The 143,370-nt window shown below is 50.5% G+C and overlaps 2 protein-coding genes across 7 annotated transcripts; one reads left to right on the forward strand and one right to left on the reverse strand.

Moving 5' to 3' along the window:
- Positions 1–1,709: 1,709 nt before the first annotated feature.
- Positions 1,710–82,486, reverse strand: CD276 (CD276 molecule). Of its 6 annotated transcripts, XM_050968416.1 has the most exons (9): positions 82,308–82,482; positions 50,099–51,830; positions 42,692–42,851; positions 33,793–34,143; positions 32,248–32,544; positions 21,415–21,555; positions 15,541–15,582; positions 12,606–12,641; positions 6,877–7,035 (listed from the first exon to the last, which is right to left on the reverse strand). In XM_050968416.1, exons 3-9 carry the CDS (start codon positions 42,738–42,740, stop codon positions 6,947–6,949), a joined length of 1,005 nt encoding a protein of 334 aa, XP_050824373.1. In that variant the 5' UTR covers positions 42,741–42,851; positions 50,099–51,830; positions 82,308–82,482; the 3' UTR covers positions 6,877–6,946. The 6 variants fall into 6 exon arrangements, 5 of the variants coding, with proteins under 5 accessions (XP_050824375.1, XP_050824373.1, XP_050824372.1 ...); XM_050968418.1 differs by lacking the exons at positions 6,877–7,035; positions 50,099–51,830 and adding an exon at positions 1,710–6,531 and having other exon boundaries at positions 82,308–82,486; XM_050968415.1 differs by lacking the exon at positions 50,099–51,830 and having other exon boundaries at positions 82,308–82,486.
- A 44,156-nt stretch (positions 82,487–126,642) lies between these two features.
- LOC127058417 (zona pellucida sperm-binding protein 3-like) lies at positions 126,643–128,584 on the forward strand. Its single transcript, XM_050968470.1, is given in 6 exon segments — positions 126,643–126,804; positions 127,531–127,653; positions 127,744–127,843; positions 127,924–128,101; positions 128,177–128,291; positions 128,390–128,584. Coding segments are annotated over 6 exon segments (774 nt in total). The 3' UTR covers positions 128,486–128,584.
- The last annotated feature ends 14,786 nt before the right edge of the window (positions 128,585–143,370 follow it).

The following is a 143,370-nucleotide window of genomic DNA, read 5'->3' on the forward strand; positions in this document are numbered from 1 at the left end:
TGCCATTGTCCGGCTGCTTATTGCTGTGATGGATTGTGCAAATACCAAGCCAGAACGTAACAGGGATTAGAAGACAATTAATACATGATAAAAAAATAGGACTCTCAGTTCATTCCCAGCAACCATTCCACCCTCCTCCTCCCTCCACTATTCCTTGTTCGTCAGGAACAATTTGTGTCACACATTTTAAAAGGCAGTAACTCCCACCTTTGGTAACCTCTGGATACAAGAAGCAGAGCTGGTTGGGGGAAAATGGGTTTTGTTTCCATGACAAATTTTGACAAAACGGAAAATGTTTTCACTTTTTTCTTCAAAGTTTTCAGAACCCCCAAAATTTCAGTTCAAACCAACATTTTCAATTTTCAGCAAATTCTTTCCATTTTCAGCCAATATTTTTCAGCTTTTGACTACCAACATGTGAAAAAAATTCTTTCAGTTTTTTGATAAAAGCCCCAATCATCAAAAATGGAAACTGTCATTTTGACCAAAAAAAGCCATTCTTAGGGAAAAAATGTTTTGAATGAACTATTTTAGTCAGCTCTCGTAAAAAGAGATGCTTACACCCACCAAGCAAATTCTGATCTCACTTACACTGCTGTTAATCTTGTGTAACCCTGTTGATTTCAGTGGCATCTCGCTACAGTGGTGTAGATCTGGAGCAACTCCATTGACCTAACTAGTGGGTGAACCCTGTAAACTCCAGAACTGGGGAAGCAGTGGAGATGGACCTTTTGCATGGATCTATGCCCCAGTGCTTTTAGCAAGTGCACCAAGGCTCCCATGCTGCTTCATGGCCATTGCATGTCAGATATCCTTAAACCACGCACTCTCCCATACCCCCCCATGACCTCAGCACTTGAAAAGTTGGCTTCATGGCCAGAGTACAAACCCTTCAGTGACACATCCCAGCACTTTCCCATGGGCAAGACATCACTACAGGAGAATCCGAGAAAGCTTTTGCAGTCCAGGTACCCAGGGCCTGGTTAGCACTTGTGTGTGCTGCCCTTGAGTACTCCTTGTATGCTGGGACAATGACTGGGGAGAGTGGCTTGAGGTTGAAAGGATAGAAACAACCCCACATGGCTCCAGCCTTGAGTACTGACAGAGAACTGTGCAATGCAGTAATGCCTAAGACCTCTCTCTACACCCAGCTCCAGAAAGCAGGAAGTGCTTCTCTGACCTGGCTCCCTCCTTTGCAGGAGCCCCTGCCTCTAATATGGGAACCCCTCACAGCAGGTTTGAACTGAAGTGGTTTTACCCTTTCCAATACCCACCGGAACTGGAGAGCTGGAGTGCCCCCAACAGCTGGGACGGGGCAGCTGAAGATCCCTGACAGTGGATGTGGGTTGAGGCTGCATCTAAAGGACTGAGAAGTCTGCATGCCGTTCACATCTGCCAATGAGTCCTGCCACGGGATGAGGGCATCAGAGACTCCTCTTGGTCTGGCCAGAGACCTAGACCTGCCCCCCTCTTCTTAACATAGGGCTGACAGAGGAGGACCAGGGTGGGGAAGTCCACAAGCTTTGACAGGGTCCTAGCAGGCAGATAGGTTCTCCTAGAACCCCCAGTAGATCATAGGAAAATACATCTCCTCCAGCTACTGAGTCACAACTCAGGTCTTTCTACGGCTGATGATGTTCTCTCCTCATGCCAATGAGGACTGCTGGGCTTGCACACTAAACCATAGTACAAACTACACCAGGCCCCAGGAACTTTGTCAAAAAGAACCAAGCATTTATTTTCCCCCAAAATGTAAGTGTCAAGGCACAAAATACTCCAGATTCTGGAATTTAAATAATTAAAAAATACCAAACCAGACCTTGATTCTAGCCCAATGGTATCTCCCTGCCTGAGTGGGGCCAGAGATGAGTGCCGAAGATGTCGGAATGCAGCACAATGGGGCTTGAGTATGAGAAGCAGGGATGGAGGGTGAAGAAGGCAGCCAGGGATCAGAAACTGTGCATAAGGCAGGCTGACCAGACAATGCTGGCACCTCCCTGACTTTGGTCTGCCCCTTTATGTTTCCACTGGTGCTGTGAGCACAGCTTAAATGGCTTTGCTCCTTTTATGGCCCGGAACATTCTGTCTTGGGCCCCTTAACTCAAACATTTAGTGGCCTGCACAGGTCTTTGTTACACACAAAAGCTACATTAAAATGAAGCTATTTAGATTGCAAAGTCAAGCCATCAAAAGTTAGGAAATGCCAAAACTAAGGCTGCCCTGGCAATCTAAATTTGTTCCCTGGTGCGTATGCATTATGACACAGTCTTTAATTACACAATCTCATATTGTCTTTCCCATCAAAGCACAGGGTGGACGGTGTTCCCTTAATAAGCAGCTAGTCAATATTTTGTTCCATGTGAGGCCCCACGCCCCACCTACTGCCCATATTCAAACTCTACTCTGAGACAGAGTTATTCATTTCCCCTGCACTCATCATTAGAATAGCGAAGTGAATCTCCCATCCCCAGCACCCCAGGGATGAGGAGGTATTATCCACATTTTACAGGTAGACAGCTGAGGCAGAGAGAGATTAAGGTCAAAAGTATCTAATTTTGATGCCCAATACGAGGCACCTAGGGCCTGATAAGCATTATATAGCACTTTCTATATTCAGTCAGAGCTCTCACTGACCGGCTGCAGCAGGGCAGGCTCAGCACTTCCCTTTTCCCCTACCACCACCAAGCTATTCCTGTCTCTGTCGCTTCTCCAGCCCTGGCTCCTTGTTCCAGTCTCATTCTCCTGGCCTACCCAGTCACCTCTACTGCTCAGGTTTCTTATCCCAGCCCATCTCCTTGCCCAGCCTGCACTAGTATCCCCCCACCCCCCTGCGCTCTCCAAATCCCAAACTCTCCCCTGACTCCCAGTCTCACTCACACCCAGCCACAATTCTCCCCATCTTGCCCCAACTCCTCTCCCAGCTCCACATCTGAGCTCCCTCTGCTCCCCATCCCCATAGGCTCCCACTCCTAATCTCCCTCCTGGGGCTGCTCATTTAAATTCAGTCTCCCCTTCCCATCCTTCTTGCCCCAATATCCCCTCTCTGTCTTCTTGCCCAGTCTCTTTGCCCAAGTAGTCCCAATTCTCCCACAGCCCAGCTCCTTTTCAGCTGTCGTCCTCCCCCTGCTCCCTTTGCCCTTCCCTCACTGGCCCCTAATCCCAGCCTTATTGTCCAGCCAGTACCAGTAATTCCCCCGCACCCTGCCAACTGGCTCCCAGTCCTGTCCCATTTATCTCCCTGGTCCCCAGTCCCTCCCCCAGTGGCTAGTCCCAGCCTCCTAGGGTGACCAGACAGCAAATGTGAAAAATCGGGATGAGGTAGGAGGTAATAGGACCCTATATAAGAAAAAGACCCCAAAATCAGGGCTGTCCCTATAAAATCGGGACATCTGGTCACCCTACAGCCTCCTTGTCCAGCTGGTCCCAGCATCCCCAGGCTTGCTAGATTCCATGTCACCGATTTACTCCTTCCCATGGCCCGATCCAGCTTTTGTCCCCTCTGCACTCACATCAGACAGCTTCCTCTGCCAAAGTGCCTGGATCCTGAGAGCACAAGAGAGAGCCTCTCTGCCCTCAGCTCTAGTGCCCAGCCACACCTGGCCTAGAGCAGCAATCACAGGGCAAGTCCAGCTTTGTCCCAGCAGCCCTAGTCTAGCAGCAGCATGCAGAGCTGCTCTTTGGGGATGGCACACGCACAATCTGGTCAGCATGCTCAGTGAGGATGGAATCAGAGATTTTAGCTGGCAAAACTGAAGTCTCTGGGCACATGCAAACTGCAATTTTAAAAAGAAACTTGACCAAATGTGGGCAGATTTTCACCAGGGTGGCAACAGGCACATCCCTGACACAGAGGCCATGCCCCCACCAAATTTCAAGTCCCCATTCCCAAGCATGGGGGCTAAAGCTGCTCAAAGAAAAGGGCGCCCAAATTGTTTTTAACATGGACTAATCAATGTACTTTCCCTTAGCCTCATTCTCAGAAACAGCCAAGCCATTCTGGCTGAAATTTGCCAAATGCATTCAGCTTGAGGCACATCTCTGGCATGGAAAATCTCTACCCAAATGGTTAAAGCTTGGCAAAGTTATAAAGCAACTGAAAGCAGGGTCTTATATAGGGAAGTGTCAGCAAATTTTAATGATAGGAGGTGCTCCCCACTCCCACCACCTATACTAGCCCCTCAGCTCTTCAGCTGGGATACATGAGTGCATCCCCAGTGAAGTTAATCACACACACACACACACACACACACACACACCCACCCATTGACACAGCTGAGAAGCCCAGTGATTCCAATGAACCATGGGTGGGACTGAGAAGGCATGTGGGCCTCCATGGCCCATTAGATTCTCACAGACTAGCTTCCTCTTGCCTCTAGCTTTCTGACAGGAAAAGCTTAGGGTCACAGGGAGGTTCCATGCTGCTCAGTCAGGTATTTTCCATTCACCTCAGAGTTGCTGACCCCAAACACAAACTTTAGAGGCATCAGCTCATGGGAAACCTTGGCTTCAAAATGGCCATCAGATGCCCAGGAACAGACCGGCCAGTGTGTGAGAGCTACAATCATGGGGGGCGGGGGGAACTTCCCTTTAACTTCACAGTGCTCCTCGCAGGCAGCTGAGGTGGCGCTGTTGGCCTCACTGGCCCTGGACCCAGGCTGCAGGGGAGGCTTTCCAATGGACAGAGCAGGAAATGGGGATAGCTTTGCTGCAGAAAATTGTGGATCATTCCTCCCAACCAGGGATGTAAAAAATGATGAGAGAATTCATCTCTGCCTCCACTCACACCCATCCCCTTCTCCAGCAGGGATGCAAGCAGCTTGGGAGTTAGTGGCTGAGGGTTACATCTGACCTGCAAGTTTCCCTCCTCACTCTTGGCCCAAGCAGGCACAACATCCAGTTACAGATACTTCCTGACTCCTGGGCAAGGGGGTGAGATCTATGAAGTTTCCTCTCCCCCTCCTGCCTCAACAAAATCTTCTGGGCCAAACCAACCCCTGGGATAACTCCACCAACCTCAATGGAATTAAGCCAGGGACAGATCTGGCTCCAGGGGCTTATGGCAAAAGACACATGCTGGTGACAGTGGTACAACATTAAAGATAACAACAAGATGCCCTCTGGAGCTGTGCCTCCGCCATAGCCAGGACCAAGACCAAGACCAAGGACCACTTCCACTCAAGTCTATGAGCTCCATCCCCACAGAGCCTCTACAACAGCACTAGCCCATTCTCCATCTCTACAGTCACCTGGACCCACTGTCCATCTCCAAGGAGCTTCAAAGACCTTCTTGGACCCATTGTCTACCTCCACAGGCCTGCTGCTTGGAGGCTGTTGAACCTTGTCCATGAAGGCATTTTGTGGGGAGGACAGTCCAATGATCAGCAGGCTCCCCTTGGTTGAGTGGAGGAAAGTGGTTGAGGTTGAGCCTCAGGCACCAGGTGCAGGAGAGGAAAGGCAGACAAGAGGGCACAAGGACACTCAGAGCCTCTGCCTTTAGGATCTTCTGGAAGACAGACACCTGGTCCCATCCTCTCCCCTGCCCGCCCCCTTTAGAAGCTGAATTTAGGGTTTGGGAATAAGCTGGAGCCTGATCTGTGGTGAGAGTGGGGGAAGGATGGCTGGGAGTGGGGAGGAGGGACATCCATGAAGCCGTAGAGCTGGCTGTCGTGTTAGTTATATGCTATAAGGGCCAAGACACTAAGAGCTGGCGCTGTAATGGGGCACTGATAACCAAACTCCCTTAACCATCGATAAAAAAATTTTTTTTGGGGGGGTGGCGGGGAGCTCATCACCCACCTCACCTGACCACACACTTGTTTGGCATAGGACAAGCGTCCCACTGCATCCCTCCTGGCTGCTCAGATCCTGCTGGCTGCACCTCCTGTGCAGGGAGAGTTCAATCTCACAAGGGACCGAGCCTTCCAACTCATCCAGCAGAGCACTTTAGCACCTACTTAACTTTAAATGCAAGAGTAAACCCCATTGATCTCTAAGTTAATCACCTTACAGGAAGAAGCCCTTCACATACTGGGTCCAGCTCTCCACTGCCCTGCATCTTGTGCAGTCATTTCCACCAGGGCAGGGTGAGTGCAAATGGTCACCATTGGGAGCACTATGCACCCACTTTGCACTGGTGGAAGTGAGCACCCACGGTGCAGAACAATGGAGAATCAGGCCCCTTTGGGCTGCACGGGCCAGGAAGACAAGAACTCCTGGGAATAAAGTGTATCCGGCCCTGTGAGGAAGTGAGCACTACATAGCGACACAATCGCATCTACCCTGTATGTGTGTTGAGGGGGAGGGGGGGAAGATGGTTACAGTGAAGCAAATAGAGCAAACAGGCTGAAACTGATGTCCTTCATGGCCAGGATATGCAGCAATGGTGACACAGGGGATGGGATGTTCGGTGTCTCCTATAGGACATCTCCCAGAAGGCTACAATGGTCCGAGAGGACAGTCTGCTAGTCTGTGGCATGGGGCATCGTTTGTGTGTCTCCTCCACCTCCTGTCAGTCAATTTCTTGTTCGTTGCCTGAAAGCGAAAGAAAAAAAGTGGTGAATAATCAATCCACTGACCTTATGCGGGGGGCGGAGGGGGGGGGGAGATAAGGTGAGAGAAACAGAGACACTGAGAATAGCCCCCAGGCGGGTAAAAGGTCACAATCCACACTAGAGGCCTATTGGGTGAATGTTAGGTGATGAGTAGGACTAGTGAGAAATTTTATGTTGAAAATTTTTTGATGCAAAATTGGGATTTCAACATAGTGAAAGTTTTCACATAAAGTGTCTATTTTCCATACAAACGTTCAAAATTTTCATTTAAAAAACGAATGCCAGAAAACCAAAATATTTTAATTGTGAAATGCCATCATATTCTTTCATGGGAGTGGTAGTTTGGATGCCTTGGTTCCCATTCTCTTCTATGGACAAGGCTCCCCAGCTGGACTTCATCTCCCATGATGCCCCATGACTACGCTACTGCCATGATGGATCACCTCCCCTCCCCTCATCAGGTAGTTCAACCAGGGATTCCAACCTAGAGAGGAGAATGGGGACATGAGGTACCTGAACTACAATTCCCATGTGTCACTAGGTCAGCATTTTAGAATCCCAGTATTTCAGCTTTTGGACAAAACAATTCAGATATTGATTTTTTCCACCAAAAACAAACAAAAAAACCAGTCCTGCGCCAGCCACTAGCCCACACTCCTGCCCCCATCCCAGTTAAGAAAAATTGTCAAGAAAACCTCGACCAGACCAACACAGCAAAATGGTGCATGTTTAAAGTAAAAGATAAATAAATCCATTAATTCACCCATGTCAATAAATGATCATTCAAAGTTACAGCAGCTCAACCAGTGCCCTGGGGCTCATGCTTATATCATTCATGCTCTGCCAAGATTGGCACCAGATGAATTTTTTGTGGAGAAAATGCTTTACGAGTCTCCATGAGGATACAGACAACTGACTTAGCATTCCCAGCCAGGAGCTGGGCCCTGCAGGCATGGGAAGGGACTGAGGTAGGTTTTAGTTACTGTAAGATGCACGCATTGAAGGGCATGGAACTGTTGCATTGAGCATGATATGGGGAGTGAAGTGGGATCTAGTGCAGTGGTATGCACCTTATCCCATCCATGGCCCCTCTTCCATAGCAGGAGCCCCTTAGGAGCTCCCTCCCATCCCTCTCTTCCATTGAACAATCTGGAAAGGATCAGGTGGCTTCCTGCATTGTGACCCCCAGTGAGAAGATCCCAGAGTCTAGCAGATAGAGCAGGGGACTCACAAGAGATATTCCAGGCTCCTTCACTGCTGTGTTGGGAGACACTGTAACTTTACCCATCTGAAAAATGGAGATATTCACACTTTCCTTCCATGTGTGTAAGGAGACTTCCTCAATTCCCCTTTCCAATGCTCTCTGGGACCCTCAGAGAGAAGAGTTCAGGGAGCGCAGAGTATTGCTATCATACCTTGGCACACTGTGGATCCAGAGCTCATGCTGCAGGGCCATAAGCTTTTCCTCCAGCACTCTCATCAAGCCAGGTGATGTGTCAAGGGGCTTGTCTGACCAGCACGGTGCTTTTACTGCATCAAAATCCACACATCTCCTGCCACAGAGGGACCGTTGGGAGGCCAGTGCACAGAGCAGGGTTGTGCACCTCCTGTGAAATGCCAGGCATTTCCAAGTGCTTCATGGACAATTAGACGCTGGCACTGCAGTGACTGCACTGGCAAAGGCAACAGCTACTGTGTGGCCAGTCCACTGTGAGAGCCTGTTTACGCTGCAGGCATGGACAGCACTCCTGAATGGGAACAACTCCACCTGGGAGCAAGTGCATAGGAGATGCAGCCTTTTGTAAAGAGGCTGTGCGTTCAAACCCCACGTGAGCTGGCAACTCCTACAAGCTGTTCTCCTGTAGCAGCTTTGGAGTGGCCTACATGCAACATGTTGGAGTCTCAGGACAGTTCTCAGTAACCTGGTTCCCACATCACAACTGGTGCCAGTGACTCCCCACTGGCAGCCTGGCTGGGGGCATCATGGATGCCAAGTTCCTCTCTTCATGCTAGAGGTGAACCTGCCTGGGCAGGTGAGCATGGAGCAGCCTGCACCACTGCTGTCCAGCCTGGGCCTGCTGCTGCCTTCCGACTTTAGCCTGATCTCCCTCCTCACCACTGAATTCACTTACAAAGTGAAAATTCTTAATCTCAAAGTGGTCACAGGCCTGCTCCTGGGAGATGCTCAGCTCCTGGCACACCCCTCGATGTCAATGTGTGTTCCAGATGCTCAGCATCTCTCCGGATCTAGCCCCACAGGCCTGAAATGTGGATAATCTGGAGGCTGTTGCACAGAACTTCAGTTTTACATGGTCATTTTAGATTCCCTCCATCCTATAACCCCAGACCAGTATGCCCAGGCTAGCATAGGGTGGGTCTTTGTACCCCCTCTAGTGGCGAGTCCTCATACACAGGCTGATGAGCCTTTTACTGCTGGCCCTGACAGCTCTGCTTCTTTCATTCAGACAGTAGCAGCACATGCTTTTTCAATCCAGCCACTCAGAGTCTGATCCCTGTGGACAGCCCCAGCAGGGTGGTATTACGCTATGCTACACTACATTCTGCGGTCCCTGCCCACAACCTTCCCCTCCATACACTGGAATCTCATGCTTGGAAGCAGCAGATGCTTCCAGAGACACAAAACCAGGAAGCAGTGAAATGATGGCCCAATTTTGCTCACACTGGTGAATGAACTGAAGTCGCTGGGGCTGCACTGAGTAAGTGAGAGCAGAATCAGACCCAGTATTTACAACCTCTGATGAAGGCTGGGGTTTCTTAATACAAGAGAGAGACACAAACCTGAGAGCTCCACTCTAGAAGTGGACACATTGACATCCATGGGATTAATAGTGTGGGGACCTTTCTGGCATGACCGTAACACCCGAGGTCATCTCTGCTCTGAAGGGGCTTGCAGAAGCCTAGGGTGATCTTCCCCTAGGTCTCTGGCCAGCCCACAAGTTTCACGGTTTGCATGGGATGCAGGGCTCCTAGGCAGGCCCTTGCTTTGCTTGAGCTGATGAGGGGTGGTTGGCATGTATCAGCTGTCTTCCCATGCAGCTGGAGAGCAACCTCCATCACTGCTCTTGGCTAGCAGCAAATTCTGCCCAACTGTTATGCTAGTCTGCATCCGAGCAAAGCACTTTGCTCTAATGGGTGGCCGTTTGTTGGAATGATTTACAACCAGCAGCAGCTTAAAAATATGGTTTGGCACAAGGTGGCTTGTGCCCAGTGTCCTGGGCGAGCAGCTTGCTGGCCTAGCTCAGCCAGCAGGCTGGCACTAGCAGGCTGCCAGCTGTGACAGCAGCCCTGCAGCACCCAGACACTGCTCAGAAGGTATGACAGACTTCTCTTCTTGTCATGGCTGTGACTGGGTTTGTGACTGGGTTTCTTGGGGGATTTTCATCTCTTGCACTCATGATGGAATCCCCTAATTAGCTGTCTCTGTATGGCAAACAAGCACAGTCCCTAAACAAGCACAGACACATGTCCATGGACTAACAGGAGTCCATCCCTTGTTAGCTGGGCACAGCAAATAACTGTGCATGGCACATGCTCGTAGGCCCATCAGGCCTGAGGATGGGAAGGCTGGTGACCAGCTCCCACACCTTCACGGTTAGAGCTGGTTTTTTGGACTGCAGCAACATTGCATTCTCCCATTGCTGCTGCAGGCTATGGAACTTAAAGGGATTTACAAACCCAGATGAATACAGCCCCATGGGAGGTGCTATCACTGTCTAATTACATATGGGCAAACCAAGGCACAACGCTGTTAAAAGACTTGTCCTTGTTCACCACTGTGATTGAGGCTGGAATAGACCCCAGGAGCCCAGATCCCTGGTGTGGGCCATAAGCACCTGGCCATTCTTCCTCTTCCCATACAACACTGGAACAACTCCAAGACATTTACAACAAAGTGACATCTTTAATTTGGAGTGTAGTGCCACGGTTGGAACACTTCCCCCTGCGAATCCAGATGCAGTCCCCCTGCAAATCCAGATGCAAGGAACTGAAAAGCACACCCGGGACACAGGGAAAACGAGAATACAGGTATGAACAGAGCTCCAGCCAGCCATGCAGAGGACCTCATCCCTCCTACAAGCTTCCCGCAGGCTAATCCTTATGATGCACCCAGTGATGGAGGGCACCAATCTCTATGCTTGTTGGAGACCACAGCTTCCCTTAAAGTCATATACACCTAAAGAAAATAATAATTACAATACCAAGTGCACTATATGGTGCACTGAGCCAGCGCTGCCTTTCACTTTAACCAACATTCTGCGATCCAGTGTCTGCAGGCTGTGTTGATGGGTTTCCCTAAACATTGGTTTGTCCAGCAATATAACGGTTAAAAAGCCAGTCTCATTCAGCCATATTCCAGAGGAACTTCTCCTTATCACACACTAAGGCACAGAGACAAAGGTCTGGGCTGCCAAAGAGTCAGTGCTGAGAGATTTCTCCCCTCATTCCCAGAGGCTGAGCCTGCCCACACAACAAGGGCTGGCCAGAGAGCCTGTGTGCGTGTTGTGAAAGAGAGTGTGTATTTTCAAAGCTCATTGTACAGCACTGAAAAATCCTCATCACCTGGAGAATCCTAGGAGATGCCATTATTCATACTACATTTCTGCTGAAAAAAGCAGCCAGAGAGGATGCAAAGGGACTCCTCAAAGCTGTGGGGTTAAGCAAACAATCTGGCTTGGAGATGAAAAGTGAAGAGGCAATGAAAACAAGCACAGACTGTTTAGGCTTGCAGGGAAAGATAAGGGCAGCAAGGGGGGTGAGGGAGAGAAAACAGAGTGAGATAATGCTCCAGCTAACGGTGTGAAGGGCAGTAAGAAAAGATTTTTATAAATCCATAAGGGCAAAATGCAGCACTAGAGAGAAAGCCGGGCCATTAATAATGGAGGAGGGGGGTGAAATTAACCGTGGCTTAACAATAGCTGAGACTGCTTTAGGAAAATCTGCCTTTAACACCAAAAGAAATAAATTTTCACGACTGAGAAGGAAATCTGCATGTGCAACCCAAGATAGCTGGACCCTAGGATAATAAAGCAACCAGCTAATTAATCAGGGGAAGACGGAAGGAGAAATTTCAAAGGCATAAATGGAAGTTAGGTGCCCAACTCCCACAGATTTTCACTGAGAGTTGGGCATCTGGCTGCCTTTTGGCCATCTCCTCCACAGTGCACCTGGGAAATGATTGCCTGTATCACAGAGAACTTGGGAAGCCCAGATATTCTCAGCAAAAAGGAATGAATGAATCATTCTGGCAATTACTGTCTCATTAGCCCAGCTTCTAGCACTAGTGAAATGATGGAAATTAAAAGAAAAAAAAAGTCAATAAATAGTTAGAGCATAATGGATGCATGAGCAGTAAAAACTGTGCTGGATGTTGGGAAAGAATAAATCTTGGCAAACCTGATTGCTCTTTTAGGGAGAATTACAAAATCAATGGCTCAGGGGAATGAGTAGATATAAATATAATACACTTGGATTTTAGTAACGCGGTTAATATTGTATCTAGCAAAAAACTGATTGGCTTGGGATAAAATCATTGATGTGAATTGAAAAGTGGCCAAGAAACCACAAACAAAGGGTAGAATTAAACAGCAACTTATCTGTTCTGGGGGATGTGTTTATGGCCTCCCAATCTAATCTGGTCTAATTTAACACTTTCATTGCCCATCTGGCAGTGAGAGCCAACAAGGTGCTGATGAAATACACAGCTGATACCAAACAGGGAGAAGTTGCAAACACCATGGAGATGAGCAAATCTAGAAATCAGAAGAGTGGGCAGAAAACAATCATCCAAATCCCAGATAAACAAAGCATCCAACAGATGGCTGTGGTTCTGCATTAGGCTTTGGGTTGTTGTTTTTAGATAACCTACAGCTCAGATCTCCAAGTGCCCCTGCTGGGCTAAACAGCCAGCTGGCTGTAACAGCAGGTCGGTTTCAGAGATTTAAGGGTACAGAAGCCAGTGGGTCTGCCAGCCTGTGTAGTTGTTGCAAGAGACCCTGTATGCGAGTGCAAAAGGAGAGAGGAAATGCCCTTTACCTTCTTTGTTCTCTATGCTCTTCAGAGGCTGCAAAGCTGTTGGTGAGAAGAGAGAGAATTCTGTCACATTCGGACCTGGGACCACAGCATGCAGCAAACAGAGCATTTGAGCAGCAGAGTGTTCAGCCACACTGGGCCCAGATCCACCAACTCGCCAGGGCACCCTGGACACGCTCTTCCTCCCAGCCCTCCTCCAACCCACGCTCTTCCTCCCCAGTGATGCAGCCCTGCCCAGCCGGTTCTGCACTGCCCCTGGCTGCCCTGCCCAGGACTCACTGCCGCATCTGAGCTGCCTCTGATCAAGGAGCCAAGCAACCTGATTTAATTGTTTTGCAAACTCTGTCTTTGCCTGCTCCCCCCCACACCTCGATTTGTGATCCTGCCTGTTTGAATCCCAGGTCAGTGGGCAGAGCCCATGAGAACAACAAAAGCCCGCCCCCTCAGGTGAGAGAGGGGCCGGAGAGCCCAGATCTCAACTGAGTACAGATCAGCCAATCAAAACAAGAGACCCAGAGGGAGCCACTGAGCAGAGGGCCTGACTGCCCTATAGATCACATTCTCTACGTACCCAAAGAAGCGGCAGCCATGCAAGATTCCCCCAAGCTGCCCCTCTTTTATGAACCTGAGTCCAATTCTGGAGACACCAAGCCTAGGCCTGAGTGGAGAGTTTGGAATCCCTGCTCTGCTCAGTCCTTGGCTTCTCTAATTTAGTTTGCTAACGAGGGGGCCTATCAGTGCCAATTATTAGTGCTGGGATTGTGATGGGGATGCCTACTGATTAGGAAATCGACAGAGACCCAGCCATATCTTTGAATGATAGTAAAATCCAAGATCTCCCTTCCCCTCCACTCACCCCATAATTTGTAATGAGAGCAACATCTCCTGAGTGCGGTTTCAGGAATGCCCTAGTAACTAGGCCATTAATAGATATGGTGCTCAAGATACAGAGCTGAGTTTGCTAAACACTGGCGGTGGTTGTAGCCTGCACATGACTTCCTCTCGGCAGCTCTTGGCATCAGCTCTTAAAAGAAGTGAATTTCTTGATCAGGCAGCGACAGAGTGCTTCGTTCTGACTACGATCTCCCCACACACAAATCCCCCCTCCGGAAACTACTGCCACAACGTGAAAAATGAGGACAAACGCCAGGCTGTTGCCACATCTTCAGCCTCCAAATTCTGGCACTGAGGCTCTGGAAATTAATTGATTTCATATCTATACTGTAAATTTCAGCAATCTCCTGTTGGTTTGGGGGGGGCGGTCAGGAGAAAGGACTGGGCTGGAGGAGGGGAGGCTGCGTGGTTTATCTCCCACCATTAATGAAGGTAGGGGAAAAAATTCCATTTAACAGTTCATAGCATTTATCAGCCTTCCACAGTAATTACACTCACCAACTTCCACCACCAATCAAAGCCCGAGCCCTTAAATCTCACAGGCAGTTACAAACATCAAGAAGCCTGGGTTGGGAGCACCCGCTCTCCCAAGGAGAGATTAGACGCAAGCCAATCTGTATACACCAAAGCTATTGTTGTGCTCAGAGCAGATAAAGGGAAACACCAGGCATATAATTAACTCATTTGATTACAGCAGAGTGCCACTATCACTTTTTATTAAAAGATAACACAGCTTATGTCGGCCCTGCAAAGCTGCCAGTCTGTTCACAGCTAGGGTGGGTTCACTGACAGCCAGCTGGCCTGCCTCAAAGAGTCGTGCGAGATGGCACAGGCCCCAACGTGAGACTGGCTGTGTTGGCATGCGTGTGATTATGCACATGACAATGCACTTCTGTGTGAGACTATGTGCATGTTCATTGCATCGGTGTGTGCGTTTGCAACAGTCCATGTGTACAACATGCACAACTGTATGAACATACTTGGCAATGTGTGTGCATGTGCAAGTGTATGTGTGTGCACGTATGCAATATGCATGGACAACTGTGTGCACATGCTCATGCATTAGTGTGCACATGTGTGAGCATGTGCTTTTAAATGGATGCACGACTGTGTGCTTATGCTTGTGTATCCATGCGTGCACATGGAAGAGTGTGTGACACTATGCATGCACATTTGTCTGCACATGCCCATGCATTAGCATGCATATGTGCATGTGTGTGCCTTTATATTCATGCACGACTGTGTGCGCATGTTCATGCATCAGTGTGTGCACATGCAAGTATGTACCACTCTGTGTATGCACACACTTGTGCATCAGTGGGTTCACATGCCACAGCTTGCATCATTCAATGTATATATGACTGTTTGCTTATGCAACATGTGTGCATATACCAGTATAGAAAGGCAGAACTGTGCATATGTGACATGTACGTTCCAGTATGTGCTCATGATATGTTGTGTGCACACCCAGGCTGTGGGACATTGGCTCCATCTTCCAGGTCAGACATACTCTCTGACTCAGGGCTGGGCAGCTCCTTTTTTCCTTAATACTCTTGCGAGTTTCATGCAAGAACATACCATGTCTTATCTGCACTAGAGAAACTACCTCCTGCTGACCACAGGGTCAGCATTGGGTGCAGTCGACTCAGCAAGGGTCACTGTTTAAGAGCAAGAACTGTGTGTGGCCCAGTCACAGTGCTGACCAGAGATGCCAGGGTCCATTTTCAACTGTGTGTTCTAGTTGAAAACTGGATGCCTGGCAAACCTAGTTAAGACTGAGCAGGTGACAGTAAGAAACAAGCCAGGCAGCACAGAAACCAGTGGGAAGGTGCAGGGAAGAATCAGACCCACCCACCCATTCCAGCCCCTCCACGGGGTGCCCCCTGGAACTGATGCAGGAGGCTGGGGTGGGAACACAAGGACCTACCTTCCCAGCATGCACGTTGGTTTCTCCTTTAGCAATCTCAGCCCCAACATGAAATTCAGCACCCCAACCCCCACCCTTGTCATCTACACAGAATGTGGGCTTTGAGATCTCACCAACCTGTCTTGGGTTCTCCACCATCCTCACTCTGTTCCTCCATCCCTGCAAAACAAAAGCCACGTGTGCATGAAGCCTCCGGAGATGCGCAGAGAAATCACCGAGCAAATGAGGAAGGGTTGGTTGGGGAGGCGCTCAAACCAGCTCTACGGGTGGTCCCCTGTCCCATCCCACAGCCCTCTGGCTATTCCAGCCCTGCCGATGCCCTTAGGTCCCAACCTGCAGCCCTATTATCCCAGCCCTTACCTGCCCCCACAGCTTTGCTGATGCTCCTCAATCGTGGCCCACAGCCCCTATTGCTATCCCAGCCCTGGACCCCCACTCATTATCTGAAGTGGGAGGACTGAGCAGAGGAGAGCCCAATGCCAGCCCTCAGGAGCCCGTGCACCTGCAGTGGGAATGGGGGAGGGGAGCATTTATATGTGACAGTGATGGGCGTGCATTCTCTGACACAGAAGAGACAGGCAGGAACTTGCTGGGGATAATGGCTCATTAGCAGCTAACATGAAAGTGGGGGGCTGTCTGCAGGTTGTGTCTGTCTGACAGAGCAGACACCAGCTGTGTGTACAGGACTCTCCTTGAGGAGCCTGCAGAGAAGGAAATTTTAGCCTCTGCTAGCTAGTCAGTCAGCCCCAGGCTGCAGACCCTTGTCCTGTCCTAGCTGTGACGCACTGTACCAGTCTACACAATGATTTGGTGCTATGGCTATTCCTCTCCCCACCCCAGTGCAGACTGGGCCCTTGGCTGAAGCAGCGACCGACAAGTGCGACCCCCTCTCCTCGAAGTGCAGAGGAGACCCGCCAATCAGTCTGACGTGACACAGATGCCTGGCTGACAAACAAAGGCTCTCCCGCCGCCAGCTCCCCTATTTATAGCAGAGCTGCCATCTGGAGCTGCGCTCTTTGAGTGGCTTAACAAGATTCAGCATCCCCAAGCAGAGATTTGGGGAGAGGACAGGTCTAGAGAGCTCCAAAGGGGCCTTAGACCCAGGAGAGTTCCAATCGCTGGCATCTGCTCTCCAAGGTATGCTCCTTCTGCTTCCATGCACACAACACACCGTGAGCACATACTGGAACACACGTCACGTATGCGCATTTCGGCCTGCAGATACTGGCACATGAACACATGTTGCATAAGCAAACAGTCATGTATGCACTGAATGATGCACGCTGCAGCACGTGAATCCACTGATCCACAAGGTCAGCATGACTGCACTTCACGCCACCTTCATCCTCCTCACTCCAAGTCTACCGCAGCAGGACATGCCAGTCACACTTGGCTGTGCAGTCTCCAGCCCTTAGTATTTGTCCTGTGGGGCACTGTAAGGGCAGGACTGCATCATGCTATTGCAACATGTGCACAGCCTGCTGTGACACTGCCTCTGCACAGGGTGATAGGCCACTGCTGCTGACACGCTGTAATGCCTGTCTCCTAGCTGACTAACCCAAGGCCACAGAAGAGTCCTTATCAGAGACACTGAGCTAGAACCCAGGAGCTCCTGGCTCCCCAGCCTTGTGCTGATATTTTTAAGCCACAACCAAGCTGTGACATCACCCTACTTTGATGCTGCCTGGCAGGGCCCTGCAAATTCTACACTCAAGACTGACCCACCACTTGTGACACCCCTCAGAGTGTCACCCGCCCTCAACAGAACAAACCCTGGATGTGCACCCCAGCTGCTCTGCAGGAATCCATCCTGACAAGTCCCAGAGACCATCCTTCGCATTCCTTCCCTCCCCTGGGTCCTTTGCAGAGCATGCTGCTCCCCCTGCCCCACCCCAGCAGCCAGGCAGCTGAAATGGCACGCGGCATGCCGAGATGGCAACGTCATCATGGTCCCACATCAGCCCTGGAAGGCTCATGTAGCAAGCAAACAGGCCAGCAGACTCCACATCTATTCCTTGAACCATTAAAGGGGCACTACCAAAGCTAACAGGCCCCCAGGGGCAACCTACACTTATTGCATTTAGGAGCACTGGGATTGCCAGACTGGATGAGAACAGAGGTCCAATGTCCTGTCTGCGATAGTGGCCAGCTGCTCTGGAGGAAGGGGTAAGAACCCCACACAACAGCTGTGAAATAATCTCTACCAGGGAGAAACTGGCTGAAGTACAAGGCGAATTATCCTTTCCAAAATTTGCTAGCATTAACTAAGATAACTTTGCATATTTTTGTTATCCATGTAGATGTAACAGTTTCTAAGAAACAAGCTAAGATCTTGGCCTCGACAATTTCATGTGGCAGAGAGTTCCACAATTAAATGATACAGTCAAATGTGTGTGGAAAAAAGGATTTCATTTTATCACTTATAAATTTGCCCTTTTAATTTGGTGGAACAATGAAACATTTTTGCCATGTACCCTAGTGGCGGCATGTTCAAATCCCACCTAATCTGCCACAGAAGCTAAGAAAATGACTGGCCCTGTTGTGTAGGGTTATGGCAAAGGTCCTGGGTTTAAATCCCGGGGCAGCAGAAATGAAAAATAACTATGACCAGTGTTACCCAGGAGATTTTACTAGATGATCTTAATGGTCCCTTCTGACCTAGGAATCTATTAACAATGTCATTGGTTGTCCCCTTGTTCTTGTGTAGGAGATGATCCCTGTCTACCTTCTCTTGACCATTCATCATGATTTGCTTACTTCACTGGCAAAAATCGCTCTCATCAGTCGTGCAGAAGCAGCCCACCTACCAGGACAGCCAGCTGAATTCTATTCTGCTGTGCAACAACAGGCTCATGAAGCGAGTTCCTTCTGTCAGATCTTCTTCATCTCTGGCTCAGAGGTTGGACGAGAAGGAAAGAACCCAGCCAAACTTCCTATGCCCGGGTGGAGTTTGCAGTGGTGGCAGCTAGAAAAACCCACCATTTTGTGGCTTGGCAAATTGAACCCATTGGGAGAACCAGTGAAAGACAATAAGTACGGAATTAAAACTGGTTTTACACCACTCTAAATGTGCAACTGCACTTAAAGGAATAAAGATCCCCTTTTAATACAAATGCCCTTCAGAAATAAAGAGCAGGGAAAAGGACAAGGATGCAGAAAATACAGAGCAAGGGGGGAGAACAGTTTGTCAAACAGGGGCTGCAAGACATTGGCAGGGCTTTAATTCTTTCAAAACTGAACACACGCGGGCAGGGATAAAGGAACAAGAGAGGCAGAGCACATAGCATCTGTGTCTCATGCTATTTCCTTGTGTCTATGCGCTTGACATTTCCATAGTGGCAAATGCTAGTGATGTCTTCTCAGATGAGAAGGGGGAGGGGTGCAGAAAGGAAACACCCATGTGTGCGAACTATCCTGAGTGTGTACTACCTTGTGTGTATCTGCACTTGGCCAATTGTCACTTTGCAAGTCGCATCTCCTCCGTCGGGGGTGGGGTGAGGAGTCACTTGGGAAGGGAAATATCAGACCAGATTGGGAGTCAGGTTCTGAGCATCTGCCTCTTGGCTGGCGACACCTCATTGCTTCCAAAATGTCAGCTGCAAACCTCAACAATAAAGATCCCACCCACCCCCCGGGACATCATCTCGGTTTGCTCCCCAGGGAGAAGATGCATAATGTTTGTAGCAGGCGCATCCATTTCAAGGCACCCAAGGGGACAGACTGCTGCTGCTAACTTGGGTCCTTGCCCCATAGCTGGGGTTAGGCACACACATGTGGACAACAGAGGACACCCTCCTCGGCATGGGATGCATCCAAACTCTGGGAATGCACATGGCTGGGGAGGGGAGACATACCTGGTGCATATATTATGACCCCAGAGCATAGGAACACAGTTTGAGCTAACTGGAGCATCGTAGTAAAAGGGATTAAATCCTGCAGTCCAATTTCTTTGGTCCCATTTTGTAGTAGCAGCATTGCAAGCTTTCACCCAGCCGCACCCACAAAAATAGTACCACTAAATGAGTCTTGACTGAAAAACCAGCCATGTAACCCAGAAGCCTGCCTCTCAGTCATTTTGATTCAGCCTTCTGGTAGAGGTGGGAACACTAGTTTGCCCCTTTTCCAGCATCTTTCATCCAGGGATCTCAAAACTCTGGAATGAGTTATGCCTCCCAACTCTGCTGGGAGGTGTGGACTTTTCACATTTCCCCATTTCACAGCTGGAAACACTTTCTACATGTAGCACTTTACAAAGGAGTATCATTATCTCCATTTTACAGATGGGGAAACTGAGGCCCAGTGAAGTGAAGTGACTGGCCCAAGATCACCCAACTAACCAGTAACAGAGGTACGAACAGAACACAGGTCTTCCCAGTTCTGTACTCCATCCACTAGGCCACACTGCCTCCCCTAAGGCTCACCTCAAGTAAGTACAGAGCCCAGCACCCAAGAGCCTGAACTCCCACTCTAAAGAACCCAGTGTGTCATTTACAGAATCCATCACTCCTGGTCCATTTAGAGCAGGGAATCAGTGCTGGAGCATGGGAAACTCACTCTTTGCAATCAGTGCAGGTGGGGGAAGACAGACACTTCAAAAGCAAATGGGACTGGAGTTGGGAGGCTGCTCCCCTCAGGCACAGCTGGGTCCCCCAGAGTGGGAGACTAGCCCCTCCTGTAGGGTGTAAGGAAAGCAGAGCACATGCCATAGGCTATTTCAAATGTGTTAGGGGGTGCTGGTGGCACACAGGAGCTCAATCGGCTATTAGCGCTCCATAGAGTCAGGTACAAGGCAGGCCAGTGCAATGGCAACCTTCTCACACCCAGCTCCGCCAGCTCACGCCAACCTTCAGCCGCAGCTCAGTGGGCTGGCACAGCAGAGGGGCCAGGGCCCTGACACGCTGGTCCCAGGACTGGAACACAAACGCCCCTCAATCCTCTCAAGCATATAGGGCTTCTCACCATTCAGCAGAGCCTTTCACCCTGCCAGGCCAGGGCAGAGAGGGTGGGGTTCCAGGGCTCAGACAGGAGGTGCACTGTGTGAGTCTGAGCAGCCTGCACAAAACAGGCTCTCCCTACCCCCCACTTTGCTCACAGTTAAGTTCACTAAGTTCACTTTAACTGAGGCTCCTGCCAAAAGCTGACTGCAAACCTCCTGCCAGCCCAGAGGGCAGTGAGAGCCCTTGGGGTACGTTCCTGGACAGAGACTTGCTGAGATCGAGCAGCAGTGAAACACGCACACACATGCACACGTGGCTGTTGGTACCTCTCCATTGGCCATGTCACAGGTCTAGGGATAGTGGAGCTGGCTGTTTACGACCATCCATCAAGCAGAGTGGGAGAATTTTGCTTCTACCGCCTCTCACTTAGCAAAGCCCCCCGCAGCTCTGCTCCAAGACACAAACACCCCTCAATCCTCTCAAGCATACAGAGCTTCTCACCATTCAGCAGAGCCTTTCACCCTACACTGACACAGGTAAAAGGCCTTTGAGTGGTAAAGTTTCCCCCAGGCACTTTATCACCGCCTACAGCTTCCTACAGCTGCCCCCAGCAGGGTGAACTCCCTGAAGCTGAGTTCATCCTTGGAGGTGCATGCCAGTGGTGGCAAAGCCATAGTTCAGGAGGTTTTCTCCACCCAATCAATAACATCTGAAATAACTGGCTCCTCCCAGGCCAGCAACATCTACACTACCCTCAGCAGGGAAGTCACAGCTAGGGAGATGGGCATCAGATCTGCCAGGTGCCCAGCATCTTCCTCCCCAAAGGATCCCAAAGTGCTTCACGCACGCTGGAGCAAAGGGAGTGGAAACTGTCCACCTCTTCCCAGCGGAGGAGTCGCTGAGCCCATTGAGTTCAGAGGGACTCAAGCCCATGCATAAGTGCGACCCTGAATCAGGCCCTCTGGGCTTGGAGCAGACAGACTGAGAATTCACACCCCTCCACCCGCCCACCCCCATCCACATGAGAGGGAGAGCCAGGCTTTCGGCTCCTTACCTGCATTCTCTTCCTCTTCTTTGCAGCTCTGGTGAATTTTCTTCCGGCACACGTAAGCCAGGGCGCCCAGCAGTCCCAAGATGCAGATAGCGAGTCCCACAGTCACCCAGAGAGCCACGGCAGGGAAGCTGAGGTGCTGCCCTTCAGAGAGAAAAACAGAAATGCCACCATGATCAGTGCTGCTGCCACAGAGAGAGGGGGGAGTACGTCCCAGGGGGCTGCCAGAAGCTACACCCTGGCTCCAGGTTCCCCTCCTATGGGAAGGGTGTTTGGTGGGACAGGAACCCTGAGGGGCTCTTTGTCCTGTGCCTTGCCTGTTAGCAAGGTACTGGAGCACACACTGAACTGCAAGCCTGGGAGCACTGCCACTGGCTTCAACAGGACAAATCACATGCTTGGAGTTAGGCATGTACTGAGTCGATGCCAGCGCTCAGGGGGATCTCAGTGCCCCCCGGAGCTCAGGAGCTATCACAGTCCCCCTTGCTGCGGTGATAGGCAGACCACAAAAAGGTGGAGGTGGCTCAGTAGGGATGGCACAGCCCTAGGTCAGAGTTCGTCTCCAAGTTCATGGGTGTGCAGAGCAGAGTGGGAAATCTCACCAGAACGGGTGGCCTTGCAGCACCTCCTGCGTCCAGGAAGCCAGCCCAGCTACGAACACCACAGAAATAGAGCAAGGGGGGCTTTGGGGTAAAGATGGGGGAGTCTGATTTTATCACCCATCCCTATCCTGCTCTGCCACGAGGGGGCGAGGCTAGCTGATGCCCAGAGCACTAAGGAAAAAGGCAGTCAGTTCAGGGGAGGGCGGGGGGTTAGGTTGGGTAGGGTAGGCTGACTCCTCCGCCAGCTACCTGCATTTCAGACTACCTCAGTCAAACACAATGACTGGTGAGAAAAACTCTCCCACCGTGGGGTCACGGGTGCACACATTACATAGAATGGGGATGGCTGCCAGGCCTGCAGCTGACTCGTTCAGCTGAGAGATCTTGAACCAAGCCAACGGAGAGAATGAGTCACTCCCAGATACGTGTAGCAATAAAAAAAAAAAAGTGCGTGAACTGCTGTTCTCAAAGAACCATTCAAAACCACCTGGTTTCTAAGTTCTCTCCGTCACCGCTTTGTGCAGCCTCTGTGCAATGTTTTATGCAAATTGCCTAATTTGCATAATCACAAATAATTTGCTTATAACCATAAACTTCAGCTCAAAAGGAAAATCTGTGTGGGTTTAATAATGTTGAAAAGCATTGGCTCAGCAGCCCTGGTGAATGGAGCCTCCCCCAGTTAGTTGCAGGGCAAGTGGGTTCTCTATGTGAGAGATAGGATGGCCCAGTGGTTAGGGAGATATGGAGATCTGGGTTCAAGTTGCTGCTCTCTCATCATCTTCCTGTGTGACCCTGAGCAAGTCACTCCCTCTCTGTGTCTCAGTTTCCCCATCTATACAATGAGAACAACCTTGCCCTGCCTCCCAGGGATGCTAAAGATTGTGAGGTGTTCCAATGACATGGTAATGGGGGCTGCCAACTACCAGAGTCCCCATCCTGCCAGCTTAGCTCAACCCCATTTACCTGAGCAGTGGGTGTAGCCTGAACCAGTACTGAAAATGGCTTAATTGCAAGTACTGTAAAAACCAAAGCATGTAGAACTGAGATCAAAGCCAGGCTCAGCTGTTGGTGCTGACCAGGGATTCGTCCTGCCTATGCTTGCAGCTAAAGTCTCCACAGCAGCATTGGTCCAAGCCGCTAACAACAAGGAGGGGGAATGGCTCCTGGTACAGCCAAGACCTAAATTATCCTAAGAGTGAGTGAAGATGAGAAGGCAGTGGCAGATGTGTGTCTGAGGCCACGTCCAGACTAGGAATTAAAATCGATTTTAGATACGCAACTTCAGCTACGAGAATAACGTAGCTGAAGTCGAATTTCTAAAATCGAGGTACTCACCAGTCTGGACGGGGCGGCATCGATGTCCGCGGCTCTCCGCGTCGATTCCGGAACTCCGTTCGGATTGATGGAGTTCCGGAATCGATGTAAGCGCGCTCGGGGATCGATACACCGCGTCCAGACTAGACGCGATATATCGATCCCCGAGCAATCGATTTTAACCCGCCGATGCCGCGGGTTAGTCTGGACGAGGGCTGTATAAATTAGATAGAGGAAAGTTGTTTGCTATGACAGTACTTTAACCACAGTTCATGCTACTGGGTTAATATGTTTAACTCTCTCTCTTCAGGGTTTGTTAAATAGTGTTTAGATAAACACACTCTAGCTCTCAGCATAGCAGAGCAAGAGAGACTGCAGAGCATCCTACGGGATATGCTGCATGTTCTGGTGAAGTTTGCTGGGGAAGATAGTGTGAGGATTGGTCCTGTTATTTAGAATATGCTACAAGTGCCTCACCATCAGCCATTATCTGCAAAGATGCTTCTTGCAGTTGCTGATTTCCTTACTCCATCCCATATGGCTGAAGTGGGCTTTAAGTAAGGCAGCATGGCCTAGTGGATAGAGTATCGACTAGGACTCAGGGGAGTTGGGTTCTAGTCCCAGTTCTTCCACTGGTCTGCTGCCTGAATTTAGGCGTCTCCGCTCTGTACCTCAGTTTCCTCATCTATAAAATGGAGCCAATTCTCACCTCCCTCAAGACCTACAGGTGAAAAGGGCTTTGTGAGAGCTAGGTAATATTACAGGGTGCCTAGGCCTTGTGCCCATGGTGATGGGGCTTTAGAGTTAGATTAGCTAGTGGTAGATCAGGTGACTACTTGTCAAACTAGTCCAGCTGCAGCCTCAAAGTCATCTCAACAGCACCTGTACAACTGTGTGGTGTACTCAGGCCATTTGGATCCTTGGATGTTCTAACTGCCACCTTCCACCATAGTTCTGGATGCAGCAGAAAAGCAGCCAGTTGAGTTGCTCCATAAAACACTTCATTAACCTTTAAATAATTATACTAATACATTCAAATCAGACGCCGATCTGTCTCGTGTTAGGAGTCCAGAGAGTAGACTCAGGTGCTGCTTCATCCTTTCCCTGCAATCTAACTCCAGCAGTGCTAGAAGAATGCACAGCACATTCCCACCACAGGTTCAGAGGTACTCACATGTCCTGACATGCACCTCAGTGGGCCACCCATGGGCTGAGGGTGGTGTCTGGCCATGGAAACTAACCTGGGGCATACTCATGGGTCAGGTACCGAGATCTACAGGGGGGGAGGGAGGAATTGAGCTACAACTTCTGTTATGGTACAGCATATAGTGCAGCAATTCTACAGCCAGTGTAATATGCTGGCTAAGCGGACTGCTCCCTCTAGCAGCTGGTCCAAACAGAAGATAAAAAGGTGCCTGCTAGTGCCAACTAATGAAGTTTTTTTTTTAGCTCAGGTATCAGAGGCAGGGCCAGTGCAACCATTTAGGCGACCGCACTAGGATTTGGGGGGGGGCGCCATTTTCTTCGGCAGCGACTGTGACGGCTGGATCTTCAGCCTCCCAGTCGCCGCTGGCATTTAGGCAGAGGGAGCTGGGGCCGGGGAGCACAGGGAGGGCTGCCTGCAGCAAGTAAGGGGGAACTCCCTGCCCCAGCTCACCCCTGCCCCGCCTCCTGCCCAAACATGCCATGGCTGCTTCACTTCTCCCGCCTCTCAGGCTTGCGGCACCTAAGCTGATTGGCACCACAAGCCTGGTAGGCGGGAGAAGTGAAACAGCCACGCCATGCTTGGGGAAGAGGCGGGACAGGGGTGAGCTGCTTCACGGCATGCTTGGGGTGCTCGTGTATGGAGCAAGGGTGAGCTCGGGTGGAGGGTGTGCCTCAGGGCGGGGGGGGAGCTGCCGTGGGAGGGGGCAGGGTGGGAAGGCACAAGGTGAAAGTTTCACCTAGGGCACAAAACATCCTTGCACTGGCCCTGATCAGAGGCCTGTGCTTTTAGTGCCAAAGGTCCCAAAGCCTGCTGGCAGCCCATGATGTGGGGCTGTTACACAAAGTGGAAGTGTTCGGGCTACTCCTGAATAATAAACAGCTCACTGGGTTTGTTTTAAATAAAGGAAGATGCAGACCTGGGTGCCAATCCTTCAGAGGTAGCCAAGTAGTAAATAAATAGGCAGATTCTTTTCTTCATCCATTTTGTCTTCGAATTTCTTGATCATCGGGAGTAGCTTTGATCACAAGAGATCTGGATTTTGTTTGAGGAATGAGAATACGGGAGCACCTGTGGTTACACGAGCTGGGATTAAAAACAACAAGGCCCCTCAATCCTCAGGGAAACAGCCAGCAGGGATCAGGAAGGGATTTCTTCCCATGGCTCTGCAGGGTCAAGAATCCAGGGTACAGGCTGAGCAGTCTGAGGGTGGAAATCTAGAAGCAGGCAGGCCGGACAGCAGCATCAATGGGATGTCTCTGCATAGTGCAGATAGAAGCTTGCTCCCCATTAGAGTGCCACCCACAACTTCATGAACCCAGAGATTTGCCATGTCCTGTCTTATTGCAGGAGAACTTTCATCTGGGAAGTTCGGTTCAAAGGAGACAAGCAGGTCAATTATAACAGCCTGCATGTATCTGGCACTGGCCGCTGCTGGAGAAAGGAGTATATATGACACATGAACATAGAATATCAGGGTTGGAAGGGACCTCAGAAGGTCATCTAGTCCAACCTCCTGCTCAAAGCAGGACCAATCCCCAGATTTTTACCCCAGTTCCCCAAATGGAACCCTCAAGGATTGAACTCACAACCCTCGGTTTAGCAAGCCAATGCTCAAACCACTGAGCTATCCCTCCCAGCAGCAAAGCCGGCTGCTCCTGCTGCTGCCACTAAGAACCTGAAGCAAACCCAACACCTGCCTCCCCTACACACACATACACCACTCTCACCCAAGAAACAAAACTGGATCAAATGAGTTGTTTATATTTACATGCTAATTTGCCCAGCAATTAGTTCTGTGGTGCAAGCTCGCTCTGCTGGGAGGGAGGAGAAAGAAAAGTTGGATACAATGCCAGAGCAGCATGACAGGACACACATCAAAATGCATGAGACACAGAGCAAGGGCTGCCAGCCAGCTACAGAAAATGCTGGACAGTTCTGATTCCCAGAGTCCTGCCCTGGAGCCTGCTGAAGGAGAAGAGAATCCTGGACTTGGGCATTGGGTACAGGACGTGGGGGAGTAAACGACATATTTTGCCCACTTGACAAACACATGGAGGTGGAAGGAAAGCACTAAGACTTCCAAGGGAAACTTCAAGTGGGCTGCACATGATGAACTGCAATGGATTCAACAGAGTCAGTTACACAGCCCACTGCTATGTGCTCTACTGAGAATGCACCAACCGAGCTCTCTCTCCAGGCACTGAATTCTGTTGTCCAGGGTCTGCGGAGAGAGAATCCAGGGTATAGGCTGAGCAGTCTGAGGGTGGAACTCTAGAAGCAGGCAGGCCAGACAGCAGCATCAATGGGATGTCTCTGCATAGTGCAGATAGAAGCTTGCTCCCCATTAGAGTGCCACCCACAACTTCATGAACCCAGAGATTTGCCATGGCCTGTCTTATTGCAGGAGAACTTTCATCTGGGAAGTTCGGTTCAAAGGAGACAAGCCTTGGGGCTCCTTCTAGCTCTGCAATGGTTGGCTGACAAGCTGCTTTAGAAGTTTGGCCTTGCTCAAGAGAAATGAATTTGCGAATCTTACTGGGGTATAAACAGCCATGTTCAAGCTCATATAGGAAATTGCAAAACTGGGGCAGTTATAGTCCTATCCACTCACACTCCTTTAGTGCTCTAAGAGAAAGTCCTGAAAGTCTGGAAAGATACATGTTCTTCACAGCCAGTGGTGCCCTTTCTTCTTATAAATATTCCATTCTGAGCCCAGCATTGCCCTCGGCTGAGTGGTAGGAGGCAGGAGTTCAGGATCTTGCAGATCAGCTTCTCAGGAGAGGAGAAATCAGTGATGTGAAATCAGAGTAAATTCCAAGTCTAATTTTTTTATTTACCTGTACATCAGCCCCTCAGAATCTCAGCTCAGCAGCAATGCTTGGTTCCCAGAGGGCCATGCTACCTTGGGAATAAACTCTCAGAGTTCAAGGCACACAAAAATCTCTCCTGATGCTCACGCAACTCCCTTTTCACAAGACACTGGTTCTCCCCAGAATCTCGCCTCACCAAAATCTAGCTACAACACAGCATGTCTTCCTAAGGCAGACTATAAAAGCGCCACCTGGTGCTCCCTGCAATAAGCTTATCCACTTTGGCCAGTCTATAGAGCAGGACCCTGGGGAGGACAAGTGGTCTGTATCCTGCCTCTTTCTCTTCACAGGTCAGGATTCTGAGACCTTCGCCCAGCAGCCTCTGTCACCCAAGCCAAGAAGAGGCGGGCTGGGGCTATGTCATGGAGTCCCTGGGCGATGCTCTGGAACTGCTCCCCACAAAGCCAGTCAGGACTTTGGGGAGCCTCCTCTCCCTGAGATCAGACTGTCTTCAGGGCAAGAAGCTCACATGGCTTCACCTTTCCTGGGTCAGAACCTTGCAGCATTCAGCATATGCCCCTCTGTGCACTTCTCACAGCGAGTCCGCCCAGGTGGGGTCCTGGGGAAGCCAGAGGGTCCTGCACGCACTCCCACTTCGCAGTCAACTGTGACTCTTAGCCAGCCAGTAAAACAGAGGTTTATTAGATGACAGGAACATGGTCTAAAACAGCTTGTAGGTACAGAGAATGGGACCCCTCAGCCGGATCCATTCTGGGGCCCAGTGAGCCAGACAACCCTGTCCGCTCTCACTTCCTGTCCCCAGCCAGCGCCGAACTGAAACCCCCTCCAGCTCCTCCTTCTCTGCTGAGTTTCTTTCCCGGGCCAGGAAGTCACCTGACCTCTTTGCTCTCCCACACCTTTAGCATCCCCTTGCAGGGAGGAAGGGCCCGGGCCATTAGTTGCCAGGAGACAGTGTGCTGGCCAGAAACTGAGGCACTCACACAGTATTCAGAGGAAACATTAAGAACAGTCCCACTTCGACACAGGCTATTGGAATGATATGTGGCCACCCGCACTCAGATACCAGAGTGAAGCCAGACACCACAGACGTATGTTTGGTGCTGAGAGGAGGCAACAGCACTCCAGCTTGGGACTTATGGACTCAGTAAGCAGAAGGACCGTCTCAGCCAGTGCTCTTCAGTACATGTCCACCCTTCTCCAGCAGAGGGCATATGCTGGATCTGAGTCAGCGCTGCATCACTCCCACACCGAACCCGTGTAACTACACCGAAATCACAGCTTACCACAGCTGGACAAGATTCCATTAGCGCTCTGCAAGGAGTGTTGTCTAGTGCTCATGTGTCACTGCCCTCTCCACGCATTCCCCTGGGACATTCAGCAGAGGTCTGGGGCCCAGGGAATGCAGTTCCTTGGTGCCACCTGAGCCCACCACATCTATTCCTCTAGTGGCGGTGGCTAGCACTAGCCGTGTCTGTACAGAAGAAATCCTGGTCCTCCAGCCAGCATCTGCACAGCAGTGCTCAGCTTGCTGGAAAGAGCACCGTGAATCCAGCCAAAAGCTTTATCCTCCACCAGGGACCCTCCTTCACATCCCAGCAAGTGCTGTTCCAAGGATAATTAAGCACTAAATTAATGTTACCAGTAAGTGTACAAGGTTATAAAGATCTCCAAGGCAGCTATAAAAGCAGAGCTAGCAAGGACAACTGGAAGCCCTTTATAATCCAGCTGCAAGCTAGCCACCTGCACCACCAAGAGAGGCCCATAAAGTATTTTACTGAGAAGTCGAATTTCTCCTGCCAGCTCAACTTCCAGAAAACAGAGCCTGGGACCCACTTGGGTCCATCACATACAATGGGAGCGGCTCTGCCTGGGGCCAGCACTGTGCAGAGATTTCAAGCACCCCTTTTACCAATGGAGAAGATGGGGTAGTTCAATCATGGAGCAGGAACACAAAGGGCAGAAAATGACCCAGGACGAGTAGCCACCCAGGATGCCTGGCTATTCCCAGACCAAATTCACTCCGTTCTCCTTGCTTTCCTCTTTAAAATGAAGCATGAACATCCCTGATCCCCCCAGAGTCTGACAATCTAGGCACTAATGAGAGGAGGAGGGGAGCTGACCACATACACAGAGCAGGGGAATGTGACTGATGTCCAGGAGAAGAGGAGCAAGGTTCCTCCAAGAAAACACGAGGAGAGTGGAAGAGCAAAGCCACATGAACGTTCCCCTCCGCATTCCCAGAGCCAGGGTTGAGCCCTGCTCACTCTTCAGGGACAGTGGGGACAGCAGGGCAGCCAGCACCATCTGCACCCCAAAGCAGCCTGATGCATTGCTCTAGGCTGATGTACACCACACAAATTGCACTCCCAACCCCCAGTTTTTTCAGGAGTCGTGTCTCCCAGCAGCAGCCAGATGGGTGGACTGTGTGTTCTGAAGGGGAAAGGGGACTGGAAGCGGTGACAGCAGGACTGTAGGGCTAGGTGAATTTCAGCGAAAGGGCTAAGAGGCGCCGATCGAATCTCAGGGCGGTAAAGGGCTGAGCCACAGCACAACCACTGGCTGGGCAAGAGAGACCTGGGTGGAGCAGAGAATCTGGTTGGACTGTTGCCTATCTCCCCTTCAGATGGGGTCCCTTGTTCCTGGGGAAGGTTAGTGCCACCCCATGGTCTGAGGGAAGGTGCGGCTGTTACAGCTCTGCCAACCAAGGAACCCCGCGTGCCCCAGATGGCTCTAACCCTCCCAGCACTGCTGATCTCCTTTGCCAGGCTTCCTTCGGCTAAGGGCTGTGGATGGTGGCCACTCTCCTTAGGTCCCTCAGGCTCACAACATCACAGTCATGATCCATGCTCCATGTGCCCTGGGCCTGTACCCACCATGGTGCAGTACGAAGAACTGCTCTGCCATGGGCTGTCTTGCAGCCAGTCAGTCTCACCCAGCTAGGTGGAGGGGGTGGCCCATGTGTAACCCGCTCGCCCACTCACCATGGCACTCTTATCCCCTCTAGCTGGGGCTAGGCTCATACAGAGGTTACACCTGCTGCAGCCTAGGCTGACAGCTGGTATTTGGCTGAAGTAGTAGAAGGTCATGCTTTAAGACCCAGCATCCACATCCCAGGTGTGATCCCTACTGCAGACAACTTGTCCAGGGTACAGGCATTGCAAGTGGTGGCCTGTATAGGGAACTAGTCTGCAACTTTGGCATTATCAGCTGACAGTCTCCTTGAGCGAGCCCTGACTGTGCTCCCTTGGCAGCCCCAGCTGTGACAATTCTTATTTGTCATGCTCTGCTGGCTCGATACTGTCAGAGGGAAGTGGCTAAGTTGAACGATGCTCTTACAGCACAGAACCTCCTGTACAATAAACAGTGTTTAACAAACAGGGCCTGTTTATATTTATGATCTGTTTTCACAGCTCCCTCCTCCTCCTCACTCTGTCATCAAGTGGAGGGAACAGCACTGAACAATCAGCCATCAACAATGCAGTGGTGCCACTGACAGCCTGTGGAAATCAAACTGTCAGCACATTAGCTGAACGGAACTACCCAGGAACTTCACCAGGACATGAGTTACACTGAAAAACGGTAGGCTCCTGGTTGGAAGGATTACTGTAACTACAAGTATATTTGTGGCCCAGAAATAGCAGAGATTTGCTTAAGGAAGTTACTTATTAGGATGTTAGCAGAACTTAACAGTAATTTTACAGCCCCAAGGCTCCCAGTGTGCTCTGTGGGGAACACACAGGGATCACTGCAGCCACCTCTAGGGTGGAACACCAACGTCTTAACAGCTCACAGCTGCACAACAGTGTAAGAAAAAATGTGAAAAACACCTCACCCTATTGAAACATACCAAGGAGATTTAGGTTGGTGGAATGTAACTGCCTGAGTTGAGGTCTATGCAAGATGCTGGGGCTTCACTAAAAGGATCTTTAATAATCTCAAGCAGTCAGGACCTCTATTTCCATTTCAGCTGGGACTGCGTTGCTGACAGCATAGCACCCCCTGGTGTCATGCGGGGCACTAGCTCCATGCTGACTCAGAGAGAAGAGCGCCACCTACCAAACCATGCACATCACATCCCCTCCCTCCCAGGGGTCCTTTGGAGGTCTGTCATACAAGCAGCTGGCAAGGCTGCAGACAGAGTGGAGACTAGGAGCCAGATTCTGGTCCCATATGCTGCTCTAGCAGCGTATAGGGGAAAGGGAGAACTCCCAGCATAAGCAGCCCCACACTGCCCCGCTCCTCAGTCCCCAGTGCTTGTGGTATGCCACGGGTAGGCATACGGGTAGGCACGGGTAGGAACACAGAGATTTGGGGCTGCTGAGCAGTGCAGGGGAGGCTGCCATAAGACCAACCTTTGGGCTGCTCCAGGTTACGGTGCAGGTTGCTTCTGTCCCTGTAGCAGCCCAGAGTGCAGGTGATGTGAAGCCACCTTTGCCTCCCTGTTCCTCCCAGGCTGCACCTTCCAAGTGGGGCATCTCCCACAGCCCAGAGCCTGCCCCTCTATGGACAAAGGCATCCAGCTGGTGGAATGATTTGCCATGCACTCCTCTTGACTCGGCCCAAGATCCCCCTGCAGTGTGGCACATCAGAGAGACTCGCATCAGCCAGTGAGGGCCAGATTCCTGCAGTACGGCATGGAGGCCAGGCAGAGGCCAAAGGAAAGGCAGGGAGACTGCTGCCTAGGCAAGCTCTGGGCCCCTTAACAGACTGGGCTGGAGTCTAGGGAGAAGATTTTGCTCAGTCCTCATTTTCCAGGACCACCTTCACCCTTCTCTAGGTTTTATCTGGGAAGCCAAAGCTCCAGCCTGAGGATCCAAGTTCTAGATGCCCAGGGCCTTTGGACAGTAGGCCCATCTCTGACATAACACCCTGCCTGGCTCACCAGTGATGGTAACGGAGGCGTGAGTTTCCTGCTGCAGCACAGGGTTCCGCACCAGGCAGGAATAGGTGCTGTTGGGCTCCAGCACCACACGGAGGATGCTCTGCACATCAAAGAGCCCTTCCTCATTGGCCACCTGGGAGGTGGTGACGTTCTCCGTGATGTTATTTCCCTGGCCATCCTGCCAGAGCACTGTAGCTGCAGGGTAGCCACGGAAGGTGTGGCAGGTCACCATCACCAGGTCCCCTGGCTTCAGGTTCTTGCTGGGCTCCAGGTTCAAGTTGGGCTTGGAATATAAAGCTGAAAAGAAAGGAGAGCCGGTATGAGGCAATGGAAGTTAGCCAGCTGGCCAGAGGGGAGCGCTGATGAATAACGCAAGGTCACTTCCCCTTCCTCCCCCATGGCCTTCTCACCCCACAGTCATCACACCCTGGGACCCAGGCCACCATTCCCACCCCACCCCTTCCCTGCACCTCAGAAATACAGCAAAGGGCATACTGGGACAACTTTCCCTCAATGCTCTCTGCTGGGAGGCCATGGAGAAGATGACCTAGGGAGCTGGAGATGGGGGAGGGAGCTGCAGATGCCCCAGATAGCTTAACAGCCCACCAGGCAAAACGCTGAGCTGTGCAGAAACACCTCACAAAGTACAGCCCCTCTGCGCCCTCTCGCTGGACTTCAGTCGGGCTCATGGCATCTAACCCTCCACCCAATATACGTGACACCTCTTCACTGTAATGGGACCTGGGGGCTGAGAACATACCCCCTTTCCCCTCCCCATAGGGAGGTTTCCGTGGACACATCAGAGGCTAGGGCCAGCCAAAGGGGACTGGTAGGCTGGGGCCATCCCTTCGCATGCTCCACGCTGGGGGGAACCATGAGGGCTAACTTCACTGGGCCAGCTGCAGGATTTTAATGCAGTTGTTCAGCTGAGCCCCACAATGGATTCCTGGGGCTAGCAGCTGGCATTCCCCAGGGGAGGGACGGCACACAGGCTAGCCAGGTAATTTAAATCATTCCCATCCCCACAGCATCTGAGAGGGGATCCCCGGGGCAGAAGACTACAGTGGGAGGGAGGGTAGAGATGGGCCCAAATTGCGAAAGTTGGGGGTGGCTGGGAGCCCCACGTCTAACCCTTCCCAGAGCTGGGGAGGTTGAATTTGGGGTTCAAGCTCAGCCCTTATTGAGAGAGAGAGAGAGAGAGAGAGAGAGAGAGAGAGAGAGAGAGAGAGAGAATATATCACAAAATCCAACTCAGGACCCTGAACCCTCTCAGACCCCACCCACGGCTGGGTCTGGGGTCAGGCAAGAGGGGAAAGAGACAGGAACTTCGGAGGAAAACAGAGAAAGGGATGGAGGGGGAGAGAGGGAGACTATGGGGAGCAGGACAGCAGGTGCTGTGGGAGGGAAGAGGGTGAGGGGATGAGACACTAGATTGTGGGGGGAACCTGGGGTAAGCCCCAGATGAGCATGGTTCTGCCAGGAACATGAGGGGCTGGGCCCTGCCCAGGTGTCTCTCCACAGCCAGCCCCTCCTCCCATCTCTCACCGGCCACCTGCAGCGTCACCGCCGCGCTGCTGTAGCTATGGACCCGGACAAAGCAGGTGAAGCTTCCCTCATCAGAGATCTGTACCCGCCGCAGCAGCAGCGAGACATTGCCCCGGGGCAGCTCCTCGTAGAATAGGGCCGTGCGGTTGACATAGCCGCTGCCCTGGTCGGCCAGCTGGTCCTGCCCGCTGGCAAAGCTGTGCACCAACCGCTTGGTGTCCGTCAGCTGCCAGATGAGGCTGAGCTCGGTGAGGCTGAAGCTGGCATCAGGTGAGAAAGAGCAATGGAGGATGGCATCCCGACCAAAGAGGGCGATCACAGGGTCATCGGGGACCCGGATGTCCACTGAGCCTGGCAGGAGAGGAGAAAAAGCACATCACAGTGAGACCTCTCTAAAAACACTGCTATGGCACAACCCCTCCCAGCCCACAGCACCATGGAAACCAGGGCTAGAGGCAAAGGGCCCCTGGATAACGACAGGGTAACCTCAGCTCAGCTTTCCTTTCCCTTCCCCTAGACTGGGAGGGGGTCTCTGGGGACATCAGGCTTTACTCCCCAGGGCCAAAGCGCTGAGGTGCCTTTTCATTTCCTTCTCTGCATGTGGAGTCAACAGGCATTCCCCACACCTGGGTTTTGCACGATAGAGCTGCACATACAGATACAACCATTATGGCCACCTCTGGGGAGAAACATGCCTGGCAACAGAACATAGCAAAGGAGCACTCTAAACCCAGCTGGCACTGCTAGGGATTTGAGGAAAGCAAACCACAGTTGGAATTTGGTCAGGACACTACGAGTTAACAATCCCTCTTCTTCTGATTCTTAATGATCACAGTGGTCAGGATGTGAGCTCTCACCCAACAGCACAACACCCCCTACTGCTGGCCAGTGCTGGCTCTCAGGGAAGAATGTCCCCTACTGATTCACCAGCACTCTGTCCTGCAGCAGCACTCTGTTTTGCTTGCAGGTCTCCCATCCCAGAAATGACCCAGCCAACCCTGCTTAGCTTGTGGGAGCTCACAGGAATACAGCTCACACCAGTGTGATTGCAGAGAAAGCCCCATTAAATCACAGCATCCATACCAAGTCCCTTTGGATTAAGGCATGAAAGAGCTGAGCCAACACAGCCTGCTGCAGCAGGAGCCAGTCTCAGCAGGCATCACAGAATAGGCGCTATCCCCCACATCTGCAGCACTGCTGCCCTCAGCTGGCCACCACCACTAACTGAACCATCTTCCGATGGCAGAAGCCCACAGATGGCGCCGCCTGAGGGGAATCGGGGAATCGCAGGGTACGGAGCAGCTACCCAAGCCTAGAGAGGACCCTCTGCTCAGCTCAGCTCTATATTGGTGCAGGCTATTCATGGCTGTAACTTCTGCCTGGGCAATGTGCCTGTAAGTCAACCCACAGCCCTCCTGCCAGCTCTGCGATATTGCTAGCAGCATGCCCTACAGCAAACAACTATCCTCTGCCAAAATCCTCTTCCTTCTAGGTCTCTCATTGCAAGAGTGCGCAACCATCCTGAAAGAGTAACTCAGCATCACTAACGAGGGCAGCGGTCTCCTTTCATACCCATGGCTCCTGCCTTGGCTGTAACGGAAAGGTGCTCGCAGGGAAAGAGTCTGCAGAGATTTTACCCTTGGCTGCTTCTCTGCTGTCAGAGGAATCTGGAGAGCAAGCTGATGTTAGCACACTATACCGGATGTTATACTGACAAAGATTCAAACCAATCGCTGAAGTGACAATAGAGGCATTGGCCCCAAAACATTACTACTGATATTCCACCAGTGCCCAGTGGCTCCAGCTGAGATCACGGCTCCATTGTGCTAGGCGCTGTACAATCACATAGCGAGACAGTCCCTGCCCCAAAGGGCTTACAAGCTAAAGAAACAAGAGACAAAGGGTGAGAGGGGAAACTGAGGCATGGAGCAGGGCTATGACTTGTCCATGATCATCCAGCAGGTCAATGGCAGAGCTGAGAGGACAGTCCATATCTCCCCAAGTGCCAGCACAGTCCTTAGGCACCAGCTATCTTTGGGCATTTAGGGGAACATTCGGAATTATTCATGTTCCCTCCCTGAAGGGTGCATGAACGTGCATGTGTACACACGCACACATGCTCGCTCTATGCTTTGCCCTAAAGCAGTAACCTGATTCTGGAGGAACACACATTGTTCTTTTCAACTCCATTACCACCATTCCAGAACCAACGTGATGTTTCCCATCTGTTCCCTGTGGATGTCTTTCCCCTTCCAAGATCTCATTCAAACAACAGACGATGACACAGCCCTGTGCGTGTGTTCCCACAGGAAGGAGTCCCTGGCCATAATGCCTCAGGATGAATCCAGTTTTGTACATTTCATTGCTCTGCCAGTTTCCCGTCTTGTGGAGTTTGAGTTAGATGCCCATCTACTTCAACCAACTCCACAGGTGCAACCATTCCTTGTCTCTGCAATTCTCCCAGCTGCCTTTCTCTGGCCTCCTGCCCAGCACAGGGGCAGGGTGAGTCGGCACCAATAGCACTTTCCCACCGCACACAGCTCTGCTAGCACAGCTTTTACCAATATCCCCATTTCAAATATGGATTTACAGAAAACAGAGAGATGGGGAGAAAAGGGGATTTAGAAAATATCCATACGTGAATGAGGCCTGATCTACACTCCAGAGTTAGATCGACATAAGGCAGCTTACATCAACCTAACTTTGGAAGCGTCTATCCTACAATGTCGCTCCACCGATGTAAGTCACTCGCTACGCCAACTTAATAACTCCACTTCCACGAGAGGAGTAGCATTTAGGTCAACAGTTAGGTCAATGCAGCATCAGTGTAGACACTGCGTTACTCACGTTGACTTTAGTGCCCTTCAACAGGTTCCCGTAATGCCCTACACTGCCGCAATGCCCCACACTGGTCACTGTTTCGAACTCTGCTGCCCAGCTGCCAGGTATGCAGGAACATGCCCCTCCCCTTTTAAAGCTCCACACATTTTTGAAATTCCATTTCCTGTTTGGTCGGCATGGAGAGTTCACATAGCAACTGCCCAGCTGACCCTGCTGGCTCCATGCAGCAAACATGCTCCTGCCTGGGCTACATATGAGCAGGGGGATCTCCTGGGTCTCTCGGGGGAAGAGGCTGTGCTGGCACAGCTCCAATCCAGCAGTAGAAATGGCAACATATAACAAGCAGATCCCCCGGTGGAAAAGGACTACAACAAGGACCCACAGCAAGGCTGTGTGAAAGCCAAGGAGCTGTGGCAGGCATACCAGAAGGCAAGGGAGGCAGTCACTCTGGTGCAGAGCTGCAGACATGCCGCTTCTACAAGAAGCTGCATGCCATCCTCAGCAGCGACTCCAAGCTCCCCTTGCATACTTCGGGGGGAGCTGGAGACACAGGCCCCGGCAATGCACAGTGAGGAGGAGATGTTGGATAAGGAAGATGAGGAGGAGAAATATGGGGGACAGGCAACCGGTGATCCAGTGGAGAGGCTAGCCAGGACTTTTTTCTGATGCCACAGCAGTCAAGCCAGTCCCTACCATCCAGCACCAGCGAGTGAGATGCAGGGAAAGGAACCTCTGGTAAGTATGCAGTTTGCTTTGATATTGCAGGGACACATCTGTTCATTTACTGTTTTTTAATCAGGCAACAAGAGGTAGTGAAATAAACAGTAGAGGAAGAGTTACTGTCTGCTTCTAATTCCCCTGTACAGCTAGGCAAAGGGGGCCCTGCGGAATGGTTTGTTTATGCACACCAGGATGTCCCATGAAACCTCCACAGAGATCTCTAGGAAACTTTGCAATCTTCTGCCGAAGGTGCCTGGGAGGGTGCTGTCTCGTTTCTTCCACTGCAGCAGGACACTTTCCCATGCCATTCAGCCATTACTTCAGCAGGCGCCATTGCAGCACACAGGCTAGCAGCACATGGACCCAGCCTGCAGCCGGACGTGTGCAGGACCTGTTCTCTTTCAGCCTCCATTACCCTCAGGAGTGAGCTATCAGCTAAAATCACCACCACCTGGAACACAGTACCAGGATTCAGTTCAATTGCCGTATCTGCATCTACTGATCCCTATGTGCTCCCCCACCCTTATTGTCCCAAATTAATCCCTCCACAAGGCAGTACTCCCCATGGCTGGGACTGCTGTCATGCTCTACGAATCCCAAAGGGAAGTGAGAATGTAGTGCTTGTAATGTGTGTGAATCAAGGTGAGCGAATACACTCACGATAGTACCTCCGTGCGCTGTGTCTTTTGCAGCTGGAAATGTGGCCTTGAGATCCCTCCATCCACACCAGCAGAGCGGCTCAGCCAGACAAGGAGCAGAAGAAAAAAAGACGCAGGACAACATGTTCCAAGAGATCCTGCAAGCTCTGGTGCTGCAAATACCGAGCAGAGGGCTTGCAGAATCTCCCTTGCAAAAAGAATGGAAAGGGAGAGTGTGGAGAGGAGAAAAGCACATCAAAAGGATAGAGACACGCAGCAGGACACGATAGCGCTTTTCAAGCGCCAGATGGACACGATGGAGACTCTTATAGACCTTCAGGTCCAAGTCACCCATGCTCACCTCCCACTGCAGTCTATCGATAACTGTATTCCAGAACCGTCCCCCCCCCCACCCACCACCATTGCATTCCACGTATTTTCCGGGGTTGCTGCACTACCCCTACCAAATCAGCAGCCAGACATTCCACCTCTGCGCTCCACCCCGGCAGAACTTTTCTCCCTTTTGCTTCACAGATATTACGAAGTGCAGAGAAGGGAGCTATAACCAATCCTTGAGAAGAGAGCACCAGCAGCCTTTCAAATGGCCAAAGGCACATTCAGTAGTCATGCTGCACCTGTAGTTGAAGCTTTTCTTGCTGCTGTCGAGGTGGCCGGCGCACGGCTTCATGAGCCACAGGAGCAAGGGACAGACTATGTTTCCCAGGATCACTACTGGCATTTCCACATCCCCAGTGGTAATCCGCCAGTTTGGAAAGAAAATCCCTCCTTGCATCTTTCGGAACAGGCCTGTGTTTTTACAGATGTGCGCATCATGCACCTTCCCTGACCAGCCTGCACTGATGTCAGTAAAACATCCAGTGATCCACTAGCACTTGCAGTACCATAGACAAGTAACTTTTTCTGTTGACGTACTCCATGGCAAGACGGTTTGGTGCCAAGATAGCGATATGCATGACATCTATTGCCCCACCACAGTTCGGGAACCCCATTGATAATACAGGTATTATGGGATGGAGAAAACTGCATCGTGGGACATTGACACCAGGTTCCCAGTCACCCCCGAGTGACTCGTTTGCCCCCATGAGGCTTTGCAAACTCTTCCCAAAACACCTTGTGCCAAATGGTGGTTAGTTGCACAGTGGGATAGCCGTGGGCAGCAGATATACGCTGCGGTAGTCTGTGCCTCCCCAAACAGCCAAGCATGGACCCACCCACACTCCGCCCCTAGGCTCCATCCTGCTTACCACTCTGTGGTTCCCCCAGCGCTCTGGGGTTGGGGGCACACCACCCACGCTCCTGGTGCTCCGGGGCTGGGGGCACAAGCCTGGGGCATGAGCTGGAGGCCACAGTGGGGGGCCTCTGGGCTCAGGCGGGGGGAAGAAGGGGAGGGGCCTCTGACAGAAGGGGCAGGGCTGGGGCTAGCCTCCCCCATTCAGTGGTTCACATGCCGCCCATGGTGATAGCTACCCATGGTGCACTGCTCTCTGCATCAATGCAAGCACTGTTAATGAAATGTGGTGTGGACAGGCAAAAGCAATTTAATTACTGTATATCAATGTAACTTAGGTCAACTTAATTTTGTAGTGTATACACGCCCTGGGAGAGAGATGTTAGAGGAAAAGAGAGAGGGAGCAAAATATTTTAAAAGGAGGAAAAATAATGGACTAATTCATGCAAGGGAAACACAGGCAAAGGAAGAGAGTGAGGAAAGACATCACAGAAGGAAGAGGCTCGGGAAAAGCAGTACGCCATGAGTTTTATGCTGTAGGAAGTTCGCTTTAGATCCGGAACTTCTCATGCTAGGCGCTCAGTGTGGTTTAGATGTTTCAAGAAAAAACAAAATCTGAAAATTATCCCAGCTGTGGGGTGGTGGAGGGGGGGAAAGGGGCGACGTCACTCTGGACTTCTACCATCCTGCAGCTGCCACAGGTGTCAGGCAATTAACAGGTACTGCATAGCAGCCACATCAATACTTGCAATCTGGAATAAAGCCCAGTGGAAGATGTGTGTGACTCCTTCTCAGACACTAGATGGAGCCAGAGGTTTGACTTTATCAAACCTCCAGCCATGTCAGGGAATGATCCTACCTCATCTGCCTGTCTCTAGGGTTACCAGACAGCAAATGTGAACAACTGAGACAGTGGGTGGGGGTAACAGAAACCTATATAAGAAAAAGACCCAAAAAATCAGGACTGTCCCTATAAAATCAAGACATCTGGTCACCCTACCTGTCTCTCCCTCTCTGAAAGCCATCTGTGCTAGCCTTTAAATCAAGTGTGGGAAAACGGGACCTGCTAGATCGGTGTAGGCAAACTTTTTGGCCCAAGGGCCACATTTGGGTGGAAAACTTGTATGCAAAGCCATGAATGTAGGCCTTGGGCAGAAGGTTGGGGTGCAGGAGGGAGTGTGGGGTGTGGGAGGGTGTCCTGCGTGCAGGAAGGGGCTCAGGGCAGGGGGCTGTGGTGCAGGAGGGGGTGCGGAGTGTGAGAGGGGGCTCAGGGCAGGGGGTTGGGGGGATCAAGGCAGGAAGTTGGGGTGCGAGTTCCAGCCCGGCGCTGCATACCTCGAGCTGCTCCGGGATGGCAATGGTGTGCAGCAGGGCTAAGGCAGGCTCTCTGTCTGCTCTGGCCCCACACCATTTCCAGAAGGGGCCAGCACGTCTGGCAGTGGCTCCTGGGGGTGGGGTGGGGCAGGTGGCTCTGCCTTATGCTGCCCTTGCCTGTGGGTCCCACCCCCAAAGCTCCCATTGGCCGTGGTTCCCTGTTCTTGACCAATGGGAGCTGGGGGGGGTCAGTGCTCACAGGCAAGGGCAGCACACGGAGCCCTCTGCCCCCCTCCCCTCCCAGGGGCCGCAGGGATATGGTGCCAGCCGCTTCCAGGAGTGGTGCGGGGCCAGAACAGGCTGGATCCGGCCTGCGGGCTGTAGTTTGCCTTCCCCTGTGCTAGATGGTTCGGTACTGTCCAGTGCCCCCTGCTGTTCTGGTCCTCTCCTCCTCCCCCGCCCTCTGATCTGCCATTGCAACCCGTTCCCAACCCAGCCATCACCCCTGCTCCCGCACCACTCCATTTGCACTATTTGACCAGGCCCGCAACTTCCCTCACTCAGCCCTGCCCTACTAAGGTTGCTGGGAACACCCATTGCAGAGGCACAAACCAGCCTGACTCCAAGCCCCCAAGCTGGACAAGAGTCACATCACTGGAGCCTCTTCCCTCAGACCCACACTTCCATGGTGCATCACCAATTAGACAGCTCCTCCTGGACTTGGAGGTGGGACAAACAAAGCCATCTGAATTCAGCTGGTCTCCCTGCCACACAAGATCCATCTTTCGATCTCCTATGACATTGGCAGCAAGCGGGACTATATGACCGAATGAGGTTTCTCCGCCTCTGGATTTGATAGGGCTGCCCCACTGCTGCAGAATTCGCCTTTGCCGATGTTGCTGCACAGGGGTCATCCATGAGAAGGCTGCAGAAGCTCCTGTGAACTCAAGCACGGAGGCCACTAGTGCTACCAACAATACTGGGCCATGGCTCTGGTCCTGCCCTGCCAGCCTCCCCTTGCAGTGGGTGCAGGGGGAAACCAAACAACCTCTTTCCCAATGGTGCAGCAAGAGCTGCTGGTGAGCATGCTTCCCCTACCAGCACCATGTCTGCCTCTGTCCTTTGCTGCCAGAACATATCCCACCCGCCCAGCATGCCCCTCCCAAGAACCGCAGCCAGGTTTTGTGACTCTAGAGAAGTCAAAACCTACCTGAGTTTACACCCAAAGTGGGAAACAAACACTGTCATGTTGAGGTTTCAGCCAGGAATGGAAGCAACTGAAATGAGCCAGAAAGACCATTCTTCTGATAGCCCAGCTGAAACCTGCAGATCTGAGAAGTGTCATGAGAACATCTGTTCTCAGAGACTCCAATAGAATCAATTGCAGGGCCAAAGACTCTATTGTGGTTCATCAGTCCATCTGATGATGGCCAACTCCCCTGACCACACCCAGCATGTGGGTGACAAGTAGTGTATTGCAGGAGCTGATCTGGCCCCTACTGCTGGAGTTCTCACCCCACATTTGCCTATCCCCACCATTCATTCTGCCCCCAGCCTCACCTCTGCTCCTCCTGGGGGTCTCCAACCCTCTCCCAGCCCTGGGAGGGCTATAGAATGGTCCTCTCTGCCCCTTCCAGGCTGGGAGGGAGGGGGGCAGCTCCAGAGGCTCTTCACCTGCCCTCTGCTCCTTCCCAGACTGGATGCTGCAGAGAAGGAGCGGGGGGAAGAGGGGCAGGGAGAGGAACCTTTCTGCCCCTGGTGCTCACAGGAGAGGAGGCAGCAAAGCCACACTGAGCTGCTGGGCTCTTTGCTCCTTCTTCCCCCCTTGTGAGGGCTGGGAGCAGAGGGGAGAGACAGCCGGGCGGGAGGGTCTCACGTCATCGCCAGATGAGCTCCAGCTCCCTCTGGGATCCCAACCCTCACACTACACATCCCAGGAGTCGGTGCCATGGAGCAAGGGCCTGATCCTGTTCCTCACCAAGTCACAGCCCCCACTGACCTCAATGGGAATGGGACCTGGGCCTACAGCAGCCTGTGAGGATTGTAACTCAGGCCAAAGGTCTCACTTGGGGCATTGGACCATCATAGTGTCCTACCTCCCATCCTGAAGAGCCCCACACTGCCCAGCCCCACTCACCGGCTGGAGCGAGCACCAGCAGGCCCAGGATAAGCAATGGGCAGGGCATCTGTGCTGCAAGGCGAGATCCCAGAGCGTCAGTGGGGGGGCAGCAGGGAGGGGAGAGCAAGGCCCCACGTGTCCTTGGCAAAGGGAATCTTCCCTCTCGGCAGGAACTGCCCTGAGTTGAAAAGAAAGAGACAACAATCAGCATGAACTGCCGCGGACAGCAGGGACTCCAGGCTGGGCCCACCAGGAACAGAGCTGAAGGCAGGGCTGAGCTCAGCCCCACCGGCACAGAAGAGTCGGCACATCAGCTCAGCCAGAGACCCGCCTCGGCCTGTGTCCTGCCACTACTTACCTCCCTGAGGGCTTTACACTGCTGCCCATCACCGTGGCATCTGAGCTCCTTCCATGTACAACAGCAATAGCAAGGTCCCTAGTGCACATAATGGACTTTCCGGCACTCTTCCTTCTTGGAGGGGTCAAACTTGGCTTGTCTCCTGCATCGGCTCAGACAGGCCATTGGCCCATACCGCCCAGTTGCCCACTGTCTGGCCATTGGTTCTCCTAATCCAGTATTTCCTGCCTTGGCTGCACCAGCTCAGTGTGGGTGCATTCAGCTCAGGATCCCACCTCCTGCCATGCTCAGTCCAACCACCCGAGATGGCTGTGTGGGTCAGGCACTGTCCTGGGATTCCAGAGAGCTGCACTCTACTGCCTGCTGCCACCGACTCCCGGCACAGCTCTGGCAAGGTCAGCTGGTCTCTCTGCTTTGGGAATAAACAGCCCTTGTCTTGTCTGGGGCAGGGGCAGTCTCTCCTGAGGCGTGTGTACGGCGCCCAGACAAAGGGCCCCAATCTCAACTGGGCCGCTACATGCTACCAAAATGAAAATTATCCTGCCCCCAGCAACGGCCACCGTTACCAGTGATGAACACGCTGCCTCTCTTACCCACATGCTTCAAAGAGGCCAGGCTTGTTCGGCTTCTTTCCCGTTGGAACACGTGCAATGGGACAGACTCCAGCCAGCTTCGGAGCAGCCCAAGGACGAGAAGAGTTACAAGACCTCGGCTGGCACACAGGGACCCTCCATATGTGTTATACACCGCGGGGGGCTTTTACCATTACGTACTGCTCTCCTCCCCCCATTCTCTCTCCTCTCTTTCAGTCTCTGGGCACCACTTTTCACAGCCTACTCCCACAGAGCAAGGACCCATGGGCGGAGTCAGAGGTCTCTCCTCCAGGAGGTAGGGCAGCCAATTCTCATGAGTCTCGTGCTGTCAGTGGCTTGCTCCAACTCCTGGAGTCAAACGAATACAGCAGAATCTCGAAACTACGAAACTAATAACTATGTACTAGAAACTATGAAAAAAATTAAGGGAAAGTTTAAAAAAAATCTTTTTTTTTTTTTTTTTTTTTGAGTCCATTTCTGGCAGTGACAAGCTGGAAAGCGAGACCCCTGAAGGCTCAGAGAGCCAGAAATAGGCTGTTATTGGTCAAAATTGGGATTTTTAAGGCATTCCAGTTATTTTTAGGGGCCCCATCTCAAGATTTGTGAATATGTGGGGCTGGCAAGGCTGAGAAGGGCTAAGCAGGCTCAGAGCAAGGCCTGGCAGCCCTGCTCGGCTCCAGGGTGCAGGGGCTGAGATAGCATGGGAACGTGAGGCAGAACAGTGTGGGCAGTGAGAGCGATGGAGGCGGGGAGAGGCCAGGAGGGGAGCAAAAAGAATCATTGCCCATTAAAGGCTTTGTTAGGCCCATAACGCTTTCCCCTTATCTTTGGGCCAGACCCTGGGTCGGGGGGCATAAGGCAGGGGCAGGGGAGGAAGTTCAGCCTCCCTCTCCCTGCCACAGGACCCATCCCTTTAAGTGCTGCCGGGGAGCCCACAACATCCCTGGCAGAGTTTGCATTAAAAGGAAGGCTCTCCTCCCCTCCCCGCCAAGGCAACCCCCAAGACCTTTGTCCCATTGACACCACTGACAACTCTGGACTCTACAGCTGGAAGAGAACATAGCAAGCCCCAGACCGTGCACAGCCCTGGAGCCAGTGAGGCCCAGCAGTCCCCAGCCCTGCCCTGAAATTGAATAGCCCACTGAAACAACGTACACTGTGATAGCATCCTAGAGCTAGGGATCATGGCCTCACTGCGCTAGGTGCTGTACAGCATATATAAACCGGCTGGTGGCTACCCTGACTGGCTTACAGTCCAAGGGATGGCAAAGGGTACAGGCTGCAGCACAGATGCTAGGATCCACTTCTGCAGAGGGCACTGGTTGCTGCTCAGAGCCTCCCACACACCCTCAGTTAAATGATCCTGGGACGGTTTGAGAGGCCAGCCCAGAAATAATCATGTCACTAGCCCTCCCACAAATCCTTCATCCTGCCTGGCTTGAGCCCTAAGCTCGCCCTGCTAGGGAAGACCTGAGCACTTCATTTTCCCACCACCCTGCTCCTCTGGCCCTCATTTCCTGGGTTAGACAATGCCCTGACACTTTTAGCAACACAAGCGGCCTGTCCCACTGCCTGAGGCCGATGGTCTCTCCTCCTGTTATCCTTCACTGCCACCCTGCTGGATGCCTTGGTTTGCTTTAATTAGATCAATAGGGATTTTAGTGCCACGTGAGGACCAGAGGGAATAAATTACGTATAACATAAAGCAAAGTATGCTAGGTAATTTGGAGAAATTCAAATAGAACAGTGGTCCCCAAACATTTTTGGCCGCACCTCCCCTTACCCGGTCGCCACGAGCCAGGGCTGGGGCCAAAGCTGCAGCTGGGACCATGGCCGTTAGTGGGGCCAGGAGCCAGTGACTGAAGTCGGGGCCAGAGCTGTCGCTGGGACTGGGCCGGAGCAGAGACGGGGACAGAGCAGGGCTGGGAGGCACTCTCTCCCCACTCCCCATGGGGGCTGGCCTAGGCCCCATTGTGCCCCCCCCTCACAAATCTTCCTCTTCGCCCCCTACGGGGACACACCCCATAGTCTGGGGACCATAGTAGTAGAACCTCAAGAGTTACAAACACCAGAGTTATGAACTGACCAGTCGGCCACACACCTCATTTGGAACAAGAAGTAAGCAATCAGGCAGCAGCAGGGACACACACACAAAAGTAAATACAGTACAGTACTGTGTTAAATAGAAACTACAAAAAAAATAAAGAGAAAGTTTAAAAAAAGAGTTTAACAAAGTAAGGATGCCGTTTCTGTGCTTGTTTCAATTAAATTAAGCTGGTTAAAAGCAGCATTTTTCTTCTGCATAGTAAAGTTTCAAAGCTTATTTCTGGGGGAATTCTGTGCCACTGCACAATGCAGCATTTTGCAGAAATTAACATTGTGCACGCAGAATTTCCGTTCCCCCACAGAAACAGGATGCAGTGCTGCTGGCTGCCACTAGGGGACGCTGGACCTGGCATAGCCCAGCTCACACATAGAAGACACTGCTGGGGGGAGAGGAAGAGAGCAAGAGGGTTCCTGGTAGCCGCAATTCCCAGCATGCCCTGAGGGAAGGAGAGGACAGCGCACAGGAAACTCCATACAAGCCTGGGATCAAGCATCAGGCTGTCTCCCACTCTGGATCCCTGTGCTTTGGGAGGAAAGGGGGGGCCCTATGGCTGGGCTCTGGGGAGAAAGGGGATTTGGGAGTATTGACTGGGGGGCACCATGGCTGGGCTGGGAGGGGGGGTGCAAAAGGGGCAGAGAAACAGGAACTGGGTAGTAATAGGGGTTTCTTGAACTCTCTACTCCTGGGGAAAATTTTGTGTGCATCTGTATTGTTACAGACATAGTTGCTGATGAGTATTTTGAAATAAATTACCAAAATAATTGAAACTGGCGTCATTTTGTAGTGTTATTTTGACAAATAAAATTTGCAGAATTCTGCAAATTTTTAAGATATTGTGCACAGAATTTTCATTTTTTGGCACAGAATGCCCTCAGAAGTAAAAGCTGTACTAAGTCAATGCTCAATTGTAAACATCTGAATGTTTTATTCAGAGATAGAAACATTCCAGAGTTACAATCAATCTCCATTTCCGAGGTGTTCGTAACTCTGAGGTTCTACTGTATTGTCCTTGCTGAGATCTCAGCTCTCCTCCTAGGAAGTCGGCAATGCCCATGGGAAGGGGAGAACCTCTCTCAGGTGCTCAGGAGGTGCTCAGGAGACCTCCGCCTTCCAGGAGCTTTGTAGTTTGTTTTGGTTGGTTTTAGTCCTGCTGTGGAAGTGTGAGATGGAGGAGATAGGCTGGAGATCCAGAGGCAAAGGCAGAGCACGTGCCAGTGCACTTTGCCCTGCAACAGCCCTGCTATTGTAGTCCAGAAACACCCCCCCTCATGCTCCCCACAAACACATCCTCTTGCTCTGTCAATGCACCAGACCTGCAGCATCCCATTACTTCAGTCCTAGAGCCCTCACCCAGCCCTATTAATGCACCTCAACCCTGGTCTGCAGTCCCCCGAGACACTGCAGTCCCGGACCCCCACACAGCCATGTCAGTGCACCCACCCTTGAACCCCTGCCATGGAGGCACTTCAGGGGAGGCTGAGAGCACACTGCTCTGCAGCTGCTCTGGGGACAATTGTTGGCAGACAGAGCTAGCTTTGGAGATGCTGCCGTTTACATCGGCGAGAGGGATGAGGATGGCTCCCAGCCACCTTAAGCATCCAGGGGCCCATAAAAAGGTACCACGTAGCTACCTGTTCCCTGTGCACTCCCTCTTGCCCCCCAGCTACAGCCAAGCACAGCTCTGAAGCAGGGTCCGTGGACTTGGGAGTCAAGTGTCAGTAGGTTCGCAGTGCACTTAGGAGAGGCTGTAGCAGCATCACAGAATCATAGATTAGGGTTGTAAGAGACCTCAGGAGGTCATCTAGTCCAACCCCTCTGCTCAACGCAGGACCAACCCCAACTAAATCATCCCAGCCAGGGCTTTGTCAAGCTGGGCCTGAAAAACCTCTAAGGAAGGAGATTCTACCACCTCCCTAGGTAACCCATTCCAGTGCTTCACCACCCTCCTAGCGAAATAGTTGTTCCTAATATCCAAACTAGACCTCCCCCACTGCAACCTGAATCATTGTTCCTTGTTCTGTCATCTGCCACCACTGAGAACAGCCGAGCTCCATCCTCTTTGGAACCACCCTTCAGGTAGTTGAAGGCTGCTATCAAATCCCCCCTCGCTCTTCTATTCTGCAGACCAAATAAGCCCAGTTCCCTCAACCTCTCCTCATAAGTCATGTGCCCCAGTCCACTAATCATTTTCACTGTCCTCCGCTGGACTCTTTTCAATTTGTCCACGTCTTTTCTGTAGTGGGAGGACCAAAACTGGACGCAATACTCCAGTGCTGAATAGAGGGGAATAATTACCTCCCTCGATCTGCTGGCAATGCTCCTACTAATGCAACTCAATATGCCGATAGCCGCTTGGCAACAAGGGCACACTGCTTACTCATATCCATCCACTGTAATCCCCAGGTCCTTTTCTGCGGAACTGCTGCTTGGCCAGTCAGTCCCCCCCTTGTAGCAATGCATGGGATTCTTCCGTACTAAGTTCTGCACTTGTCCTTGTTGAACCTCAGCAGTTTTCTTTTTGCCCAATCCTCCAATTGGTCTAGGTCACGCTGGACCCTGTCCCTACCTACCAGAGTATCTACCTCTCCCCCCAGCTTAGTGTTATCCACGAACTTGCTAAGGGTGCAATCCATCCCATCATCCAGATCATTAATGAAGATGTTGAACAAAACTGGACCCAGGACTGACTTCTGGGGCACTCCGCTTGATACCAGCTGCCAACTAGACATCAAGCCATTGATCACTACCCGTTGAGCCTGACGATCTAGCCGGCTTTCTATCCACCTTATAGTCCATTCGTCCAAGCCGTACTTTTTTAGCTTGCTGGCAAAAATACTGTGGGAGACCATATCAAAAGCTTTGCTAAAGTCAAAGTATATCACATCCACCACTTTCCCCATATCCAGTTATCTCATCATAGAAGGCAATCAGGTTAGTTGGGCATGACTTGCCCTTGGTGAATCCATGTTGACAGTTCCTGATCACCTTCCTCTCCTCCAAGTGCTTCAGAATGGATTCCTTGAGGTCCTGCTCCATGATTTTTCCAGGGATTGAGGTGAGACTGGCCAGCACACATAGGCAGGGCCCCCAGCACAGGTCGCCCCTACAGCTTGCAAACATTTGCAGACTCCTAGCTAGTTTTGGGAACCTAAAACCTCCAAATCCATGAGATTCGACCCAGTAGCGTAGCTAGGGGGGAGCACATTCCCCAAAAGTGGTGCCTTTTTAATTTTTACTCTCACACGGGGATGACGTTGCGGGCTGAGACCTTGTGTTCTGGAAGCGCCTCCTTGCTCGTGGCAGTCAGCTCGCACAGCGAGTATGCCTGTCCCTTTAAACCAGGCAAGAGGGGGCATTCTCATGGTGCCTAGCGGCGGGTGGCTTGGATTTTAAATCCTAGCGGTGAGAGTGAGGCGAGGTCAGCGTAGGGCCAGAGCCGCACAGGGAGCAGGGCAGGATAACGAGCGTGGTGGCCGGGAAGGGGGTAAAGCCGCCGGGTACGGCGGAGCCTGGGAAGGTGGCCGGGGCCGGGGCCCTCACCTGCAGCAGCGTGGGAAGCAGAGCAACGCGGCCCCAGCCTGCTCTGCTTCCCTTGCCCGGGCCCCAGCCGTGTCGCTGGGAAGGGGGATTGGGGAAAGGTCCCTTCCCGCCACATCCACCAGCAGCGGCAGGAAGCGGAGCAACCCAGCCCCAGCCCACTCCACTCTGCCAGCTCCCAGCCACGTTGCTCCACTTCCCGCCACCAGTAAGTGCAGTGAGGTTGGGGAAAGGATACCCCCCTGCACTCACCAATAGCAGGACAGTGGAGCGACGTGGCCCCAGCCCATTCCGCTGCCCCTGCCCCTGCCCCTGCCCCAGCCATGTTGCTTGGGTGGGGGGAGGCCTGGGGAAAGGTCCCCCCTCCCCTCCCCTGCACTCACTGGCGGTGGGAAGCAGAGTGCTGTGGCTGGGAGCTGGCAGAGTGGAGTGGGCTGAGGCCGGGCTGCTCCGCTTCTGCCGCTGTCAGTGAGTGCAGGGGGGGGAATCCCTTCCCCCAAGCCCCCTCCCCTGAGTGACACAGCTGGGGCTGGGACGAGGGAAGCAGAGAAGGCTGCTCCCCATCTTCCGCTAATCTCCTGGGCCACTCTGGGCCTGTGGGCCCCCAAAAGTGCGCCCCACAGCTCCTGCCTCCCAGACCCTCCAGGTCTTCAGCAACGGGACCTTCAGTGCCATCGAAAAAACAGGGAGCAAATGAAGGGCCTGCTGCCGAAGACCCAGAGTGTTGCTGGGTGAGTTAAAGCGCTGTAGCAGGTGACGCTTTTTTTTTTTTTTTTTTTGCTCCCCCCACCCCGTTCCCTCCACCTGGCTATGCCACTGATTTGACTCACCTCCCCTGCCCTTCCCTTTCCTCTCCTCTGACCCCTGCTGCATGCTGTCAGCTTGGCCTCTCAGAAGACTGCTCCGTTCATTGACTGTGCCAATGCTGTCCTCATAAGACATTCAGCAAACAAGGAAACCCCAGACTCCCTCTCTCTTTTGTGGCTCCCACACTGCTGTGATCTGGGAGACTGCTCAGGCTCTGTGCCTTGTGGCCAGAGGTCAGAGATCCTGTCCCAATCTCATGCTGGCACACGATGCTTCGGGGGGGGATCCTGACCCTGCAGGAGACTAACTGCAAACTTCGCCTGTAACGCAGTTCCAGAGGAAAAGCCAAAAACTTCTCACAGCAGCATGGTGATCTTATTGCGTCCTAACACACTGTTGGCTGTGAGGTCTGACTCCACCCTGGCAGCAGCTGTTTCTGGGTCACAGCTTGGCTAAGCAGTAATGCTCCAAATGCACTCAGCTCTCCAGTTCCTGAAAGCAGTGGGAGTAGCTGCCTCCATTTCACGGTTCCCACACAGGTGCCAATTCCAGAGGTTACGTGTCCTTCCTCAGGAACATGTCATCAACAGGACGCGGGACTTCTCTGCCAACCACCAAGCGAGCCCTGGAGCCTGCACCTTTCATTCCCAATGAACTTAGGGAGGGAGAAGCTAGGAAGTAGCTCTGCTCAGTGAATGGTCAGGAAAGAGGACAGGCTCAGGGAAGCAAGACACTGGCAGGGGGATTCTTGAGTGCACAACGGATTCCCCTGGGGGTTTAGTCTGGGTTCGGGGTGCTATGATGAGAGTAGGAAATTCCAGAGCCAACCATGGACAGTGTGTCTGCTCTGATCACTTGCTCCCAGCTCGGGGAGCTCAAGGGGGTATCTACACTCAGCTGGAGAATAGGCTTTTCAATCCCGCAGTGCTGGCAAATGGTGCCTATTCCAGGCACCGTTTTGCTCCCCTTTTCTCTCTCTCATCTGCTACCCTTCACTAGGAAGTGGGGGAGAGGGAAGTCCTCAATTACAGGGGCTTTTGATTCCTGCACTCAGCTGCTGAGGAAGAGGAAAGTGAAGTCATTATGGAGAAATTTGAATAAGCCACCCCACCATGTATATCAAGCCTCCTTGGCCCTGTACTTCCCAGACACTCCCAGACCGCTGTGCTCTGAGCAGGATGCTCCTTCAGTAGCCTCCCAAGTCCAGCCCTGCCCCTAACCCTCCCCAGTCCAATCCCAGCAAGCCTGGCTCCACTCATCACCCACTCAGCTGTGCACCGGGGAGGTCAGGGATCCTCTTTGGAGACTGTCGTAGAGTGCACACACTGCAGGGCTGCTGAACCATCACTGCATGATGCCCTCCCTCTTAGGCCTGCCTCTGTCCTGACTAATTTGGGGGCCCCTGGGGCAGCCCTTGGATGCCCAAATCACCCTTTCATCCCCAAACTCACCCCACTGGAGCCCAGGAATTGCTCAGAGCCAGGGGCTTCTCTGACCCAGAACAATCTGGAGATCTCCATCCAGATGAGCACCCAGCTGCCTATGGAGGTGCAGCTGATCATGTGCCCCCCCACTCCTGGGCTTTGGGGAACATGGGCACAAGCTCCAGGGGGACCCATGGAACTGTAGGAGTCCAGTGCCTGTGGACAATTCCTGTGCTGGGCTTGACTTGAACAGCACTACTCCAGGGCTGAATGTTGTCCCATGCGCTGGCGTGGGATTACAGATCACCAGCATTTTGGCACACTGGGGGATCTGAGGAGGAAACAGCACTGGAAGATTAACACATCCGCCCCCTTCTCCCTCCCCTATCCCCAAAATGCTGCACTTCTGCAATCAAGTGGAACCAACAGTCCAACCATCCTGTCAGATTACAGTAGGGAAGGAGCTAATTCCACTGGCCCCTGGCAGGAGAGGAAAAACAAAACTGCAGACACAGCTCATCTTGCTACACAAGCAAAATATGCTTGCTTCAGCGAGTAAGAAGTCTGGCCTTCCTTCCCTGGTAATGACATCCTCCCCAAGCTGCAATGGCTCTCTCCATTAATGGGGTATTTCCTTCACTGCTTCCACATCCTGTCCCCTGAGGGCTACTGCAGAATGGGGGAAGAGCTTTGCAGCACCTGCTTCCTCTGCCGGAATTTCCTCCCATCCCCATGGCCTCCAGAGCCCACTGGCCTGGTAGCTGGGCAAGATAAATCAGCAAGGCAAAGTGGAATACAAGAGAGAACCTTGGAAACAGCTCAGTGACAATCTGCTCTGTGTGCCGCAGCAGTTGAAAGACAAGACGTTAGGATGCATAAAGAATGGAATGGAGAATAATGCTGAAAATGCAATGCCCTGATCTAATCAATGGCGTGGCCTCATCTGGGTAACACTGCTCACCCCACCTCCAAAAGGACATTGCTGAATTGGAACATGTTCAGCAAAGGGAACCAAGAATGATGAAAGGCCTGGAAAAAAAATCTCCTATGAAGATAGACTGAAAAGACTGGGATTGTTTACCTCAGAAAGTAGACAGACAAGAGGGGACCCGATAGAACTATGAAAAATAATGAATGGAAATTGGTCACTTCTGTTCTCCCTGTCTTGGAACACAAGAACAAGGAGGCATTCAATGTAACTGAAAAGTGAGAAATTCAAAAGCAAGCAAAAGAAATAATTACACATGTGAAACAATAAGCTGTGGAACTCACTGCCACAGGAAGCTGCTGAGGTCAAGAATTTAAGGTTAAAAAATTGGACACAAATGTCATAGAATCATAGATTATTAGGGTTGGAAGGGACCTCACAAGATCATCTAGTCCAACCCCCTGCTCAAAGCAAGACCAGCCCCCAAATGGCTCCCTCAAGGATTGAACTCACAACCATGGGTTTAGCAGGCCAATACTCAAACCACTGAGCTATCCCCTCCCCCCAAGAAGATCCAGAGTTGTCATAATTATAAGGATGTTTTTGGAAGAGATATTAAGCCTCATACTTGAGGGTTTAAGCCAATCTCTGACTATCAGAGAGCAGAATAAAACCTACTGTGGAGACGGATTTGCAGGGCTCTTATATCTTCCTCCAAAGCATCTGGTGCTGGCCACCGTCACAGACACGCCATTTGACTACATGGACTTCAGTTCTTCTGACTCAGTCTGGCAAACCCTATGCTCAGGCCACGCGATCCCCTGCCAGTAACCCCTTCGGCTCCAGCAGTATCACGGAATTAGTGTTATCAATGGGTCTGTCGTTAACACAGTTGTGTTCATATGCCCCGGTTCCTTTCGTTGATGGGCACTGGGGTTCAGGTCATGAGTGACAGCAGTTTGGCAGGTCTTAGCTTGGTAGATGATGGTCTGAGCTAGGCTCTGCACAGGGGAGGCAAAGGGGTGAGAAAGGTCAAGCCTGAAGCCTGGAGAGAGTTGTGGAGAGGGGCCTAATCCAGGAATAGCAGAATGCACTGCAGGCAACGCCTGAGGGGCACTCGCTAAATGGGGTGGGGAGGAAGATGATAACTGAAATAGCAGGGGGCACTGCAGGCCAAAACTTGGGGGCACTGGCAGAGCTGGGGCGGGAGGACAGCTGGTAGAGGTCTTTCACACATCAAACACAGGAGCTCAAACAGTTTGCTCCCTTCTGTATTACCTCTACCCTACTTCCCCAGGATGTAGCATTCCCTGGGGCACTGAGCTGCTCACTGCTCTTTCCTAAATAGAGGGTTGCCTGGATCCAGTGGTGGACTAATGCACGGGCCCATGGGCCCTATGCCCAGGGCAATTGGTCCCCACAGGAGCACCAAAACCTGTGTAGAAGTGAGGGGCCACTGGCCCCGGAACTTTAGCCCCATCCCCAGCTCCTCCTCTGCCCTCCGCAGCCCCGCCCCATGGCCAGACTGGAAGCCAGAACTGGGTTGTGGTAAGAGCCACCCAGGGAGCCCAGGCCACTATGGGGAGCCCTGGACCCTCCACCTGCCTTGTCCCTGCCCCACCCCAGGGTGCGCCACCGAGGGGAGATGGAGGGTCTGGGGCTCCCCACAGTGGCCTGGGCTACCTGGGCAGCTCTTACCATGGCCCAGCTCCAGCTTCTGGCCTGGCCAGGGAGTGGGACCACAGAGGGAAAAGGAGAAGAATGGGGTAGGGCCCCCTAGTAAATGAGGGCTAAGGCTCACCTCAGCCCCGCACCGGGAAGAGGCTGGTGCCGCTAGCAGGTGCTGCACTTCATGATTCTGGTGCCCCGGAGCCCCTGCGGTGTGGGAGGCCCAATTGTTCTTTGTGTCCAGGGTCCCAGTAAATCTTAATCCACCTCTGCCTGGATTTACTTATTTCTTCACTGGAGAGTTTTAGTTCCAGGTGCAGATGTAACTCACACACCTTCTGGGTGTGGTGTTCTGTCCCATCTAGTGGCACTGAGACCACTTAGGGTTCGTCTACACTATGGGATTGTTCCGATTTTACATTTTACATAAACCAGTTTTATAAAACAGATTGTATAAAGTCGAGTGCACGCGGCCACACTAAGCACATTAATTCGACGGTGTGCGTCCATGGTCCGAGGCTAGCGTCGATTTCTGGAGCGTTGCACTGTGCGTAGCTATCCCGTAGCTATCCCATAGTTCCCACAGTCTCCCCCGCCCCTTGGAATTCTGGGTTGAGAGCCCAGTGCCTGATGGGGCAAAAATCATTGTCGCGGGTGGTTCTGGGTACAGCCTCACCCCTCCTTCGTGAAAGCAGCAGACAACCATTTTGCGCCTTTTTTCCTGGGTAAACTGTGCAAACGCCATAGCACAGCAAGCATGGACCCTGCTCAGATCAATACCGCAATAGTGGACGTTGTAAACACCTCACGCATTCTCGTGCAGTCTATGCTGAACCAGGACCTGCAAAGCCAGGCAAGGAGGAGGCGGTGGCTACGGCAGAGCAGCGACGAGAGTGATGAGGACATGGACACAGAATTATCTCAAACCATAGGCTCCTGCGCTTTGGAGATCCTGTTGGTAATGGGGCAGGTTCTAGCCACTGAATGCCGATTTTGGGCCCAGGAAACAAGCACAGACTGGTGGGACCGCATAGTTTTGCGGGTGTGGGACGATTCCCAGTGGCTGCGAAACTTTCGCATGTGTAAGGGCACTTTCATGGAACTTTGTGACTTGCTTTCCCCTGCCCTGAAACGCCATAATACCAAGATAAGAGCAGCCCTCACAGTGGAAAAGCGAGTGGCAATAGCCTTCTGGAAGCTTGCAACGCTAGACAGCTACCGGTCACTTGGGAATCAATTTGGAGTGGGAAAATCTACTGTGGGGGCTGCTGTGATGCAAATAGCCAAAGCAATCATTAAGCTGCTGCTACGAAAGGTTGTGACTCTGGGAAACGTGTAGGTCATAGTGGATGGCTTTGCTGCAATGGGATTCCCTAACTGTGGGGAGGCGATAGATGGAACCCATATCCCTATCTTGGCACCGGAGCACCAGGGCACCCGCTACATAAACCGCAAGGGGTACTTTTCAATGGTACTGCAAGCACTGGTGGATCACAAGGGACATTTCACCAACATCCACGTGGGATGGCCAGGAAGGGTTCATGACGCTCGCGTCTTCAGAAGCACTGCTCTGTTTAAACTGCTGCAGTAAGGGAATTACTTCCCAGACCAGAAAATAACAGTTGGGGATGTTGAAATGCCTATAGTTATCCTGGGGGACCCAGCCTACCCCTTGATGCCATGGCTCATGAAGCCATATACAGGCAGCCTGGACAGTGGTCAGGAGCTGTTCAACTACAGGCTGAGCAAGTGCAGGATGGTGGTAGAATGTGCATTTGGCCGTTCAAAGGCGCGCTGGCGCACATTACTGACTCACTCAGACTTCAGCCAAACCAATGTCCCCTTTGTTATTGCTGCTTGCTGTGTGCTCCACAATCTCTCTGAGAGTAAGGGGGAGACCTTCATGGTGGGGTGGGAAGCTGAGGCAAATCACCTGGCCGCTGATTGCGCGCAGCCAGACACCAGGGCGATTAGAAGAGCATACCAGGAAGCAGTGCGCATCAGAGAAGCTTTGAAAACGAGTTTCATCATGGGCCAGGGTACGGTGTGACTGCTATGTTTGTTTCCCCTTCATGAACGCCGCCCCCCAACCCCCTTTATTGATTCCTTCCCTGTAAGCAACCCACCCTTCCCCTTCGATTACAGCTTGCTTAAGGAAATAAAGTCTTTATCATTTAAAAATCATGTATTCATTATTAAAAAGTAATTATAAAAAGAGGCAGAGAACTGACAAGGTATCCCGGGTGTGGTTTGGGAGGAGCATAGGAGGGAAGGAAAAGGCCATTAAATACATTTCAATGTAATGACAGCCTTTTGGTTGGACTGTCCACTGGGGTGGAGTTGGCGGGTGCACGAAGCCTTCCCCCACGCGTTCTTACACGTCTGGGTGAGGAAGATATGGAACATGGTGAGTGGTGAGGGTGGTTATACAGGGGCTGCAGCAGCACTCTGTGACCCCGCTGCTCTTCCTGAAGATCCACCAGACATCGGAGGATATCAGTTTGATCACAGAGCAGATCCAGCGTTGCATCCCGCCACCGCTGGTCTTCCTGCCGCCACCTCTCATCTTCAGCGTCTCTCCTATCCTCACGTTCGTCCCTCCTGTCCTCACGTTGGTCCCTCCTGTCCTCACGTTCACTGGCATCTTTCCTGTACTTTGCTACCACGTCCTTCCAGTCATTCAGATGAGCTCTTTCATTGCGGGTTACTTCCATGATTTCCGAGAACATTTCGTCTCGCGTCTTCTTTTTCCTCCGCCTTATCTGAGGGAGCCTTCGGGATGGAGTAGGGAGGCTTGAAAAATGTGCAGCTGCATGAGGGAGGGAAAAAAAGGGAGAGAAATATTTAAAAAAAGATACATTTTACAGAACAATGGTTAAACTCTTTCACAGTGAACAACACTATTCACCTTACATAGCACATGCGATTTCACTACAAGGTCGCATTTTGCATCTTAATATTGAGTGCCTGCGGCTCTGGTGTTACAGATCTCACAGACGCAGGTCCGGGCATCACAATTCAGCTTGCATGTGGACATGGTAAGACATTGTCTTTCGGTTTCTCCAGCCTTCATATACACAGTGCCCTGATGCTTCTTCCTGTTAACATGCAGCAGCAGAAGCCAACCCCCCCCTCCAATTCTCTAGGATGATTGCTTTACCCCTCCCCCCCACGCTTGGCTGGTATCATGGAAGATCACTGCTAATCACCCCCCTTCCCGCTCCCGCCACCGCGTGGCTGGTAGCTGGGACGATTCCGGCTAGCCAAACACAAAAAAGCTTAGCGCTATCCTTCCTCCCCCTCCCCCAACTTGGCTACGTGCAAGGAAGGATTTCTTTTAAGCAACAGCCCAGTAGGAAAATGGCCATCTCTGTCCCCTTAATTAAATTCCTGACTTTCAACCAGGTTACCATGAACGATATCACTCTGCTGAGGATAACAGAGCGAGATAAAGAACGGATGTTTCTTGAATGCCAGCAATCACCAGGACCATACGCAGCTACGCTTTGTCATGCAATGATACCCGATTACTTGCTACATGCATGGCGTGGTAAAGCGTCCTACCATGGTGGACGGAACAAGGCTGCCTTGCCCAGAAACCTTCTGCAAAGGCTTTTGGAGTACCTCCAGGAGCGATTCATGGAGATGTCCCTGGAGGATTTCTGCTCCATCCCCAGACATGTTAACAAACTTTTCCAGTAACTTTACTGGCCACGAATGCATCCCAAGCCCCCATGGCAAATCAATCATTAAAAAACACTTGCTTTTAAACCATGTTTTATATTTACAAAGGTGCACTCACCAGAGGTCACTTCCATGGCTTCACTGTCTGGGCTAGTGGCTTGGGAGGGCTGGGAGGGTAATTCTGTCTGAGTCACAAAAAGCTCCTGGTTGTTAGGGCTAACGGAGTGCTGTGTGCTCGCTGCAAGGTCGTCCTCCTCTTCCTCCCCCTCCTCCTCTTCACCCTCTGCAGAATCCTCAGCCATGGTTGAGATTACAACCCCCACCTCGGAATTCACAGACAGGGGTGGGGTAGTGGTGGCACAGCCCCCTAAAATTGCATACAGCTCAGCGTAGAAGCGGCATGTTTTCGGCCCTGACCTGGACCTTCCGTTTGCTGCTTTGGTTTTCTGGTAGGCTTGTCTGAGCTCCTTAACTTTCACTCTGCACTGCACTGAGTCCCTGGTGTGGCCTTTGGCCATCATAGCCTTGGAAATTTTTTCAAATATTTTTTCATTTCGTCTTTTGGAACGGAGTTCTGTTAGCACTGAATCCTCTCCCCATATAGCGATCAGATCCAGTACCTTCCGTGCGGTCCATGCTGGAGCTCTTTTTCGATTCTCAGGAGACTGCATTGCAATCTGTGCTGATGAGCTCTGCGTGGTCACCTATGCTGATCACAGCTCCACACTGGCCAAACAGGAAATGAAATTCAAAAGTTCGTGGGGCTTTTCCTGTATACCTGGCCAGTGCATCCGAGTTTAGACTGCTGTCCAGAGCGGTCACAGTGGTGCACTGTGGGATATCGCCCGGAGGCCAATACCGTCGATTTGCGGCCACGCTAACCCTAATCCGATATGGTAATACTGATTTTAGCGCTACTCCTCTCATCGGGGAGGAGTACAGAAACCGATGTAAAGAGCCCTTTATATCGATATAAAGGGCCTCGTAGTGTGGACGGGTACAGCGTTAAATTGGTTTAACGCTGCTAAAATCGGTTTAAACACGTAGTGTAGACCAAGCCTTAGAGAGAGATTAAATGAGTCAGCTCTACAGGCCTAGCTAACAGGGAGTGGCTTTCAGCTCATGATGTGGAGAGGCTCATGCACTAAGTTCCAGAGGTCCCCGGTTCGATCCCGCCCGCCAACAACCAGAATCTGTCGGTAATCTGTCGGTGTTACACAGGCTTCTTTTAAGGGCCCAATTCTCCTCCCACCAAACCCAAAAGCTAAATTACCACTGACTCCAACGGAGCAGGATCAGGAGCTGCATATGCATTTCAGCTTAGTTTGATTTCCCAAGGAATCAGAGCCAGCGCAGGCTGGGAGACAACAAACAGACAGACAGAAAAGAGCAGCCGCTCAGTTCCTGTCAAAAGCAGCCATTCACCTTTCATACCAGCACCTCCCCACCACATCAACAGCCTCTTTATTCAGCAAGGCCCAGGCATTTCCATGGGTTGGCTGGGACAGCATAAAGACAGCAGCACCCAACAGAGCTTCCAGGCAGCACTTCTAATGGAAATGAACAGCAAACCCAGGCAATGAATAACACAGGGTTTCCTCCAGCCTCTCCCGGGAGAGGCCTGGCCACACCCAGACAATGGGAATTGTTAGTTTTATCTGTATTACACTAGAACCTGGCGGCCCAGACAAGCCTCTAGCAGGGATAGTGGCCTTACTGGGCAAGGCATTGTACGGACACAGAGAAAGAGACAGTCTTTGCCCTGAAGAAGTTACAGTCTAAATAGACACGACAAATGACAGTAGACAAGCCTGTCATAAGCAACCACTGTAAAGTATTCTCCAGAGGTTTACAACACAACCTAGTTCAGTGGTTCTCAACCCGTAGCCCAATCTAGGATGACCAGACAGCAAATGTAAAAAATGGGGATGGGGGTGGGGGGTAATAGGCGCCTATAAGAAAAAGACCCAAAAATCGGGACTATCCCTATAAAAATCGGGACATCTAGTCACCCTAGCCCAATCAGAACACAGCTGCAGCCCACGTGACATCCTCAGGGCCATACAGGTAGTATATATGTTGTGCGGATGTGGTCCACACAGAGAGCAGCCCACAATGGTAAACAGGTTGAGAACTAAGTTCCCTGTAAGCTGTGCTACCATGCAGCAGCCATCTTAGTGCCACGCATGTGCTTAGGGAACCCATCCAGGGACCTGCTGTGGCTGGGGAAGGGCCGCCTCTCCCAGCCCAGCCCCCAACCTGCCATGGCAGGGGTGGCCCTCCCCCAGCCTGAACCTAGCCATGGCCGAGGCATCCCTCCACCAACCCAGCCCCAGCCCCAGCCCGGACCTGCAGGGGGAGGGGCACTTATCCAGAGGCTCCAACCCCAGAGCTGCCGTGGAGGGAAGAGGCACCTCTCCCCCTAGCCCAGGTGCTGCTGCAGGCAGAGAGCTGGGAGGAGTCCTCTCTCCCCACCATAGCCCTGCAGCACTCTCCTGCACCCCAAACCTCTCACCCACACCCCCAGCTGGAGCCCTCACACTCCTGCACCCCAACCTTCTGCCCCACTTTGAACCCCTCGGCCCCACCCCCACCACATGAATTTTTTTTGTGCACCGATATAAGGTGATGTGTCGCACAACACCTCCATATTGGTGCACATTAACACAATTCATTCCGCATGTGGTATCAATTACCACATGGTATCAGGGAAAAATTAGAGGGAACGCTGGTTGAGAACCACTGATCCAGTTCAACGCAGTGTCAATAAACCCCTACCAGGGACCTACCAATCCTTTGCCAGGCTGTCACTAAGACTCTCTGGTGCCTAAAAAGCACAGCAATCAGCAGGCACCCCATTAGAGAGCTAGCAATTGCCAGACCAGTATCCCATCTCTGAAGTACCTGGTGCCAGTTTAGTGTGAAAAACTGCTATTTGATGTAATTTGCTACCAGCAGTAGTTACTGATATCAAACTGCTACCTGACCTAATCTGCTATTGGTACAGGGTAGTGAATTGTAACCAGTAGCAGCTACTGATTCCTAAGGTTATCCTTATTTGTCCCCCAGTCAGTCAATTTCCACCACTTGCTCACCTCCTTCTCTGATTTGTCCCCTTTGTCCCTTTTTAACCCCTGTAAAATGCAGTCTGCAGAATCTGATGCCAAGGAAGGGCAGGGTGAAGGGCAGTGGCTTCAGCAGATGTTACTGAGCATGCTCAGTGCATCCTAAGTAGTAAACGAAGTCAGACAACAGTTTTTCACACTACACCCAGCACCTGATACTTCAGAGGAAAGGGAACCAACCCCAGAGAAGATAGTTATGGGATAACTTGCCCCTAAAAGAAGATTCTTCTTACCCCATGGCCGTGAACCATGAGAGTTTAGATTCCCTCCATTCAGCGTAACTGTGCATGTTCTTACGCACTGACCCAGCGATGGAGAAGGCCATCTTGGGCCTTCTCTCTTCAGGGTTGAATAGGCCAGTGTGGCCCAGGCACAGGCTAAGGCAGCCCTCACGGTTGCTCTAAATTGTGCCTCTGCTTCATAAACCCATTGGAGCATGCCGGGATGGACAATCCCTGGGAGACAGGTCTGCCCTGGCCAGACCCTACAATCCCAACATACCCCTCCTTTCCTAGCCCACCCCTCACCCAGAATACCTTGTGGGTATGCCCTGCTGAGGGGGCTTGGCTCTTTGTTTCCAAGCTGCTGTGGTGGAGGTGTGGGTGCCCCAAACTGTGTGGCCTGGTGCCTGCTCCATAGGTTTGGATAGTTCCTTTCTCCTTGGAGCGAGGTGGTTTAAGACTAGTTTCACAGAGCTCAGCTGCTCTCATGATGGGGTGTGCATGCTTTTTATTTTATTCCCCTCCGAGTCCCAGTGTCCAGACCACACTTGTCAGCAGCAGGCATGCTGGGAGGCTGTGGTGGGAAAGCAACTGGAACGGAATACTCAGTAAGCAGCAAGATGTGAATTACTACTAGAGATGGGACCAAACCTGAACTCCAACTTCAAAAGTTCCCAGACTTTAGATTTGCACTCGAGTGTGAATTTGCTGGCTTTGGGATGGTTCTGATACTAATTTAGCTGTCACCAACATCCATTATTCTATAGACAGCCCAACTTTTGCGAAGGAAATCTATCAGGACAATGGGCCAGCACACAAGAGAAATACCAAAGCAAGAAGCAATTAGGCCCAGGTTTCTAAAAGGTATTTAAGCACCTCTCCCTGAAATCAACCTCACCTCAAATCAGCCCAGGAGGCCAGTCCCACTGCCCACTGGTGACATTTCCAAACAAACACATTCCTGCTTTCTGCCCCCCTGCTCCACACACTTGCGAGTTGCTCCCTGTAAACATCTGCCAAGCTACCTCACTATCTGTCAAAGTCCCTCCTCAGACCTGTGGCCTACAAAACTGCTCAACAAAAGTTAGGCTGTCAGTATGCAGAGACCACCCACCATGCTGACCAATACTGGTCATGCTGATCAATACTGGCTCCTTGTTTTCATCTACTCCCCTGTGTCTATACCCAGCTGTTGTCTCTAACCCTTGGGGCAGGGTGAGAGAGTCATTTTGTTCTGTTTGTGAAGCACCTTGCACAATGGGTCTTGGTCCATGTCAAGGGCTCCCAGACACTAAAGTAATAAAAATAACCAACAACAATAAACATGGTTAATAATCTGGCTCACAGGCTCCAGCCTGCAAAGGGACCTATAAATATGGATTCTTACTCCTACAGGATTCATAGCTGTAGGTTTCTTTGCAGGATCAGGGCTTTGGAGATCAGGAGAATGAGCAACTTACAGATACCATACACAGCCAAATGCAGGGAGAGACAGACAGAGCAACAAGATCTTACTCTGGATGATCAATTCACCCTTAGTTTCACCTAACTGGGGCCACGCCAGGATTGTTACAAGGCAGGAGAATGTTCACTATGTCCAAAATCACCACTATCCTAGAGAGAGGCCCAGTCTAGGCTGGAGCCAGGAACTCCTGAGTTCTCATCTCTCTGACACTGTGTCCAAGGCCTTGGGCAGCTACCTTTGTGTCTCTGCCCAAATCATTATCCACAGAGCATGGATGATAAGACTGCATTCACCCACCTCCCAGGAGTGGGGACTGTAACATGCTTTGCAGATGGAGAGCACCAAGCATGGCATCTAACACCATGTGCTGTGCAAGGACACCCTCTTGCTCCCCATTCCTCACTGTCCAGTTATGGCTCCATACCTTCATCCCTATTTTTGGCAGTCCTGGAATTTGACTGTTTAAAAACTACGAATTTATATTTAATTCCATGGAAGTTTCTCTCTCCTAGTCTTTTCCCATCTCTCCTTCCTCCCTGCCCCAAAGGTTTTTTATTTCCCCTACCAACCGCCAGTTTAATTACTTGGTCTTATGCACACAACTAGCCTGCACATGTTCCCTCAGCCTCACTCCTACCCTTGCTGCCTGGCCTTTACACAAAGGAGTCTGCCACTTATGACATCCAGGCACCCAAAGGGCAGGCGTGCAGCCCTCTGCAAACAAAGCCAGGTATGCACAGCCTGCAGGCACAGAGAAAGTCAGACAGGCTGGGCTGTAGCAGCCCATTAGTCATCACAGCACCTGGAACTGGCAGCTGATGACACCCTGCGTGCCAGCTCCATTTAGAGCAGGGGTTGGCAACCTTTCAGAAGTGGTGTGCCAAGTCTTCATTTATTCACTCTAATTTAAGGTTTCGCGTGCCAGTAATACATTTTAACGTTTTTAGAAGGTCTCTTTTTATAGGTCTAATATATAACTAAACTATTGTTGTATGTAAAGTAAATAAGGTTTTTTAAATGTTTAAGAAGCTTCATTTAAAATTAAATTAAAATGCAGAGCCCGCCCCCCACTGAAAATCAGCTCGTGTGCCACCTTTGGCACATGCACCATAGGTTGCCTACCCCGATCTAGAATGTCCAGCTTTAATCCAACGAATGGCAGAGAATCCACCCTGAAAGACAAACACAGCTGTTGCTCACCCAAGTAGGAGGATGTCCAAACTTTGCCCAACCAGAGACCTCTCTGGCCTCAGATCAAGTGGCCTATTAATGCTGCAGCCCCTTAACCCAAATGGTGAGCCAATACTGGGGGCCTTCCTGGGTTCTTTCCATCATAAGGAGAAACTGAGGATGGAGACTGGTATTTCTGTAGTGCAATACTGCTTGATTTACCCAGAATGCGCACAAAGTCCTGTTTCCCTGAAACTGGAGGCAATCTCTTTGCTCAGTTTTCAAGCCTGTTTTCCAGTCAGTCCTGTGCCCCAAGGGGCTCTGCCTCTGTCCCTCTCGGGGCCATGCTCACGACAGCTGCCCTCAGTGTCTGCTGGCTTTTCTCTGTGCTGTCTGCTTGCTCTTCCCAGGCTCCGAAACACACACACACGCACACACACACCTGCAACCAATGCCCCAGCTTCCGTGTTTGTAATTAGAGAATAAACCCCTCTTTCTCATTGAGTTCATTCTTGCTAAGGCCTAGTGCCCAGGTGATGTCTGACACACACTGAATTTCCAGCAATATCCTGAATGAACTTTATTGAATTAGGTTAAACCTGATTGAATTAGATGTAATACCTTGGGGTCCATTATATGAAAAATGCAATTGTGCATGTATGTAATTTCTCTAGGAGAGGGACTCAGGGCTTGTCTTCACATACAGCGCTGCAGCTGCACTGCTGTAGCGCTTTAGTGATGCTACTAAGCCAACAGGAGAGCTTCTGCTATCAGCGTAGTTACTCCACCTCCCCAAGAGGCGATAGATGGGAGAACCTCTCCTCTTAAACAGCTCTGTCCACACCAGAGGTTAGGTCAGTATAACTATGTCACTCTGGAGTGGGGACTTTTCACACCCAAGAGACATAGTTATACTGAAAGAGGTCTGTAGTGCAGACCTGGCCTAACACAACCTCCAGAAGGTATTAGGAACTTCCTGATACGTGTGAAGTGGATTTCCTAGGAAGTACCAGGGGACAAGGGGAATGCAAATGATCCACTTGGAATCAACCCTTTTGGAAGCTATGCCCTGGGGACCAAATCCCATGATCTAATATTTACCTGCTCCTGGAAATTCAAGAACAGAGACTCTTGAACTATAAGGTTGGAAGATTTCAACTGCTAACCATCTGCTATTACTGCTAGTTCTGAACGGAGGCTGTTATGAACTTGTGACCATAGAAGAGACCCCTTGTGGGACTCTGAAGGACTGCTCTTGCCAGCACCCAGGCTGGAGTTGTGGTGATCTCCAGTATTAGCATGTGTGCAGGTTCTTTCATTGGTTTTCTCCATAGTGTTTTTACCAAGACAATAGAACAGGCGCACATAAAAAGAGCTGGGTGATATTTATAACCGGGGGCAGTCACACTGTTAACCATCTCTGAAGAGAAGCAGCCAGGTGTCATTGGGCAGCCTGTCTGTGCTGGGAATAACACAGCAGCCTGGAAATACCCTGCTTAGAATGGATTGAGACGCGGGTCTCCACCCAAGAAAAGCAAGAGCTGGAGAGCTGGGAGTGGGTGCTGGGCCACTGAGAGGAGATACCAGTGCAGCTGCCATGACCTGGGACAGTGGCTCCTGATTATTTCTAGCAATCTCACTCCATAAAGGAGTTATTCACTCTTTCCATTTAGCTGGAATGATGGCAGCTACAAGCCCATCAGCTTTAACTGTCTCTGTGACTGATCCATAGAGCAAAGACACACTCGATGGTGGCCATTAACACCTTCCAGTATAGTAGCACCTAGAGGCTGCCCCCATCTACGATGAGGGTCTCATTGTGCTAGGTGCTGTACATGCAATGGCAACCACCTTAGCCAACACACAGAGCTAAAACACCCAAATCCCCACTCACAAGGTGCAGATGCTTAACGCCCACCGGCCAGTAGTTTACAGCCACACACAGTGAGATACAGTTGCCACCCCAAAGACCTTACAGTCTAAACAGATAGGACAAAAAGGCTGGGAGAGGAAACCAAGGCACAGACAGGGGAAGGGACTTGCTGCTTTACAAACGCAATTCCCCAGCAATGGCCTCAAAAACATGACAAGCTCACCACAGTGCCACAGCAGGACTCTTCCCTGGAGAGCACAGCACCGAAGGATTGCACAGCAGAGATTCCAAACCTTTTCTTGTTGGCACTTCAGCTCCCGCCCATAACTCTTCAAAGACCCCCACAGCAATGCCTCAGGATCAGCCCAAATAGTGCAGTTACCCTCAATCTGTCGCTGTCATTCTGGGGACCAGACTGCTGACCACCGCATTTTTTATTTTTTAAAGCTCGCATGGACTTGCAGAAACGGAACAGAAAAGCCATACTGCTATGCAGCAATCCACTAGCACATTTCACCCATAGTTCTCAAAGCACTTTACGAGGTGTGATTATCCCCATTTTACCAGTGGGGAAACTGAGGCACAGAACATGGAAGTTCTTGCCCATAGTCACCCACTGGCAGATCTAGAAACAGAACCAGTCTCTCCTGACTCCCTGACCACATTTCCTCACAAGCGACAGCTGCCCAGTCCTCTGTCAATCATCTGTTACCCTTACAGAGCAACTCTGTTTGTTGGGAAAAAAGCAGAGATAAAACAGACCCACTTCTCCTTCCCAGGCTCCTCTATTCTCTTTGAAGCACATGGTTTCTGTCCCGGAAACAAGTGGCTGGGCTGGGCTGGTTTTAACCACTGTCGTCTCTCTTGATGAGCACAGCTTTTTCTAAATCTGGAGAGAAAGAAGCCAGCCTCCCCACCACACCCCCAAAACTCCAAGGAGGCAGGAAACGAGTGAGTCATGGTGGGAAGGGGCAGCGAGGCGCAGACACATCACACTCAGATGTTCAACTTCCCACAGCTCTCCTTCAGCTAGAGTGACTCATGACTGGGGACTTTTACACTCCAAATCATTTCTTTTAACAAAGGATTTTCACAAGCAGAGACAAGGGCTGGATGTGTGGGAAGTAGAGTAAGCCTGCAAGTCTAGCTAGCAGGATTCTCAAATACGCTAGTGGCTAGAGCACTGAATTAGGAACGGGAAGACCAGCATTCTAGTCCACTAAGTGGCCTTGGGCAAGTCATTTCCATGCTCTGTGCCTCAGTTTCCCCCTCTATCCCTTTGGGGCAGAGCAGAATGAGGGATATGGGGAACCAGCCACTCTGAAGTATACTTCCCAACTCCCATCAGGGCAGTTAACAAGGAGTTAATGCTGAAGTAGCTTTAGATCCCACTAGGCCCATCTGAATCTGCTACCACACCAAGGGGACATGCTCGGTGCAATGCAGCTTCTCCATGCTGCCAGGAGAGACAGAGCAGCCATCCATGTGGACTGAGCCTCCATCCTTTGAACTGGGGTTTCCTCCAGGCAGACCTCCAAGAAAAAACGGTTACCCATCTTTTGTAACTGTTGTTCTTCCAGACATGTTTCTCATGTCCATTCCATTCTATGTGTGTGCGTGGCCAGAGATATTTGTCTTAGCAGTACTCATAGGGCCGGCTGTGACGCCCTCCCACGTGCAGCACTCACACCACAGTATATCAGGTACTGCCGGCCCACGTCCTCTCAGTTCCTTCTTGCCGACAAACTCCAACAAAGGGGCAGGAGGGCGGGTAATGGAATGGATATGAGCAACACATCTCGGAGAATAACCATTATGAAAGGTTGGTAACCGTTTTTTCCTTCGAGTGCTTGCCTCCATTCTAGGTGACTTGCAAGCAGTATCAATGGAGGTAGGCTTGGAATTCACCGTTACACAGCTTGCAGCACAGCTCTGCCAAAGCCAGTGCCGTCTCGCACCTGCTGGGTCAGTGCATAGTGCAATGCAAACGTATGGACGGCCGACCTGGCAGCCCAACAGATCTCTTGGATCAGCACCTGCACCAGGAAGACCGCTGAAGATGCCTGTGCTCTAGTGAAATGAAGTTTTGATTGCTGGCAGGGGCACTTTTGCCAGCTCATAGCAGTGGCAGATGCATACCATGATCCAAGACAAAATTCTCTGTACTGACACCGAGCAGCCCTTCATCTCGTCCACGACAGCAACAAACAATTGCGTTGACTTATGGAATGGACGATGTAGAAGGCCAGCACCCATCTGATGTCCAGCACATGCAACCTGCGCTCCTCATCTGATGCATGAGGCTTTGGACAGAGGACCAGTAAGTAAAATCTCTGGAGCCTCGAAGAATGCAGGGGAGGGGGGGTCTCCCTTGGTAGGGTTGAGAAGGAGATAGGTGATGTAGATATTGCTCTTCTCATGTGATCCCTCCCCCATGGCTCTCTTGGCTCTATTACTGTTAATCTAAAGTGGTTAATTTTAAATGAAGCTACTCTCCCCTGACATGAATCTCCCTATGGCACTGAAATTAAATGTAAGGAAAAGGGAAAAGATAACAGCTTGGCTCTTGGTGTTAAATAGCTGTCTTCAAGCCTCAAACTGCTGAATGAGCTTTAGGGTATGAAAGGCTGTGCCTCCCTAAACAGCCTGGCCCTGCCCCCATCTGACCCCCATTCACTTCCTGCCCCCTGACTGCCCCCTCCCAGAATCCCAACCCATCCTGCTCCTTGTCCCCTGACTTTCCCCCCGTGACCCCCCCAACCAACCCCCTCCGTTCCCAGTCACCTGACTGCTCCAACCCCTATCCAACCCCTCACCAAGTCCTGACAGACCCCCAAATGCCCATGATCCAACCTCACCTTCCCCGTCCCCTGACCACACCCCCAGAACCTCTGCCCCCTCATAGACTCAGACTCATAGACTCTAGGACTGGAAGGGACCTCGAGAGGTCATCGAGTCCAGTCCCCTGCCCTCATGGAAAAACAACTGAGGAAAGTTGGCAGTTTTTCAAAGGGACGCTATTAAGGGCCCAAAAGCAAGTTATTCCGATGGTTAGGAAAGATAGAAAATGTGGCAAAAGACCACCTTGGCTTACCCTTGAGATCTTGCGTGACCTACAAAATAAAAAGGCGTCATATAAAAAATGGAAACTAGGTCAGATCACGAAGGATGAATATAGGCAAATAACACAGGAATGCAGAGGCAAGATTAGAAAAGCAAAGGCACAAAATGAACTCAAACTAGCTATGGGAATAAAGGGAAACAAGACGACTTTTTATCAATACATTAGAAGCAAGAGGAAGACTAAGGACAGGGTAGGCCCACTGCTCAACGAGGAGGGGGAAACAGTAACGGGAGACTTGGAAATGGCAGAGATGCTTAATGACTTCTTTGTTTCGGTCTTCACTGAGAAGTCTGAAGGAATGTCTAGTATAGTGAATGCTTACGGGAAGAGGGTAGGTTTAGAAGAGAAAATAAGGAAAGAGCAAGTAAAAAATCACTTAGAAAAGTTAGATGCCTGCAAGTCACCAGGGCCTGATGAAATGCATCCTAGAATACTCAAGGAGTTAATGGAAGAGGTATCTGAGCCTCTAGCTATTATCTTTGGGAAATCATGGGAGACGGGGGAGATTCCAGAAGACTGGAAGGGGGCAAATATAGTGCCCATCTATAAAAAGGGAAATAAAAACAACCCAGGAAACTACAGACCAGTTAGTTTAACTTCTGTGCCAGGGAAGATAATGGAGCAGGTAATCAAAGAAATCATCTGCAAACACTTGGAAGGTGGTAAGGTGATAGGGAATAGCCAGCATGGATTTGTAAAGAACAAATCGTGTCAAACTAATCTGATAGCGTTCTTTGATAGGATAACGAGCCTTGTGGATAAGGGAGAAGCAGTGGATGTGATATACCTAGACTTTAGTAAGGCATTTGATACAGTCTCTCATGATATTCTTATAGATAAGCTAGGAAAGTACAATTTAGATGGGGCTACTATAAGGTGGGTGCATAACTGGCTGGATAACCGTACTCAGAGAGTAGTTGTTAATGGCTCCCAATCCTGCTGGAAAGGTATAACAAGTGGGGTTCCACAGGGTTCTGTTTTGGGACCAGTTCTGTCCAATATCTTCATCAACGATTTAGATGTTGGCATAGAAAGTACGCTTATTAAGTTTGCGGACGATACCAAACTGGGAGGGATTGCAACTGCTTTGGAGGACAGGGTCAAAATTCAAAATGATCTGGACAAGTTGGAGAAATGGTCTGAGGTAAACAGGATGAAGTTCAATAAAGATAAATGCAAAGTGCTCCACTTAGGAAGGAACAATCAGTTTCACACATACAGAATGGGAAGACACTGTCTAGGAAGGAGTATGGCAGAAAGAGGTCTAGGGGTCATAGTGGACCACAAGCTTAATATGAGTCAACAGTGTGATACTGTTGCAAAAAAAGCAAACATGATTCTGGGATGCATTAACAGGTGTGTTGTAAACAAGACACGAGAAGTCATTCTTCCGCTTTACTCTGCGCTGGTTAGGCCTCAACTGGAGTATTGTGTCCAGTTCTGGGCACCACATTTCAAGAAAGATGTGGAGAAATTGGAGAGGGTCCAGAGAAGAGCAACAAGAATGATTAAAGGTCTAGAGAACATGACCTATGAAGGAAGCCTGAAGGAACTGGGTTTGTTTAGTTTGGAAAAGAGAAGACTGAGAGGGGACATGATAGCAGTTTTCAGGTATCTAAAAGGGTGTCATCAGGAGGAGGGAGAAAACTTGTTCACCTTAGCCTCCAATGATAGAACAAGAAGCAATAGGCTTAAACTGCAGCAAGGGAGATTTAGGTTGGACATTAGGTTGGACATTCTTGTCCCCTGACTGTCCCCAGGACTCCCTGCCCCTTATCCAACCACCCTGGTCCCTTGTTGAGCTGTGTGGAGAAGGAAATCCTATTTTGCAGAGGATTTCAATAGGGAGGATGGAGCCCTGGATTCTGAGCCAGTCTGGCAGGTGGGTTGTTAGGAGCCAAGCAGGTGACCTGGCAGAAAACCAGGCAGGTTTAACTGAAACCAAACCAACTCCACAAAACACTTCTATTTCAACAAATGCTAAACTTTAAAGAAACACTTCACCGGAATATTTCTGACCAGCTCTAGGTCCTAGGACTGGGTGGGCTGCTGTGTTTAAACTCCAAATGCTTGGTCCAATCTGCTCCATTCCACAAGCAAAGTATTTGATCTTGAGAAGTATTTTATGAGCCCCAGGGTTGAGTCATCTCTGGTAGTGATCCTTTATCACATGCAGAGAGAGAGTAAACATCTGTAGTGGCAGGGGAAAACACCTCAGCTTTGTTCTGGATTTGGAATATTAACAGAGAGTCCCCAGAAAGAAAGCATGGTTTTGTGGTTAAGGAGCTGGTTTGGAGTTTACGCAGTGTGCGCTCAATTCTGGCTGTCACAGACTTTCTGTCTCATCTGAGGCAAGTCATTTTACAGCCCAGGCCTCAGTTCCCCATCTCTAAAACGGAAATAAATATTTCTTTGTTGGTCTTGTCCATTCAGGTAAGAAGTGTTGTGGGGCTGGGTGTCTGACCAGTGCCTAGCATCATGGGGCCCTAATCTTACCTGAGGTCTCTAGGTTCTATTGTAACATTAATAATCCCCCAAGAATGCACTCCTGCGCACCAGCGGGTCCTGGATCTCAAGAGATGAAAAGGAAAGTCCAGCAACCTCCATGGCTATCTAGTCCCTATATCTTTTCATACCAAATTTCAAGGCAGAGAAATTCAATTAACACCCTCATTAAAACCCTGATTGTGATGGAAACACTGACTGGGCATTAGCTACATTAGTGCAAACCTCGTGTAACTATAGTACAGAGGTAAAAGGACTCTTCAGTCCCCGGGACTCCCTGCCCCTTATCCAACCCCACTCCCACCCAGCCCCGGCCGCTTACCCCCTCTCCCAGAGCCTCAGCGCACGCGTCCAGGAGCATCCCTGGACAGCGCTGCAGCCGTGTGCCTCCAGCGGGGCCTGAGCTCCTCCCCGCTCAGAGCCATGTGGTAAGGGGGCGGGGCTGTGAGCTCCAGCGGGACCAGAGCTCCTGCCACTCGGCTTGGAGCTCGCAGCCCTGCCCCCTTACCACACGGCTCTGAGCGGGGAGGAGCTCAGGCCCCGCCAGAGGCACATGGCTGCAGCACTGTCCAGGAATGCTCCTGGATGCGTGCGCTGAGGTGCCGGGGGGATGGCGGGGGCGGGGGGGAGCCTCAGTCCTTCTTGTGGGGGCCCCTGCGGGGCCCAGAGTAAATTGTCTCACTTGCGCCCCCTTCCCCCCCCGCACAGCCTTGCTCCAGGCTGGCGTAGGGGTGCGGGGGGTGAGGGCTCAGTCTGGGGGTGTGGGCTCTGGGGTGGGGCCAGGGATGAGGGATTTGGGATGAAGCATGGGGCTCCAGGCTGGGGCAAGGGGTTGGGGTGCAGGGTCCTGGTGGTGCTTACCACGGCTCCGAGGAAGCAGCTGCCAGATCCCTGCATCCTCTACGTGCATGGGCAGCCAGGTGGCTCTGTGTGGTGTGCATTGCCTTTGTGCACACAGGCACCGCCCCCCTCAGCGGTTTCCAGCCAACGGGAGCTGCGGAAATAGCAGTTGGGGCAGGGGCAGCACGCAAGGCCTCCCAGTCCTTGACTGTCCCAGCACCTAGGGGCTACAGGGACCTGGTGGCCACTTCCGGGAACTGCGCGGAGCTAGGGCAGGTGGTGAGCATGCCTTAGCGCCAGGCCCCCACTATGCTGCTGACTAGACTTTTAACGGTCCGGTCAGCAGTGCCAGGGTCCCCTTTCAACCTGGCATGCCAGTCGAAAACCAGATGCCTGGCAACCCTATATCTGAATCTGGCCCTGAACAAGTATATAAATAGACAAAGTCACTTCATCAAACATATGTAAACAATTTAAAATCTTGATTACCACACTTTCACAGAGCGTGTGCTGTTTAGTAAACTAAATACAAACCACAGAGAACATAAATCATTAGTTTCCATGCCCTATTTACTAGTGAACTCCATTTTTAGAGAGATGCAGAATTTCTACCTCCATTTCAGAAGAGTACTTTACTCCCTAGAAAGCATATGGGATATGAAAAGAACCTATCCCCTTTGCATAGATGCTCTAAGCACCCAAAGGAATCAAACCTAACGCCTTCAGCACAAGAACCACTTGAGCAAAAAGAATAACTGTTAACCACGCTTAAGTAGCAGGGCATTATAGTTGTTACTAAAGAGAGTTATGCTCACACATGCTAAGTCAGTGCACAGCACGCCTGTTAAACAAGCTTGCCCCAAGTGTGTGAGGTCTGCGGATGAGGATATCCACGATTGTAAAGTGGATATCCACAGATTTGCAGGGCTCTAGCTACATGCTCTTGCTCTCTCAACCTGCTCTTCCTAGGGAAGTGTGGCTTGTCCAACTGATGCTCTTACCAGCACAGGAAAAGCAAATTAATAATGGGTTTCCTTTACTGAATGATTTGTATTGTACATGGATAGAACACAAAGAAATCCATGGGGCGCCTCTGGACACTGAAGTCCTACAGTTAGCTTCAGAGCAGAGCAAGGTTCTCCCAGCACAAACATGAAGAGACCAAACCTAGGCTGAAAGGGGAATTCAGCCTCTCCCCTGAGATCATGAACAAGGGAGGCACTTAGTGTTAGCTGTGGTGCTCTATGATGAGGACACTTGTCCATTAGGAAGTACACTGAAGTCACCAGCTCAGGCATAATTCACTTTTTAGTTAAGGTTCGGGTATTAATACCCATCATTTGCATGAGAGAAATCCAAAGGTTCAAAAATCATGAATCAGGGCCCCAACAATCCTAAAACTGGTTTAAAAATCAGGGGATTAAAAAAACTGGGGTTCTTTGCCCTCTGGGTTTTGACCTTTAAGATGCACTTGGGTCTAATTTTCCAGCTTCTCTGCAACCATAAGGGCTAGAAACTTTCATTTAAAAATAAGAAGATGGGATTCCCTCATAATCTCTTATCTCCAGAAGCTGGGCCTGTAAGTAAAACATCCAATATTGCAAGGATTGGCAACACTGCATCTGTACCCTGCATATTGAACTGAATATTCTGCCCTGGCCAACTCCTAAATGGAAATGATACAACAAGAAAACAACCTAGCCCAGGGTTTCTCTAACTGGGGGTCCGGACCCCTCGGGGGTCTCAAGCTTATTACATGGAAGGTAGCAAGCTGTCAGCCTCCACCCCAAACCCCGCTTTGCCTCCAGCATTTATAATAGTGTTAAAGTATTTTTAATTTATCAGGGGAGTCGCACTCAGAGGTTTGCTGTGTGAAAGGGGTCACCAATACAAAAGTTTCAGAACCACGGACCTAACCAATCTGCCCTTATCCACGTGTTTAAAATTATGCACCAAGGTTTCAAAAATGTCTGAAGGAAGATTTTCCTTTTGCCTTCAACCCATCTCCTTTAAAGTATTTCTCTCAGAGGAGAGGTGAGGATTTGTGCTAGCCCCAATAGTTTCTCTCTTGCAATCCAAAAACCCCTACACTGGGACAGATTCTTTCATCCATTTCTAGCTCCAACCCTGCCCCTCCACCAGCAGAAAGAGAAAAACCAGCAAGGAATAGTCTGTTTCCAAACTGCAGTAGGCCAGGCTGGCCCTTTAAGGGATCAGTCTCTGCCTGATTTTAGCCTAGAATGGGGGTCAGCACAGCAGGGAATGCTGGGAGTGGTGGGGCTATAGAAGAGGTGTCAAACTTGTTCTTTGGGGAGGGAGGAAAATTATCCTTTCACTTAAGAGTCTAGGGGCCGGGAACAACAAGTTCACTAGCAATAGGCTACTTCTCCCAGTGCAGAATGTGCCTCTTGAAATGCAGTATTTATTTAGCTAAAGGTAGACATTTATAAGAGAAACATTTATGAAGCCACCCCTCTTCTGCCCTTTAACACTCCCCCTGCATCCCTGGGGACCCCCGCACAACTTTGGGATTTGTCCTTTCCCAACACTGGAAATCTCACCATCTAAGGTACATAAACAGCCCCATGACCACATAACCTCACAATACCCCCTGAGGTAGGGCAGTGTTATTGTCCCCATTGTACAGATGGGGATTGGAGAGACTAAATGACTAGCCCAGGGTCACACAGGTTGTCTGTGGTAGAGCAGGGAATTAGATCCATGTCTCCCAAGTTCTAGGCTAGTGTCCTACCCACTGGGTAATCCTTCGTCACTGGCATTTCATCACTTCCCCACTTAGGCATTCCCCCACTGTGGGGAACTGTCCGCTTCTCTCTCTCTCTCTCTTCCCCTACTTCCCCCTCCCCAATACATCCCATTTGGGGATCTTTGGAGGTGAGGGAGAGAACAGTTCAAGGCTCCCGTCAGCCTGGGGCCTGGGGGCGAGCAGGAGTCAAGCCCTATGGGCTCAGCAGAGAGGTGGGGAGGAGAGACTGGAAACTATTCTCTACTGGGCTGTGGCTAGGGTGACCAAACAGCAAGTGTGAAAAATTGGGACAGGGTATGGGAGGTAATAGGAGCCTATATTAAAAAAAGCCTCAAATATTGGGACTGTCCCTATAAAATCAGGACATCTGGTCACCCTAGCTGTAGCTGCACCACAGTCGACCAGCAGCAGCCGCTCAGATACCCACGGCTCAGCAGGAGGGGACGGGCTCTGGCTCCTGGGCCCACCCAGGCTCCTCTTCCCCTCCCACTCCCGCCCCGGCCCTTCTCTCCATCTGGGTCTTTGAAGCTGGGCCAAAAATAGCACCCTGATCAACGCTCATGATCTCAGAGCCCAGGGACGAGGCAAGGCCTGGTATGGTTTTCCCCACTAACGGAACACCAGAAGGAGCAGCAGCAGCAATGACATGATCTCAAGCACCCTGGGCCTGACTGAATCAGAGGCAGTTCCCTGTAGGGAAAGAGCCTAGGATGGCGGGGGGAGGGGAGGGGAGGGACTCAGCGGAGGATTGTTGGGGAATCCCAGACACTGGCTGTGTAGGATGGCACCCTGGGAAGCATGATCTCCAAAGCCATGCATAAAGAAACTTTCCGGTACACCTGACATAGACAGAGCCATTGGGGAGAGGGCTGCATGCACTGGTACTCACTCTGTGTGTCCATAAGTGTGTACACTCATAAGAACGGCCATACTGAGTCAGATCAAAGGTCCATCTAGCCCAGTATCCTGTCTTCCGACAGTGGCCAGTGCCAGGTCCCCCAGAGGGAAGAAACAGTTAATCAAGTGATCCATCCCGTCGCTCATTCCCAACTTTTGGCAAACAGAGGCTAGGGACACCATTCCTGCCCACCCTGGCGCCACTGATGGACCTAAAAAAAGGAGAGAGGGGTCCCTTTTTGTACTGTGTTCATACATGTGATGGGGTGCCTGCCCCACACTGGGCTCTCAGGGGTAACAGAGACCTGAGGCTGCATAGGAGGCAGCCAATCACCAAAGGGCTTATAGGAGTAGCCAAACAGGGCCAGACAGGCCCATATAAGAAGAGCTGCAGTACACTTCCAGTTATGCCCTGGAGCTTGAGGAAGGAGGTGGAAGGCAGCATGCACCCTGGACATAGCAATGCTGCAGGCAGAGACCCAAGGAACTAAAGGCAGCTCCTGGTGGGCTGTAGGGATCTATCTGGCTGAGGCCCTGAGGCAAGGGCAAAGAGGGTGCTGGGGCTGGGGGAAAGTAGCCCAGGGAGATCTATAGGATGGCCAGCAGGAAGGGTTGCAGTGGGGAGTTGGAGAACATGGGTATTTGGTTGCCCCTGAAGGAAGGGGACTGGGTGAGGAACTCAGAGACTGTTTGACTGCTGCCCTTGATACAAGGGGAATTGGAAAGACTATCTGAGAGACAGTAAACATGGAGAGACAATGGAGCTGCAATATGCAGAAGCATATTTTGCTGAGGGTTTATATACCCTCCCAGATTGGATAACTGAATCGGTGCCCCCTATGAAAAGGGGCTGACAAGCACCCAGGGCAACTTCAGGCCCTGCTGTTGCAGGTACTTAAGACCCAACAGAGATAGCGGGAGGTACAGGAGTACTTGCAGGTCTCTGTGGCACAGCTAGCTGAGCAGCAGCTCTACATACTTAAGCTAGTGTGAGAGGGGGTCCATAGAGGCTGAGTGAATGTTGTGCCTCTGGACAACAAGGACACTGGAAGAGAGTGCCCCTACTAGGCTGGGGGACAGAAGCCTCTCCCTGAGACTGTGAAGAAGCAAGTGCCCAAGAGAGTCCCACCTGTGAGAACAGGGAGGGGATGGGCGTGTTGCCCCTGTGGACAACAGGGGCACGTGAGAAGGGAATGCCCTCTTAGTTGCAGGGCCGAAGCTAGCCCAGGGGAAAGGGCTAAGCAAAGGAAGAACAATGGGAGGAACATGGCCCAGGGAAGACAAAGGACTTGCTTCTGGTGCCATGAAGAGGGCCATAGCAAACAGCACTGCTCCCTTAGGAGATGGTGGGATAGAAGAGGACTGCTCAGGAATCTGGCTAGGCCAGGGGCTGCCACAAAGAATGTGGCAGTGATAACCATGGACCAGGCAGGGGGCTATCTCCCATGCTCAGCAGGGGGTGGTAGAGAGATGGTGGATCTGATGAGTGGGATGGAGGGGACCCAGACAGACAAGGGAATCCACACTGTAGCAGGACAAGCTGTCATAGGGGCTCAGACCCTGGGAAAAGGGATACTGGGAAAGCCTGCAGAGCAAGGGCCAGGGTTATGGGAAAAACTGAAAGCTACCAAGCTGGCCTTGCAAATACTGCAAGATAATGCAAAAGCACAAAGAAGGAAAACTGGGGACAGCATGGAGCAGAATAGCCAGTTCCTCATGGTAGAGAAACTGAGGCAGGAGAGGGCTGTCTTGTGGGCACAATTGCGGGGGAAGCAGAGAAGATAATACCCCCCCAGCAGTTGGTTTTAAGGGGGAGGGTGTATGATGGGGCGTCTGCCCTACACTGGGCTCTCGGGGGTTAATAGAGCCCTAGGGAGGCTGTGTAGGAAGCAGTCAATCACAGAAGGGCTTATAGGAGCAGCCAGTCGGGGTTGGACAGGCCCATATAAGAAGTGCTGCAGTACAGAACAGTTTGTCACCCCCTGAAGCTTGAGGAGGAAGGTAGAATGGCTGCCTTGCAGGTGGAGGGGAACAAGCACCCTGGACATAGCAATGCTGCAGGCAGAGACCCAGGGAGCTAAACACAGCTCCTAGTGGGCTCCATGGATCTGCAGGCTGAGGTCCTGAGGCAAGGGCAAAGAGTGCTAGGGCTGTGGGGAACTGGCCCAGGGAGATCTACAGAGGAGTCAGTGGAGATGCAGCCAGTGGTGGCCACCTACAGGGTCCCCAGACCAAGAGTAGTGGGTGGGCCTGGGTCCCCACTGCCTCCACCCACCACTGAGGAAGTGGCTGGACTGAGGGACGGTGACACTGTTCCCTGGAAGGTGGGAGCATGGAGTGTGGCACAGCCAAAAGGCTGTGTCAGGAAGAGGATGCTGTGATCTTGGGAGTGACGTGGGTCTGTGGAGCAGAAGTGATGGTGGTGAGATCACCACAAGAGAGCACACCAGCATACAGAGCTAATCCCCAGGAAAGCCAACAGGAGTGAGTCAAACCCAGTTGCAATACAGCACCTAGCACAAGGGGGCCCTAATCTATGACTGCAGGTCCTAGGTATTACCACAATAAATAAGCATTTGTATTTGAGTTTGAAAATCTGGGAAGGGGTGTGCAGGGACCCAGCCCCAGCCCTGCACCCCAACTCTACCTCCAGCTACGGTGACCTGGTTGTGATACCCTCACTCCTAGGCTCTGGCAACCCCTTCAGCTACTGGTGAGGTTCCACAGCTGTTGGTGATCAAGAGGGAATGCATGGGGGGCCTAGCTAGGCTGGACCATGGGTAAACCATGGCAGGAATAGCATTGGGGCATGGGATAGACAGTGGTGGTTGCCCATGAAATAGACCCCAGGCACTCTCCCCTGCCCTGCCAGCCCTCTCAGAGGACAAAGTATGCTAGAGAGGCCAGATTCGTCTATGACTGAACCAATCATAATAAAGTAACATAACTAGGGCTATTTATATTCCTTTAGCTCTGCTCATCTCCAGCCCAAAGGCTGCATTTCAGCAGGGCTGCAAAATCCACCTCTGGCATGAAAGGCACCAGCCATCCTGTGCACAGCACACTGAGAGGACAGACTGGACACCAGAGCATAACTTCCTAGGAAAAGGGTTCTGTGATTGCTAGGACCAAGCTGCAGCCAGCCTCTGCCTGGAGGCCTAAGGGAAAAACAATAAGCCCATGCACAGGGCCCAACCATAGTAGGGCTAAAAATGCAGGCTCTGCCCCCTTCTCTCAGCCCCATGGCTGCCAGCTGCCTGGAAGAGGGTGGGCTGAGAGTCAGACCACAAGGCTCACCCCACTCTCTCTGAGGACAGTAGGGCTGTCACACTGGTGTGACTCCCCATAGCCTCCAGTCTTACTGGAGAATGGCCCATGTGCCCATGAAGCATGCTTAGCTCAGCCACACCTGGCAAGTAGGGCCTTGGAGTTTTATGATTTCTCCTGAAATTTCCCCACACAGGTGACTCCCATTTACCTGCCTTGGAAGGGCTAAGCTGATCACATGTGTCCAGATAGCACTAACCTATCACACCTGATGCTCAGACCCCTACACTACCCCGCCAGGCCCTGGACATTGTTTTTCCTGCCCCTGACCCCTGGAAGAGACTCTCTCTCCATTATTTCAGGTGCCATAGAGTGACTGGTGCTTAATAAGCTGATGAAGAGGCAATCATTCTATGGTGTAATCATCCATTCTGTACATCCTAGATCTGAATGAAGCATCTGTTTCAAACTCATGGGGGGTGGGGGCGGGAAATCAGTGTCATCTGGCTGCCTCTGGCCAAAACTACAGGCAGGGATTGATTTCTGTGTGTCAAAACCTGGCATGTAAATAATGCCCCCATTGATCTCGTTAGTGGGGTGGGGGAGGAGAGCAGAGAGACATGCCAGCCTGCATATGCTGAATGGACCTTGGAGTATGCTCTCTCTCTGGCCAATCAGCTCTGAAAACAGACAAACCACCTAGGCAATTAAATAAACCCAAGCACTTTGTTACTGAAGGGTCTGCACACTACAGACCTGGTACCTCCCCTTAGTTAAGTGCCAGGACATTGCTGTGGGCTACCAGAACTCCCAATCAATGAAGCACAGTCTACAAGTTTCCAGACAACCATGCTGAGTGACTGGCTTCCTCTTGTATCCATCTTTGCTTCTCCCACCTCCCAGCTGGCTGTCTCCTAGATCCAGCTTTGCTCTCTCCACCCTCAGGCCCCAACCCAGATTCTCCTGTCTTCCTGCCATGGCACAAGAAGACAGGATGCTGAAAGATTCTCATTTCTTCCTCCTGGAGCAAAGACAAACAGCCAGCACCAATTCCAGCCCAGTGAGAGATGAGCGCTGGAGGTTCAGTGCCTAAACTTTATCATTTTTAAACAGCCCTAGAAAACTATTCTAAACTTCTCTGATGCCATCTCTACTTTTCCCATCATGTCTCAGAACTGGGGGGTGAGGGGAGAGGAAGGTCATTTAAAGGGATACTGTCCACTCTAACTGTCAAATTATCAGAAACTGGATTTTTTTAAGATCCCCCTTTAAATAGTATTGATTTTAAAATATCCCTATTCCTTTAAAGCTGTTAGAGGGGTTCGTGTTGTCTTGCTCATGTTCAGAAGGGTCTTTTGGGTGGAATAAAGACCAATACCAATAAATATGCTCAGGCCCACCCTTGCCCTTCCACTCTGCACACTCCTGCCAGTTGTCTCTTTGGTTTCTGTTTCAGCTCCATTGCTGACCACCCTCTTGCAGGGCCTGGTACACAGGAGGGACTGTCTACTGCTTAGGGTGCTAGCTAGAGACTCAGGAGAGCTGGGTTTAATTCCCTGCTGTGCTGAAGAGGGGGGACTTGGTCAAGTGACTTAGGGACCAATGGCAAGAGACCATGGGGATGATGGTACTTGTGAAAACAAGTGAATTCTATCATGATGGGGGCCATATAAGTACTTACACATTTGCTCACCCAGAAGATAGGGTTTAAATGAGCAATCACTGAAGGAAATTCTAAGATCTGTGTCATGCAGGCCACACTAGATCACAGTGATTCATCCTGGCCTTACAAATCTATTCAGATGTGAAGGGGTGAGTTTCCTGCAGACCAGGGCCTGGGACAGAGCATGCCATAAGCGAGTGCCTTGCTGAGGAGTACGGATTAGGAATGATGTCCTCATGCTAAGCCATGAGATGAGAAGTTCACCTGATTGCAACAAAACAATGAAACTGGCAAGAGCAATTGTTGTCAAATGCACAAAATGAACTGGAAAAGAAAGAGTTGTTGCCCCCTCTTGTCTCTTTCACCAATAGGAATCAAAGTGTCATCTATAACAACAGCAGTATTTTCAGGAGGAAATATAACTTTCAAGTTGACGTCACTTTTAATTGAACTTTTTTGCAACATCGTGTTTGGTTTAAATTCTGGGCAAAGGTTCACATCCTGTTATGCCCATTTCCCCAAACACTGGAGCCAGCTGGCATACTTACGGACACCAATTGCCCAGTAGGAACTGCACACAGGGATTTGTTTCACAGGGAGCTCCCTAATGGAACTAGGTCTGGGATCAAGTGCCCAGCCTGTGCCTGCAACAATGCCACTAAACCCATGCTGTGTGCCTGCAATTTTGTGAGCACCGCCTCCCAGCCTGACACCAAAGCCCTGCAATCAGTATTTCCCTACAGTACTGCCACATGCATCATACTACTGAAGCAGCTACTTCCAGGAACCATAAGAGGGTCGGGGGAGAGAACATGCTGCCCACAGTGGTGGATAGCATAATATCCTAACCAGGAGCACGAGAATCCAATCCCTTCCCAGCAGCGCAGAGTCTCCCAAGCAAGTCTGTCTCCTGTCTAGATAGGGAGTGTAAAGTGTGGCCCTTCCTCTCCCCGGGACATCCTAGGCAGAGAATCTTATATTGATGCCTTGGATCCCTCCCCGTCCCTTCATTCACTCAAGAATCTCGCTTTGGCCAGCAACCCGCCTGCTCTAGGCACATGACAGAGGAACAGCAGTTAGCCAGCTTCTCCCCGCACTGAACTCCCCAGTACTCCCTCCTGCCTGCGGACCACGCCAAGCAGCCTCCAGTTCCACGCTGGCCCTTTGCTCCCTGTCAAAATGTTTCTAATCCAGCAGGAAACTCCTAGGGATGTCTCGGTCCCGCAGCCAGGCAGAGCTCCTGGGGGTTCTAAGGCTGAAGTTAGTAAGTGATTTTTATGAGACACATACTGCAGCGCCTCTCTCGTAGACAGGCATAGATAAATATGTGGCAAGAGGGATACACACTATAAAGGGGTGCGTGGCTCGGGTGGGGTTAGTCAAAGCACCCAGGGGAGTTAGGTGCACACCGCCTAACTCCCCTGGTGCTGTGGCTAAACCATCCTGCCCGCAGGCATGGGGCACCCCACTCCTTGCAGACTCGCAGGGGAACTGCAAGCGGCGACGGCTGAACATCCCTCCGGCCGGGCCCAGTTTCTCTCCCTCCAGCAGCTGCGGGCTGCTCCCCCTTCCCCGCCCTCTTATTCAAACAATGGCGCCGCGAGCACTCACCCTGCCAGGGTCGGCGGCAGCAACTCGCAGAGGAACCGGCGGGTTCTTACCCCGCCTGCTAGGGGCGGCGGCCAGGGCCCCGAGCCGGCCAGACCGGGCAGGCCTTGCAGCGAACTCCGCGGGCGAACAGGGCAAACGCGGAGGCTGGCGCGACGCCAGCAAGGAGCAGCAGGGGCCGCCTGCTTGGGCCGGGAGTGATCTCATCCCGGCCCCCAGGCTGCGGGGGAGCTACCCGATTGGCTAGGCCGGCTGCCCCCGGGAGGGGCCCGGATCCGGGCGGGGCTGGGGGCCGGGGCGAGGAGAAGACAGCGCGCGCCCTTGAAGGGGACAGCGGCTGCGGCAGTGAGAGCGGAGGCTGCAGGCGGGTCTCAGGTTCTTGGGGGGAAAGTGGGGTGAGTGAGGAGCAGCCGGTGGAGATGCAAACTCAACTTACCCTACTTCGAAGAGACGGTGCCTGTGTTATAGCGAAACCTTCATCCTCCTACGCCAACATCCCCTCCATTGGGTTCCCAGGGGCGTCAGAGGGGAGACCTGTGTAAGTGAGGGAATGATCCTGCTACTGTGGGGAACTTTCCTGGCTTATACACTACTCCGGTGAAAGGGGCTAGCGAAAGGATCTGAGTCCTCAGTCCCTTTACCCAGAGGCTTCCCTGCCCTTGAGGGCTCTCTTTCCACACTCCAGTGTGGCAGAGTCCTCTTAACCCCAACAAGGCTGGGCCCAGGATTCCTGGAGGCTTGACCCCCCAATCTTGGCATAGTCACTTAGGGCAGGGGATAGAGTGTCCCCACTCCAGGGTATTCCCTCCACTCTGGACATTTCCCTGACACACTGATCATTATATACAGTTTAAAGCAAATACAATTTATTAAATAGCAACTAATTACAAAAAGTAAGGGGGGATGGGAAAGGTTAAAGGAAAATCCATCACCCCACTCTGTGGGCGCAGGGAACCATAAACAGCCATCCCTGAAATATCAGGGCAGTTCGCAGTCTGTTCCTCACATATCCCAGGCCCTGGCTGTGCTGCAGGGATGCCACAGGTTGGCCACTTGCTGCAGAGGTGGTAGGGCTCTTCTTCCCAGCGTCAGCCTCCCTGCCCCCATCGGGGTTACAGTTCCCCTCCAAGTCTGGCCTGCAAGGCATCTTGCCTGGGGGCATCTCCCTGCACTGGACCTGCTGCCCAGAGTTCTCCTTCGCTCTCCTCAGATGCTCATCGCACCCAGTTCCAGACTGTTCCAGCCCCAGTACTGCTGCTGCCCTGCCTCCGGGCCTCTGAGCTGCTTCTCTGGGTCTGGTTGCTGTAGCTCTCCTCCCAGCGCAGGTCTGCTCCCTGGGCTGCTTCTCTGGTTCTCTCTGGCTGGCACAGCCCTACTCCCCAGCTTAACTCAGGCCCCTGCTCTCCCCTTAGCTCAGCCTCACTCTGTTCCAGGCAATTCCAGCTCACAAGGAGGACGGGACCCCCCTGGCCTCCTGACTCCCTCATTAGCCTGCCCACCCTGTCAATCAGGCTGACCTGGAGCATTGACCTCTCCCCATTCTCCCTGGGGATTGTCAGGCTTAGGGCCCTGCTTTCCCTTCTGGCAAGGGGAAAGTGTCCGCTGGTGGGGTGAGGAGCAGCTGGTGGACATGCCAAATGCCCCAGCTTGGGAGAGACAGTGTCTGTGTTACAGCAGAACCTTCATCCTCCTACTCCAATCTCCTCTCCATTACATTCCAATAGGCATCAGAGAGGAGACCTGGTTTCCTTTGCCTATGCTCCCAGCTGGACTTGGGGCAGGGGATACCAGGGTAGAGGAAAATTGCTTAGTAGGGTGGGGATGGCCAGGGAGCCCAGTTCCATTCTCACCAATGACTCTCTTAGGATTTGGCTACACTTGCAGGTGTGCAGCGCTGGGAGTTAAAGCTGTCTTCGTACAGCTGTGTAGGGAAAGCGCTGCAGTGTGGCCACGCTGACAGCTACCAGCGCTGCAGTGTGGCCACATCTGCAGCATTTGCAGCAGTGTTGGGAGTGGTGCAGTGTGGGCAGCCATCCCACAGAGCACCTCTTCCCATTCTGGCGCTGTGGGTTGTGGGAAGGGGGCGGAGGTTGGTGGGTCATTCTGCTTCCTGTCCCAACGCCCCGTGATGCATCGCTTCACATCCCAGCAATCCCTGTTTTTCCGTCCACGTTTGGCGCCATCTTGACTCTCTCGATGGTTTCTGTGCAGCGTGATTTCTGTGGGAAATGGAGCCCAAACTGCTGAGGAATATGCTGATGAGTCTTGCCAGCACATCACGTTTGACAGTTGAGCTATTCCTTAAGATCGAAAGTGATGAGAAGTCCGACGATGATAGCAAGTCGCGTAATGCGTACGACACAAAATTGCTTGTGGCATTCACGGAAATGCTCAGCACCATGAAATGCCGCTTTTGAGCTCAGGAAACAAGCACTGAGTGGTGGGATCACATCATCATGGAAGTCTGGGATGACGAGCAGTGGCTGCAGAACTTTTGGATGAGAAAAGCCACTTTCATGGGACTGTGTGAGGAGCTCGCCCCCACCCTGCGGCGCAAGGACACGAGATTAAGAGCTGCCCTGCCAGTGGAGAAGTGGGTGGCTATTGCAATCTGGAAGCTGGCAACTCCAGACAGCTACTGATCGGTCGCAAACCAGTTTGGAGTGGGAAAGTCGACCATTGGAATCGTGTTGATGCAAGTTTGCAGGGCCATTAATCGCATCCTGCTAAGAAGAACCGTGACTCTGGGGAACGTGCAGGACATTGTGCATGGCTTTGCACAAATGGGTTTCCCTAACTGTGGAGGGGCGATAGATGGGACGCATATTCCTATTTTGGCACCACCCTACCTAGCATCCGAGTATGTTAATCAGAAGGGGTATTTCTCTATGGTTCTCCAGGCGCTTGTGGATCACCGTGGGCGTTTCATTGACATTAACACAGGCTGGTCCGGAAAGGTGCATGATGCATGCATCTTTTGGAACACTGGCCTCTTCAGGAAGCTGCAGGCTGGGACTTTTTTCCCAGACCAGAAGATCACAGTAGGGGACGTCGAAATGCCCATTGTGATTCTTGGAGATCCCACTTACCCACTAATGCTGTGGCTCATGAAACCATATACAGGGAACCTTGACAGGAGCAAAGACCGGTTCAACTACAGGCTGAGCCGGTGCCGAATGACTGTGGAGTGTGCTTTTGGCCGTTTAATGGGGTGCTGGTGATCTCTGTATGGGAAGCTAGACTTGGGAGAAAGCAGCATCCCCGTGGTTATATCCGCGTGCTGTACCCTCCATAATATTTGTGAAGGGAAGGGTGAAAGAATCAGTCAGGCATGGACCTCCGAGGTTCAATGGCTGGAGGCTGAATTTGCACAGCCAGAGAGCAGGGCTACTAGAGAGGCCCAGCACAGGGCTGCAAGAATCAGGGTTGCCTTGAGGGAGGAATTTGAGGCTGAAAACCAACAGTAATGTTTGGTGCCTTGCACAGGAGTGAAGTGCAGTGGTTACAATGTTAGTAGGAATCTGTGTTTCCCAAGCTGATTTGCAGTGCCTGTTTCTTTCCTGGGCTAAGGTATCTTTGACTTTCTGCAATAACAAAGACTGTTTTCAAAGCCAATAATTCATTTATTGAAAAGGAAATTACTTTATTGACAGACACACAACTTTTTGGGAACCTAAAAGGGCAGGGGGGTGGGGTGGGGAACTGTACAGTCACAGGTTTGAATATGTCCTGTCTGGAGCGCTGTGCAATGACTGCTGCACTTCAGGATGCCTATACTGCATGGTGATGGGGGTTGAGTGCAGAGGGTAAGGGTCGTAGTTCTCAGGGCTGATTGGTGAACATACAAGTGTTTGGGGGCAGCTGGTGGTGGTAAGAACCTGGATGCTGGGGAAGGGGGTTTTGAGCTGACATTGGGGCACAAGGGAAAGAGCTTTGGGATGGGTGGGGGCGGGTGCAGTAGTGCTCTGCCTGCATGGTTATGAGTGCCTGGATAGAGTCTGCTTGGCACGCCAGGATGCTTATCAGCTGCTTTATGCTTTTCTTCCTGTCTGCTGCATTTTTCTGGCGGATCCTGCTTTCCCTTTCCCTCCAGTCCTGCACTTTTTGATTCTCTGTGACAGAGTGCTGCATAACCGCTTGCAGCATGTCTTCTTTGCTTTTTTGCAGCTTTTTCCAGAGATTTTGTAGTCTTTGAGACGTTGATAACACGGGCAGCCGAGATCTCAAGGTTGCTTCTGTAAAGGCAAAAAATGCAACACTTAACAGAGGCAGCATTGTTTATACCAGACAGTTATTCCCACACAGTTAAGGAGTGTAACAATCTTCACAATAGCATGATTTTCCCATCCCAAAGAGAGTGCACATAACCCACGGGAGCCCTGAAATTGTGAGTAAGGGGGACTGATTGCTTCAGGGCTCTACCGTCCTCAGGGTTTCTGTGCATTGGGGAAAGCAAACAGCTGCAGGGGGCACCTACACTGAACACTATCCCAACATTTTCCACCGCAATTGATCCTGGAAGATATCTCGCTGCTGCGGGTCACGTGGGAAGGGAGAATGATTGGTTCAGGGCTGTACTGGGGTTTCTGTGCATTGGGGAAAGCAAACAGCTGCAGGGGACACCTACACTGAACACTATCCCAACATTTTCCACAGCAGTTGATCCTGGAAGATATCTTGCTGCTGCAGGTCACCTGGGAAGCGCGGGAGGGTCTTCTACAGCAATGTGGATTCCGTCCTGGCCCCTATGCAGCTTGCCTGTGTGCAGCAATGGTCCCCCCACCCCTCGCGGCACAGTGGCACGGACGCGTTAGCCTGACTGGGACAAGGACCACAGTGGCTTTCCCAATAAACTTGCACAAGTGCATTGCCCACGCTCTGGCTGAAACTTTTGAAGAGATTACTGAGGCCGATTACCGTGACGTGATAGACCACATCAATGCGCTATTCCGCATCTAGGCATGCATGCATGCAGCCCTAATCCTCCCTCCTCTGCCGAAAAATTTCCATCATGAAAATAAAAGCCGCTTACCGGGAACCTACTCCTTTGTTTGTCCTCCACCAAGTACCTGCTGCTGCGACTGGCTACCTTCCTCCTGGCTTGAGAAGAGCTCCTGGCTGCATGTCTCCAGGGACTCTGGGATGTCTCCCCCCACCCCAGTACCCTCACTCTCGCTTTCCTCTTCCTCCTCCTCCTCCTCCTCCCCCAGCTCTGAAGTGTCCATCGTGGTCCTCAGAGTGGTGGTGGGATCACCCCCAAGTATTGCATCCAACTCTTTGTAAAAATGGCAGATCGTGGGGGCAGCGCCGAAGTGGCAGTTTCCCTTGCAGGTTTTGCAATAGGCACTCCGCAGCGCCTTCACTTTAACCCTGCACTGCAGCGCATCCTGGTCATGGTCCCTTTCCAGCATGGCCCTTGATATCTGCCCATAGGTATCATTATTCCTATGGCTGGAGTGCAGCTGGGACTGCACGGCTTCCTCCCCCCAAACACTGATGAGGTCCAGCAACTCGCCATTGCTCCACGCTGGGGCTCGTTTGGCACGTGGAGTCATGGTCACCTGGAAAGATTCACTGATTGCACTCTACACCTGGCTGAGCATACAGGAAAGGGATTTTTAAAATTGCTGGGGCATTTAAAGGGTGGGTCACCTGAGGCCAGGGCAGTAGAGTTCAAACTGATGAGCAGAGTGGCTGTACAGGCATTCTGGGATACCTCCGAATACCTCTGGAGGCCAATAACAGCGCTTTTGGTGGCCACACTGGAGGAGCAGTGCTGCATCAGCAGCGCTACAGTCATTATTCCCCAGGCCGAGGTGGAGTACAACCAGCGCTGTAGCCAGGAAGATACAGCGCTGTATGTGCCTTGCAAGTGTGGACGGTGAGTGAGTTGCAGCGCTGTAAAGCTACTACCACTGCTGCAACTCTGCAGTGTAGCCAAGTCCTTAGTGACCTCAGTTAATTTGGTTCACTGCTCTTTGCCTCATCTGGAAGATGTGGCAAAGGAGTCTCCCCTGCCTGTGGAGGTTGTCAGGGTTAATGGATTAATGGCTGAGAAGTGCTTTGAGACTGTTGTGGCAGCTGATCCAGAAGTGTAAAATGTTCTTATGGGGGTTATAGAGGGTTATATAATGCGGGGGAGGGGGGTCTGACAAATCAGGAACCCCAAACTATAGGGCTGTGTGCAGCCACAGGGTTATGTGCTGTCTTAGTCTCAGACATAGCCCTGCATACAAAGGAAGGACATCAGGCTATTGGGAAGCACACTCCTAGAAAAGACCATCTCGGTTCACCTGCACTGAATAACAGAATGTGGCACCCACTTCATTGTGGGATCGCACTACACTAGCACTAAATGCTGCCAAGCTGTGAGACTTTGGGAGCAATCCAACCTGATCATAGCTAAGAAAGGAATTTGTGCTGATTCTGGGCAGGGAGAGAGACCCATACCCCAAGGGAGAAGTGACATTGTGCAACAACAGTGGAGAACAGCAAAAAACACAACATGATGCAAGAGGCACCGGAGTGAGGTGCCCTGGATCCTCATCCCCCCACCTCAGCACTATATTTGTAGAGCAGATGGCTTGGATCAGCAGATGGAGATCCCTGCAGCAGGTGTAATGATGCTGCCTTTGGTGGGACACAACTGACAGTATCAATTCAGGACAAATTGCTTAGAGCAGGGCAGTCACAGCTGAAAGCTGGGTGTTCTTTATTATATAAGGCACACTAAACCAGCCAAACTAGTCATACAAACAATTCCCTTAGACACTCCAGTTTCCCAGTATTACCACCAGTGCCACTTGTTATGGGAATGAATGGTTAAGAAAACCAATGCCCCAGTAAAAGAAAAAAGGTTCTCCCAATCCCAAAGGACCAAGCCCCAGACCCAGGTCAATATATAGCAATGAGGAGTCCTTGTGGCTCCTTAGAGACTAACAAATTTATTTGGGCATAAGCGTTCATGGGCTAAAACCCACTTCATCAGATGTATGGAGTGAAAAATACAGTAAGTAAGTCAGTCCCATCTTTTCATGTGCTGTAATATATATACTGCTTACTGCATTTTTCACTCCATGCATCTGATGAAGTGGGTTTTAGCCCACAAAAGCTTATGCTCAAATAAATTTATTAGTTTCTAAGGTGCCACAAGGACTCCTCAATGTTTTTGCTGAGGCCTGGTCTACATTACTGGGTTAGGTCGAATTTAGCCATGTTAGGTCAATTTAAAAATGAATGCATCCACAGAACCAACCCCGTTCCGTCGACCTAAAGGGCTCTTAAAATTGACTTCTGTACCCCTCCTTGGTGAGGGGAGAAGCACTAAAATTGACTGTGCTGGATCAAATTTGAGGACGCAAATCTACAGTATTGGCCTTCGGAGCTATCCCTGAGTGCTCCATTGTGTCCGCTCTGGACAGCACTTTGAACTCCGATGCACTAGCCACGTACAGAGGAAAAGCCCCTGGAACTTTTGAATTTCATTTCCTGTTTGGTCAGTGTGGCAAACTCAGCAGCACAAGTGATCATGCAGTCCCCAGAGCACAGAATGTTTCTACTCTCCCCCATCACCTCTGTCCCTGAGGTTATCACAGATTAGAAGGCGAAAAAAACACACTCGCAATGACATGTTTGCCGAGTTCATGCAGTCCTACCACACTGATAGGGCACAGCTTAATGCATGGAGGCATTCAGTGGCAGAGGCCAGGAAAGAATTAAGTGATTGTGAAGAGCAGAGGCGGACGCAATGCTGAGGTTAATGGGGGAGCAAACGGACATGATGAAGCATCTGTTGGAGCTTCAGGAAAGCCAACAAGAGCACAGACCCCTGCTGCAACCACTGTATAACCACCTAACCTCCTCCCCATGTTCCATAGCCTCCTCACCCAAACACCCAAGAACGTGGAGGAGGAGGCTCCGGGCACCCAGCCACTTCACTGCAAATAACCCAAGCAACAGAAGGCTGTCATTCAAACACTTTGATTTTTAGTGTGGCTACAATAAGCAATGTGGCCTTGTCCTTCCCTCCTTCCCCACCCCACCCCGGCCACCTTGTCCGTTATCTCATTCTTTTTTTTTTAATTAATAAAGAAAGAATGCATGGCTTCAAAACAATAATTACTTTATTTTGAAGGGGGGAGGGTGGTTGGCTTAGAGGGAATTAAAATCAACAAGGAGGGCAGGTTTGCATCAAGGAGAAACACACACAACTGTCACACTGAAGACTAGCCAGTCATGAAACTGGTTTTCAAAGCCTCTCTGATGCACAGTGCCAGGGCTGGCTTTAGGCTGATTCTCCCAATTCCCCTGAATTGGGCCCCGCGCCTAAGAGGGCCCCGCGCCCACTGGTGAGCTGAAGCCGGTTCCCAAGCTCTGGCAGCTGTCCACCTCGCCCCCGGCCCCAGCTCACCTCCTCCTCCTTCCCTGAATGCTCTGCCCCCCCATCGCCTCCCCTTCCCCTGCTTCCTAGGAATCAGATGTTTGTGTGGGAAGCCTGGAAACAAGCAGGTGCAGGTAAGCTGAGGCAGGGGGCCAGGAGGAGGGCTCCAGGGAGGCGCGGCGTGGCCCAGTGCAGCTCCAGCCTGGCCCCGGCTGAGAAGCTCCCTCAGGCCCCAGCCGAGCACCCCCCTCTGGCCTGGCCCCAGCCGAGCGCCCTGACTCTGGCTGAGCATCTCCAGCCCCGCGGCACGGCTCCGGCCCAGCCCCGGCCCCAACTCTGGCCGGGCAGCGTGGCTCTGGCTCCGGGTGGCACAGCTCCGGCCCCAGTCGGGCTCTGGCAGGGGTAAGTGGCATGGTAAGAGACCGGGACCCGGGGGGGGGAGAGGGGTTGGATAAGGCAGGGGCAGGGAGTCCTGGGGACAGGGAGTGGGGAAGGGTGGATCAGGCAGAGGTTCGGGGGGGCAGTCAGGGGATGGGGAATGGGAGTTGGGTAGGTGTAGGAGTTCCGGGGGTCTGTCAGGGTGGTGGTGGATGGGGTTGGGGCAGTCAGGGGACAGGGAGCAGGGCGAGTTGGTAAGGGGGTGAGGTCCTGGGGGGCAGTAGTTAGGGTCGGGGGTCTTGGGAAGGAGTGGTCAGGGGACAAGGAGCGGGGGGGTTGATGGGTTGCGGTCTCTGAGGGCAGTCGGGGCAGGACATGGGTGGGGGTCGGATGGCGGGGGGATGTACTTACCTGGCAGTTCCCTACCGGGTCTTCGGTGGCGGGTTCTTCAGTGCCACGGAAGACCCGGAGCAAAGACCCGGAGCATTCACTGGGTGAGTCATCCCTGCCGGGGCCCCATCGAATCAGGCCTCGGGTTTCCTAAAGCCGGCCCTGCACAGCGTGCCTTGCTGTGCTCTTCTAATCACCCTGGGGTCTGGAGTGAAATGATTGTCTGCCGTTGCTTTCACAGAGCGAATGATGATATGTACCCAAAACCACCTGCGGCAATGTTTTTGCCCTATCAACCACTGGGAGCTTAACCCAGAATTCCAATGCTGGAACTGTGGAATATCTACCCACAGTGCACCGCTCCGTACGTCGATGCTAGCCACGGTAGTGAGGACGCACTCCACCGACTTAATGTGCTTAGTGTGGACATATACAGTCGACTGTATAAAATCTATTTCTAAAAATTGATTTCTAAAAATCAACTTCTATAAAATCAACCAAATTTCATAGTATAGACATACCCTGATACAGACCAACATGGCTACCACTCTGAAACCGGTCTCCAGCTACAGGAACAAGGGATGCTGTTAAAATGGAAGCCTTATTTAATACTTTACATTTCAAAAGTTTTTCCTTCTTTTTCTGTATCTTTACTAAAAGGTTACAAAAACATTCAATGGTGTGTTTGCCATGGTACTGAGCAGGCTGAGGTCTCTGTGTACCAAACACTGAACCATGTTTAATGCTGTTTAATGTTGGACAATTAAAGGCTCCTGTTTACACCTTTAACTCTGTCACATTATGAGTGTAATATAATATCTCATTGAAAGGTGACACAGGGCCAGAAAGAGTTACTTAACTCACAGGCTGACATGACTCATGGCAGAACTTTAAAGACTTCTTAGGAAGATATGTAAATGAATAGAGCTTTGAAATGCAAGCCTGCATCATTAGAGATAGAAGGGTAGCTGTTTGTTCAGTTCTTGTGACGTAAGCAAACCAGTCTTGTCAATTACTATGGCTTTGATTCAAAGATTAAAAAAAAAAAGCACTATTAATATTTAGAAAGATACTTGAGTGAAATAGTATTATTGTCTATATGTCTCTTTGAAGGTTGTGGTAACCTGTATCTGAACTGTTTAATAGATAAATTACCCTACTAATGGGTGCTAATTACCATGATGTTTGGAAGAAGGAAAGTTAGGCCTATCATTTTCTCAGGCCAAAAGGCTGCTGGAAATGTATAAAAACCCTGGGACACAATCCTTCTTCATCTCAAATCTGCCTTGGGTTTCAAGAAGGGGAAACCCTAAGCCATAAGAATTGAGATCCCCAGTCACTGCCTGGAGTCACCCTAAATATGGACATTGAACTATATATAGGCCATGTCTACATCTAAAGTTTTGCAGCGCTGGTTGTTACAGCTGTATTAGTACAGCTGTATAGGGCCAGCGCTGCAGAGTGGCCACACTTACAGCAACCAGCGCTGCAAGTGGTGTTAGATGTGGCCACACTGCAGCGCTGTTGGGCGGCTTCAAGGGGGGTTCCGGGAACGCGAGAGCAAACCGGGAAAGGAGACCAGCTTCGCCGCGGTTTGCTCTCTCGTTCCCGGAGCCCAGAGCAAGCAGGACTCCTTCCCTGCGGTTTGCTGGGTGGCTCCGGGAACGAGAGAGCAAACCGCGGCGAAGCGGGTCTCCTTTCCCGGTTTGCTCTCGCGTTCCCGGAGCCACCCAGCAAACCGCAGGGAAGGAGACCTGCTTGCTCTGGGCTCTGGGAACGAGAGAGCAAACCGGGAAAGGAGACCCGCTTCGCCGCGGTTTGCTCTCTCGTTCCCGGAGCCCCGAGCAAGCAGGTCTCCTTCCCTGCGGTTTGCTGGGTGGCTCCGGGAACGAGAGAGCAAACCGCGGCGAAGCGGGTCTCCTTTCCCGGTTTGCTCTCGCGTTCCCGGAGCCACCCAGCAAACCGCAGGGAAGGAGACCTGCTTGCTCTGGGCTCTGGGAACGAGAGAGCAAACCGGGAAAGGAGACCCGCTTCGCCGCGGTTTGCTCTCTCGTTCCCGGAGCCCCGAGCAAGCAGGTCTCCTTCCCTGCGGTTTGCTGGGTGGCTCCGGGAACGAGAGAGCAAACCGCGGCGAAGCGGGTCTCCTTTCCCGGTTTGCTCTCGCGTTCCCGGAGCCACCCAGCAAACCGCAGGGAAGGAGACCTGCTTGCTCTGGGCTCCGGGAACGAGAGAGCAAACCGGGAAAGGAGACCAGCTTGATTACCAGAGGCTTCCTCCTTCCACGGAGGTCAAGAAAAGCGCTGGTAAGTGTCTACATTGGATTACCAGCGCTGGATCACCAGCGCTGGATCCTCTACACCCGAGACAAAACGGGAGTACGGCCAGCGCTGCAAACAGGGAGTTGCAGCGCTGGTGGTGCCCTGCAGATGTGTACACCTTCAAAGTTGCAGCGCTGTAACTCCCTCACCAGCGCTGCAACTTTCTGATGTAGACAAGCCCATAGTCTATGGACTATTTCTAAAAGAACTTTTGGCAACTACAAACTCACTATCTCTGCTATGTATTTGGACCTCAAGAAATTGAACTCAAATCTGTATGTATATTGATCTTTCAACCAACTCCCTCTTTTCTTTTTTAATACATTTTACTTTAGTTAATAAGAATTGGCTATAAGCATGTATTTTGGGTAAGCTCTAAGATATCATTTGACCTGGGTCTGGGGCTTGGTCCTCTGGGATCAGGAGAACCTTTTTTCTTTTACTGGGGTATCGGTTTTCATAACTAGCCATCCCTTGTCACAGAGTGTAGGGGAGTCATAGCCCTGCACCCCCAGCTTCCTGTGATTCACCATGACTCTTAGCCAGCCAGTAAAGCAGAAGGTTTATTTATACGACAGGAACACAGTCCAAGACAGGTCTTGCAGGCACAGACATCAGGATCCTCCCCAATTAGGTCCATCTTGGGGTCCCAGGGGCACCACCACTCCATTAGGGAATCAGAGCCCCGTCTGCGCTTCCCTGCATTCCCCAGCCACCTCCTGAAACTCTCTCCCGCCCAGCGTCTCCTCTCCCAGCCTTTGTTCAGCTTCCCTGGCTGAGGTGTCACCTGGCCTCTAACCCCTTCCTGGGTTCTCATGTTACATGCTCAAGTATTTTTCCTCAAGGCCAGTCTCCCATCTCCCAATGTAGATCGTCCTCCCAGGCCAACCATCCCCACTCAGCATTCAAAAGCCACATTAAGAACAGCCCCAGTTCGTCACATCCCCATAAGGAGCAGCGCTGGTGGTGATACTGGGAAACTGGAGTGTCTAAGAAATTAGTTGTATGACTTATGGTTAGTCAGTGGGGTAAAACAAAAGTCCACTCTGGCGGGTTTGGCGTGCCTTAATAATACAGAACATCCAGCTTTGGGCTGTGACTGTCCTGCTCTAAGCAATTTGTCCTGAATTGACACTCTCAGTTGTGTCCTACCAAGGGCAGTTTCTTTACAAACTCTCTGGGCCCTGTTAGTCCATCTAAATTAGTGGGGCTTCAAAACCATGTATATCTGGTAGGGGTACAATGAGGTGTGGGGGCCATTGTGGTACAGTGGATAGGTACAGGACTGGGGCTGTAGGATCCTGAGTGTTAAACTTTGGTTTGCCGGTGTTTGATTGCATGGCTTTGGGCAAGTTACTTTTCCTTGACTCCTTTATCTGTCCTGGCTAGTTAGATGGTAAGCTCCTGGAGACAGTTCCTGCCCTTTACTGTGTCATTGCAATGCCCAGCACATTGGGATCCCGATCTCAGGTGCTTTGGAGCATTTAGCAACCCCTGCAGAGCACAGTTTGATCCTTAATCCTCTACAACCAGGTGTTTGTGTAAGCAGAGTCAGGATGAGCCCTTCCCTGACATCTGGTGGTGAATCGTGGTGAGTTGTGGAAAAGTACTTCAGAGACTGGTCTTGTTTCCATAGGCACACCCACTCCACCTAGCATGAGCCAACAGCCACCCAAATGGTTACTTTGGCTGCTGTGGGATCCCCAGTTTCTCTGTTATTGGGGCAGCAAGAATAAAGTGTTGTTACCCTGATTATGTGAATCAAGGCCATGGAACTGTTTTATGACAGAGGGACTCACCATCAACTAAATAGCACTTAGAGGGACATGGGTTCCAAAACCCAGCAAATGGAGAGAGGTTGGGGTTTGTACTTGTACTTGATGGTATGGGGGCCTTTTGAACACCAATTGCACTACCGTCTCTCTTCACTGTTGAATAGCAGAGCTAATTTTGATTCTATTAAGAGTCTAATTACAGGCTGTTGTGCTGAATTCATTTTGGGCCAATGGTGTACCAGCACTGGGGCTCTCCTACTACAAGCTGAAATCACTAAAGAGCTGAGATCACTGAGTGCTGTGTTAACTAGTGGGGGAGCCTGAAGATATATTGCTAAGTGGCTGGCAGAGTGAAGCAGTTCATGGGACAGTTGGAGTGGCACACAGGATGGTGAGCAGAGCAGAGCAGAGCTGAGCAGTTTGCAGGATGGTTGGAGTGGCCTGCAGGATGGTAAGTGGAGTGAAGTATGGCAGAGCAAAGCAGAGCAGTTCGTGGGATGGCTGGAGCGGCTCATGGGGAGGCTGGTGGAGTGGAGTGGCTCGTGGTGAAGGCTGCAGCAGAACCCCATGGAGAGGTGGGGCATTCGGCCTCAGACCATGTAAGGTGCCACTTAACACCCTGTGTGCCCCTTTCTCTCCCCCCCACATTTCCACCCAAGCTGGGGGGTGTAAAACTCTGCAGATAAACTTTTGAACTCTGGGGCTGCACTGGCCAGGGACAGAGACTTTTTGGGTTGTTTGACTTTTGGGGTGATCTTTTGGGGTGTTGGACTTAAGACCCTGAGGGAAAAAGGATACTGCCAAACTTACTTAGGGGTGGGTCTTTTGCTCATGGTTTGTGTTATGAATTCTGTTTGTGGTGTTTCCCCAACATGATGCTGCATTGTTTTCCCTCCTTTATTAAAAGGATTTTGCTACACTCAGACCCCGTGCTTGCGAGGGGAAGTATTGCCTCTTAGTGGCACCCCGTGGGGTGGTATGTAAATGTCCCAGGTCACTGGGTGGGGGCTCGAGCTGGTTTTGCATTGCGTTATTGAAACGGAACCCCTGGATACTGAACCCGGCCCTTGTTGCTGCCAACTCAGATGGGCAGAAGGGTTACATTTGTATTTGCCAAATGCAAACCAAAAATCCCCCCCACCTTTGTGACCCGTCAGGCTTTATCATCCTCCAGCCCTACTTCCCTGGGAACACACCAACTGCAGCAAATACTCAGCCCTGGATGGATCTTAGCTCAAGACTGTGACATTCCAATTTTTAAAACATTACTGAGGCTAGTGGGATTGGCTTGCTGCGAGGAGGGGAAGGATTGAGAACTGCCCCTCCCCTGCATGCATGCACACACACACACACAATGTTGTTCCTTTCAGCTGTGGCCAAGAACAATCTGCCTTTGTGCATACAGCCAGGACCACAACCTTCCACTCCCATGGACATATAATAGGGTGGGGACTGGGGACAAAGAGAGATGCTATCAAACAGGGAAGGGAAGAGGAGAAGGAAACAGGAGAAAGGACCCCTGGTAAGAGAAGAGTAAGTGGGGTGTGCTGGTGGAGTTGGGGGCATTATGTTATGGGGGGACTCTGCGTGTGATGTATATCTGCCAGGAAGCCCTGCTCAGATGATGGCTATGTGATGTATTTTCTTAGAAGAGCTCATTTTCAGGTGCATGCAAGTGTGCCTCAGATGTGTTTCCCCACAGGAAATGTCTTCTTGTTTTTAACCTGTTTTCCAGCCTGGCTGATAGACTCTATGGACACATCAGTGTCGCCAGCTCTTGTGAACTGATAGTCAGTTTCATGGTGTTTTGTGTTTTGTTCCTGAAGCCCCAGCTCCAGGAGTCAGGTGACTAAGTGAAAATCTTGGCTTTCTGTTTTTTAAAAAAGGAAGTTTCTAGCCCGCATGATTCGGAAGAAAAGATGAAATCAAAGAACTCAAAAAGAATCTGACTTTTTTTATTTTTATAATCGCAGGATTATAAAATAATCTCAGGATTATCTGAGGGGGGCTCACTCAGGATTTTTGAGTCCTTGGGCTTGGCAGTACCGGCTGCTTGGCTTGCCCCAGGTCATGGCTCATATGAATGAGGGGAAGAATAATCCTCCTGCAAAAGTCTAGGACTAAGGCTTAGTCTGCACAGGACAGTTTTTGCCAGAATAGCCGTGTTGGCTAGGAGTGTGAAAAAGTCACACACATCCCAGCAGATGTAGTATGCCGTACCAGCAAATCCCCTGCTGTAGGTGCAACTGTACTGACAAAAGAATGACATTGTCAGCATAGCTAAAGTCGTTTGGGAAGTGGCGTAGCTATGCTGGCAGATTTCCTTTTGTCAGTGTATGTTGTGTCTCTACTAGAAGGCTTTGCTGGCATAGCTATACTGGGAAAGGCTCTGTAGTGTAGGCAAGTCCTAAGTCAGGAGACCTGGGTTCTATTTGATGCTGGGCAAGTCAGCAGTGCAACTGAGGTTTTGGGTGCTCAACTTGAGATACCTGCAGCCTGATTTTCAGAGGTGCTGAACACTTGCCACTGAGTTCAACTGGAGGGAAAAGCACTTGAGAAAGTCAAGACACAAGCTGTCTCATGTTGAGCACCCAAAAATTGGGGCACTCAGTCACTTTTGGCAGTAAACTCTGTGCCTCAGTCTCCTCCAAGGAAAAGCCTGCTCCTGAGACGTGCAGAATACTCATACGCCCTGTTGATTTCAGAGAGAGCAAGCACTCAGCACCTTACAGGATCAGAACTTTCAAGTGATTAAAAGTGGCAGAATTTGATTGCAATCAGTAAATGTCTGTCACTGTCAGTTTCTACCTTAATGGAAAAAACAATTGATATCCTGAGCCATCAAAAGTCCTGAAGAGATTAAGTTAAAAGCATTATTTTTACTGCAGTAGCACCTAGGAGCTGCAGTCACGGACCAGAACCCCATTATGCTGGGTGCTATACAAACACAGAGCAAATAAAAGTCCCTAACCGCAAAGAGCTTACATGCAACATAGAGCACTTGTAGGCAACTGGTGCTGGTTGGTTGGTTGTTTTGAGGGGAGGGATTGGCTGTTTGTTCCATCTGGCAATCAGTTCTCTAAATGTCAGACAGCATGGTTTTCATATAGGATTTCACTTCCGAGTCTGCCACAGATCCTGACGACTGTCCTCATTAGACTCTAAGGAAGTAACAATCAGTATCTGAGCATTGATGACTTTTTTCCCACTACACACAAATGTAAAACTGTAATGTAATGTAAAATAAATGACTGAAAATGAAGGCAGATTGAGGAATTGAAATTCAATTAAAATTTTAAATTAGATCCTTCCAAGTCTGCTTGGAATTAATAATAAAGGGGTTTCAGGGAAGGAATTTAAATACTGTATGTTCTTTGTCCAAATGATTATTTCTGGCTAATTTTCTCTTCTCAAAAAATGAACCATCTAAGGTAGGTGCATAAAAAATGTGCTTAATAATGAAGCCATTGCCCCCTCCACCAAAAGAGAGAGAGGGGGAAAAGCAGCAACCTGCAATTTTAATTTTGCACTCATCCAATATTTGATCAAGGAGCCAAGTGAAAGGTGGAAGGAAAGTTTTCATTATCTTGGCAAGACCTTATTATTCTGACAGGGCTTCAGAAATGACATGGAGATAGTAAGCACATAGCAAAGAGAGTGGGCTGAGGATCAGCTTTTTGCTTCTCAGCTCTCCCCATGTTTATCTGGGAGGAACTAATGTTTGTTCTTTTTTTCCATTCAACAGCTGGTTAGAACTATAGGCTTAGATCATTGGCAACAAATGTGTGGACGTTTAGCATTTCACACTGTGGCCACTTGGGATTTCAGGGCAACAGCAGAGACAGAAACTCAGGCTCCAAAAGACACAGACATCTACCAAATAGGCTAAAGGAGAATCTCTGCTAGTTCCCATCCATATAGGGTTTACCACATATAGCTAAGTAGTTCTGATCTCATCCAGTAGAGAGTAGTAGTGTGGATGGGCTAAACTCCAGCTCAGATAATGGCCGACTTCTGTCTCCCTAAATCCCTCTGTAGTTTTATCAGGATAAATTATTCTTCTCTCTTCCTTCAAAGGATTGTATGTTTGTTTTTTCTGGCATACAATGGCTCCTGTGCTCCATCCCAGAGGTGACTGCATTCCATTGATGAGTGAGTGAACACTGACACTCTGTAAAGAACTTCATGATCCTTTGAGATGAAAAAATGATCTCTAAATGGAAAGTTATAGCCCCAGATCCTCAGCTGTGGCCAAGGAGCTCACAGACAGTAGAAGTATACAGCTCGATAGTATTCATTACCATGTATTTTTTGGACAGGTTTCCACACCCTATTTAGGGCTTATGTCTTGCCCTCCATTCCTGTTTCCATTCGTGTTCAGGTTTGGTGCCATCGGCCATTTTGAATTTATTATTATTATTTTTTATATCTGAATAGGGGGATTGTTGCATGCTAGTGCGTTGGTACGTTTGGTTGAGTGTTTAGAGAAAAAGGTTGTAAGAACAGAGTGAAAAAGATTAAAGATTACAAAAAGAGAGCTTTGTTTAGGTTTAGAAGAAAAAGGAAAAGAGAGGTTATTAAACAGGAGAAAGATTGGTTAGGTTTAGTAAGGAGAGATGATTTTAAAAGACTAGTTTGGCATGTTATTAAAGAATAAAAAAAATTAAAATAGATGTAAAAGTTTTATTAAATATAAAGTTAGGTTAAAAAAGAGAACATAGCAGAAAAAAGGGAATTTTATAAAGTGAAGACTGTTTGTTTAGTAAGCACATGGTAAAAAAGATGAAAGTAGGTTAATAGAAAAGCATTTAAAATAATAATTATAAAGTTAGATTAAGAAAAGAGTATTTAAAAAGGGTTAAATAAAAGAAAAATATAAAGATAGATTAAAAGAGAGAACATGGCAGAAAAAGGGAAAAGAAAGCCCTTTGTAAAGGGCAAAGATAGGCAGCACGTGGTTGAGTCGGAGAGAGAGCTTACCCTTGCGACTGTTCCAAGGCTCACAACCCCTCAGGCTAGTAGCACATCTCAGGTTTAGTCTTGCAGTGAGGGAAAACAAAGTATCTTATTTGTTATACCAAGAACAAACCTAATCTAACATGGAATGAGAGGCATTAAAGAAACAGTTTTATACACAGAAGCCACACTGCTTATCCTGTCTGTGTCAATGCATCCTGAGGCTCTGAATCATTTACAAATATATAAACACATTGGGCTGTGACCTGCTGTCAGGGTTCCTCCCCTACCCTATTCTGAACTTTGGGGTACAGATGTGGGGACCCACATGAAAGACCTCCCTAAGCTTATATTCTACCAATTTAAGTTAACAACTTCCCCAAGGCACAAATTCCTTTCCTTGTCCTTGGACGGTATTGCTGCCACCACCAAATGATTTACACAAAAATTCAGGGGAGGGTCACTTGGAATCCATATCCCCCCAAAATACCCCCCCAAACCCCTTCACCTGCTTTCCTGGGTAAGTTTGAGAATAATATACCAATGAATTGCCTTAGCAATGTGAGTACCGACCAGATCCTTTATCTTTAGGACACTAAAATCAATCAGGTTTCATGAAAGAAGAACTTTATTTATAAAGAAAAAAGTAAAAGAATCATACCTGCAAAATCAGGATGGAAGGTAACTTTACAGGGTAATAAAAAGATTTAAAACACAGAGGACTCCCCTCTGGGCTCAGCTTCACAGTTACAAAAACAGGAATAAAACTACCTTTGTAACATAGGAAAATTCACAAGCCAAAACAAAAGAGAACCTAACGCATTTCCTTGCCTTACTTACAATTTCTGTAATTTTAGATGGATCATTCCAGGTATGTTTTCAGGAGATGTTGTACCTGCTTGGTCTCTCCCTTCATCCAGGGAGGGAACAAACAAAAAGAGAGCCACAAACAAATTCTTTCCCCCCAATCCCCACCACTAGATTTGAAAGTATCTTCTTTCCTCATTGCTCCTTCTGGTCAGGTGTCAACTCAGTGATTTGAACTACTTAATCCTTTACAGCTAAAGTGATTCACTACAGCTGCCACCTTGCCTGATGTTGCCTCCGAGCACCAGCCCTTTGCTGCTGGGTAACTGGGAGGGGTTTGGGACCCTGCCTTTCACTGAGGAATCTCTTCCCCACAAAGCACTCCTATGCTGGAGCTTCTGGGGCTCGGGATGACAAGCTGAGCTATCTTCCAGTTCCCTCCTTAGAGACAACCCTTCTTCAGGTAGCCCTCTCTCTGCAGGCAAGTATAGCCAGACCCTCTCTCTGACCCCCTGCAACAGCTTTCTCTGTCACCATTCCCAGATCTCCCTCCTGGAGATCCACTCTGTCTCCAACTGTTACTTTGACCAACTCCTGTTGGCTCCACCCCTTTGGTGATGTCACCAGCCTCAGCAGTTCCGTCACAGGCTGGCTTTACACCAGTGTGGAACAAAGCAGCTGCAGCCCAGGGGCTGGGCTATTTTTAATAAGCAGTAGGGGATCTCTCCACTCACTGACTGCCCCAAGGCCATTCCCAGAACCTGACTTAGGACAAGAAAAATAATATGTGGAGGGTGAGAAAAAGGGGGGTGCAAAGTGGGCAAGCAAAGCTAGCAACACTGGGTCTGTGGAGAGCAAAGGAATGAGGAAAGACATGAAACAGATTCCTCAGGCTGCTTCAAACAGCAGACTGAGAATCAAGCCCTTGCCAGGAGTGGATCCATGCCAGCCACATGCCCACAAGGCAGGGTTGTTGCTGACTTGAAGCTCCATAGCCTTCTTGATAGACTGTGTCTAAGGCCAGGTCCACACTACAGCATTAAATCGATTTAAACAGCGTTAAATCGATTTAACGCTGTAACCGTCCACACTACAAGGCACTTAAAATCGATTTTAAGGGGTCTTAAAATCGATTTCTGTACTCCAGCTAAACGAAAGGAGTAACCCTAAAATCGATATTACTAAATCGATTTAGGGTTAGTGTGGACGGATATCGAAGTTATTGGTCCTATTCTTTTACTGAGCTACCCAGAGTGCACCGCTCCGGAAATCGATGGTACCCTGGGACCATGGACGCACACCACTGAAGTAATGTGCCCTAGTGTGGACGCGTAAAATCGATTTTATAAAACCTGTTTTATCAAATCGATTTTACTAATATCGACTTAAAGCTGTAGTGTGGACGTAGGCTAAGAGACCATAAATCCTGCATGCTCATGAGGCGCAGAGATGGGACATGCACTGGAGATGGATCTGATCTGGGGCGTGAGTCACTGTGATGTTCCCCTGGTGTTATCTGGACCAGTGATCTGCAAGGTCACTCCAGTCCCCAACTCTGGGAGCCAGCCTCACACTGCTCTGCTGTGAGAACCATCACTCCTGGGCTGTTCATGCACAGCCTCTGGCATGTAAGCGGCTCCTTGGATTGTGCAGCCGAATGACACTAGCCGATATATCTGAACCCAGACACAACCCTAGGAACTTCTGTCTTGTGGTGTACAGTTATGCCCGCTGGACACTGCAAGCTTATATGAGTTTGTCAAGTTAACAAAGAAATTGATACGTACCAGGCTTGTTCTCCCAAGGGTAGTCTCTGACACGCTTCAAACCAAATGCACTGCTTCAGGTAGAATAAACAAACAGATTTATCTACAAAAGATAGATTTTAAGTGATTATAAGTCAAAGCACAAGTCAGATTTGGTCAAATGAAATAAAAGCAAAATGCATTCTAAGCTGATCTTAACACTTTCATGCAGTTGCAAACTTAGATGCTCCTCACCACAGGCTGGCTGGTTGCCCTCCAGCCAGACTTTCCCCTTTGATCAGCGCTTCAGTCGCTTGGTGGCGATGTCTATAGATGGAGGTGGAAGCGAGAGAGTCAGGTGAGCTTTACCTCATCATAGTTTCCAACTGACCAAGGGAAGGGAGGTGACTCACTCAAGAGTCCAACAGATTCTTTGTTGCTGCCTAGGCCAGCATCCTTTGTTCCTGTGAGGCTGGGCTGGGTTTGTCCCATACATGCTCTGATCAGGTGTGAACTCCCCCTCTGTTCCTGGAGAGTTTTACTTGGACTTATTTTATGCTATGAGGACACATTTTCAGCCTCATAACTATAACATGAAATTACAATCTATAACATTACTATAACAACAATGCTCAGTGCATCATGAACCTTCCGAAGACACCCGACATGACAAACTTTGCATTGTATACTACACAATCATGTTATAAGGATGAACATGAGGGTGCAGGGTGTTCCCCCAAAGTACAAAGGGACACATCCCGCCCCCTTAGTTTATTGCAAGAGGGTTAGTCACTGATTATCTCAAAGGCAGTTTGTGTTATAGTTCTCTTGTCATCTAGCCCTTAAGACTAAGAGGCAATGTGCCTCAGTTTCCCCCTCACCCAGCAAACCAGGTTTGTTATGGTTTCTCCACTGTGGTGAGCTTTAAGTCTGTTTATAGGTATTAATTGAAAAGTAGCATTATCATAAGGTTTGACATCTGTGTCAAAATTCTTATCCCCAAAACTTAATGTTAAGATCAAATTTTTTTATCACAGATGGGTGTTTACAAGTATCTTTATGATACCATGTCCTCTGCTCAGATAGTGTAATTTGAGATTAGTTTGTTCATTACCCAGGGTGTCCTTTGACTTGCTCCCATATAATCAGTCACTGGATTTTCTTTCCCTCCAGTGTTCCCCTCTGTGTGGGCTCTTAATTTAATCATGCTTCTGGAATTTTAGTATCTCAGGGTCTGGCAAGATAGGTGTTCAGGGGGATCCTGCACATTGGCTGGCCCTTTGGGGAGTGGTCTCCCAACCCCAGGACTGTACATATGCAGAAAATCCAGCTCCCCTTTTGGGGTTACCTGGTGTTCCCCCTCCCAGCTCTGAGTCCTTCCTTGCCCCCTTTTCCTAGAGGACTATGATCTGTGCTCTGTGGGCTAGGTGTGTGTAGTGAGGCAGTGTGACTCTCCTCCGGCCCAGAGGAGGAAGAGCCCAGCCGGAGGCCGGAGTGGGCGGGGCTAAGGAGCTCTGAGCCCGCCCCTCAAAGGGTCAGATGCCGACCCAGAACTATAAAGGTGAGCCCTCAGAGCTCAGCGAGGCCCCAGCAGCTGGAGAGAGCAGATGTCCCAGAGGGAGCTCGAGACTGGGAACCTCCTCCGGCCCAGGCTGGCTGCCCAGACTGGCCTGAGCGCCCCCGTGCCTGCTACCTGGAGGAGTCCCCAGAGCTGTCCTGGCCCAACTATCCAGAGGAGTTGCCAGACCTACCATCCAGCCCTGGCTGTGACGAGCCCATGCTCGTGGACCCTGCAGAGGCCGATGTTAGGACCCAGGTAGGTCCTGAGGGGGAGTTCGGAAGTAGCCCGGGGGCAGCCGACCCCAGTCTTGCTGCAGCCTTACCGAAACCTATGTCAGTGTGTTGCGGCCAGGATCCCCACGGACTGAGCAGCGGATGGTTAGCCGCTGCTAGGGCTCCAGGCTGGGATGCAGTGGAGTGGGAGGGCCTGCGTCCCCCCTGCCACCCCTTCCGGGGTGGCAGACTCCCCCTCTCCCTGGCCTGAGAAGGCTGAAGCCGGTTATTGTTGCTCAGCCCTGTCCAAGGGCCTGAGCTTCCTGACTCAGAGTTTGCTGCCCCACCCTGACCTAGGGCCGAGCCTTAAATTGTTACTGTTGCTCAGCCTGAGCCCCTTGCCCCACAGGGCAGGTGATTGCCGCGAGGACTGCCGGGCTAGTTTCTCAGACCCACTGGTGCGTAGTGGGTTGGCGTGGCTCCCCTCATCCCCCATGAGAGGGTCGAGCCCCGGCCGCACTCCTGTACAGTGTGTTTACCCTTTGATTAGATGCACCTTTCCCCAGCAGCTTTCCCATAACTGCTTTCTGTGTCTCACCAGTGTGGGGGAGGACAACATCCATGCCCCTCATCATCTGTATTCTGGCAGACTACCACCTGGCAACTTCCTGGTCTCAATTCCTCTGTTATCACAGGCATTGGAGTTGCATCTTGATTTAAAGAGACACAGTTACTTTCCAAAAACCAATCAGAAATAACATCCTGAAAATTTGGGACCTGGATTTGGATACTCTCTGCCACCCCTTTCTCTGTCCCAGAGAAGTCAACTGTGTGACTGCTCCCCTCCAGGAGGTCAGTTATGCAGTTACTTCTCAAAACCTGGGTCATAGGCTGAGTGCACAGATGCTGACTCAGCCATCCTCTTAGTGTCCTGGGCATCCTGCTCTAAGTGACGAGACATTCCTGTATCATAGACTATCAAGGTTGGATGGGACCTCAGGAGGTCATCTAGTCCAATCCCCTGCTCAAACCAAGACCAATCTCCAGACATATTTTTGTCCCAGATCGCTAAATGGCCCCCTTAAGGATTGAACTCACAACCACGGGTTTAGCAGGCCAATGCTCAAACCACTGAGCTATCCCTCCTCCAATTATGCCATCTCTAGTTTCCTCCTCTGGGGCCCCTCCTAAGACACATTTCTCTGTGCTCCCTAGGAAGGGTTCTATTCATAGATTCATAGACTCTAGGACTGGAAGGGACCTCAAGAGGTCATCGAGTCCAGTCCCCTGCCCTCATGGCAGGACCAAATACTGTCTAGACCATCCCTGATAAACATTTATCTAACCTGCTCTTAAATATCTCCAGAGATGGAGATTCCACAACCTTCCTAGGCAATTTATTCCAGTGTTTAACTGCACTGACAGTTAGGAATTTTTTCCTAATGTCCAACCTAAACCTGCCTTGCTGCAGTTTAAGCTCATTGCTTCTTGCTCTATCCTTAGAGGCTAAGGTGAACAAGTTTTCTCCCACCTCCTTATGACACCCTTTTAGATACCTGAAAACTGCTATCATGTCCCCTCTCAGTCTTCTCTTTTCCAAACTAAACAAACCCAATTCCTTCAGCCTTCCTTCATACGTGATTTTCTCTAGACCTTTAATCATTCCTGTTGCTCTTCTCTGGGCTCTCTCCAATTTCTGCACATCTTACTTTAAATGCGTGCCCAGAACTGGACCAGTTGAGGCCTAACCAGCACAGAGCAGAGTGGAAGAATGACTTCTCATCTCTTGCTCATAACACACCTGTTAATACACCCAAGAATCATGCTTGCTTTTTTTGCAACAGAATCACACTGTTGTCTCATATTTAGCTTGTGGTCCACTAGAACCCCTAGATCCCTTTCTGCCATACTCCTTCCTAGACAGTCTCTTCCCATTCTGTATGTGTGAAACTGATTGTTCCTTCCTCAGTGGAGCACTTTGCATTTGTCTTTATTGAACTTCATCCTGTTTACCTCAGACCATTTCTCCAATTTGTCCAGATCATTTTGAATTATGACCCTATCCCCCAAAGCAGTTGAAATTCCTCCCAGTTTGGTATCATCTGCAAACTTAATAAGCATACTTTCTATGCCAATATCTAAGTCGTTGATGAAGATATTGAACAGAGCCGGTTCGAAAACAGACCCCTGCTGAACCCCACTTGTTATACCTTTCCAGCAGGATTGGGAGCCATTAATAACTACTCTCTGAGTACGGTTATCCAGCCAGTTATGCACTCACCTTATAGTAGCTCCATCTAAATTCTATTTGCCTAGTTTATCAATAAGAATACCATGCGAGACCGTATCAAATGCCTTACTAAAGTCTAGGTATACCACATCCACCGCTTCCCCCTTATCCACAAGACTCGTTATCCTATCAAAGAAAGCTATCAGATTGGTTTGACATGATTTGTTCTTTACAAATCCATGCTGGCTATTCCCTATCACCTTACCACCTTCCAAGTGTTTGCCGATGATTCCCTTAATTACTTTCTCCATTATCTTCCCTGGCACAGAAGTTAAACTAACTGGTCGTTAGTTTCCTGGGTTGTTTTTATTTCCATTTTGATAGATGGACACTATATTTGCCCTTTTCCAGTCTTCTGGAATCTCCCCTATCTCCCATGATTTTCCAAAGATAATAGCTAGAAGCTCAGATACCTACTCTAATAGCTCCTTGAGTATTCTAGGATGCATTTCATTATGTCCTGGTGACTTGCAGGCATCTAACTTCTCTAAGAGATTTTTAACTTGTTCTTTTTTTATTTTATCATCTAAACCTACCCCCTTCCCATTAGCATTCACTATGTTAGACGTTCCTTCAGACTTCTCGGTGAAGACCAAAACAAAGAAGTCATTAAGCATCTCTGCCATTTCCAAGTTTCCACGACATATTTCTCCCTTCTCACTGAGCAGTGGACCTACCCTGTCCTTGGTCTTCCTCTAGCTTCTAATGTATTGATAAAAAGTCGTCTTGTTTCCCTTTTCTTCCCATAGCTAGTTTGAGCTCTTTTTGTGCCTTTGCCTTTCTAATCTTGCCCCTGCATTCCTGGTTATTTGCCTATATTCATCCTTGTAATTTGTTCTAATTTCCATTTTTTTATGACTCCTTGCATGATCTAAAAAATAAAAAGATCTTGTAGTTAAGCCAAGGTGGTCTTTTGCCACATTTTCTATCTTTCCTACCCAGCAGAATAGCTTGCTTTTGGGCCCTTAATAGTGTCCCTTTCAAAAACTGCCAACTTTCCTCAGTTGTTTTTCCCTTCAGTCTTGATTCCCATGGGACCTTACCAATCAGCTTTCTGGGCTTACCAAAATCCGCCTTCCTGAAATTCATTGTCTCTATTTTGCTGTACTCCCTTCTACCCTTCCTTAGAATTGTGAACTCTATGATCTCATGATCACTTTCACCCAAGCTGCCTTCCACTTTCAAATTCTCAACGAGTTCCTCTCTATTTGCTAAAATCAAATCTAGAACAGCTTTCTCCCCCCCACCCCCAGTAGCTTTTTCAACCTTCTGAAATAAAGTTGTCTGCAATGCAGTCCAAGAACTTATTGGATAGTCTGTGCCCCACTATGTTATTTTCCCAACATATATCTGGATAGTTGGAGTCTCCCATCACCACCAAATCTTGGGCTTTGGATGATTGCTCGTTTATTTTAAAAAAAAAAAGCCTCGTCCACCTCTTCCACCTGGTTAGGTGGCCTGTAGTAGATTCCTAGCACAACATCACCCTTGTTTTTTACCTCTTTTAGCCTAACCCAGAGATTCTCAACACTTCCATCTCCTATGTCCATCTCCATCTCAGTCCAAGTGTGCACATTTTAATGTATAAGGCAACACCTCCTTCCTTCCCCCCAGTCTATCCTTCCTGAGCAAGCTGTACCCATCCATACCAACATTCCAATCATGTGTATTATGCCACCAAGCTTCTGTGATGCCAACAATGTCATAGTTGTATTTATTTATTAGCACTTCCAGTTCTTTCTGCTTATTACCCATACTTCTCGCATTTGTATATAGGCATCTAAGATACTGATTTGATCTTGCCTTCCAGTTTTGCCCTGACCCTCCTTTCTCTCTGCCATTATAGCCCGTGCTCCCTCCTATTTCTGATCCATCTCCTAGGTCTCCATATTCTTCACTTATCTGTGGACTATGCTCACCTGTCCCTTTCGAACCTAGTTTAAAGCCCTCCTCACTAGATTAGCCAGTCTGTGTCCACATAGGGTCTTTCCCCTCCTCAAAAGGTGAACTCCATCTCTGCCTAGCAATCCTTCCTGGAATAGCATCCTGTGGTTAAGGAAGCCAAAGCCCTCCTGGCGACACTATTTTCGCAGCCAGGCATTCACTTCCATGATGCACCTGTCTCTGCCCAGGCCCCTACCTTTGACAGGAAGGATGGAAGAGAATACCACCTGTGCTCCAAACTCCTTCACCCATACTCCCAGAGCTCTGTGGTCACTCTTGATCCGCTCAGTGTCACACCTCGCAGTATCATTTGTGCCCACATGGATGAGTAGCATGGGGTAGTAGTCAGAGGGCTGGATAATCCTCGACAATGCCCCCGTAACATCTCAGATACGGGCCCCTGGCAGACAGCATACCTCCTGAGATGAATTGTCAAGGCGACAGATGGGCACTTCTGTCCCCCTCAGAAGAAAGTCTCCGACCACCACTACCCTACGTTTCCTATTCGCAGTGGTGGCAGGCAGCAGACCTCCGAGCCTTAGGGGTACGAGGTTTCTCCTTCTCTGCTGTAGGGGGTGATTCCTTCTTTCCCTGGTTCATCTGCAAAACTCGTCCAGCTAACAACTGGGACAGTTTCCTTAATCACTGACAACACCCCTTCTGCCCCTGCACCTGAGGGCATGTTGCCTTCTGCTGGAAAGGAGCTAACCTCAGCCCCTCCCATACTTGGAAGCACCCTGCTTCCCTGTGTTAGTCACAGGAATCCTGGCCCACCTCCATGGTTTCTGAGATTCTCTGCCCTTTCTCTGGGCTCTCCTCTGGGACATATTGCTCTGTGCTCCCTAGAGCCAGTTTTATCTCTGGTTCAGCTGCAACCTACTGGCAGCTAACAACCTGGAGAGTTCTCTCCCTGGCAGGCATTACACCCCTATCCCTTCCTGATGTGGTGTTGCCTCCAGCTACAGTGCAGGAGTTGGTCTCAACCCCCTCCCACCTGGAAGCATGTGGCTTCCCCCAGCTGCAGAACAATCAAAGAGACTCTCTCTCCCATTCTATCAGCAGTTTCTGAGACTTTACCCTTTCCCTCAGGGGTCCCAGCATAGAGCTCCCACTAGCGGCAGGCAAATACTTTAAACCCGAACTACATGGAAAATATAATTACCAAGAAGAAGGTCAACTAGGAGGTGTTCTATTATCCCCACAGTCAAAACACTTTCCAAACCTTCCCACACCACATGGATTTTAGCTAGTGGTACAAGGAATCTGCTTTCGCCCATCCCCACAATCTCTGCCATTTGGCCAGGTAACATACTGGCCTTTGGGACCACAGTCTACTTAACCAGAGAGATCTGGGTCTCTGTATGCCTCTGCCTCAAGCATTCCCTGCCATTAATTTGGACAACCTTAACATGCTTCATATCTGGTTCTGCAGAGGCTAATATCAAAAAAACAATATGGTGGGTTTCAATTGCTTGGGGGGTTTCTGTGTTGAGGACAGCAGACCTAACATGAGTTACTGGTTGCTTGCTTCCTCCTAGCACAGGGCATTTATTCCTCAGGTGATCAGTGGAATTACACTAGCAGCACCACTTAGGCTTTTCTGCTTTTACAGGAGATTTGGGATGAGGGTTAGAGGAATGTTTTTGGTTAAGAGAATGTTTAGGCTTCCAATCCCCTTCTCTCTTCCCAGGGGCAAAATGGAGCCTCCCTTCCCACCAGTTTTAAACCCCTCTTTCTGGGGCTTGCCCTCAATAGACGCCTGAGTCTGTTCAAAGGCATTAGCTAAAATAGCCATCTCACCCACAGTCTTTACATTTTTATCCCATAGACACTGTTTTACATCAGCCTTACTTATGCTCAAGAAATGCTCTTAAGCAACAAGATGAAGCATTCCTTCAAAACTTGCCACCTCTTTACCCCTCACCCATTTTCCCAACAAATCTTTCATTTTGTTTACATATTCCCCATTACTCATCCCAATATCCCTTTTAAAATTCCTAAATTTAATTCTATATGTTTCGAGGGTAATCTGAAAACTTTGCAAAGCAGTATTTTTAAATTTACAATAGTCTAAAGCATCTTCAATAGGCATTCCGTTGAATACGTTTCAAGCTTTGCCAGTTAATTTCGCAGTCAGGGTAGGAACTCTCTTATCAGGGATTTCATGTATTACACACAGCCTTTTGAAGGTAGTCAGATATTCAGCAATATCATCCTCCTCACTGTATGAAAGACATAAGTGTTCCCATTTGTGGATTTTTGGAGCGATGAGAGTCGTTGGAGTCGGGAGGATTCTGGTTCTGCTTCTCTAGCAGGTCCAGTTGGTGTTTTTGCGCGCTCGCTCGCTCTCTCTCTCTCTCTGTTTCTTCCATGGCCCTTCTGTGTGCAGCCGCCTCTCTGGCTGCCGCTGCCTCTGCCTCTATAGTTTCCCTGGTCGCAATTGCTTCTTTGAGCCTCATTTCTACCTGCCACATTTGAAACTCGCGGTCCTTTGCCTTCTCTGCTGCTTTAGTTTTGTAGCTGCCTCACTGGTAGTCATTTTTCTGCTTTCTTGTCTTATTTCCCTCAGTTGAAATAAAACTAACAGAAAATAACAAAACTGTGACCTCCACCTGAGTGTTCTTAGCCAATGCACTTGAAACTCACTGAAAATCACAACTATCAGTGCTTAAATGTGAACTCCACATGGACTAACTAGCCGCAAATACACCCTGCTCACTGCACCACTGTGACATTCCCCTGGTGTTATCCAGACCAGTAATCTGCTAGGTCACTCCAATCCCTGACTCTGGGAGTCAGCCTCACCCTGCTCTGCTGTGAGAAACCCTAATCCCAGGCTGTTCATGCACAGCCTCTGGCATGTAAGCTGCTCCTCAGATTGTGCAACCAAATGACATTAGTCAATATCTCTGATCCCAGACACAACCCTAGGAACCTCTTTCTCGCGGTGTCTAGTTATGCTCACTGGATGCTCAGTGCATCATGAGCCTTCCGAAGACACTCGACATGGCAAACTTTGCTTTGAATACCACACAGTCATATTTTAAGGCTGAACATGGGGGTGGAGGGTGTTCCCTCAAGGTACAGAGCATCACAGTCACTCACCGCAGTCTGAGTCCAGACACTTGACTCAGTTTCTGTGATGAGCTCTGTTGCTATCATGGAAACAGACACAGCAAAGGGAAAGCTGCTTTGTTAAAATAAGTGGTTTCCACTTGGGCCCTGATGGCTATTTGTCTTTATCCAAAAACCAGCATGTATTTGTTACTATGAGAATCTCTGCTCAGGAGTGTCTCAAAATGGCAATGGCAGGAGGTACCGTAGGCCCAGATTGAGATGTGCTGGCAGAAATATGTAAGGAGGTCAGATTTGGAATAGCAGGGGCTGCAGTTCAGGACTGAGCAGAGGTGAAAATAAGCCAGTCTGGTCTGGTATGGCGTACTGGCAAGAGCCAGTACACCGTGCCGGACTGCACCGGCTTCCGTGGCGGGGATTTAAAGGGCCCAGTGCTATGGCCACTGCGGGGAGCCCCAAGCCCTTTAAATCCCCGATGCAGTTCCGGCAGCTGGGCTGGGACTGGGATTTAAAGGGCTTGTGGCTCCCCACAGCCGTGGGAGCTCTGGGCCTTTCGAATCCCTGCCCCAGCCCGGTTGCCGGAGCTATGGGGGGGGGGGAGGATTTAAAGGGCTTGGGGCTCCACGGTGGCTGGAGCCTCGGGCCCTTTAAGTCACCCCGGAGCCCTGGGGGCTCCCAGCCACCTCTGCAGCTGGGAGCCCTGGAGTGAATTAAAGGCCTTGGGGCTCCCAGCCACAGCCTGTGCTCCAGAGCCTTTAAATCTTGAGAGGCTCCGCCTCTTCCAGGTGAGGCCACACACCCCCTCAGGACATTGGCTGTATCAGTAAGTCCTGTAAGTTACTTTCACCCTGGATATTAGGAACCACTATTTCACTAGGGGGGTGGTGAAGCACTGGAATGGGTTACCTAGGGAGGTGGTAGAATCTTCTTCCTTAGAGGTTTTTAAGAGCTGGCTTGACAGAGCCCTGGCTGGGATGATTTAGTTGGGGATTGGCCCCGCTTTGAGCAGCGGACTGGACTAGATGACCTCTTGAGATCTCTTCCAAAGCTAATATTCTATGAACTCCACCACTGCAGCCAGGACATTCAGCCAGTTTGACATCCCACGCATCCACAGCACTCCCTAGCAGCTCTAGCCCTGTGGGGGGCAATGCTCTGCCACTGAGGACAGTGAGACACTGAAGCAGTTTCTTTTCTATGCTGGCTGCTGTTGTGGCTAGCCTGTTCTTGAAGCTACTTACTACCCCTCTCAGCTGTAAGGAACATTGGAAAATTGCTGTTGTAGTTGCCATTCTATCCCTCTGACCCACCCAGACTTAGGGCAAAGGCTTAAGAATCACTTCCACCACTGGGGAAGCCATAGTTGTGGCTGCTCATTGGCCCCTCTGCCTCTTGTTGGGACTCAGAGGAGCTGCCTCTTGGGGATTGTATTGGGGAGCTTTGATATGATCTCGCTCTCTCTGCAATGGAGTCTGTATGGCATCTGGGAACTGGGCCAAGGATCCCTTGTTCAACGGCTCTGAATCAGTTTATTTTCAGTGCAGTGTTCTCTAGGAAGCTGGGAGTGTCAGTGAGAGCTCTCCCTTGGGTAGGATGAATCGGGGCAACCGCTGCAGGCCCCACGCTTTGGGTGTCCTGTGCTGTGATCAAATTGGGACTGTCCCAATATTTAGCCCTTTGTCCCACGTCCTGACTGATGTATGATCGGGACACCAATTGTCCCGATATTCAGATGAGGAAACGGGCGGGGAGGCAAGGTGGGAGGGTAAACGGGGTGAGGAGGCGAATGAGGAGGCAAACAGCAGGCAGGCGGGTGACCAGCGAGGAGGAGAGTGGGAGGTGGGGTGAGAAGAGTGGCCGGTGGGAGGTGGGGTGAGGAGGTGAGTGGTGGCCAGGTGGGCGGGTGTGCCAAAGAGATGGTGAGGAGACTAGCAGGGAAGGGAGCAGCGGGCAGGTGGTGGATAGCGAGGAGAGTGGCGGGTGGGCAGGCACACCAAGTGGATGGTGAGGAGACTAGCAGAGAGGCTGATTTGTGCCGGGCCCCGCACCTTCCCTAGGATGTCTCCGATTTCAATGAATCTCTTTTATGAAACTGTTACACCTTGAATATACTAGATTAAACTGAATGTAGTTTCCCACTCAGGAAATCCCCATACTTCGTCTATTTGTTCCTAGCCTATTTTCTCTTGCCTTTGCCCTTCCTGTAAGATGCATGCATGTTGCGCCAATGTACCCTGAAGGGCCCACATGCACTCCTGCATTTCTATTTTGTTTTCACTCTGGAGGATCTTTTCTCTTGTCTCAACCACAATGGACTGAAACTCCATTGGATTCTGTAACAGCATGTGAGCTGGTCTCATGTTCTTTAGAGTTAGGATCTGTCTAGATTAGAATAACAGATTCATAGATGTTCAGGCCAGAAGGGACCAACTTGTCTGTCCTCTTGCATCAGGATTAAGCAAAGAAGTTGAGATGAGGTCATAGCTCCTCCACTAACCACAACTTTTTCCCTAGTGTAGAGGCAGGTTAATGCCTTGAATTAGTTGCTCAAGATTAACCCTAATGGGATCTGATAATAAATGTCCTTCCCCTTATGTGTAGCCATATGTGAAGGTGTCTTCCTTGAAATACACACACTCACTAGCCACCCATCAATGCAAAGGATCTGCACTTCAGCTGCAATGGGGGCATGTTGTTTGACTGCAGCCCATTGGTGGGTAATCTCTGTAATAAACTTCTGGCTGCGCTGTCCCCTCGGCTCTCTTCAGAATGACCCTGGCCTTATTGTATTCATTTCATTTTAATTAATGGCATTTAGTCCAATGTATTGGCACTTCTGCCTGGCTGGCGCAGTACTGCTGCAACCTGAGGGGAGGCAGTGATGTTACTGCAGTCAATGAAAAGCCATGATACTGCCATTTCCATTGACATTCTCATCACTAGCTTTCCTCCTACTCTAGTCCCATGCAAGACAGCTCTGAGCACTTCTGCAGAGATACAGACACAGGCTGCCTTTCAAGTATGCACTGTACCTGGCTTGACATCAGCCAGGATGACAATCAGGATCCCAGTAGTCCCCTCCATCATAGCCTAACAGTGGCTGTGGATGGGGGCAGTTCACTTTTGTGGCATTATTCCTTCCGCGTCTCAAACACTGCAAATGCCCCTGGGATTGAGCACTGGGTATGGGAAGGAGGTGAGCTGGGGACAAGGGCTGGTCTCTGAATCAACCTGCCCCCTGCCCCATGCAGCTGTTGAACTGCACTTTAGGAGGGTTCTGGTGGAGCAATTGGCTGGAGGACCCCAGCTGCCAGGGAGCATTGGGCTGAGAGGCAGCACTGGGGCAGACAGCAAGTACAGATGCTCAGAGTCTCTCTGCAGACACCACTGCCCTCCATTGATCCCTCAGGATTCCATGGGTGGGGTGAAACCCTGCTTGTTACAGGGAGGAAATCAGATTCCAAACTCTGAGGGCATTGAGTCAGAAAAACTTCAAGGGAGACCTTGGGGAACAGCCAAATTCCTACACAAGCAACTCCCGCATGGGGAATAAGCTGATTCCCTGGGGCTAGACTGAACGGGGCTGAGATGGGACAGATGGGCCAGCAATGATGGGACAGGGGCTGCTGATGTATGTGTGATCCTAGTCTGTGCATGTATCCCCTGTGCTATTTCTCTCTTCCTAAGCTCCTTCCTCACACTCAGCCTTATCACACTTTCCCGTGGCAACACACGGCCCCTCTCCCCATTGCCCAGCAGATCTTCCTTCAAAACTTACAAAGGGATCTGTCTCTACTGCTCCCTGACTTTTGGGCTACATTGAGCACTGAGCTAATCTATTAGTGTCATCTACTGTTTATTCTGACAGCCCCATCCAGGAATCCACCTCCAGTTAATTAATTTGCTAAAATGTTTTCCTTTTCCCTCCCTCCCATGTCTTCTTTGGAGCCCCTCAATTATGACCCTTCATCTTGTTAGAGGGAATAATTCCTGTGCAAAGCCTGGCCACCCCTCCAAGACTATCTGTGCAACACACACAGCCATTGGAATTAATGCCATCCATATCTGCTTGCAAAGCTGGGAATTAAAACTGGGAGAGCTAGTTTCACCACATTTTTTTGAAAGAAACAATTTCTTCAGGAAATGTTTTCTCATGAAAAATTTCCAATTTGTTTCTAAAAGTTTTATTTTGTTTCACTGGGGAAAATAACCCAGTTTCTTTCACATTGTTTGTCCCCCCACCCCACCTTTTCCAGTGGAAAAAGAGCAAAAAAGTGAGAGACCACAGAAGGATGATGTTTCCTAGCAAAACAAATTTAAAAATTTGAATTTTTTCATTGATAACACTGGTCTACAATTTTTGAGAAGTCGTCTGCTTCAGAGATAAAATGTGATATTTATTATGTATTTTGATGTGCTGAATTCAAATATGACAATTAAAACAACTGATTGCTACTGTTTCTAAGATATTTAAGTTTTTACATTTTATGTCTATGTATATTGTGTAGATAGTAAAGTTTTAATCATAAATTGCAAACCTAGGTCTTTTCATGTGTTTATGGTTGCTTTACATGATAATATTTCACCTGTCCTGTTTATGTAACACTTTAAAAATCAGCAAAAGGATTATATAAATAAAATGTATTATGAAACAAAAGGCAAAAAACTATTATGTACATAGTTTAGTCCTATTCAGTGTCTACTCAGGCGCTTCTTGGCTTGTCTCTTGTATTCATTAAATGGAGCATCTCTTGTCACTGTCCAGCAATAGTCTGCAAGCATTGATGGGCTCCATTTGCCCTGATAGCCTGCCAGGAGATTCCACTGCTGTAGTCTGGAGCCCAACAGCTCTGCCTTACTCTTGGGTAGTTCCAAATCCCTGACAAGGTCATTCAGTTCACCTTGTCGTTATGAGGTGTGGTTCAAGAGGAGGAGGATGGGAGAAAATGTGGGTCCTGTGACATTGATGATTCGGGACCAGAAGTTTCATCCTCTTCCTCTTCCTCATCTGACTCAAGGGAGAAGGATTCTGGTGCATCAGGAACCAGCAGTCCTTCTCCATGGGTTACTGGGCGTATAGCTGATAGAATGTTTGGATAATGCACAGTCCACTTTTTCATCTTTGACACACCTTTCCCAACTGGAGGCACCATGCAGAAGTAACAATTGCTGGTATGATCTGTTGGCTCTCTCCAAATCATTGGCAGTGCAAAAGGCATAGATTTCCTTTTCCTGTTCAACCACTGGCGAAGATTTGTTGCACAAGTGTTGCAGCATATGTGTGGGGCCCACCTCTTGTCCTGATCTCCAATTTTGCAGCCAAAATAAAGGGGATAGGCTTTCTTAACCATAGTGGTTATACTGCGCTTTTGTGATGCAAAAGTCACTTAACTTCTGCTATGTTTGTGGTGATCTGCACTGTTCACACAAGTACGAGGCATCTCTGCTCACTTTGGCTAAACAGAAATGTGTCCCTTTGCAAAATCAAACACTGACAAATAAGAGAGCAGGACACTGTATGATTTCTAGAGCTGATATAGGGCAATTTGTTCAGCAGAGTGATGTAAGCTTCGTTATGATTGCATCATCCATGACTTCTAAGAATAACATGATGCAATTCATATCATGTATGACGCAATACCATCTTCAGATTGCATCATTCATTGTTTTGCCTAAAAAGCAAGTACTGTCCAAACCCAGTCATAGATTTATTCATAGATCCAGTCAAATATGTATTTTAGTCATTTCTGGTTTAAATTGAGATCCCTTCCCTTTATAACTCACACATCCTCCGCCATTCCCAAGTCAAGGGTCGTATATACTGACTCAATAGCATATCTTGAAAACTAGAACCAATCAACAATTTTAAGCATCATTTTCGTTCTCAGTGACCCAGAATTAGTAAAGTTGGACTACATTTATTTCAGAAGCATTTTGGCTGTAGAGCAGTGTAATTTAAACAGTTGAACCAAAATGAAATTTTCCACAATAATGTTTGTTTTGGTTGAAAAACCTTTTTTCCAAGGGGAAAAAAAGTATCAATTACAATATTTTGACCAGATCTGAGGGGGGGTGGAGTTTGCTGTAAATAGCCAAATCCCCATTAAATCTCAGAGTCAAGATGTGTATAAGAAAAACTTCCTGCAAAATAGAAAAACATATCTATACCTTCCTTTCCTCTCCAGTTCCACTGGATCGTCTCTCTTTTTTTCAGAGTCTGCATTGTCTCAGACTACTTTTTCTATGACTTTTCAACTTCTTACTCTATTTTTTCTCCTTCATTCCTCAAGAAATTTTTTTTTTCCTGATTTAGTCTTTTTTCCCTGTAGTGGTCCCTCGCTCTCCCACTTGGAGGGAGGCCACTTGTTCTGGTTGCCTTCGGGCTTGTCTGGCGAAGGCATGAAGCTGCAGAACAGTCTAGGGCCCTTGTCTCCAGCCGAGGTGGAGCAAGGCCCCCCAGGTCCTCTAGTTCCCAGCCCTACAATAGGGTTGGGCACCAGACTGTCAAAGCCAGGCTTTAGCTTGGGCTTGTGGGAGGCTCAAGCTACCAGCAAGTAAACAGTCTTGAGGCCTGCTTTAGCCTGGGTGGAGCTCAGGCAGCCAGCAAAGCAAAGTCTACAGGTGGGCTGGGGCCTGGGCTTGAGGATGCTCAGGCTCATAGGCGCCAACTCCATGGGTGCTCCGGGCCTGGAGCACCCATGGGGAAAAATTAGTGGGTGCTCCACACCCACCGACAGCCAACCTCCCCCTTCTCACCTCCTTCTCTGCCCCTTCCTTCCAGCTGCCTAACAGCTGTTTGGTGGCACTTAGAACTTCCCAGGAGGGAGGAGGAGGAGTGGGGATGCGGCGCACTCAAGGGAGAAGGCGGAGGAGAGGTAGGGCAGGTGCAGAGACTTGGGGGAAACGGGGTGGAATAGGAGCGGGATGAGGGCAGTGCAGGGGCAGAGCGAGGGGAGTCAAGCACCCACCAGGAATGGGGAAGTCAGCGCCTATGGTTAGGGTGCCATCAAGCAAACAGTCTTAAGGCTGGCTTTTGCCTGGGCAGAGCTCAGACAGACAGCAAAGCAACAATCTATAAGGGAGCTAGTAAGGGAGGATCATTCTTCAGAGCAGGAGCATCCCTGCACAGTGCAGGGAGTCGGCCACCCTGGGGTGGGGTGGCAGGGGGAATGCAGACCCACCGTACTCCACTGCATACTAGCCCAGGGCCCTGACAGCTCTGGGGGCGTTCCATCTCTAACCCCCAGAGCGTACGCCCAGGTGGCCGCCGTCCCTTCACATGCCACCATGCCATCTGCCCCAACCATTGCCTCCAGTACCATCCCTGGCAGCCACGGTCCCTTCCCCTCGCTGACCAGGATGCATGGCATCTGCTGCTTCCTGGTGCCTAGCTCACCCCATGTTGAAACTTATGTGCGGGCATTGGCGCAGGTGGTGGGACCCACAGCTGTTGTGGCAGCCTTCAAAATATATGGGAAGGTTGTGTTGTTCCTGGCGTCGGAGGCCTCCGCTCAGGAGGTGGTGGAGAGGGGCCTGGTGGGGGGGACATGTTCGTCCTCCTAGAACACCTGGAAGATCTGACATATGGGTGGTGCTGACCTCTGTCCCATCCTTCCTCCCCAACACTGCCCTGTTGCCTGACCTTTCCACCCTGGGGAAGCCCATCTCCATTCTCATCCCTCTCCCACTGGGCTGTAATGACCCCAGCCTCCGTCATGTTTTATTCTTCTGCTGGCAGGTGCAACTCCAACTGCTGCCAGCAGCATGTGATGGGGTGGCACTCAAGGGGTCCTTTCTGCTGCCCTACCAGGGGCCCACTACCAGGTCCACCATTCAAGGGGGAGGCCCAGTGCTTCCTCTGCCAGGTGACAGGGCACATCCAGAGGAAATGCCCCCTGGCCCAGCCCAGAGAGACCCCACGACCTGGCCCTACCAAATCCGGTGACCCTGGTGGCCTGGCTACAGCTGCTGCCCCTCTTCTGCCTGTCATTGCCTCCACTTGGGCCCCAGGGGCAGTCCTCCCACCATGCCCAGACAAGGAGGTGGGCCCCATCTCAGTCAGCTTGGTGGGGCCCACAGAGGAGAGGGTGGCGAGATTATTGCCAGCCATGGGAGAGGGTCCACTCCAGGGGGAGGTTTCCCTTCTCCACCCTGTCCCGCCCTTGCTGCCCCATGACCTGGAACCGTCACCCTCGCCCTGTCCCTGCCGACTGGCCCTCCACCTCCACCTTGGAGGGCTGGGTGCTTATCCAGGGGAAGTGGAGCACCTGAAAGTCGTGGGCTCAATCCCTCCCATCTGATGAGGTAGGAGAGGAGGCTCCCCGAAAGATGCTGCAGGGGGGCTGATGCCGCTAAATCTTCCACCACGCCCCCAGAAGGAGCCCAGCAGGAGGCGCCGACCGAACATGCCATGGAAGCGGATGGAGGAGATACCACCTCCATTGTCAAGTCCCCCCCAGTGAGGTGTCTGCAGGAGTTCCCCATGTCCCTTTGCCATCTGTGCCCCCTGCTGCCGCCAATGCTAGGGTTAGTGTTGTGCCGCTTACTGGCAGGGAGGACCCTGGGTCCGTGGGGACCGATTTTATCTCCATCTTTGAGGAGATCGAGGCCCTGGGTCTGACCCCAATTACCCAGCAGGCCTCGATCTCTCCTCCCTCCTCCAGGTTGCCACCCTAGCTCTGGTACTTGGGGCACCACTGGCCCTATCCGTCTGCAGATGGCACTCCATCCAAGGCCACCGAGCCCCTTGGGGTGACAGCTAATGCCGAGTGGCCAGGCCCCAAGCTTCTGGGTGCACCCTCCATCACCCAGAGCAGCTAGCCTCCCCTCCAGAGGGAGACTCCACTGAAGACTCCACCATGCCTGATGCCGTGACTGCGGGTGATGCATTTATTGCAATGCCCATGCCCAGTGCTGGTGAAGGCCCCCGCTTCCGCCCTCATTTCCTTGGCCCCAAACCCCGGTCGAGAGGTGCCCCAAAACCCCTTTGAGAGGACCATAAACCGCCTCTGCTTCCACTCCCTGCCTCTGATCCTGCTCCTGCCCCTTCACCTGCACTAGTCTCTGCTACTGCCTCAATCCCTGTCCTTGATCCCACACCCGACCCCACTCCTGCTCCCAATGCATCAACTGCCCCTCTCCCCTCCACTTCCCATGATGCTGCTGCCCCTGAGATTGTCTCATTTCTGCTGCCCATGGACAACCCTCAGGGGGCAGTTTTCGTGTCTCCCCTTCCTGACTCTGTAGGGGCTGAATTATTCCCTCTGCTGCCCCCTCTCAGGCCAGGGATGGGGACAGGCCACACGGCACCACTGCTTCAGATGCCACGCTGGGGGTCAGCCCCTTGATTGCCTGTCTCCATGGGCTGTGAGCTCCTTCCAGGGGCCCAGCAAGAGGATGGTAGCGGGTCTGTTACCCCGTCACCCTCTGCGTTGAGGGATGAACTTTGCCGTTTCCTAGCAGACACCTGTGGCTCGAAGGACAAGGTGCAGCTCGCTCTCCAGTACTGGAGGGACTTCCATCGTGTCTAGCTTCCAACTGGCAGAGGGCACTGGGAGACACAGAGGTGCAGGGACCCCATGGGTTCACGAAAAGAATGTCATGTAAGTTCTCTAATGAAACCCCAGGTCACACTGGTCATCATCACCATTGTGAGATGCAGGTATGGGAAATATGCAAGAAGCACTGAAAATTAGGTTCTGTAGGCCATGTAGATAAAGCAGGCCTCTCAAAGGTAGTGGGTCTTGAGTCAAAGTCCTGCAGACGGGAGGGGTGGGCAATGCTTATCTCCATGGTGGACCATTGTGTGTTTTATGCCATACAACGTCTAAGTCACATGCAAATGAGGAACTGGCAGAGACTTCAGAAAAAACCTAACAGGAAGAAGTTAGCAATGGAGGGGGAATCCCAGTTGTAGGTAAACATCAAAGGGACATTCTGGTATGTTTGAGGAGCAAAAAGACCCCAACATCAGGTGCCTAGGAAGTAAACTGATAGCGAGCTGGTGTCATGAAAAAGGGGTCTCAGCCAGGCTTGGCTGAAAATGCTGGAGGGAACTTGGGTGAGAGACACTTTTCTAGACTGGAGGATAACTTGTTAGTTAAGTGTAGGCTCTGGAATGTGGGTTATGATTTTGTTTCATAGCTAGCCATTTGTTTCCAGCTCTCACACAGGTTTCTGTTTAACTCTCTGTTCTGTCTTAAATAAATCTCCTTTTGCTTTAGAATTGTGCTGAAGAGTTGTGTGTGATACAAGAGCGGTGAGCTACAGCCAGACTGGTAAACGGGGATGTGCTGTTCCTCTGGAAACAGGAGATCTGGGATTTCTGTGGGTATCCAGTGATCGGGGCTAGATCCCACAGGGGGCCACTTGGAAGGGACTTGAAGCCTGTGGTGCATTGATTGTCAACCTGCAAGGCAAAAGACAGGGCTGGGCTAGCCCAGAGAAGAATGCTTGAGGGGCAGATGGGCTGGTTGCATTCCAGAGTTAACACCCAGCTGGCACAGGCAAGGCTCCCTCATATCTGAGGCAGCCTAAAAGGAGGATCCACAAGGTCCAGGATCTCAAGTAATTATGAGATTCCCTTCACTTAGTCCAATGACCTCACACCCATCCCTGTTATAAAGATATAACAGGGATGGGTGTGAGGTCATTGAACTAAGTGAAGGGAACCTGATGGGGACACCCAGCAGAGAACCCCGGACAGCCGCCCACTGCTCCTCGAAGGTGTCAAGGAGCCAGTGGATGCCGCTCAGAGGAACTCTGCCCGGATACATGAGCAGACAGAGGATTGGAAATAGGTCCCACAGTCTCAGGATACCCTGTCAGCCAAACTCCTCTCTCTGGTCTTGTAGATGGCCATTTTGGCCAGTGCTAGGAGGAGTCTGACAAGGAGGTCCCGCGACTTTGTGGGGCCGCGGATAGGGAATGCGTAGATAAAGAGATGAGGGAAAAAGTGCGGCCAAAAATGCAATAGGATATCTAAGAGGAGCCAGAATAGTGGCTGCAACCTGGAGCACTCCAGATATGTGTGCCAGGATCTCCCTCATGCCCCAAAAGGGGCAGGTGTCCAGGACAGGGGCAAACCATGCCATGAACGTGCCCATGCTCATGACTCCATGAAGGAGCCACCAGCTGACATCCTTGGGACCAGGGTGGAGTAGAGGCTGGCCCACTGGGGTTCCTCACCCTTCCAAAGTGGTAGAAGGTCCTGCCACTTCATGTCAGAGCTGGACACAAGGGTGAGGATGCGAAGAGTGTGGAGCACGAGCATGTGCAGATGCTTCCTCAGTGCGATCCGGAAGTGAGCTGACTGCAAGTTGTGCAGCCAGCTCTTGGTGAAGGAGTGGGAAGGCCAGGTAGGTCCATGGGGCAGGGGCCCAGTGAAAAGGTCTGGAGGACCTGGGGTGTAGGGTGAGGAGGTCCAGGTAAGCCTGAGCAGTGGGCGGTAGAGCAGCCCTCACCTCCTGAAGTATGAGGGCTGGAGAGCCCCATGCACTGGGCAAGCATCAGGGGATCCAGCCAGTTTCCCCAGTCGTAGTCCAGGAGGTCTCAGGATCTGGTGACTTCTGCCAGGACCAGCCTCTGTAGCACCGAAGGGGACTCTGCCACCTGCACATGGAGCTGGGGGTTGTGTAGCAGTGGTACTGTGAGGAGATCCGCCAGGTCGGTGGCTGCCACGGACCTGGTTGCCAAGACCAGTTTCCGGGTCCAGAGGAGGTCCTAGTAGAAGACTGGCAGCCCAGAGAGGTCTCATGGAATACCTCTTAGCTGGAGATAAAGGAGCTGCCGGTCATATTGGAGCCCTCAGAAGTGGCGCAGGAAAGCGTGCGCCAGTATGCTCCACCCCAGACTATGTGCACCATAAAGAAGCCTCTGCAGGGCCTATAGGCGGAAGACGTGGACCTGAGGACTTCAGGCCTCTACCCTCCCTCCTGCAGGGGCAGGTGGAGAACCTGTGCAAAGACCCAGTGCAGTCCTGGCCAAAAGAACTCCAGAACCAACTTCCAGAGGTTGACCAGGAAACTCGGGGCCAGGACCAGGGTGTTGAGGCAGTGCCAGAGCATGGACAGTACTAGCTGGTTCAATACTAGTGACCTCCCTCGGAGTAGTCCCGTCCACCTCTGCAGCCACTCCTATACCCTGCCCTCTAAATCTTGCCAGTTCTCCAGCAGAGATGGATGTGTGGCAGAAAGATAAACGCTGAGATAGAGCAGTGGACCCGTGCCTTACCGGATGGCCTGAAGCACAGGTGGGACAGATCTCACCTGCCACCCGTCCCCAGCCACTAGACTAGAGTTCTTGACTCAGTTAACCTGGGCAGAGGAGGCTGCCGAGTAGATGGCCTGGCAAGCCTCCACCCGCACCAGGTCGCCCGGGTCCTGGACTGCGAGAAGCACGTCATCGGCATATGCCAACAGGACCAGCCACAATTCCAGCTCTCACAGCACCAACCCCATCAACCTCCAGCAGACCAGACAAAAGAAGAGCTGAGCATACAGCTGACCCAACAGTGGACACCCCACCACACCCCTCACCCAAAGCTGACCGGCTTAGTCAGGGTCCAGTTGAGCTTGAGCAGACACTCCGCAGAACCATACAGCACCTGAAGAAACTCCATAAACTGGGGCCTGAAACTGAAGGCTCGCAGAGTGCCCAGGAGATACCTGTGGTCCATCTGGTCGAACACCTTCTCCTGGTCTAGAGATAGGAGGGCGAAAGACAGACCACGAGGTCCTGGACCAAGTACAGGTTGTCGAGGATGGTCCAGCCCAGGACGGTGTATGTCTGGTCAGGGTGGACCACATCCACCAGCACGGACCCCTGCTGCAGCGAGATGGCCTTTGCTATGACTTTGTAGTGCGTGCTGAGGAGCGAGACGGGACGCCAAGTCCTAAGGTTGCGAGGATCTCTCTTCTTGGGAAACAAGGTGAGCACAGGTCACCCAGGCCTCCTCTGGCTTTGAAAAACAAACTATTCTGGGGGAGGGGAGAAATGGGGGCAGATGTGCAGAACACGTTGGGGAAAACAACTCAACCCTGCAAACTCCATCTCAACCCTGGAATGAGAACACCAGTTTTGGAACTCATCTGGCTAGTTATGTGGATATTAGAGAGGACACAAATTTCCCCTTGAACAGATTTCAGTTTCGCACTTATTCACAGTGGAACAGTCGCTGGGCTAGACTGAGAAAACAAGTGACCAGGAATGCTGCTGTAGCCCAGTGGGAGGTAGGAGCCCTGGTGTCTGGTCCCTCTTTCATTATTTATCCACAACAGAACAGCTTGAATGGGAGAGCAGGAGGAAGCCCAACATCAGAACTCCGCCTAACTCAGTGGTTCAAGTGTTCTTCTGAGAAATGGGAGACCCCTGTTCATATCTTTTCTCTCCCCTGCAGTAGAGAGAGGGAATCAAACCTGGGTCTCCCACATTCCAGGTAAATGCTCTAACCACTGGGCTAAAAGCTCTGAGGTGGACACCATGTCCTGCTCTAGTGGAATTGTGAGTGGGGCCCAAACCAGTAAGCAGCACACCCAGTGGATTGGGGCCAACATGTGACTTAGGCAGCCAAATGACTAACTTCCCCTGGCTCACGGATCACTCTGGGCTTAGGTGGGAGATAGGTGTCTGGACTCCTAGAGGGAGGCAGCTGTGCATGTGCCCAGAGGCTGAAACATGGAGGAAAAAAGGGAACTTTATACTGTAAAAACTTAGCTGTTGCTGAGTGCATTTAGGCACCTATGGAGTTTGTGGATCACAGTGGAGCCAAACCCAGGATTTACAGGCCCAAATCATATAATATTAAGATTGGAAGGGACCTCAGAAGGTCATCTAGTTCAACCCCCTATTCAAAGAGGAACCAATCCCCAGATAGATTTTTACCCCAGTTCCCTAAATGGCCCCTTTAAGGGTTGAGCTCACAACCCTGGGTTTAGGAGGCCAATGCTCAAACCACTGAACTATCCCTGCCCTGCAAAATCTGGGATTGAGGGACCTGGGTCCCTTTGTGGTGGAGCCCACCCTCAGCCTTCCATTGAATGAAACAGGGCAGGAATTTCCCAAACTGCAGCTGATGAACTGACCAACAGATGGGGCAGATTCCCATTGGCCCTCCCATTTCCTTGCTCCAGGGTGTGAGCAGTGGGTGTGATTGGGCCCCAGCTGCCTGCAGATTAGGGAAAGGTGTTAATTACCGGGGCAGTTGTAGGCTGCCTTTAACTGGTATAAAGGCCCCAGAGCAGTAGGTTCCATCCATGTTGGGTCTGCTGCAAATAGGCAGCCTGGTCTTTGCTCTTTTGTGCTAGGTGGTCAATGGGGTGACCAGCTCCAATCCCTGGGATATCTCTAGGAAGGACTCAGCCATCAGGAGACCCACCCCCAGGGCTGAGCCCCCTCGCAGACAAGCCCATGTGTCTTCTCTTGCCCAACCCTATCCCTAGGCTCATGCTTCCCAGTCCAGAGCTGTGTCCCTGGTGCAGCCTGTCATGCTGCAGTGTGAGGTGGCTCAGATGGTGATCACTGGGCACAGGGATCTGTTTGGGATGGGGAGACTGATCAAAGCTGCTGAGCTGAGCCTTAGCCCAGCTGACTGCCGGTACACATCCCTTAATGCGGTGGAGAACACAGTGATCTTTGTAGCTGGGCTCCATAAATGTGGCAGCACCTTGCAGGTAAGGATTCATGCAAGCCAGGCACCCATTACTGATCCTTAGCATCACTGCTGCTGTCCTGTCTGATGGGGTTAAAAGTGCAGGGGGGGAGGGAACAGTGGGTGGGTGTGTGTGTGTGGTTTTTTTTTATCCTGTCATTGACAAGCTCCCTGTTTTTCCTGGGTGCTTCTTCCTATTCATGCACCAGTCAAAGAATTCCGCCCTGCTCAGCATCTGGAGCAGGCTCACAAGTGGAGCCTGAAGTGGGTGGTCTGGTGGCTCAGACAGACTTTACTTCTGGCCACCTCTGTCCAAAGTTTGTCTGGAGACTCTGCAGACCAGACCACTCGACTGAATACATTGATTGGTGTTTGGCTGAGCTCTACATAGGCTGTGGGGGAGAGAAAGAGAGAGAGAGAGGGTGGGTGGCTTCCTGAAACAGTGCTCAAAACTTACCTGAATGCAGTTAACAGATTAATCCCCGCCCCCCAGTATATTGTCTTCCTCTTTCACAACGTGCACAGAGGAAACTTGTGAGTAGTTGTACAAAATGGCACCACAGTGGCTCTAGTATTCTGATGGCTGCTCTAGCAGACTGAGCTCTGAAGTTCCCACTTGACTGGGCACTTGTTAGAAAACTTAAGTCTTGTTTCTATCTGGCTGAGGCTTGTTCTCAAGCTCCTCTCAATGGCTTTTCAAACACCCACGTATGCTAGTGTTAACCCTTCCACATCTGGTTCTTCCCAGATGACCCCAGACTCCCCGATTTACAGCACAAGCCTGAACTATAACCCCACCCTTGCCAGCAACCCAGTGATCCTGAGAACCAATCAAGCTGTGATTCCTATTGAGTGTCACTATCCCAGATGAGTGTCTGAGGTGCACAGGTCACCTCCCTCCCATTCAGTCCCTGTTGTGGGATTTGGGTCAGTGACTGAGGTTTGCTCCTATCACAGGAAGGACAATGTGAGCAGTAAAGCCATCAAGCCAATGTGGGTTCCCTTCAGCTCCATCCTGTCTGCAGAGAGGAGGCTGGGTTTCTCCCTGTGCCTGATGAATGGTAGGTGGGAGGAGACTTCAGGGGAGCCCAACCCTGCCTGCCTGCCTGTCTGTCCTGCTCACTGTGAGCTTGCCTTCCAGATGACTGGAGTGCTGAGAGACCCTCCAATGGATTCCAGCTGGGGGAGGTCATGCATATCCAAGCTGATGTCAGTACTGGGAACCATGTGGCTCTGAGGCTCTTTGTGGACAGCTGTGTGGCCACCCTGACCCCAAACAGGGACTCCTCTCTCCACTATGCTGTCATTGACTTTAATGGGTAAGAACTGGGAGCCCTTTCTAGTGTAAAACAAGACTGATCAGGGACTCACTGACCCTTGGTTCTTCTGTGTAGATGCCTGGTGGATGGGAAGTCAGATGACACCACCTCAGCCTTCATATTGCCCAGGCAGGACACACTGCAGTTCATGGTGGATGTGTTCAGGTTTGCAGGAGATGCCTGGAACCTGGTGGGCTCCAGATTTCTGCTCCAAATCAATTCCCCTAGGCTAAGCAGGTGTTAGTGTCCCCTGGGATGGTCCTAACCCCTCTTTCATTTCCCCTCCAGATCTACATCACCTGTCATCTGAAAGTCACTGCAGCTGAGCAAGCCCCAGATTCCTTGAACAAGGCTTGTTCCTTCAACAAAGCAGGCAACATGTGAGTAGACTAGAATCCCATCAGGGGAGTGACTGGAAAGGCAGCTTAGAATAGAGAACTCTTCCCTATAGATGAGTGTTCCTGTTCTGTTGCAGCTGGTTTCCAGTGGAAGGCACCAGAGACTTCTGCAGGTGCTGTGAGACTGGGAACTGTGGGTTGCTTGGAAGACAGTCCAGGAGAGCAAAGTCTTTGAATAGATGGCCAGGAGATAACTTCCAAAGACATGTGGTTTCCAGACATGGTAAGTTCTATTTCAGCCACTCCCCCGAAAGGTGTCTGGCTTGTTCTAGCAGTCTCACTTTGGGATGAGAACATCCAAAGACCAGTCAAACTGAAAACTTAATGGGTTCTTGCTTATGCCTCTCCCCCAAACAGGGATTCTTTCTAGGAGGGAAGCAGAAGCTGATGATGTAGTAGGACCCCTATTCATCATGGATGCCTATAAAGGATCTGCTATGATGTCCCTGGATCCACTGGAAGCAGGGAAGGCAGCCTCCCACAGGAGATGGCATCAGAGGGTATCTATTTCCTAGCTTATAGGAGGTCCCTAATGTCTTCAAGTTGCTTATGTGTTTCAGCTGGCTGTCTTGGTCTGTCAGTAAGTGCAGAACTGGCTCAGCTGCTGGGTTGAAGCACTCAGTGGTGGTTTGAGAAGCAGAGGTTGATTGGGGATTTTCAACAGTTTGGTATGGATAGCAGCAGCATTAGCTCAATGGAGCACGCAGAATGCTTCCAAAAGGCTGCACTCTGTGACTTGGCCAAGTCATCTTGGTAGACTTAACAGGGCAATGGAGGTGGATAAATTCCTAGTCCTGATTCTAACTACCTGTATCTCTCTCATGTGCAAGAGAGAAGGCTTGGCTGAGGCTGACCATGGTGGCTGCATAGGTTTTTACCTACCTTTAGGGGGCCTCCTCCATATCCAACTGCCACAGTTTCATTGTGGGAGCTGTACCTTCTGTATAATGTAAAATAAAACCCCTTGCAAGCTGAGACTGGTCTGTACTGACTCTGTAACAGGGGCAGCCCTTCAGCTCAATGGGCACACAAAGGGAAGGATAGGGAGGAACAGGAGGCTCCAAGGTGATGCTAGCTACCTCCATGTGGGGAGGGGAACTATCACCTCATCTAAACAGAATTGTCCATTGACAAAACAAATATTAAATACGTGCCCCCCCCCCCAATGCAGCCCTAGCAGTAGTTAACTACTTTGCACCACTTTGCGCAAACCGGTTGTTTAAATTTTGAAGGAATTTTAGAACCAGTTGTTAACCCACTTCCCTGCAAGGAATCACTGCAGCTTTGATGGGCTCTGGCCAGGAAGTGATGTAATTCCTCCTCCGGCTGCTGAGGGTGCTGCACTGCAGGAGCCATGTGGCCCACCATCTAGCCCTGGGCATCGGCCCTGTTGCTGCTGCTCCTCCTCCCCTGGGCCTGGTGCTTCTGCTGTTGCTTGGTGGGTGTCCTGCTGCTCCAAGCTCCTCTCCCTCTGAGTAACTGCTACCCTGCCCACAGCCAGCCCACCCCGCACCTCCTGCCCCATGTCCACTGGTGCCCTGCTGTTCCCAGGGCAGTAACCCTGCATACCTGCTTCAATGAGGGGAGCAGCTAGGACCTACACATGTACACACTCTAGGGTGACCAGACAGCAAGTGTGGAAAAATTGGGATGGGGGAGGGGTAATAGGAGCCTATATAAGAGACCCAAAAATCAGGACTGTCCCTATAAAATCAGGACATCTGGTCACGCTAGCACACCCCCAGGGAGTGGTGGGGACCCACACATGTGAAATGGCACTCATTTCTAGTTCAGGCCCTTTTTTAAAAACTTTAGGTGGGGTTAACATACAGCTGTATTTTCCCAGATGTGTCAGGCATCCCGGTTCTTAAATCGCTGTCCGGGAAGGAAATACAGATGTATTTTTTTTATTTAAGTATGACTCCTAATGACTCAATGCATTGCCACTTTTTATGGTGACTATAAATGGGGTGTTCTCCCTCTCCCAGCCATCATTCCTCTGCATGAAATGGCTTCCAAGGCTCTGACTTTGGCAGAGTAGCTCTACAAAGCCCTCTAAGCAATATCTAGGGCCACAAGTATCTCAACAGCTTAGCTCAGTGGTGGTTGCTTTAGTTAACTGCAATGGCCAAAGTCATTCCCAGTGCCCCCTCTGGGCTATCGGTTGACCTGGCCCTGTGGAAGCTCACAGGGGAAGCATCTCAATGACAGAAAGAGAGAGCTGGTGTTCAGAGGCCCAAGCCGGGGTCTGAACCCCTCCTTTCAGGGGGTTTTAGAGACAAACCTCAGAAGGGCAAAACCAGCCATATACCCTGCCTCCTCTGTCCCTGTGGCAGAGATCCAGTCTCCCCTACACATACAGTTCCCCTCCTATCATTTCCCGATATATCTAATGTACTTGTAGGTCCTCCACCTGTTTGTTCCTCACCTGAGAGCTCCCAGCTGCTGACTCCCCTCCCTGCAGGATGATTCATTTCCAAGAACACAACTGAATTTATCTCTGACACCTGTATGAGGCAGAGAAGCCTCCCTGGCTCTGTTTCACACAGGGCAACAGAGGGTCCTGGAGGTAAGGAGAAACTGAGGGGCCAGCACCACAAATCCTTAAGTGATTTTTGTCCTGCATCCCACAGGAAATCTGGCCAAGATGGCATAGATCCAGGGCCGGTGCAACCATTTAGGCAGACTAGGCGGTTGCCTAGGGCGCCGAGATTTGAGGGTGCCAAAAAGCGCCCTCAAATTTTTTTTTAAATGGTTGAGCAGCCGTTGCTGCTGGGACAGAGAGGGAGTCTGAGCTGCCGCAGTCATGCCTGCACGACCGCCCGCAGGCACCACTTATCACTGTTTGGAATGTTCAGTGTCCCCCTTAGAAATGCTAACAAGCTTATTCAGCGAAGTTTTGATGTACTTGATGCATGCTATTAGATAGTCAATTAGGCATCAACGAGATAGTTTAAGAGTAAATGTCTTTTTGTTTGAAGTGCCACTGAACACTAATCTGTCCATTGCCCTCTCCCTCCTGTGTTACTGCTTGAAGCAGAATCCTGGGTAACAGTAATGGGGATGCTGGTAAAACCTTTTAAAATATTTCCACTTTATAATGCCACATTTTTAATACAATTTTAAAATTAGATCCCATAATTTCAAGGCATCGATTTCCCCGTTTAGACAATTAAATTGCAATTGTCGGCATGAACATCATTTTAAAGCTGGGTTTTGAAAATCTAATTTAACTTCAAAAATTAACGACCAAAAAATAGGCATGTGAAGTAAGGTAAAAGTAATTAACCGAGGGTCTAGCATTCACTCCCAACACCGCAAAAGAGCTGAGGGATTTCCAAAGAACTCCTACACCACTACAGTGTATCATTCAAACGTGAGAACATAGTTACTACAGATAATAAGTTACCTGGGTTGGAAATAGATCTTTGTGGAAGGGAAAGCAGGAAACTTGTCTTTTTGATTACAGAATTATTTTGCTTCTGGATCCATTAAAATCATAACCAATTTTTTGGGGGAGGGGATGTGGGGAAGAAACTCTTTTCTCTACTAGGTTTGTTTATAGGCAGCTGAAAAGAAAAGTTAACTGGCTTTGCACAGAACTGAAACCTAAAGGTCTCTCCTCCCTCCTTCTCTACTCTGACCCCTCTGGGCTATTCCAAGTTAATTGTCATCTAATTGCCCAGCAAAGAAAGAGATAGTGGCAGCAATTAGGCATAGCCCCCACCAGTTCAGGAGTCATTAACACAGTACAAAGATATGCTGCATGCTTTCCGTGCACCCAGGCCTAATGAGGGACTGGGGGCAAGAGAAGCAGGGCTGAGCCCCTAGGGAGTGAGCCGCAGAGAGTCAGTGCCCAGGAGGCTGAGAGGGCAAGGGGCTGCAGGGGCGTCCCCACTGCTATTTAAAATGCAAATCCCGCAGTGGTACCTCTCCATGGGACAGAGCCGGTTCCTCACAGAAGCTTCTGTCCAATAGCTCTTCCTTCTGCAGCTGCTCTTTGTGCTCCAGCTCCATCCATGGCAGCTGAACCCCCTGTCCTGCAGCCAACCCCTCATCCCCTTCCCCTGCCTCCAGTCAGCCCCACACCCCTTCCCCTGCCCACAGCCAGCTTCACACCCCCTGCCCTGTCTCGAGCCAGCCCCACACCCCTGTATCCAGCCAGCCCCGCACCCCCTTCCCTACCTCAACCAGCCCCCCACCTCCTGCCCTGCCCGCAGCCAGCCCCTGCTGCACCTCCTGCCCTGCCTGCAGCCAGTCCCACACCTCCTGTCTCCAGCCACCCCTCACTCCCTGCCCTGCCCACAGCCAGCCCCTCACTCCCTGCCCTGCATGCAGCCAGCCCCTGCTGCACTCCTTGCCCTGTCCGTAGCCAGCCCCACACCACCTGTCTCCATCCAGGCCCTGCTGCAGCCCCTGCCCTGCCTGCAGCCAGCCCCGCAGCCCCTGCCCTGCCTGCAGCCAGCCCCGCAGCCCCTGCCCTGCACGCAGCCAGTCCCGCACCCCCTGTCTCCAGCCAACCCCACACCCCATCTCCAACCAGCTTCGCATCCCCTGCCCTGCCCTGCCCAGAGCCAGCCAGCCCCACACCCTGTCAGGTTATTCAATTATTTTCATTAAATATGTAGGCTAAATAATGAAATTAATAAATTCTCAAGCTGAGTATGAATTAATTCTAATGAACAATGCCACATTATGCAGTATTCATTTTTGAAAGTTTATAATAAGCAATGCTCTGGGGGGATGGGTGGGGGCAGAGGGCGCAAGGTGGAAGTTTCGCCTAGGGCACAAAATATCCTTGCACCGGCCCTGCATAGATCCCTTTCCCTGGGCCCTAGTTCATACTACTCAGCACAGAACCATATTCTGTCCTGTAATTCCTCCAGCATTGCCAAGCAATGATGTCAGCAGGTACAGTTGTTTGCTAGGCAAATTTATCTTTGTGTCCTAGTGCTTTTTAGGAATCAGTCTAGAGGATTTTAGCCTCGCTGTACAGACCAGCACTGCTGTTTGGCCTAATCTTTCTGAGAGGCAGTGAGGTTCAACTGAAACTTTTTTTTCCCTCACAAGGGCCCCCTGGATCTATTTCTGCCCCTGCCAGAAATGAGCCTGTGGAACTGCTCTCATACCCTCATCTGCTGATAGTCAGGCTCATCTGACTTCCCTCCCTGATAGTTCTTAGAGCAGATGCACTATTTGTTTTAAAGAAAAACTTACTTGCAGCCTTCACTAAACTGATAAAACAGAAGTTCCAGTGTGTGAAGCTATTAACACGTCTCCCCCCCCCCCCCCACAACATGGTCATCAGCAGTATTTGAATACTGGACTCTCAGAATTCCCCTACAGCCAATACCCCTGGAGCTAACACATGCTGCACAGCTGCTTGTAAAACAGCAGTGGGACTCTGCCTATTATCCCTGGAGTTGGGACAAAAGAGGGGGAGCCAGTGACTAGAGTACATCTATTTAACATTGATTCAGAAAGGCTGGATGGATGAGATTTGGGTCTGTTTTATATTAGAGGGCTGGATTCTAGTCTCAGGACTGTGCTTATATAGCCTAGGAGCTACAATTGACCTGAATTTTATCGGTTGTTAGTTATGGCTCACTACTGATTGCATCCGACCAGAAGATTTATAGGTTCTTGTCCAATTCGGACTCCAGGGTCTAATAATTCAGCGAGTTCTATAACAGGAGAGGACTCTCAGGATGCTTGGAAAAAGCACTTACACTGAGGCCAATACCAAGTTGATAAAAACTGAGATTAACAGAAGAAAAATAAATGCTGTGAAACTTATGACTGTAAAAATTCCAAAACTGCTGCACCTAACATTTCTATTATAAAAACCTTAATCTAACATACTCTCACCCTTTCTTGAGGACCTGGTAATAGAGGCGAAGGACCAGCCTCACTCCTGGCATGCCCAATAACACAATGGTTCCAGCTTCTGTAATGGTTAGGAGTGTTGAGTAGTTACACTGTACTGCACAAGCTGAACTGATAGTGGGATGGAAGACAGAATGATAGGTAGATAAAAAAAATCCTATAGGAGAACAAAGAAAAGAAAAACCTCTTTCAGATATCCTTACGTGGTATTTTATAGGATCCTGATGCTATGTAATTCAGGCCCAACCTACTATACCCAAATCTTATTTCTGACCCTAAGAAATGTATGGGCACCCTTATCCTTTAGGTTAGTGGATTATGACACTTACTCTATACATATTAATAAGGATTGTCTCACTCCAAAAACTGCCAACCTAGACTCTCTGGGTGACTTCCAGGTTTGTGGTGTACCCAGCAGTCACCAACCACTTGCAGACACTGGATAAATCTGTTCAATGTAGGATCTAGTTCCTCCTTTCAGTTCCCCAAAGTTCAGGGACCATTTCTATCAGTGCCAAAGGATGTCAGCCTTTATGCCAATTTATTTGTAACTGATCATACATTAAGCTGATCTTACAGGCCAGTAGGTTTCTTGCATTTCAGCAAAACTTATTCTATGTATAATTATTAGGAAACACATATCATGTACCTCAACACAGCCTCATTTCATATGAATTAATACTGATAAAATATAAGAATCATATATGAAATGGATTAATTCAGCAAGAGAAACATATTATTGGATATGGCTGGCTGAATTAGTAGGATATAATATCTAGCAAAGTAATCCAATGGGCTACATTATTTTACCATTACAGTGGGAGGGAATGATAGTTGCTTTCTTCTACAGGAGGGGTATGATCAATAATGAAGGTTGTGAAGTACACTTTGCATTCATAGCTGTCGGGGGAAGATGAGAACTGAATGCATGGGGCCCTGGCTCTCAGCCAAGCACACCTATTCCTAGAGGAAGGGGTATTTTGTATAGCAGTCTTTCTTCCTCTCTCTGCATATGGAGTTCCATGTAAGGGCTCATAGCATTCCTATGGACTGCTTCGCTGATCCAGAAATGAAGTTGAACAACTTTCTGCGGCTGAGTTTCTGGAGCTTGCTTTTGGTGCAGGACATTAGATCTCCACAGGCATATCCCAGTGATCTCGGTTTTATTTTGATCCATGCTATACTTCATCCCTATCTCTCTGTAAAAGTAGCATTATACTATTTAAGAAACCATTGTGGGTGAAGTGGAGTACCTAGGGCCTCAAACAAGTTCAAGTTTGCATCACAGTCTGCACCCCAACCCTGGAGCTAGAATACCTGTGTGGGTGGATTTCAGAGAGGATTCAGAGATAGAGACCATATTGCAACTTCAACTCTGGTGCAGCTGTCACTGCCCCATAATGGAAAGTCCCTCTGGAACCCCTCATCTCTTATAAAGACTGTACAGCCAATACTTTACAGCCATATCAGAGCTTCAGTCTTTAATTAAATTAAACATGACTGGAATCTCCCAAAATACAACTGATGAATTGACCACCAGCTGGGGCTGATTCCCACTGGTCCTCCCATTTCCCTGCTCCAAGGATGGGGCAGTGGGCGTGATTGGGCCCTGGCTGCCTGTAGTGCAGGGGAGGGTGTTCATTACCTGAGACAGCAGGGAGCTGGCTTTAGGTGGGGGTATAAAGGACCTGGAGCTGCAGTTTCCCTCTAGACTGGGTTTGCTGCAGGCAGGCAGGATGGGGCACAGAGGCAGCCTGGACTTTGCTCTCCTGTGCTGGGTGGTGGTGGTGTGACCTGTTACAATCCCTGGGATTTCTCTAGGAGTGACTCAGCCATCTGGAGACCCGCCCACTTGTCAATGAGCCCATGTACTCTCTCTTGCCCAACCAGGAAGCAGTGCAGTGTGAGGGGCTCAGCTGGTGATCACTGAGCACAGGGATCTGTTTGGGACTGGGAGACTGATCAAAGCTGCTGACCTGAGCCTTGGCTCAGCTGCCTGCCAGTACACATCCCTTAATGCTGCTAAGAACACACTGACCATTCAGTCCCCAAATGGGTTTTGCTTTGTGCCTCCATGTACTCTGTCAAAGAGCTGTGAGTATCTCTTCTACTAGCACAGACTCAAAGCTAAGGGGATGGAGGAATTCTTGGTGTGGTAATAAGGCTTCACCTTTGGAGACATGGGTTTAAATACAGTGTGGGGACTACAATAGAAACTAGTACCCAGCCCAGAGCCACAAAAATAGCTAGACTTCTAACTTCCGTTGACATTAGGAGCCTGAATACCTTTCTAGCTCTGAGCCCCAGTGAGCAGTTGGCTTGAACGTCCCAAGGCCCATGCAGGTGGTCAGCCTGGTGTAATGAGTTCCCCATCTGAGCTAAATGCAGGGCACACTTGTCTGGCACAGGCCCCCTAAAATATGCCTTGTACGTGGGTTGAGTTATCAACTTGCATGGGATACGCCCTAGATCAGAGGAACTCCTATAAGAGCTCCTTAGCTGGATCCTATTTAACTCTCTGCCATATGTGTAGTGGCAAGTACCTTTGGCAGGCCCTACCACCCCTTAGCCAGTCTGATCTCTCTATGAGCCATCCATGACCTCCAAAGCCTACTGCCCTAGGTCCTGATCCCAATCTCCCTTGCAGTGATAAAACCACCACCGGTACAAAGGATCTCTCAGCTTCGTATCCCTCTTGGGAGTGACTTCTTTGCCAGGAGCCTTTCTACACTAACTGGGCCTCCTGCCCCACATGCAGATGTGAACTGCAAAGTCAGGGGGTCTCTTCCAGCTCACACTACAGCTGCACTCAATCTCCTAAATAGCCCTCCTGTGCAGTGTTTCTCCCTTTTCAGGTAGCAATGGCAGCTGGGCTTAAGTTGTGCTGCTTCCGCTGGGAGATGGTGACTCTCTTCCAAAGTGACTCCATCAGCCCTGCAAATAGCTGATCCCGGCACAATCTCTCCTTCTGAAGACAGAGGGAAAGATTGTGCTCTGTAAACTGAGCAAGCTGAGATCCCACTGTGGCCAAGCATGTCCTGGGGTACTTCTGTGGTATGTCCTAGGAATGGGGCACTTGTCGGAAGTATTTGAGCTGAACTCAATCTCAGTAGCTTTTCAGAATTACTTGCTCTTAACCCTTCAATGTCTCCTCCTTCCAGCTGACCTCTGACTTCTGGGTATACTGTACAAGCTGAATGCTGGAGCCCTAGGTATAACTAACAGTATGAGCTAAAGGCAGTGAACCAGAGTAGGCCTGGCCTTGGCAAATACCACCACACTAAGTATTGCTGAATTCCATCTAAGCACATTCCTGATTGGAGAGGATGGTACAGAAACACCCAGATCTCTCAAGTAACTACCTAAATGCATTCCTAAGAGACGGTACAAGAACACATCGACCCCTTGTAAGATAATGAGGGGATGACAGCAGGGCTGTCCTTAGCCATAGGCAGAATAGGCAGCCGCCTAGGGCACCACTAGGTCTGGGGGCACTGCTCTGCAAGAGCCTGAACAGACGAGAAGCAGTGGAGCATGTAAGAGCAGGGCTGCTGGGTCCTAGAGCGAGACGAATGCAGCACAGTCTGAGAGAGGGGACTGGCTGCTGGTGTCTCTGGGAAGGGGTAGGGGAAGGAAATCACCTGTGAGTGTGACTCTTTCCCCTGGCGTGAGGTGAGGCAGGCTCTGTGGCTCTGGCAGTATCCTTTGTTGTCCCCCATAACGTCCATTCTTCTCCCCTCTGCCCCACAGAGCACCCCACCTGTTTCTCCCTTCCCCCCCCCACATGGAGCATCCCTCTCTTCCCCCTCCCCTCCATCAGGGCTGAGTTGGGTGAGGTGCTGTGGGGGAGGGGAGGCTGGCTGGCTGCCTGCTGAGGAATGAAAGTGAAAGTAACTCACTTCCCCGGCAGGCAGCCAGGATTGGAATGGTTGCACAGGGCTGGGCTGGGGATAGCCAGATAGCATGTGCGAAAAATCAGGACAGGTGGTTGGGGTAGGGTGAGCAGATGTCCCACTTTTATAGGGTCAGTCCCAGTTTTTGGGTCTTTTTCTTACATAGGCTCCTATTCCCCCCCACCTCCATCCTGATTTTTCACACTTGCTGTCTGATCACCCTAGATAGGGGTAATTGGTGCCTATATAAGAAAAAGCCCCAAATATCAGGACTGGCCCTATAAAATCAGGACATCTGGATCTGATCACCCTAGCTGGGGAGTGCATCTCTCCCCTGGGCTGGCACTGATCCATCTCATCCGGGGGGAGCTGCACAGGGCAGGATGAGTGCCCCGTCCCTGAGATGGGTGACCCGTCCCTGAGATCAGATGCTGTGCTAACTTCACCATCGTCCACTAGGCTGGTGGTGGTGCCCATTGGCATGTGATCGGACCTGAGGGTTTGCTGCTGCTGTTGCCACTCTGCACCCCAAAAGGTGGATTTGGGGGTCCTGCAGTTTTCCACCTATCGCCTCCTTTACTGCAGCTCTTGGACCAGCAGGCTGGGGGGTGAGCCAAGCATGAAAGCAGTACTGTGTTGCCATTTAAAGTGTCATTTAACAACTCTGTTTGCCAGAAATGCTTGCTAACAATCCTGAATTCAATTTCAATATTTTTTTTTGAAAAATCAATATCTTAGCCAAAAACAGAAAATTAAGTTGTTGACCATGATTTGTGACAAGTTTGGTATGGGGAAGGGAGCGGGCCAGTTTTCATCAGAGAAACAAAAAATGTTGACTGACTTTTCTATAGCCCTGTTACTGCTAAATAGAGCCCTCCAACAACTGTAATATGCTCATCTCCTTACTAATGTATAGAGCAGGGGTCGGCAACCGGTGGCACACGTGCCAAAGGTGGCACGCGAGCTGATTTTTGATGGCACGCAGCGGCGAGCTGAGCGGCTCAGCCCATCACTGCTCTGGGGTTCCAGCTGCTGCCCCATTGGCACCCAGAGTCCCATCTACCGGCCCCCCTAAGCACCCACTGCTGGTCTGGGGATCCCCAAGGAACCCCAGGCTGGCAACGGCTTAGCAGGCCGGAGGCTGAGACCCCTTCTGAGCCACTCAACCCACTGTTGGCCTGGGGTTCCATTCACTCAGCTGGCAGCGGGCTGATGGGACTAAATTCAACGACATATGAAAACAAGTGCAACTAATGACAGAGTGCAAGAGCCTAGAGCAGTGGTCCCCAATCTTTTTCATCTGGCGGGCGCCAGATGAAGGACCGTGGTGGCGGACAAGCATCTGCCGAAATGATGCCAACTTTCGGCAGCATTTCGGTAGATGCTCGTCCTCCGGCCAGTACGTGGGTGCACTGAGAGGCCCCTGCAGGCTCTGTGGCACCTGCGGGCACCGCGTTGGGGACCCCTGACCTAAAGAGCCTCCTGAAGCCTGGTGATCATTTTGATTTAAATGGACTTGAAAATGTACGAAAAATTGAGTTGTTGCCACATGCAAAATCGATGATGGACATTGTACAGTTTATTCATACCAGCAAACTTGTTGACATATATCCTAATGTGTACATTGCCACTCATATTCTACTAACAATTCCTGTAACAGTAGCATCAGGAGAACGGAGTTTTTCAAAACTAAAGCTCATTAAAAACTATCTCCGCTCTGCAATGAGTCAGGAATACGTGACTGGTCTTGCTATTCTTGCAATTGAACAAGATATCACTTTGTCTTTGTCATATGATGATATTATTACTGATTTTGCAGCCAAAAAAGCCAGAAAGATTGCCTTTAATTAAAAACTAATCCTTGTTTCAATACCTCTTCATATAAATTTCCAATAAAACATTGACAAATTTTAAAAAATGATATTATTTGCATCATTCTGTCAAATCAGAATTTTTTCTATAGTGTTACTTCTTTAGTGCTAGTCCATCAGCATTACAGTGTGCTTAATTAAGTTAAACTGGTTTTAATAACATGCATGTGGCAAGTTTTCCAGTACTGTAAGCTTATGTTTGTGTTGCTAAGAGCAAGAGATGCAAGGGGGCACCAGTTTAATAATCTCGCCTAGGGCACCATAAATCCTAAGGACGGCTCTGGATGACAGGATAACAGATAAGGATGTTTTGTTCAAACTAGCAGGGAGAGGATAAGGGCGGTAACTAATAACAGCTGGAGTGTAATATGAAACTTGTTTGTATCAATGTGTAAAAGGAGAAGTACTCGGTAGGGAATCTGTGTATCAGCTGTGGGGACAGGACCTTGGTGTCCTGACCTGAGTCTTTATCTTGTCATGGGCATGGATGTTAGTATCCCTGTGACCTGTTAGACTTGGCACTAGTACTGTGCTTTGCTGATGATACTCCTGGCCAAGCACCTTCACCACCCAACTGAGCCTGGGGTTTTTGGTTCTGAATAACATTGAGGTCTGCTGAATCGGTAAGTGGCGTTCTCTGCTAGTGCAGCTGGCATCAGAGTGCCAAGAACAGCAATGCTGGCAGCAGTAATTCTGCAGCATCAGCAAATCTCTGCAGCACTAACCTTGGCAACCCTCACGTTGCTTACTTGGTGTTAGCTAATATCTACTGTGGTGTTTTGCCAAGGCCAGGCCTACTCTGGTTCACAGCCTTTGGTTCACACTGTTACACCTAGGGCTCCAGCAAGGCCTGACCCCAGACAGGGACTTCTCTTCCTGCTATACTGTTATTGACTACAATGGGTAAGAGCTGGGAGCCCTTTCTAATCTAAAACAAGACTGATCAGAGATTCTTTCTGTCCCTTGGTTCTTCTCTAGGTGCCTGCTGGATGGGAGATCAGATGACACCATTTCAGCCTTCATATCGCCCAGGCAAGACACGCTGCAGTTCAACGGTTTGCCAGAGATGCCAGGAACTTGGTGAGCTTTCAGCTTTCTGCTCCAAGTTGATCTCCCAGGCTAAGCAGGGGTTGGTGAGTGTCCCCTGGGATGATCCTAGCCCCTCTATTCCCACTTCCCTTCCAGATCTATATCATCTGCTGTTGGAAAGTCACTGCAGCTGAGCAAGTCCCAGATGCCTTGAACAAGGCTTGTTCCTTCAACAAACAGGTGACATGTGAGTAGCTGGAGTAGGACCCCATGGAGGTGGGGTTGGTGGGAAGGGCAGACCAGAGAGGAAAAGTCTTACTTTGAGTGACTTTACCCCTTCTTCTGGTCCATTTGGTCTCCAGGGGAAGGTGTCACTGTCTGGAGTGGCTCATGACTGTGAGGGCCTATCTCAGGGCAGACTGTCAAAGACAGGGCAGATACCCCAAACTGATGGTGTTCTAGAATTAGATTTCACCAAGCCAGTAACAAATGTGAGCTCCTTGATCACTATAACAGCCTTGCCCTGGAGTCACAGACTCTCCAGTCTATCTTGCCACCCAGACAAACTGGACTTGGTGATAAATGGTTGCTCACACCAAAAATCACACCCTATTCAAGTTGCTTCCAGTCCTGAGAAACTTATCAGTTACCCCCAGATCAATTGGTACCCTAGATCTTACACCAAGGGCAGCACCTGTAACCAATCCTGTAACAAACTATCTAAAGGAATGTTATTTACAGGCTGTCAAGGCTGATTCCCCACTCTGGCACTTCGAGAGTAGAAGGTGGGACCTGCAAGGATTGTAACAATTAATACTGGCAACTCCAGGCTTGTATTAAACTCCCAAGGTTACAGCTTTACTCTGACCTTGGCTGGGTAGATGCTGCCACCGCTCAAGTGCAAAACCCCTTTGAGAATCCAGGAAGGCACACTTGGGAATTCCTTCCTGTGGATACCCTTAAGCACTGTCATTCCCCCCCACTCCCAGGGAAGAGCTGAGGAAAAAAAACAAAGGAAATCAGCTGTTGCCACCAGCTAATTAAACAACATGTGCACAAATCTCTTAGGACACAAAAATTAAATCCTATTCTTAAAAAAAGGTAAATGTTATTAAGAACAAAAAGAGAGAAAATACAGTAACTCCTCACTTAATGTTGAGGGTGGGGACTCGGGTGCCAGAGTTGTAAGAATGTTCCCGGGGGCAGGACATGGGATGGGGACTCGGGTTCCAGGACTGTAAGAATGGCCCTGTGAGTAGGGCACGGGATGGGACTTGGGTCCCAGGACTGTAAGAATGGCTCCGGGGGTAGGGCACAGGGTGGGGACTCGGGAGGCTGGGTTCAGTTCCCCTCTTGGCCCCAGGCTTCCTGTGGCCACTTTCCTGAACCTGGGCCTCCATTCCCCACCCCCTACATGGGGATAGCATGTCTCTGCCTAGAGGGGTGTTGGGAGGGGAGTATCCATTAGTGACTGTGAGGCACTGGGTTCCTATGGTGACAAAGGTCAGATAAGCAGGGCCCGACTTTCAGTACAGCTCAGCATCCACCTGCTCTGCTCCTAACCCAGTGAGCTGAGCTCTTCTCAGCTGCGTCCAGAGTGGGGCTGGGAAGGTCTCCAGGGAAAGGTGGCCCATGGAATGGTTTTTCTGCTGCATCTTGTTCCATGCCCAGCTCGCTGCCTTGAGACAGCCCTGGCAGACACTGTCTTTCAGAGCAGAGGTGCCTTCCTCCAAGGGGCTCTGTTGTGCGGGGCCACAGGGGTCCCATCCCGTCCTGTCCCTGCGCTGCCTTGGCCAAGTCACTTAGGCCAAGATCCTCAAAGATATTTAGACTCCCAACTTCCATTGAATTTAAATCAAGGGAAGGGAGGAGCCTAAGTACCTTTGAGGCTCTGGGCCTTAGGCTCTCTGCCTCAGTTTCCCTTCTGTGATATGCACTTCCCTCCCTTCCAGGAGTGTTGTGAGGACAAATACATTAAGAGCATCAGTTGCTCATAGCCTATGCAGCTGAGGGCTTCGCTGTACCTTAGCTAGCATGGATAACAGGCCAATGGACATCCAGTTGCTCAGTCACTGATCTCCCGTTCAGAGTAGCCCTGGGGGCAGAGGCAAGGTACAGTGTTTGCTTCGCAGCTGGGAATAGAAGTCTTGAGAACCAGATCTGAAGGCCTCTGCCGCCCCCTTCTGGCAGCA

The sequence above is a fragment of the Gopherus flavomarginatus genome, chromosome 9, assembly GCF_025201925.1.
Source record: "Gopherus flavomarginatus isolate rGopFla2 chromosome 9, rGopFla2.mat.asm, whole genome shotgun sequence".
Taxonomy (NCBI): domain Eukaryota; kingdom Metazoa; phylum Chordata; order Testudines; family Testudinidae; genus Gopherus; species Gopherus flavomarginatus.

Bases quoted from the DNA above. Each gene is read 5' to 3' on its own strand.
- CD276 (XM_050968415.1), bottom strand. From the start codon at position 42,740: ATGCCCTGCCCATTGCTTATCCTGGGCCTGCTGGTGCTCGCTCCAGCC. The intron at 34,144-42,691 runs GTGAGTGGGGCT...CTCTCCTGCCAG, and splicing joins GCTGGTGCTCGCTCCAGCCG to GCTCAGTGGACATCCGGGTC. The intron at 32,545-33,792 runs GTGAGAGATGGG...CTTTCTTTTCAG, and splicing joins GGTGACGCTGCAGGTGGCCG to CTTTATATTCCAAGCCCAAC.